At 42.7% G+C, this 144,179-nt stretch overlaps 3 protein-coding genes and 1 pseudogene across 6 annotated transcripts; 1 reads left to right on the top strand and 3 right to left on the bottom strand.

Moving 5' to 3' along the window:
* Positions 1 to 59,353: 59,353 nt before the first annotated feature.
* On the bottom strand, positions 59,354 to 59,471 carry LOC115932397 (uncharacterized; annotated as a pseudogene).
* A 4,747-nt stretch (positions 59,472 to 64,218) lies between these two features.
* On the top strand, positions 64,219 to 65,803 carry LOC101134272 (tyrosine-protein phosphatase non-receptor type 2-like). Its single transcript, XM_055379187.2, has one exon. It carries the CDS (start codon positions 64,307 to 64,309, stop codon positions 65,468 to 65,470), a length of 1,164 nt encoding a protein of 387 aa, XP_055235162.1. The 5' UTR covers positions 64,219 to 64,306; the 3' UTR covers positions 65,471 to 65,803.
* A 6,143-nt stretch (positions 65,804 to 71,946) lies between these two features.
* Positions 71,947 to 100,293, bottom strand: MTARC1 (mitochondrial amidoxime reducing component 1). 2 transcript variants are annotated; one of them, XM_019036008.4, is made up of 7 exons: positions 99,766 to 100,293; positions 95,320 to 95,493; positions 90,189 to 90,351; positions 88,980 to 89,120; positions 81,843 to 81,904; positions 81,682 to 81,753; positions 71,947 to 73,659 (listed from the first exon to the last, which is right to left on the bottom strand). In XM_019036008.4, the coding sequence occupies exons 1-7, from the start codon at positions 100,038 to 100,040 to the stop codon at positions 73,533 to 73,535; spliced, it is 1,014 nt and encodes a 337-aa protein (XP_018891553.4). In that variant the 5' UTR covers positions 100,041 to 100,293; the 3' UTR covers positions 71,947 to 73,532. The 2 variants fall into 2 exon arrangements, with proteins under 2 accessions (XP_018891553.4, XP_063564360.1); XM_063708290.1 differs by having other exon boundaries at positions 88,929 to 89,120; positions 99,766 to 100,187.
* Positions 100,294 to 102,171: 1,878 nt separating this feature from the next.
* MTARC2 (mitochondrial amidoxime reducing component 2) lies at positions 102,172 to 138,685 on the bottom strand. 3 transcript variants are annotated; one of them, XM_055379210.2, is made up of 7 exons: positions 138,483 to 138,685; positions 131,780 to 131,953; positions 125,072 to 125,234; positions 123,842 to 123,982; positions 106,906 to 106,967; positions 106,746 to 106,817; positions 105,054 to 105,208 (listed from the first exon to the last, which is right to left on the bottom strand). In XM_055379210.2, exons 2-7 carry the CDS (start codon positions 131,920 to 131,922, stop codon positions 105,085 to 105,087), a joined length of 705 nt encoding a protein of 234 aa, XP_055235185.2. In that variant the 5' UTR covers positions 131,923 to 131,953; positions 138,483 to 138,685; the 3' UTR covers positions 105,054 to 105,084. The 3 variants fall into 3 exon arrangements, with proteins under 3 accessions (XP_063564356.1, XP_055235185.2, XP_018886266.3); XM_019030721.4 differs by having other exon boundaries at positions 138,089 to 138,677; XM_063708286.1 differs by lacking the exons at positions 105,054 to 105,208; positions 106,746 to 106,817; positions 106,906 to 106,967 and adding an exon at positions 102,172 to 103,068 and having other exon boundaries at positions 138,089 to 138,667.
* Between the last annotated feature and the right edge of the window lie 5,494 nt (positions 138,686 to 144,179).

The raw sequence follows: 144,179 nt of genomic DNA, 5'->3' as shown, positions 1-144,179 counted from the left end.
GACTCTCTTCTAACTTCTGCAGCTCCGAACCGCCACGGGGCAAGGAGGGTTGATCACAGGAGCTTTCCTGAAGCGCTTGTCACCCGGGGCGAGTTGGGGGCGTGGGGAAGGGATGGTAATCTCACTCTTTAGGGCTCTGCAAAGCCCGCCTCCCGGTGGAGAGCGGAGCGCGCTTTGGCCCCTTTGCTTCCCTTCTCTTGACTTCATTCTGCTTTTATTCCAGGAGTCCGTGTCCTCGGCAAAGCCCCTCATCTTTCCTGGGCCCTTGCCCAAATGTTGCCGCCCTGAGTCCCGGCCCAACTCAGCACCGCGTCCGCCTCGTGCCTCCCAGGAGATCCTCCGGGAAGCGAGGAGGAGGGGCGGCCGCAAATTGGTTTTATTCTGAGCTGTCACACAGTGACAACTTGAACGAGTGACTTTTCAAACAAAATAAGACGGATGGCTCCAAACGTCTCTCTTAGACGCTGCCAAACCTTTCCCCGGAGCCTCAGAGGCTACAAAACAGGCTGCCGCCCGAAACCCGGGAGAGCGGCACGCGCTTCCATCCTTTGCAGGAGGTTGTAGGAAATGTTAGCCTCACTCCTCCACCACATCTCCGGATCACGTGGGGTTCGTTGTTTTGCAAGTGCCCACAAGAGCAGATTTCCGTGGGGTTCAATACTGCTTTCAATTCTGTGACAGCTTCCCCAGGAACCCCTTGGGCCTGGTTGCAGGAGGAGCTGCGTGGTGGTCAACGTCTTCCATTCGTGCCTTGGGTCTTTAGAACGCAGGGTAGTGGTGGTGGAGGTTTTGTGCAACATCGACATCTCTATTTTAAGAATTTCTTCTCTTTTAAATTATAGTCAGAATGAATTTCCCCACCCCTCTCCCAAACAAACCACAGGCCACCCAGATGAGCTGTTCTTGCACATTTTCAGGAAGAAAATAAAATAATACGAATAATGAAACCACGAAAACTTTTGTTTTCGATTGCCCTAATAAGCATCTCCTAACAGGGATTCTGTGACATTTTTATTTCCCTTCAGCACGAAGGCTCCTCACCAAATAAACCCAGAAAAGCAAGTGAACTTGCCATGCCTATCTCGAGTTCAGGGTTTGGGCTTATAAAATTAATTTTTGGTGTTTTCTCTAGCCCCTTGATGCAGATGCTATCCTTTTAAGCTTTTGACTTTCTCCTGGAAAATTATCAATCACTTCTGATCAGCCAGCACTAGGATCTCTCCCTCTCCCTCTCTCTCCCTCCTCCCGCCCTCCAGCTCTCCCGCTCTCGCTCTCCATCTCTCTTTTACTGAAAGGTTTTCTTCCCCTGCTCCACGCAGCCAGGAGAGAGGTGCTATTTCCAGAGATAGATGGGTGTGTTTGGCTGAGGGTAGGGGTACCTGGGGCGAGAGACGTATTAAGACCAGTTTTTCTGTGTCAAGGTGAAGGCAAAGGAGCGACAAGTACAACATGGGCAATTGAGGCGCTGGCTGAGGGTTCTGGTGAGCCTTCGGTGGGAGTGTGCGTAGCGGAGGCCGTGAGCCCTCTGCTTTCTAGTGCCACTTCCAGTTTGACTGCGATTCTAATTTGACTGCAAACATTTAGACCTCAGCCTAAGCCCAAACTCACGGTTGTGAAAGAGGTGCATTTACTCCTTACCCGAGGCAGCGCCGCGCGCCCTCACTCTCTGTCTTAAGAAATAAGACTCTCCTATCAGCTTTCACCCTTTCCAAGGTTTGCGACGCTCCGGGGTGGGCACGGGATACAGACCCGGGGGAGCGAGTCCTCGGGGTTCCCTAGGCGCCCACAACTCGCATCTGCCGAGATTCAAGGCCCGGAGCGCTGGGCAGATGAGGCGAAAGCGAGGCCCCGAGGCCCGCCGACTCCTCGCCGCGCCGCGAGCCTCCCTTTCTCCGCCAGGCCCGCGGCTGGAGTGCAAGTTGCAACTTCGCCTGCGCGCCCCTTGCTCTCCCAGGCCTCGGCTTCCTCGCAACCGCATCGGCGCCATCCAAGGCCTTACTCCCAGCTCCCGGAGGCAAACGCGAAATACAAGTCTTTGGAGCGACCCCCGCCGCCCCCTCTACCCCTTCCCCAGGCCCAAGCCTGGCCCCTGCAGGCCCCTCGCCGAGTTCTGAGCCCGCAGACTCCCGCCCTCCTTACTCCCCACTCTTCAGAACCAAGAAAGCAGCAGGAAACCCTGGGCTCGCCGGAGTTCAGGTCACCTCCTGTTTTTTGATGGGCTCAAACTCGGACTAAATGAGCGGATGTGCCTGCGAGATTGGTCTCAAAATAGAAGCGGCCTTAGTATTTTAGGATACTGCAGAAATCCTTATTTCTTCCGGAGAAAAACTCTATAATGACTCCTAGCACTTCCCCTTTCAATATTTGTGCAACTTTATCTCCACCGGCAAGTTGCTCGGGTGACGCAAATCCGCCCTTATGTATTACAACTACCAAAATAAATGCACGGAAATCAATTCCCTTCTAGCAATGAAAATATAAATATACAGCTGCGACTTTCCCCTTTAATCTTTGCTTTCCGAGCGGCTCCGGGCTGTGGCGAAATGAACTGGCCCAAAGCTATTGAGCCGGGCAGGGAGGTCCTGGGGGTAGAGGCGAGGGCTCCCCAGGGCCTGGTAGCCATGGGGGTTGAGAATCTAACAGGAAAGAAAAGGGCCTGGCTAAACCGAATTAACTTGAGCTTGGTCTACGCAGCGGAGACCCTAACTGTGGCCTCATTTCTTTGGAAAATGTCGCATTGGCTGGGGTTTCTGATCATGCTGACTGCTGTTTTTAATGCTTTCAACTCATCCCTTCACTTTTCCTAGTTAAACACAGCCAAAGACGATTTCACCATATTGGGAATGGATAAGATCAGAGAAGGTTCGTTTTATAATTTAACAATATAGCTTATGGGGATTTAGGGTTTAAAAGGGTCCTGAATCAGGGGCTTATGCAATGACTGAGGCAAGAGATGGGTTTCACCATCCTTTGGTTCTACCTGTCTTTGGAGCCTCCATATTTAAATCATCAGTGCAGATTTTTGTCCCAAAACCAGAGTCACAGATCCACACTGAGCACAGGTCAATTATAGTGAATGCTGGGCCTTGTATATTACAGGACCATAACTCTGCAAGGGCTTGAACTGGCTGTATCTGCTATCTGTTTTGCTTTTTCTTGTACATTCTGGGTAAAATAATGTGCAAGGCAGTTGCTCTGTGGACTTCGGAACCCCTCTCCTCTTAATTTCAAATATTCTTGCAAACATGGTACCTACTGGCTTCAAGAAAAGAGATGGAAATAATTAAATATTTACAATCAGAAAGAAAAAGAAACAGCTTATCCAGCTACTTGAGAATTCAAGAAATTTGCAGCAACGTAGGAATCTGTGTATACTGTGCCTGTCTTTCTGCCAGCTGGAGACTTATGGATCACTGGTCCCAGCAGTCATACTTAGCGGTGGATATGGGAGTTCTGTTCTTTGTGGGTGCCAGATACTAGAGATTAGGACTCTAATGATCCCCCATAGACACACCCCCTACCCACACACGCATACTTTGTCCTATTCTAAGTAGGACGCAACTCTCTTTCCTTGGAGACCTTAGAGTTATTCCAGAATTTCTGAGTTTTTGAGAAGAATTGGACTTTGCTATGGGGTGGGAAAAGCAAATAATGCAATAGGGCTACAAGCATCCATAGCTATTTGATTTATTCTTTTTCCTTTTCTCCATTTCCCAGATGTGGCAGATTTGCAGGTGGCCAGCTCTCTATTTGGCTGTGGCCCTGCCCTTGAACTTTATCCCTAGGTCTTGCTCCAAAGTTTCAGACGGCCTTTTGGCTCTGATTCCATTTGCCCTTTCCTCTCATAGGGCTTCTCACATATTTCCCTTCCCTCACTACTAAGATATACCACTTTACATATATGTACCTCTCTCACACACACACACACACACACTCTCTCTCTCTCTCTCTCTCTCTCTCTCTCTCTCTCTCTCTCACTCTCTCTCTGGGAATCTTAGAAATGTGGAGGGGAGGGGAGGCAGGCAGTTTGGGATTTGCTCCTGTTTCAAAGAGCTGCTTCTCTGCCTCTCCAAGTCATCCTCTCTACATCCAGCCAAGAAAGACCCCAAATCTCATAAAACCTATGGCAGAACCCATTTCAACATGGCACATTATAACAGACTCATATACATTTGCAATGAAATCATAAGAGTAAAATATGAGAGACTATCTGTAGCATATATGAGCTTACATACTTCATTGCACGGGCTTCTGTTTAGTAGCTGTAAACAGTGCTCTCCCACTTCCAATACATTAGCCACTCACCTTGGATTTGTTGCCTGAATTATTGAATCTGAATGGCTGGTTGTTAAGGTAGGAGAAGGAGGAGTAGGTGAAAATCATATATCCAAAACAGAGAGGGATGAAAGGCATTCCCAAAGCAGTGTTTCTCTAAACAAACAAATAAACCTTCTTCCCTGTGAGACAGGTTTTCAAGTTAGAGCACAGGTTCTAAGGCCAGAAGAGGGACTCAGGCCCAGACTAAAAAACAGTCATGGGAAGGGATCTTCTGAAGGGAGAGGATCCTGGAGCCAATGAGAGGGATTTTGCAGATAAAGCCAATGGGTCGTTGTCCCCATCTCAGTGGTCCCAATCTGCCTACCAGCACCCGTCAGAACTGGGACAGCCCTGGATTTAATGACGGAGTCCCCCCAGCCCTGTCCCAGCCCACCAGGCCCAGGCATCTCCCTTCCTGGAGGAGCCCATCTAGTACTGAAAGTTGGTTCTCTGCTGACATCTGCTGGACCATCTCTACATTGTTTTATGGTAGTAACCATCCTGTGCCAGCAACATTGTTATGATGAAAGTTGACTCTTCCTTTTGCAAAAATGCAGGTTTCTAAAATTGGCTTTGACTAGCAGCTGTTTCCTTCCATATTGCAACAATATGGGAAGATCTTGTACTGTGTGCTTAAAATCACTAGACCGGGCGAGGGAAGAAGTCATGGTTCAGGAATAATACTGTGTACATTTTACAGATCTCAAGGTCAATTCACATTTATTATCTCACTTTTTTAAAATAACCAACTGTAGGATGCCGACGAGGGATTATTATCCCATTTGACTTTAGGAAGTTGATCCTCAGAAAGGTTAAGTGGCTTGCCCAAGGTGACGTAGTTGGGAAATGGTGTTGGAGGGAACAGAGGCTAGGTTTTCTGGTTCATCAACCAGTATTATACCATCCAGCCAATTTCTTCAGGGGAAATGGTTTATTCAGAGGAAAAACTCTCTGCCCTCAATCAGAATGTGTATTGATTTCAAACAAGGAGCTGGAGAAAAGAAGTATGTCTAACTCAGACACACTTCCCTGTCCTGAAATTTCTTTCTCTCCTCAGCATTAAATGTGGAGACTTCTTTGCCTCCCAGTATCATGCCACTTGCTAAATTCTAGTTTGGGCATCTACCCAAATGAGGCCCAAATTTGACTTGGGTGGATGCTCCAAATCAGAATTCAACAAGTAGCATGATACTGTGTCCAATTCACATCTGCAAATGAAAATAAATCCCTCAGTTTATATTCAGTTTTGTCTTTGCATTAATAAAAGTAAATCATTTTGACTATTTAAAATATCCAACCAACTAGATGCAGTTTGCCTAGGAAGGCATTTATCTAAACCTTCTCACCCACCCTCCTTGCCCTCCATCATAACATCCCGGTCACCTTTTTCCGTTGCAGCTGGAAAGCAGACTATTTTGGTTGCCATCAAAGCCCTGACTTCAATCTCTGTGACCCTCTGGATCTGAGAATGCCTCTCAGCTTCCAATGCTTCATCGCTCTCTCTAGTATTACCCTCATCTCCCCACCCTACACTTTTTCCCACAGCAGCCATGTGCAATGGAGATTTCCACAGGAAGCATGACATGTGAGGTGCTCAAGAGGCAGGAGCTTAAGAAGCCTGTGAGCAGATTTTAAGAGGTTTCTATGCAGACCCCAGAAGCAGGCATCCTTGACAGCAGGGAGCCTCAAAGCAGACATAGTGTTCCCTGTTATTCTGGTCTGCTGGAAAGTAAGAGGCTTTCAGCTGCTCTCCTCACTCCTTTGCTTCTCTTCCCTCCCCTATAACAAATATGATTTTAGTCATCAAGGTCATATAGAATCTTCTGAAATTTCTTAGAATTTTTCAAACTTACTGCCAACCTCCCTGGTTGAGAATCTCCTTTCTTCATGCCTAGATAGAGAGAAATGGTGAGTTCTAGGGCCATGCACTCTGCTAAGCACTCTACAGACATTATCTCATGTGATTCTAATTTTTTTTATTTTTTATTTTTAGAGATGGGGTCTCACTATGTTGCCCAGGCTGGTCTCAAACTCCTGGCATCAAGTGATCCTCCCATCTTAGCCTCCCAAAGTGCTGGGATTACAGGCATGAGCCACTGGACCTGACCCTCTCTCATGTGCTTCTAAAAACAAGCTCAGGAAGGTGCTATCATTATTTCCATTTTACTTGGGGGTAAGGGAGGCTTAGAATGGTTAAGTAACTTACCTAAGGTCACAGTAAGTAGGGCACATTGGATTTGAGGCTGCATTTTTAGCCACTAGGCTCCTTGCTCATTGTTAATGTTTAATTTTTGTGTCAACTTGACTTGGCCATGGGATGCCCAGATAAACATGATTCTGGGTGTGTCTATGAGGGTGTTTCTGGATGACATTAACATTTGAGTTGGCAGACTGAGTAAAGCAGATTTCTTTCCCCAGTGTGGGTAGTAGGCCTCATCCAATCCATTGGAGGCCTACATAGAACAAAAAGCTGAGTAAGGAGAATTTACTCTCTCTACCTGTTTTCAAGCTGAGATGTTGGTATTCTCCTGCACTGGGACTGGAATTTACACCATCAGTTCTCCTGATTCTCAGGCCTTCCATCTCAAACTGGAACTACACCATCAGCTCTCCTGGGTCTCCAGCATGTAGACAGCAGATCATGAAACTTCTCAGCCTCCATAATTGCTTGATCAAACTCTATAGTTAGCAGGAGATCCCAGTTTCTGCATGCGGCAATGGCCTGCTCTGTGCACATGACTACCTACCTTTCCTGACAGCTGAGATCTCACTCTGCTTGCTTTCCTTTCCAGTTCTTCCCAGTTAACCCTCCCAAGGCCAAATAAGTTAAAACTGTTAAAAAAAAAATGGTGAGGTAGAGGCAGTGACACTTAGCCGCAACCAAATATCCGTAGTTGATTCTATGATGAGCAGGAATTGATAATCACAACTCTTCATTATAGTTTGCCTTGAACTATATGTTTCGTATGATAATAATAATTTTTTTTGAGTCAGGGTCTCACTCTGTTGTCCAGGCTGGAGTGCAGTGGCATGCTCAAGGCTCACTGCAGCCTTGACCTCCTGGGCTCAAGCAATCTGCCCACCTCAGCCTCCCAAGTAGCAGAGACAACAAGTATGCACCACCACACCTGGCTAATTTTTCTTTTTTTTTTTTTTTTTTTTTTGGTAGAGAAGGGGTTTCACCACATTGCCCAGGCTGGTCTTGAATTCCTGAGCTCAAGTGATCTGCACACCTCAGCCCTGCAAAGTGCTGGGAATACAGGCGTAAGCCACTGTGCCCAACTGAAACATGTTTAATATAATTATTTGATAAACTTGGTTGTAATGTTATTTTTATTGTGTTCACTGTGTTATTTTCACTGTGTTCACTGTGTTATTTTCAATAAATTCCTCTTCTTAATGCTTTCAACATAAGTTCCATTATGGTGTTCCATCCAGTTTGGTGTTTCTTTGTTTGTGGAGATAGAGTCTCACTCCGTCGCCCAGGCTGGAGTGCAGTGGCATGATCTTGGCTCACTGCAACCTCTGCCTCCCAGGTTCAATCGATTCTCCTGCCTCAGCCTCCCAAGTAGCTGGGGTTACAAGTGCCTGCCACCATGCCTGACTAATTTTTGTATTTTTAGTAGAGACGGGGTTTCACCATGTTGGCCAGGCTGGTCTTGAACTCCTGACTTCAAATAATCCACCCACCTCGGCCTCCCAAAGTGCTGGGATTATAGGCATGAGCCACGGCACCCGGCCAGCAGTTTGATTTTTTAAAGCAGGAATACCTTAGTAGACTTGTTACGTTGGATGTTACTTAAGAAATAGAGAAAAATTGGGGTGTTTACAGAGCTATCATGTGAACAATGTAATATTAATCCTGTGGCTGGAGACAGTAATGGGGAATAGGTCTTGGAGAGACTGGGGGATTCTCAAACCCAAATCCAGACCTGACAACTGTCTGTAATCCCAGTGGAAAAGTGAGGCATCCAAAGAAGCCCACATGGCTGCACAGGGGGCTCTTCAATAGGCTTCAATCTTTAAAAAAGCAAAACCGGAGTTTACAAAGACAAAGTCAAGAGAGTGGCAGGAACCTCTAAGTGTACTTGCAGAATGCCTAGAGCCCATAGTGAAGTTAGACTTGTAAAGTATGTGATTGGTAGCAAATGGGACTTTTAAATCTGTGCCTACACAGAAGGATGAAAAAGTACCAGGTTTCAGTGAAAATGATGCGATCGCTGATAACAGAGAGAAATAAGAATTATCCAACTATTAGTTTACTTAGATCTTCTTATTCAGGGAGAATGTTTTTGAAATTATGAACAATTTTTAAACAATGAAGGTAAATTTGAAATTTCACTATAGTACATGCTTTTACTATTCCCTCTTCCTTGAAAGAACTTTTTTGAAAAAGCAGTTGGTTTAAATTAGTTTAGTCCTTGAGAGCTCTGGTTTACTACTTTTTAATCCCAAAGTACTAAAAAACTTTCTGATGTGATCTTAGATTCACTGTTAACTATATCTTTGGGAATTTGTGAGGAATAAGAGAGATGCCAAAACCTAGAGGCAAAAAATAGGCCTAATTTTAAAGGGGTTTTAAACTTCAGATTAGTAAATATATTGTTCCCTGGAAATTTTGGACTGGAGTATCAAGTACATTAATTGTCTGCTTTTTGAAAGGTTTATAGGATTCCACTGAAGCAATGCAGATTGTTTTTAAATAACAAGTTATGTTAAATTAATAACTTTTTTTCTAAAAAGGTTATTAAGTTGATTAATTCATTCATTACATTCACAAATAATGTATTGAGCCAGGTACTATATGCCAGGAGTTCATCTAGATACTGGCAACCAAGTAAAACAAAACAAAACAAAACTTCTGGCTTTCAAGAAGCATACATTCTAGTGGTGAAGCAGGAAAAAGTGGCTAGATATGTGTTAATAGGGAAAAAATGTTGGGAGAAAAATAAAGCAGGATAAGAGAATTAAGAAGTAAGAGTAATAACACTGGAAAACTGCGTTTTGACATAAGCAAAACACTTAACAGTGGCTGCATATTAGACTTTAGGAGAAGATGATGAAATATGGATTAATGGTGTGATGCTCATTGATTGAATTCTTCAACCTTGACACCCTGTAACTGACATGAACCCAGAGGGGTTGGTTCAATCTGAGGAATATGCCTCAAACTGTTGCTGGTCCACTCTTGGGCAACACTGGTGTCTATGATTTAGATGGAGATGTAGAAGGTATTAATATCATACTAGGTATGCAGTGCAACAAAGCTAGGAAGAATAATGGGACAAAGCCAATGGACAAAACAAACCCAGTCCTCTATAAAAGCAACAAGAACACTGGAAGTAGAGTCAGGAATCAACTTTTTCAGAACTCTGGAAATTAACCAAAACCTCGTAACAATTTGAAAAGTGTTTGTTCGAGAAAAATGGCAGAATCTTGGTAAAAGTGATAAGATTGGTAGCATTTTCACCTGCTGTATTCTGATTTCTGTCTCCTCAGTTTTAGTGATAGCTCTGAAAGCCAACAGCTTCACCATCATGGTATTATGAAAACCAGCAGCCTAGCAGTAACTAGAGCCGGGAGATGGGGGTGAGGGGGATAGTTTTGGAGGTACCCAAAAGTCTCATCCCCAGAGAATTGTCCCTCTTTGATCTCTCTGGCAGTTCTCTGAAGACCCTCACTTGCAGGACTGACTTTTATTTCACCTGACTCAGAGCCTAGGGGCATTGGTCAAAATAATGAGCAATGATTTTCACATTGCAGCTGCCTGTGGCTGCAATAACGTTGAGGACAAACAAGAAGTTGACAAAAAAGTTAAAAAGATAGGCTGGAGAATAAACTGTCCCGAGGAGGCTTTGTAAAATTCTGACATATTCCTGGGAATTTAGAAGATGATGTACATATGCAGAGCTGTGCAGATGCCACCCAAAACCTAAAGAGGCCCTCATCACTCACCTCTGACTGAAATTGAGGCTATGCAAAGGCACACAATAAAGGCTAACATTTACTTGTAATCTGCTTGCAAGACCATTAAAGTTGCACTCCGAACACATACACAGAGTCTCTTGACAAAGGTGGTAAGAGTTATTGATGCAAGACACATAAGGAAATCTCTGTCCAATAATTTGTTGAATGGTAAGCTAACCAAACAGAGACCTCAGTGGCTACATGTGAAAAAGAACAGTGACTTTATACAACTAGCTCAGAGAAGTCACTAAACAAACAACTACAATAACAAATAATAAATATAACAAACCCTGTTGAGGGGAGGGATCTGCTTTCCAGAGTTGTCACGTTATATTGTTTAAAATGTTGAGTTAAATACACACACACACACACACACACACACGCACAGGGCATGGTAAAGTGTGCCTGCAGTCCCAGCTACTTGGGAGACTGAGGTGAGAGGGAGGATCCCTTGAGGCCAGGAGTTTGAGACTAGCCTGGGCAACACAACAAGATACCATCTCTAAAACAAACAAATGCTATAAGACATACAAACAGGCCAGGCGCGCTGGCTCACCCCTGTAATCCCAACACTTTGGGAGGCCAAGGCAGGTGGATCACAAGGTCAGGAGATCGAGGCCATCCTGGCTAACACAGTGAAACCCCATCTCTACTAAAAATCCAAAAAAAAAAAAAAAAATTATCCGGGTGTGGTGGCGGGTGCCTGTAGTCCCAGCGACTCAGGAGGCTGAGGCAGGAGAATTGCTTGAACCCGGGAGGCGGAGCTTACAGTGAGCTGAGATCGCGCCACTGCACTCCGGCCTGGGCGACAGAGCGAGATTCCATCTCAAAAAAAAAAAAAAAAGACATACAAAGAAACAGGAAAGTATGCCCCATACTCAAGAAAATAAAGTAGTCAATAGAAACTGTCCCAGAGAAAGTCCACACATTAGACTTACTATGAAGTCTTAAAATCAGCTATTATAAATATGTTCAAAGAACTAAAGGAAAATGTGAGAATGATGTATCACCAAATAAAGAATGTCAATAAAGAAATAGGAATTATTTAAAAGAACCAAACAGAAATTCTGGAGTCAAAAAGTACAATGACTAAAATGAAATATTCACTAGAGGAGCTCAATAGCAGATTTGAGCTGGCAGAAAAAAAAAAAAACAGTGGATTTATAGATGGGTCAGTAGATGTTATCCAGTCTGCAGAACAGAAATAAAAATTAATGAAGAGAAATGAGCAGGAACTCAAAGACTTATGGGACATCACCAATTGCACCAACATGTGCATAATGAGGGTCCGAGAAGGAAAGGAAAGAAATGGCACAAAGAATATTTGAAGAAAAATGACGGAAAACTTCTCAAATTTGATTTTAGGAAAAAACATTTATCCACACAGCCAATGTAGCTGAAGCTCAATGAAGTATAAGAGACCTGTACCTAGACATGTCATAATTAAACTGTTGAGACAAAGACATTCTTGAAGACAGCAAGTAAGAAGCAACTTATCACATATAAAGAATTCTCAATCAGATAAACAGCAAATTTCTTATTTCTCTTAGAAACCATGGAGGCCAGAAGACAATGGGATGGCATATTTAATGTGTAGAAAGAAAAACTTGTCAAAAAAATGATACTGTAGACACCAAAAATATCCCTCAAAAACGAAATAGAAATTAAAACATTCGTAAGTCAACAAAAACTGAGAGAATCATCACTAGCAGACATGCCCTACAAAAAAAAAATAGTAAAGGGAGTTCTTAAAGCTGAAATAAAATGACACTAGATGGTAACTAGAATTCACGTGAAAAAAATAAAAAGCACTGGTAAAGGCAACTACATAAGTAAAAATAAAAGACAATATAAATGTAATTTTGGTTTGTAATTCTTCTATATTACTTAAAAGATTACTGCATAAAGCAATAATCATAAAATTGTGTTGAGGGGCTTATGATGTATAGAGATGTAATTTGTATGATGATAATGCCACAAAGGAGAGCTATATAGGAGTAAAGTTTTGGTACACTATTGAAAATTGAGTTAATATTACTTCAAATTAGATTGTTACAAGATGCTAATTGTAATCAAATATACATATGAGACACATGATAATATAACTAGGATGGTACACTAGAAAATATCTAAAACAAAATAATACACTAATGGAGGAATAGAGGAAGAAAAACATGAGACATGTAGAAAACAACAAAATGGCAGGTATAAATGTTACCTTATCTTAGTTACATTAAATGTAAATGGATTAAATACTCCAATAAAGAAGTAAAAATTGGCACAATGGATTTTAAAAAATTGATCCAACTATGCTATCTACAAAAGACACACTTGAGTTTTAAAGACACAAAAAGATTGAAAGTAAAAATGGGAAAAGCTATAGCATGAAAACAATATTGAGAGAGATGTAGTGGCTATATTAACATTACACAAAATAGAAGTTAAAACAAAAATTATTACTAGAGCCAAAGTGAAACAGTTTATTATGAGTAAGAGGTCAATCCATCAAGAAGATATCATTATAATCATATATGCACTTAACAACAGAGCTCCAATTTACATGTAGCAAAAATTGGCAGAATTGCAAGAAGAAATAGATAATTAAACAATAACAGTTGGAGACTTCAATATCCCACTTTTAATAATGAATAGAACAGCTAGACCAAAGATCCATGAGAAAATTAAAGACTAGACTATTCCACACCCAATCAGACCCAACGCATTTCTATGAAACACTTCACCCAACAACAGCAGAATATATGTGTGCTTCTCAAGTGCACATGGAACACTCTCCAGACTAGATCACATGTTAAGCTATAAAATAAATCTCAAAATATTTGAAAGGATTTAAATCATAAAAAGTATGTTCTCCAACCACATGAAATTAGAAATTAATAACAGAAGGAAGTTGGAAAATTCACTAATATGTGAAAATTAAGCAATATACTCCTAAGTAATCAATGGGTCAAAAAAGTAATCACAAAGGAAATTAGATAATATTTTAAGGTGAATAAAAAATGTATACACAACAAACCAAAACTTCCAAAATTTAACCAAAGCACTGCTTAGAGGTAAACACCTATTTTTTTTAAAGAAATCTCTTAAAAGCAAACCTTTCACCTAAAGATCCTGAACAATAAAAGAGCAGAGAAAGCTAAATCCAAAGCAAGTAGAATGAAGAAGATAATAAATATTAGAGTATAAATAAGTATATTAGGGGATAGAAAAACAATAGAGAAAATTAATCAAACCAAGTTTGACTCCACAAAAAGATAAATAAAGTTGATAAACCTTTAGCTACACTGACCAGGAAAAAAAGAGAAAAGACTCAATTACCAATATCAGGAATGAGACATTACTACTAACTTACAGAAATAAAAAGAATTATGATTATAATGAACAATTGTATGCCAACAAATTAAACAAAATAGATTAAATGAACAGATTTCTGGAAAAACACAACTACCAAAACTGACTCAAGAAGAAACAGAATATTTGAGTAGACACATAATGAATAAAGAGATTGAATTAGTAATTAAAACACTTCCCACAAAAAATCTTGCCACAAAGTTAAGGACCAGATAGCTTCACGGGTGAATTCTACCAAATGTTTAAAGAAGCGTTAACACTGGTCCTTCACAAAATCTTCAAAAAATAAAAGAAGAGGTTATACTTCCCAGTTTATTCTATGAGGCCAGTATTTTTATATCAAACTCAGACAAATGACACAATCAAAAAAATTACACAATATTTCCTATGAATATAGATGCAAAAATCCTCAACAAAATACTAGCAAATTTAATCCAGCAACATATAAGTGAGATTATACACTATTCCCAAGTGAGATTCATCCCAGGAATGCAAGGTTGTTACCACATACTAAAATTAAACAAATAATACACCTCCTTAATAGAATAAAGGAAAAAACCCAAGCAATTATTTCAATAGCCAGAACAGCCTTGAAAAACACAAACAGAGTTAGAGTGCTCACACTTCCTGAATCTTATTGCAAAGCTACAGAAATCAAGACAGTGTGGTACTGGCACGAAGACAGGCATATTAATGAATACAATAGAATTGAGAGTACGGAAATAAAATCTTACACTGATCAATAGGTTTCTTACAATATTTGCAGGTCAATTTAATGGGGAAAGAATAGTCCTTTTAATAAATGGTGTGTGATAACTGGATATTTACCTGCAAAAGTATGAAGCTGTTGCCCTACCTCACACCATATATACAAATTAATTCAAAATGGATCATTTGCCTAAATATAAACAATAAAACTATAAAACTATTAGAAGAAAACACAGCAGTAAATCTTTGTGATTTTGTATTAGGCATTGATTTTTTAGACATTCATCAAAATACAACAAAAAAGACAAATTGGACTTTATCAAAATTAAAACTTCTGTGTTTCAAAAGACATCATTAATAAAATGAAAGACAACCTATCATTGCTGCCAAGATGGCCGGATAGGAACAGCTCCAGTCTGCAGCTCCCAGTGAGATTGATGCAGAAGGCAAGTGATTTCTGCATTTCCAACTGAGGTACATGGTTCATCGCATTGAGACTGGTTGGACAGTGGGTGCAGCCCCATGGAGGGCAAGCCAAAGCAGGGTGGGGTGTCACCTCACCTGGGAAGCGCAAGGCATCAGGGGATTTCCTGTTCCTAGCCAAGGGAAGACATGAGAGACTATATACCGGGAGGAACAGTGCACTCTGACCCAGATACTACGCTTTTCCCACAGTCTTCACAAGCGTCAGACCAGGAGATTCCCTCTGGTGCCTGGCTGGGGGGGTCCCACCCCCATGGAGCCCAGCAAACTAATATCCACTGGCTTGAAATTCTTGCTGCTAGCACAGCATTCTGAGGTCAACCTGGGATGCTAAAATTTGGTGGCAGGAGGGGTGTCTGCCATTGATGAGGCTTGAGTAGGCAGTTTTACCCTCACAGTGTAAACAAAGCAGCAAGGAAGCTTGAACTGAGCAGAGCCCACCGCAGCTCAGCAAGCCCACTGCAGCCAGACTGCCTCTCTAGGCAGGGCATCTCTGAAAAAAAGGCAGCAGCCCCAGTCAGGGACTTATAGATAAAACACCCATCTCCCTGGGACAGAGAAACTGGGGAAATGGGCGGCTGTGGGCACAGCTTCAGCAGACTTAAACATCCCCGCCTGACAGTTCTTAAGAGAGCAGCAGATCTGCCGCACAGCGTTCAAGCTCTGATAAGGGGCAGGCTGCCTCCTCAAGTAGGTCCCTGACCCCCGTGTATCCTGACTGGGAGACATCCCCCAGTAGGGGCGGACAGACACCTCATACAGGAGAGCTCTCGCTGGCATCTGGCAAGTGCCCCTCTGGGACGAAGCTTCCAGAGGAAGGAACAGGCAGCAATCTGTACTGTTCTGCAGCCCCCGCTGGCAATACCCAGGCAAATGGTCTGGAGTGGACCTCCAGCAAACTTCAGCAGACCTGAAGAAGAGGGGCCTGACTGTTCGAAGGAAAACTAACAAACAGAAAGGAAAATAGCAAAATCAACAAAAAGGACATCCACTCAGCAACCCCATCCGAAGGTCACCAACAGCAAAAACCAAAGGTAGTTAAATCCACAGAGATGGGGAGAAACAAGCACAAAGGGCTGAAAACGCCAAAAACCAGAACGCCTCTTCTACTGCATAGGAACACAACTCCTCACCAGCAAGGGAACAAAACTGGATGGAGAATGAGTTTGACAAACTGACAGAAGTAGGCTTCAGAAGGTGGGTAGTAACAAATTCCTCTGAGCTAAAGGAGCATGTTCTAACCAAATGCAAGGAAGCTAAGAACCTTGAAAAATGGTTAGGTGAATTGCTGTCTAGAATAACCAGTTAAGAGAAGAACATAAATGACCTTATGGAGCTGAAAAACACAGCACGAGAACTTTGTGAAGCATATACAAGTATCAATAGCCAAATCGATCAAGCAGAAGAAAGGATATCAGAGATTGAAGATCAACTCAATGAAATAAAGTGAGAAGACAAGATTAGAGAAAAAAGAATGAAAAGAAATGAACAAAGCCTCCAAGAAATATGGGACTATCTGAAAAGACCAAATCTACATTTGACTGTTGTACCTGAAAGTAACGGGGAGAATGGAATCAAGTTGAAAAACACTCTTCAGAATATTATCCAGGAGAATTTCTCCAACCTAACAAGGCAGACCAACATTCAAATTCAGGAAATACAGAGAACATCACAAAGATATTCCTCGAGAAGAGCAACCCCAAGACACATAATCATCAGATTCACCAAGGTTTAAATGAAGGAAAAAATGTTAAGGGCAGCCAGAGAGAAAGGTCAGGTTACCCACTAAGGGAAGCCTATCTGACTAACAGTGGATCTCTCTGCAGAAACCCTACAAGCCAGAAGAGAGTGGGGGCCAATATTCAACATTCCTTAAAAAAACAATTTTCAACCCAGAATTTCATATCCAGCCAAACTAAGCTTCATAAGTGAAGGAGAAATAAAATCCTTTATAGACAAGCAAATGCTGAGAGATTTTGTCACCACCAGGCCTGCCTTACAAGAGCTCCTGAAGGGAGAACTAAACATGGAAAGGAACAACCAGTATCAGCCACTGCAAAAACATACCAAATTGTAAAGACCATCAGTGCTATGAAGAAACTGCATCAACTAACGGGCAAAATAACCAGCTAGCATCATAATGACAGGATCAAATTCACACATAACAACATTAACCTTAAATGTAAATGGGCTAAATGCCCCAATTAAAAGACACAGACTGGCAAATTGGATAAAGAGTCAAGACTCATCAGTGTGATATATTCAGGAGACCCATCACATGTGCAAAGACACACAGAGGCTCAAAATAAAGGGATGGAGGAATATTTGCCAACCAAATGGAAAACAAAAAAAAAGCAGGGATTGCAATCCTCGTCTCTGATAAAGCAGACTTTAAACCAACAAAGATCAAAAGAAACAAAGAAGGGCATTACATAATGGTAAAGGGATCAATGAAACAAGAAGAGCTAACTATCCTAAATAAACTGTCCTAAATATATATGCACCCAATACAGGGGCACCCAGATTCATAAAGCAAGTTCTTAGAGACATACAAAAAGACTTAGACCCCCACAGAATATTAGTGGGAGACTTTAACACCCCACTGTCAACACTAGACAGATCAATGAGACAGAAAATTAACAAGAATATCCAGGACTTGAACTCAGCTCCGGACCAAGTGGACCTAATAGACATCTACAGAACTCTCCATCCCAAATCAACAGAATATATATTCTTCTCAGCACCATATCGCACTTATTCTAAAATTGACCACATAATTGGAAGTAAAACACTCCTCAGCAAATGCAAAAGAATGGAAATCATAACAAACTGACTCAGACCACAGTGCAATTAAATTAGAACTCAGGATTAAGAAACTCACTCAAAACTGCACAACTACATGGAAACTGAACAACTTGCTCCTGAATGACTATTGGGTAAATAACGAAATGAAGGCAGAAATAAAGATGTTCTTTGAAACCAATGAGAACAAAGACACAACATACCAGAATCTCTGGGACACATTTAAAGCAGTGTATAGAGGGAAATTTATAGCACTAAATGTCCACAAGAGAAAGCAGGAAAGATCTAAAATCGGCACCCTAACATCACAATTAAAAGAGCTAGAGAAGCAAGAGCAAACAAATTCAAAAGCTAGCAGAAGACAAGAAATAACTAAGATCAGAGCAGAAATGAAGGAGATAGAGACATGAAAAACCCTTCAAAAAATCAATGAATCCAGGCTGTTTTTTTGAAAAGATCAACAAAATAGATGGTCCGCTAGCCAGACTAATGAAGAAAAGAAAGAAGAATCAAATAGATGCAATAAAAAATGAAAAGGGTATACTACCACCAATCCCACAGATGTACAAACTACCATCAGGGAATACGATAAACACCTCTATTCAAATAAACTAGAAAATCTAGAAGAAATAGATAAATTCCTGGACATATACACCCTCCCAAGACTAAATTAGGAATAAGTTGAATCACTGAATAGACTAATAACACATTCTGAAATTGAGGCAGTAACTAATAGCCTACCAACCAAAAAAAAGTCCACGACCAGACAGATTCACAGCTGACTTCTACCAGAGGTACAAAGAGAAGCGGGTACCTTACCTTCTGAAACTATTCCAATCAATAGAAAAAGAGGGAATCCTCCTTAACTCATTTTATGAGGCCAGCATCATCCTGATACCAAAACCTGGGAGAGAAACAACAAAAAAAGTAAATTTCAGGCCAATATCCCTGATGAACATCTATGTGAAAATCCTCAATAAAATATTAGCAAACCAAATCCAGCAGCACATCAAAAAGTTTATCCACCATGATCAAGTCAGCTTCATCTCTGGGATGCAAGTTTGGTTCAACATATGCAAATCAATAAACGTAATTCCTCAAACAAACAGAACCGATGACAAAAACCACACGATTATCTCAATAGATGCAGAAAAGGCCTTCAACAAAATTCCCATCAAGCTACCATGGATTTTCTTCACAGAATTGGAAAAAACTACTCTAAATTTCATATGCAACCAAAAAAGAGCCCACATAGCCAAGACAATCCTAAGCAAAAAGAACAAAGCTGGAGGCATCATGTTACCTGACTTCAAACTATACTGCAAGGCTACAGTAACAAAAACAGCCATGGTACTGGTACCAAAACAGATACATGGACCAATGGAACAGAACAGAGGCCTCAGAAATAATGCCACACATCTACAACCATCTCATCTTTGACAAACCTGACAAAAACAAGCAGTGAGCCTATTTAATAAATGGTGTTGGAGAAACTGGCTAGCCATATGCAGAAAACTGAAACTAGACCTCTTCCTTACATCTTACACAAAAATTAACTCAAGATGGATTAAAGATTTAAATGTAAGACCTAAAACCACAAAAACCCTACAAGAAAACCTAGGCAATACCATTCAGAATATAGGCTTTGGCAAAGACTTCATGACTAAGACACCAAAAGCAATGGCAACAAAAGCCAGAATTGACAAATGGGATCTAATTAAACTAAAGAGCTTCTGCACAGCAAAAGAAACTATTATCAGAGTGAACAGCAACCTACAGAATGGGAGATCATGTTTGCAATCTATCCATCTGACAAAGGACTAATATCCAGAATCTACAAAGAACTTAAACAAATTTACAAGAAAAAAAACAAACAACTCCATCAAAAAGTGGGTGAAGGATAGGAACAGACACTTCTCAAAAGAAGGCATTTATGCAGCCAAGAGACATGTGAAAAAAATGCTCATCATCACTGGTCGTTAGAGAAAGGCAAATCAAAACCACAATGAGATACCATCTCATGCCAGTTAGAATGGCAACATTAAAAAGTCAGGAAACAACAGATGCTGGAGAGGTTGTGGAAAAATAGGAACTCTTTTACATTGTTGGTGGGAGTGTAAATTAGTTCAACCATAGTGGAAGACAGTGTGACGATTCCTCAAGGATCTAGAACTTGAAATACCATTTGACCTAGCAATCCCGTTACTGGGTATATACCCAAAGGATTATAAATCATTCTACTACAAAGAGTCATGCATGTGTATGTTTATTGTGGCACTATTCACAATAGCAAATACTTGGAACCAACCCAGATGCCCGTCAATGATAGACTGGATAAAGAAATGTGTCACATATACACCACAGAATACTATGCAGCCATAAAAAAGGATGAGTTCATGTCCTTTGCAGGGACATGGATGAAACTGGAAACCATCATTCTCAGCAAACTAACACAAGAACAGAAAACCAAACACCACATGTTCTCATTCAAAAGTGGGAGTTAAACAGTGAGAATACATGGACACAGGGAGGGGAACATCACATACCAGGTCCTGTCGTGGGGTGGGGTGTTAGGGGAGGGATAGCATTAGGAGAAATACCTAATGTAGTTGATAGGTGCAGCAAATCACCATGGCACATACATAACTATGTAGCAAACCTCTACATTCTGCACATGTACCCCAGAACTTAAAGTATAATTTTAAAAAAGGAAGAAAAGAAAGACAACCTATGAAAGGAGAAAAAATGTTTGCAAATTATACGTGAGACAAAGGACTTATATAAAAAAAAGACTAATAAAAAAAGACAAGAACCAAATAAATAAAATCAGAGATGCAAAATGAGACATTACAACTCATACAGCAGAAACTTGAATGATCATTAGTGACTAGTATGAGTAAATACATGCCAATAACTGGAAAATCTAGGAGAAATGAATAAATTCCTAGACACATATACAACTTACCAAGATTGAACCATGAAGAAATCCAAAACTTGAAAAAACCAATAACAAGTAACAAGATCAAAGCCATAATAAAAAGTCTCCCAGGAAAGAAATTCATGGGATCCAAAGGCTTCACTCCTGGATTCTACCAAATATTTAAGGAAGACTTCCCACCAGTCTTACTCAAACTAGTCTGAAAAATAGATAAGAAGGGAATACTTCCAAACTCATTCTATGAGGCCAGTATTACCCTGATACCAAAACCAGACAAAGACATATCAGTAAAAGAAAACTACAGGCCAATATATCAGATGAGTATTGATGCAAAAATTCTCAACAAAATATTTGCAAACTGAATTCAACAATACATTTAAAAGATCATTTATGATGACCAAGTGGGACTTATCCCTGGGAATCAAGGATGGTTCAACATATGGAATCAGCCAACTTGACACATCATATCAATGGAACAAAGGAAAAAAATATATAATCATTTCGCTTGATGCTGAAAAGGCATTTAATAAAATTCAACGTCCCTTTATGACAAAAATTCTCAAAAAAAACTGGATATAGAAGGAACATACCTCAACATAATAAAAGCCACATAAGACTCATAGCTAGTGTCATACTGAATGGAGAAAAACTGAAAGTCTTTCCTCTAAGATCTGGAACACAACAAGGATAGACACTTTGACTAGTCTTATTCAACACAGTACTGGAAGTCCTAGCTAGAGCAATCAGACAAGAGAAAAATACGGAGCATCCAAGTTAGAAATGAAGAAGTCAAATTACTCTTGTTTGCAGATGATATGATCTTATATTTGGAAAAACCTAAAGACTCCACCAAAAAACTATGAGAACTGATAAATTCAGTAAAGTTTCAGGATCAACAAAATCAACATATAAAAATCAGTAGCTTTTCTATATGCCAGCAGTGAACAATCTGAAAAAAAATTACAGTAATCCCATTTACAATAGGCATATATAAAATTAAATACCTGGGAATTAATTTAAAGAAGTTAAAGCTCTCTATAATAAAAAACTTTTAAAATACTGATGAAAGAAATTGAAGAAGACACCAAAAACTGGAAAGATATTCCATGTTCATGGATTCGAAGAATCGATACTATTAAAATGTCCATACTACCCAAAGCAATCTACAGATTCAATGCAGTCCCTACCAAAATACCAAGGCAATTCTTCACAGAAATAGAAAAAAACAAAGAACAAAACTAATGGAATCAGAGCACCTAATTTCCAATTATACTACAGAGCTATAATAACCAATGCAGCCTGATATTGGCGTAGAAACAGACACAGAGATCAATGGAACAGAATAAAGAACCCAGAAACAAATCTACAAACCTACAGTGAACTTATTTTCAAAAAAGGTGCCAAGAGCACACAGTGAGAAAAAGACAATCTCTTCAATAAATGGTGCTGCAAAAACTGGATATCCATATGCAGAAGAATAAAACTAGACCCCTCGCTCTCACCATAGACACAAATCAAATCAAAATGGATTAAAGACTTCAATCTAAGACCTCACACTATGAAACTATTACAAGAAAACATTGAGGAAGCTCTCCAGGACATTGGTCTGGGCAAGAATTTCTTTGAGTAATACCCCACAATCACAGGCAACCAAAGCCAAAATGGACAAATGGTATCACATCAAGTTAAAAAGCTTCTGCACAACAAAGGAAATTATCAACAAAGTGAAGAGACTACCCACAGAATGGAAGAAAATATTTGCAAACTACCCATCTGACAAGGGATCAATAACCAGAATACACAAGGAGCTCAGACAACTCTACAGAAAAAAAAAATCTAATAATCTGATTTACAAATGGGCATTTCCCAAATGAAGACATACAAATGGCAAGCAGGCATATACAAGGGTGCTTAACATCATTGGTCATCAGAAAAATGCAAATCAAAACTACAATGAGATATCATCTCACCCTAGTTAAAATGGCTTTTTTCAAAAGACAGGCAATAACCAGTAAGAAATGGGGGTGCCCCTGTGTAAAGAAAGATACTGAAGCCTTACATTTGCACCTTAGCCTCAATAGCTAGTAACCCTAGAGAAGCAGCTTGCCAGAGCTCTTCTGCAACTCCTGAATCTCAGGAGAAAGGTGGGTTTTAACCCAAAATTATGAGTGAGCTGTTGACTTCAAAATGTACTTGGGAGAAAGGCCAAGCGAGAGGTCATGGGTCACCTAAGCATTATCATGTAGAAAAGACAGTGCACTGCTTTTCTTTTAGTTTTTGTCTTTTCTTTGCTACATCTTTTACTATTTCCTTTTGGCTTAGAATGTAAAATCAATTGTTAAAAGTTTTGTTCTGAATAAATATTTATTTTTTGTATTGCTAAAAAAAAACAGGCAATAACAAATGCTGGCGAGGATGTGGAGAAAAGGGAACCCTCCTACACCGTTGGTGGGAATGTAAATTAGTACAACCCACTATGGAGAACAGTTTGGAGATCCCTCAAATAACTAAAAATAGAACTATCATATGATCCAGCAATCCCACTGCTGGTTATATACTCAAAAAAAGACATCAGTATACCAAAAAGATATCTGCACTCCCTTATTTGTTGTAGTACAGTTCAGAATAGCTAAAATTTGGAAGCAACCTAAGTGTCCATCTACAGATGAATGAATAAAAAAAATGTGGTACTTACACACAATGGAGTACTATTCAGCCATTAAAAAGAATGAGATTCTATCATTTGTAGCAACATGGATGGAACTGGAGGTGACTGTGCTAAGTGAAATAAGCCAGGCACAGAAAGCAAACATCACAAGTTCTCACTTATATGTGGGATCTAAAAACCAAAACAATTGAACTCATGGACATAGAGAGTAGAAAGATGGTTAACAGAGGCTGGGAAGGGTAATGGGAGGGTGAGTGGGAGATGGGGTACTAAAAAAATAGAGGCTGGGCATGGTGGCTCATGCCTGTAATCCCAGCACTTTGGGAGGCCAAGGCGGGTGAGGATCACCTGAGGTCGAGAGTTCGAGACCAGCCTGACTAACATGGAGAAGCCCCATCTCTACTAAAAATACAAAATTAGCCAGGTGTGGTGGCACATGCCTGTAATCCCAGCTACTCCGGAGGCTGAGGCAGGAGAATTGCTTGAACCCAGAAGGTGGAGGTTGCAGTGAGCCGAGATCGTGCCATTGCACTCCAGCCTGGGCAACAAGAGTGAAACTCCATCTCAAAAAAAAAAAAATTTGAAAGAAAGAATTAGACATAGTATTTGATAGCACAACAGGGTAACTATAGACAGTAATAATTTAATTGTACATTTAAAAATAACTAAAAGGTTATAATTGGATTCTTTGTAACACAAAGGATAAATGCTTGGTAAATGGATACCCCATTTTACTTGATGTGATTGTTATGCATTGCATATCTGTATCAAAACATGTCAGGAACTCCATAAATACATACACCTATTATGTACCCACAGAAATTAAAAATTAGAAAAAGATTACATAAAGAATTCTTACAACTCAACAATAAAAAGGTAAACAAATTTAAAAATGAACAAAGGATTATTTTCTCCAAAGACCATTTCTCCAAAGGTATACATATAACCAATAATTATACAAAAATGTGTTCAACATCATTAGTCATTAGAGAAATATAAACCAAAACCACAATAAGCCAACTGTGTGACATTCCTGAAAGCATATTGTTTCTTTCTCCTCATTTTGTTGCATTTGTATATACTGTATTCACTGTTTGGAGCATCCTTCACCTCACCCCATACTCTGTGTTCCTTGCTATACCCTGCTAGTCTTCAGAATCCATCCCACATAACATTTCTTCATGGAAGCCTTCCCTGACTCACTCTTTATTTAATTTATACTTGGATAGTTCCTCTGAAGTCCCAGAGAAATCCATATTTACCTTGGTCACAGCCCCTAGCATACTATGTTGTAATTGCCCTAAGTTACACACTCCTAGCTAAGAGTCCTTTCCAGCAGAGGCTCTTATTCATTCTGTATCCTTCATACCCAGTACATGGACTGACAAAGAGTGACGCTTAGTAAATGGTTGTTCAATGACTTATTGAGGCAATAGTCCCATCGAACTGATAAAAAATGGAGTTGGCACCCCCCCAAAAAACAAAAACAAAACTGATTGCATTAAAAATATTGAGTGAAAAAGTGATTCCCTGGATTGTACACTGACCAAACCATTAGATAAATTCCTACAAAAATGGGAGAACAACAACAAATATGGAGGGCCCAGGAAATAACACAGAATATGGATAGAAACACTTGCAGTTCAAAAATGGTGATTAAGAAGCAAGCTGGCTTCATTCCTCCCCCTGTTCACCCCCCAGGAAACAAAAGACAAATATATAGCACCAAGATTGTCGCCAGCAATATCTCAGAACCCAAACATGAGGATGCAACAGTTCCCAGGGCCACAGAGAAATGAAAAATCTCTGAGCAAATGGTAAGAAAATGAGACTTCCGTATCCATGACACTCATCCTCCCAATCTGCCCAGCACCAAATGCATGCAAAATTTCCCATGACTCATGGTTTCTACACTGGAAAAAGTGAGATCAAGATGGACATCCAGATTCCACACCATCTTGAGTTCCCTGGCAGAACACCTGCCCTGCCTCATCCCATAGGAAGAACCAGGAAACCTGAAGTGAGAAATATCCCTGAAGACAGCCAGAGACAAAAAGAGGAGGCAAGACTACCATCTCCAGTCCAGGAAACTTGGCTCTGTAACTCAGCCAAAGGAGATGCTAAATCAGAGTGGCTGTTCAGCAGCACCATGCTGTAGGAGATTTGTTCCATAGGTGTCCTGGGCACAAACCCCTAACCAGCCTTCCCACATGACTGGGATATACCATTTGACACTCCAATTCAGGACTGGCAATACTCTGGTTATTTACTAGAACTGAGGCAAACTGGGTTTAAGGCACCATAACTGGTGCCAGAAAAGAGGCAGTGACCTAGCATTAAAGAAAGGAATGGGAAAGGGAAAGGAGGAAGGAAGGAAGGAAGGAAGGAAGGAAGGAAGGAAGGAAGGAAGGAAGGAAGGAAGGGAGGGACGGAGGGTGGGAGAGAATTAACAGGAAAATTGCAAAGAATCTCTAAGCAAATATATCTAATAAAAACCAGAACAAGCCAGATGGAGAAAATTGGAATAAATAACTAATTATTCAATGCAAAGACATAGATACACATCCACAAGAAACACCAGCAAATAGGGAACCATGGCCTCCTCAAACAGACAGAGCAATGAACCAGTGACTGTCCCTAACAATATGGCAATATGTTAACTCTCTGACCAGGAATTCAAGATAGCAGTGTTAAGGAAATTCAGTGGTCTCCAAGATAACACAGAAAAGCAATTTGGAAATTTATCAGATAAATTTAATGAAGAGACATAAATAATTTTTAAAAACCAAACAGAAATCTTGGAACTGAGAAATAAATTTTCTGGACTGAAAATTTTATTAGAGGCTCTCAACAGAAAATGGATAAAGCAGAGGAAAGAATCAGTAACCTCAAAGACAGGCTATTTGAAAAAACAGAGGAGAAGAAAAACAAATGAAAGGAAGGAAAATCATCTATAAGATATAGAAAATTATCTCAAAAGGCCAAATCTAAAAATTATTTGTGTTCAAGAGGGAGCTGAGCAAGAAGAGGTAGAAAGCTTATTCAAAGAAATAATAATAGAAAATTTTTCAAAACTTAAGAGATAAATATCCAGGTACCAGAAGATCAGAGAACACCAAAGAGATTCTACTTGAGCAAGACTACGCAAAGCCACATAATAATCAAACTGTCAAGGTCAAGGAGAAAATCCTAAAAATAGCAAGAGAAAAGAAACAAATAGCATATAAAGAGTCTTCAATTCCTCAGGCGATAGACTTCTCAATGGAAACCATATAGGCCAGGAGGACGTAAGATATGTTCAGAGTGCTCAAAGAAAAATACTGGCATCCAAGAATATTGTATCTAGCAAACATAACTTTCACATATGAAGGAGAAATAAAAGTCTTTCCCACACAAACAAAATGGAAATAATTCATAATCAATAAATTCATCTTACAATAAATGTTAAAGGGAGGCTGGGCACGGTGGCTTATGCCTGTAATCCCAGCACTTTGGGAGGCCAAGGTGGGCAGATCACAAGGTCAGGAGATCGAGACCATCCTGGCCAACATGGTGAAAACCCATCTCTACTAAAAAGACAAAAATTAGCGGGGTGTGGTGGTGCACACCTGTAGTCCCAGCTACTCAGGAGGCTGAGGCAGGAGAATCACTTGAACCCAGGAGGCGGAAGTTGCAGTGAGCCGAGATCACACCACTGCACTCCAGGTTGGGCAACAAGAGCGAAACTCTGTCTCAAAGAAAAAAGAAAGAAATGGTAAAGGGACCTCTTCAAACAAGCTGAAAGAACAAAAAACACTGAAGTCCAAAAAGGAAACATTTGAAGGTATAAAATCCACTAGTAAAATTAAGGACACAGACAAACCCAGAATACCCTACTGCTGTAATTTGGTGTGCAATCCACCCATAGGTCTTGTCTGAAGCCTAAAAGACAAATATATCAAAAATAATAATATCTACAGCAACCTGTTAAGAGATAGGCAACATAAGAATATGTAAATGAAGACAACATAAAGTCAAAATATAGACGTCCCCACATTTGCAGTTAACATGTTAGAGAGTTTTTTCATTTTTTCTTGATTTGTTTGTTTCTATTCTTTTCTTTGTAATCTAAGTTATCATCTCTTTAAAATAACTTGTTATGTCTATAAGATGATTTTTGTAAGCCTCACGATAACCACAATGTGAAAACCTATAATAGATCCACTTTTTGAAAAAAGCAACAAATTAAAACATACTACCAGAGAAAATAGCCAATAATGAAGACAATAAGAAAGAGAGAAGCCACAAAACAACCAGAAAATACGCAACAAAATGGCACTAGTAAGTCCTTACTGCCCAATAAAAATACTGACTTAAATAGACTCAAATTCTCCAATTAAAAGCCATAAAGTGGCTAAATGGATAAAGAAACATGACCCAAATTTGTGCTACCTGCAGGAAACCCACTTCACCTATAACGACATGCATAGACTGAAAGTGAAAGAGTGAAAAAAAATATTGCATGCTACTGGACACCAAAACAGAACAGGAATAGGTATACTTACATCATGCAAAACAGACTACAAGTCCACGAGACAAAGAAGGTCACCATATATGGTAAAAGAGACAATTCAGCAAGAGAATATAAACTGAAAATCTATGTATGATAAAGGAGACAGTTCACCAAGAGAATATATGAATGCACCCAACATACGAGCTCCCAAGTATATAAAGAAAACATTAATAGATCTAAAGGGAGAGATAGATTTCAACACAATAATAGTATACAACTTCAACAACGCACTCTCAGTAATGGAGATATCATTAACAGAAAATCAACAAAGAAAATCAGAGTTAAACTACACACTAGACCAAATAAGCCTGACAATAACAGATCATTTAACCCAATGACTGCAGGAAACACACTCTTTTCATCAACACAGGGGAGATTCTGAAGAACAGACTGTATCTTGGGCTACAAAAACATATCTTAGGCTACAAAACAAGTCTCAACAAATTCAAAAAAGTAGAAATCATATCAAGTATTTTTTCTTATCTCAATGAAATAAAACTAGAAATTAATAATAAAAGGAACCTCAGTAAATGCACAAACACATGAAAATTAAACAACGTGCTCTTGAAGAACCAAAGGGTCAATTACAAAATTTTTAAATTTCTTGAAACAATGAAAATGGAAATATAACATATCAAAATATGGGATGCAGCAAAAGCAATAGTAAGAAGGAATTTTATAGCAATAAAAGCCTATGTCAAAAAAAGCAGAAAGACTTCAAATAAATAACCTAACAATGCACCTCAAAGAACTAGAAATGCAAGAGCAAACCAAACTCAAGATTAATAGAAGGGAAAAAATACTAAAGATCAGAGTAAAAATAAATGAAATTGAGACTAAAAAAATACAGAAGATAAACAAAATTAAAAGTCTATTTTTTGAAAAGATAAAAATGACAAATCTTTAGCCAGACTAAGGAAAAAAAAAGACTCAAATAAATAAAATTATAAATGAAAAAGGAGACATGATAGCTGAGAACACAGAAATACAAAGACCATTAGAGATTATTATGAACAACCACAGAGCAATGAATTGGAAAACCTAGAAGAACTGGATAAATTCCTGGACACATAAAACCTACTAAGATCAAACCACGAAGAAAGAGAAAACCTCAGCAAACTAATAACAAGTGATGAGATAGAGGCCTTAATAAAAAAGTCTCCCAACAAAGAAAAGCCCAGGCTAGGCGTGGTGGCTTCTGCATGTCATCCCAGCACTTTGGGAGGCCAAGGCAGGAGGATCATTTAAGGCCAAGAGTTCAAGACCAGCATGCACAACACAGCAAGAACCCGTCTCTACAAAACATAAAAATAAAAAAAAAATTAGCTGGGTTTGGTGGTGCATGCCTGTAGTCCTAGCTACTTGGGAAGCTGAGACAGGCGGATCACTTCAGCCAAGGAATTCGAGGCTGCAGTGAGCTATAATCACAACACTGCACTCCAGGCTGGGCAAAAGAGCAAGGATTTGCCTCTATTAAAAAAAAAAAAATGTTTTTTAAAAAAGCCATGACCTGATGGCTTTACTACCAAACTCAACCAAACATTTAAAGAAAAACTAATACCAAACATTCTATTCAAATTCTTCCAAAAAAAAGTTGAAAAGGAGGGAATCCTTCTAAACTCATTATGTGAGGCCAGCATTACCCTGATACTAAAATGATACTAAAATCAGACAAGGACACAAAAAGAAAGAAAACTGTAGACTAATATTACTGATAAAAATAGATGCAAAAATTCTTAACAAAAACCACCAAACTGAATTCAGCAACTCATCAAAAAGAACATTCACTGTGATCAAGTGGGAGTCATCCCAGGGATACAAGAACGGTTCCACACATGCAAATCAATAAATATGATACATCACATTAACAGAACCAAGGACTAAAACCATATAGTCATTTCAATAGATGCTGAAAAAGTAATAAAATTCAGCATCCTTTTATGAGGAAAAAACCCATAAACTGGGTATAGAAGGAACATATTTCAAAGTAATTAAGGTCACATTGACAAATCCACAGCTAACTGATCATACTGAACAGGGAAAAATTGAAAGCCGTTCCTCTGAGATCTGCAACAAGTCAAGGATGCCAACTTTCACCACTTTTATTCAACATAGTACTGGAAATCCTGGCCAGAGCGATTAGGCAAAAAAGAAATATAAATGATATTTAAATTGAGAGAAAGAAGTCACATTAGCCTTGTTCACAGTTGACATGATCTTATACTTAGAAAATCCTAAAGACTCCACCAAAAAAGGATTAGAACTAATAAACAAATTCAGTAAAGTTGCAGGATACAAAATCAACATACAAAAATCAGTAGCACTTATATACCCCAGAAGTCAAGAAAGTAATTCCATTTACAATAGCTACAAACAATATAAAATACTTAGGACTCAATCTAATCAAAGAAGTAAAGATATCTACAAGAAAAACTACAAAATACTGAAGAAATAAATGGAAAAGGAAATGCAAAAATGGAAAGACATCCCAGTTTATGGGTTGGAAGAATTAGTATTGTTAAAATGACTATTCTATTCAAAGCAATTTACCGATTCAATGCAATCCCTATCAAAATACCAATGACGTTTTTCACAAAAATAGAAAAAAGAATCCTAAAATTTATATGGACCCACAGAAGACCCCCAATACCCAAAGCAATCCTGAGTGAAAAAAAGAAAGCTGGAAGCATCACACTACCTGATTTCAAAATATGCTACAAAGCTATAGTAAGTAAATCATCATGGTATTGGCATAAAAACAGATATGTAGACCAATGGAACACAATAAAGAACCTAGATATAAGTTCATGCATTTATGGCCAACTCATTTTCAACAAAGTTGCCCAGGATGTGCAATGAGGCAAGGACAATTTCTTCAATATATGGTTCTGGGAAAACTGAATAACCACATGTAGAAGAAAAAAACTAGAGCCCTACCTCTCCTCATATACAAAACTCAAACAAAATGCATTAAAGATTTAAATCTAAGACTTCAAACTATAAAACTACTCAAAGAAAATATTGGGGAAATGCCCAATGGCATTGGCCTGGGCAAAGATTACTTGTGTAAGACCTCAAAAGCACAGGCAACTAAAACAAAAATCAACAAATAGGATTATCAAGCTAAAAGGCTTCTGCGCAGCAAAGGAAATAATCAACAAAGTGAAGACATAACCCATAGAATGGGAGAAAATATTTGCAAACTATCCATCTGACAAGGGATTGAATAGCCAGAATATATAAAGACCTCAAACAACACAGTAGCAAAAAAACAAATAATCCAATTTTTAAATGGGTAAAAGACCTAAACACAAATATCTCAAAAGAAAACATACAAATGGCTAACAGGTATATGAAAAAATGCTTAACATCACTAATTATCAGAGAAATGCAAACCAAAACCACAATATGATATCATCTCACCCCAGTTAAAATGGCGTTTATCAAAAATACAAGGAATAATGAATGCTAGCAAGCATATGGAGAAATGGGAATTTCGTACACTGTGTTTGGGAATGTAAATTAGTACAGCCAGTATAACAATTGTATTGAGTTTCCTCAAAAAACTAAAAATAGAACTACCATATGATACAGCAATTCCACTACTGGGTATATATCTAAAAGAAATGAAATCAGTATATTGAAGAGATGTTTGCACTCTTATGTCTATTGCAGCATTATTCACAATAACCAAAATATGGAATCAACATAAGTGCCCATCAGTGAATGAATGGATAAAAAAAATGTGGTATATATAAACAGTGGAATGCTATTCAGCCATAAAAAGAATGAAATTCTGTCATTTGCAGCAACATGGATGGAAGGTCATTATGTGAAGTGAAGTGAAGTAAGTCAAGCACAGAAAGACAAATATCACATGTTCTCATTCATATGTGGGAGCAAAAACAGTGAATTTCATGAAGATAGAGAGTAAATTGGTGGTTACCAGACGCTGGTAAATGTAGTGAGTAGGAGCGGATGAAGAGAGGTTGATTAATGAGTATAAATATGCAGTTTGACATAGGAAATAAGACCTAGTGTTTGATAGGTAGTAGTATGACTACAGTTTACAGTACCCCATTGTATATTTCAAATAGCTAGAAGAGAATAATCTGAATGTTATTAGCATAAAGAAAAGACAAATATTTGAGGCGATGGATACCCTAATTACACTGATTTGGTCTTTACAAATTATATTAAGGTATTACATTACCACATGTACATCCATATGTATATCCATTATGTATCCATAAAAAAAATATATTTTTTAAAAGAAGGTGGAAGACCTAGATTCCTTTTCATTTAAGTAAGGAAAGATAAACAGTTGGGAACATTTCACCTGATAAGAGAAGTGAAAACTATGCACATGTGTAATGGCCCATCCTTCTTGACCGTATATTTGAAAATGTGTCCTGTATGAAAAAGAGTACCGGGGAGGAGCCAAGATGGCCGAATAGGAACACCTCCCGTCTACAGCTCCCAGCGTGAGCCACACAGAAGACGGGTGATTTCTGCATTTCCATCTGAGGTACCGGGTTCATCCCACTAGGGAGTGCCAGACAGTGGGCGCAGGCCAGTGGGTGCGCGCACGGTGCGCGAGCCTAAGCAGGGCAAGGCATTCCCTCACCTGGGAAGCGCAAGGGGTCAGGGAGTTCCCTTTCCGAGTCAAAGAAAGGGGTGACGGACGCACCTGGAAAATCGGGTCACTCCCACCAGAATATTGCGCTTTTCAGACCGGCTTAAAAAACGGTGCACCACGAGACTATATCCCACACCTGGTTCGGAGGGTCCTACACCCACGGAATCTCGCTAGCACAGCAGTCTGAGATCAAACTGCAAGGCAGCAGCGAGGCTGGGGGAGGGGCGCCCGCCATTGCCCAGGCTTGCTTAGGTAAACAAAGCAGCCGGGAAGCTCGAACTGGGTGGAGCCCACCACAGCTCAAGGAGGCCTGCCTGCCACTGTAGGTTCCACCTCTGGGGGCAGGGCACAGACAAACAAAAAGACAGCAGTAACCTCTGCAGACTTAAATGTCCCTGTCTGACAGCTTTGAAGGGAGCAGTGGTTCTCCCAGCACGCAGCTGGAGATCTGAGAACCGGCAGACTGCCTCCTCAAGTGGGTCCCTGACCCCTGACCCCCGAGCAGCCTAACTGGGAGGCACCCCCCAGCAGGGGCACACTGACACCTCACACGGCAGGGTATTCCAACAGACCTGCAGCTGAGGGTCCTGTCTGTTAGAAGGAAAACTAACAAACAGAAAGGACATCCACACCGAAAACCCATCTGTACATCACCATCATCAAAGACCAAAAGTAGATAAAACCACAAAGATGGGGAAAAAACAGAACAGAAAAACTGGAAACTCTAAAACGCAGAGTGCCTCTCCTCCTCCAAAGGAACGCAGTTCCTCACCAGCAACGGAACAAAGCTGGATGGAGAATGACTTTGACGAGCTGAGAGAAGAAGGCTTCAGACGATCAAATTACTCTGAGCTACGGGAGGACATTCAAACCAAAGGCAAAGAAGTTGAAAACTTTGAAAAAAATTTAGAAGAATGTATAACTAGAATAACCAATACAGAGAAGTGCTTAAAGGAGCTGATGGAGCTGAAAACTAAGGCTCGAGAGCTACGTGAAGAATGCAGAAGCCTCAGGAGGCGATGCGATCAACTGGAAGAAAGGGTATCAGCGATGGAAGATGAAATGAATGAAATGAAGCGAGAAGGGAAGTTTAGAGAAAAAAGAATAAAAAGAAATGAGCAAAGCCTCCAAGAAATATGGGACTATGTGAAAAGACCAAATCTACGTCTGATTGGTGTACCTGAAAGTGATGGGGAGAATGGAACCAAGTTGGAAAACACTCTGCAGGATATTATCCAGGAGAACTTCCCCAATCTAGCAAGGCAGGCCAACGTTCAGATTCAGGAAATACAGAGAACACCACAAAGATACTCCTCGAGAAGAGCAACTCCAAGACACATAATTGTCAGATTCACCAAAGTTGAAATGAAGGAAAAAATGTTAAGGGCAGCCAGAGAGAAAGGTCGGGTTACCCTCAAAGGGAAGCCCATCAGACTAACAGTGGATCTCTCGGCAGAAACCCTACAGGCCAGAAGAGAGTGGGGGCCAATATTCAACATTCTTAAAGAAAAGAATTTTCAACCCAGAATTTCATATCCAGCCAAACTAAGCTTCATAAGTGAAGGAGAAATAAAATACTTCACAGACAAGCAAATGCTGAGAGATTTTGTCACCACCAGGCCTACCCTAAAAGAGCTCCTGAAGGAAGCGCTAAACATGGAAAGGAACAACCGGTACCAACCGCTGCAAAATCATGCCAAAATGTAAAGACCATGGAGACTGGGAAGAAACTGCATCAACTAACGAGCAAAATCACCAGCTAACAACATAATGACAGGATCAAATTCACACATAACAATATTAACTTTAAATGTAAATGGACTAAATTCTCCAATTAAAAGACACAGACTGGCAAATTGGATAAAGAGTCAAGACCCATCAGTGTGCTGTATTCAGGAAACCCATCTCACATGCAGAGACACACATAGGCTCAAAATAAAAGGATGGAGGAAGATCTACCAAGCAAATGGAAAACAAAAAAAGGCAGGGGTTGCAATCCTAGTCTCTGATAAAACAGACTTTAAACCAACAAAGATCAAAAGAGACAAAGAAGGCCATTACATAATGGTAAAGGGATCAATTCAACAAGAAGAGCTAACTATCCTAAATATATATGTACCCAATACAGGAGCACCCAGATTCATAAAGCAAGTCCTGAGTGACCTACAGAGAGACTTAGACTCCCACACATTAATAATGGGAGACTTTAACACCCCACTGTCAACATTAGACAGATCAACGAGACAGAAAGTCAACAAGGATACCCAGGAATTGAACTCAGCTCTGCACCAAGCAGACCTAATAGACATCTACAGAACTCTCCATCCCAAATCAACAGAATATACATTTTTTTCAGCACCACACCACACCTATTCCAAAATTGACCACATACTTGGAAGTAAAGCTGTCCTCAGCAAATGTAAAAGAACAGAAATTATAACAAACTGTCTCTCAGACCACAGTGCAATCAAACTAGAACTCAGGATTAAGAATCTCACTCAAAGCCGCTCAACTACATGGAAACTGAACAACCTGCTCCTGAATGACTACTGGGTATGTAACGAAATGAAGGCAGAAATAAAGATGTTCTTTGAAACCAACGAGAACAAAGACACAACATACCAGAATCTCTGGGATGCATTCAAAGCAGTGTGTAGAGGGAAATTTATAGCACTAAATGCCCACAAGAGAAAGCAGGAAAGATCCAAAATTGACACCCTAACATCACAATTAAAAGAACTAGAAAAGCAAGAGCAAACACATTCAAAAGCTAGCAGAAGGCAAGAAATAACTAAAATCAGAGCAGAACTGAAGGAAATAGAGACACAAAAAACCCTTCAAATAATCAATGAATCCAGGAGCTGGTTTTTTGAAAGGATCAACAAAATTGATAGACCGCTAGCAAGACTAATAAAGAAAAAAAGAGAGAAGAATCAAATAGACACAATAAAAAATGATAAAGGGGATATCACCACCGATCCCACAGAAATACAAACTACCATCAGAGAATACTACAAACACCTCTACGCAAATAAACTAGAAAATCTAGAAGAAATGGATAAATTCCTGGACACATACACTCTCCCAAGACTAAACCAGGAAGAAGTTGAATCTCTGAATAGACCAATAACAGGAGCTGAAATTGTGGCAATAATCAATAGTTTACCAACCAAAAAGAGTCCAGGACCAGATGGATTCACAGCCGAATTCTACCAGAGGTACAAGGAGGAACTGGTACCATTCCTTCTGAAACTATTCCAATCAATAGAAAAAGAGGGAATCCTCCCTAACTCATTTTATGAGGCCAGCATCATTCTGATACCAAAGCCTGGCAGAGACACAACAAAAAAAGAGAATTTTAGACCAATATCCTTGATGAACATTGATGCAAAAATCCTCAATAAAATACTGGCAAAACGAATCCAGCAGCACATCAAAAAGCTTATCCACCATGATCAAGTGGGCTTCATCCCTGGGATGCAAGGCTGATTCAATATACGCAAATCAATAAATGTAATCCAGCATATAAACAGAGCCAAAGACAAAAACCACATGATTATCTCAATAGATGCAGAAAAAGCCTTTGACAAAATTCAACAACCCTTCATGCTAAAAACTCTCAATAAATTAGGTATTGATGGGATGTATTTCAAAATAATAAGAGCTATCTATGACAAACCCACAGCCAATATCATACTGAGTGGGCAAAAACTGGAAGCATTCCCTTTGAAAACTGGCACAAGACAGGGATGCCCTCTCTCACCACTCCTATTCAACATAGTATTGGAAGTTCTGGCCAGGGAAATTAGGCAGGAGAAGGAAATAAAGGGTATTCAATTAGGAAAAGAGGAAGTCAAATTGTCCCTGTTTGCAGACGACATGATTGTATATCTAGAAAACCCCATTGTCTCAGCCCAAAATCTCCTTAAGCTGATAAGCAACTTCAGCAAAGTCTCAGGATACAAAATCAATGTGCAAAAATCACAAGCATTCTTATACACCAATAACAGACAAACAGAGAGCCAAATCATGACTGAACTCCCATTCACAATTGCTTCAAAGAGAATAAAATACCTAGGAATCCAACTTACAAGGGATGTGAAGACCTCTTCAAGGAGAACTACAAACCACTGCTCAAGGAAATAAAAGAGGATACAAAGAAATGGAAGAACATTCGATGCTCATGGGTAGGAAGAATCAATATCGTGAAAATGGCCATACTGCCCAAGGTCATTTACAGATTCAATGCCATCCCCATCAAGCTACCAATGACTTTCTTCACAGAATTGGAAAAAACCACTTTAAAGTTCATATGGAACCAAAAAAGAGCCTGCATTGCCAAGTCAATCCTAAGCCAAAAGAACAAAGCTGGAGGCATCACACTACCTGACTTCAAACTATACTACAAGGCTACAGTAACCAAAACAGCATGGTACTGGTACCAAACCAGAGATATAGATCAATGGAACAGAACAGAGCCCTCAGAAATAACGCCGCATACCTACAACTATCTGATCTTTGACAAACCTGAGAAAAACAAGCAATGGGGAAAGGATTCCCTATTTAATAAATGGTGCTGGGAAAACTGGCTAGCCATATGTAGAAAGCTGAAACTGGATCCCTTCCTTACACCTTATACAAAAATCAATTCAAGATGGATTAAAGATTTAAACGTTAGACCTAAAACCATAAAAACCCTAGAAGAAAACCTAGGCATTACCATTCAGGACATAGGCATGGGCAAGGACTTCATGTCCAAAACACCAAAAGCAATGGCAACAAAGGACAAAATTGACAAATGGGATCTAATTAAACTAAAGAGCTTCTGCACAGCAAAAGAAACTACCATCAGAGTGAACAGGCAACCTACAAAATGGGAGAAAATTTTCGCAACCTACTCATCTGACGAAGGGCTAATATCCAGAATCTACAATGAACTCAAACAAATTTACATGAAAAAAACAAACAACCCCATCAAAAAGTGGGCGAAGGACATGAACAGACACTTCTCAAAAGAAGACATTTATGCAGCCAAAAAACACATGAAAAAATGCTCACCATCACTGGCCATCAGAGAAATGCAAATCAAAACCACTATGAGATACCATCTCACACCAGTTAGAATGGCAATCATTAAAAAGTCAGGAAACAACAGGTGCTGGAGAGGATGTGGAGAAATAGGAACACTTTTACACTGTTGGTGGGACTGTAAACTAGTTCAACCATTGTGGAAGTCAGTGTGGCGATTCCTCAGGGATCTAGAACTAGAAATGCCATTTGACCCAGCCATCCCATTACTGGGTATATACCCAAATGACTATAAATCATGCTGCTATAAAGACACATGCACATGTATGTTTATTGCAGCATTATTCACAACAGCAAAGACTTGGAACCAACCCAAATGTCCAACAATGATAGACTGGATTAAGAAAATGTGGTACATATACACCATGGAATACTATGCAGCCATAAAAAATGATGAGTTCATGTCCTTTGTAGGGACATGGATGAAATTGGAAATCATCATTCTCAGTAAACTATCGCAAGAACAAAAAACCAAACACCGCATATTCTCACTCATAGGTGGGAATTGAACAATGAGATCACATGGACACAGGAAGGGGAATATCACACTCTGGGGACTGTGGTGGGGTGGGGGGAGGGGGGAGGGATAGCATTGGGAGATATACCTAATGCTAGATGACGAGTTAGTGGGTGCAGTGCACCAGCATGGCACATGTATACGTATGTAACTAACCTGCACAATGTGCACATGTACCCTAAAACTTAAGAGTATAATAAAAAAGAAAAAAAAAAAAAGAAAAAGAGTACCCTGATTCAGGTTTTAAGATTGGGGGAGTAGAGACAAGCACTAAGGTAACCATTAATGGAGCGAATGAGAGAAAGACAATATGAAAGCAGGTTTTAGTCCAGTAAACTTAAAAAAAATTTTTTTAACACTAAAATGAACTTCTGTGATTTTCCTGTCACAAAAAGATATTTAATGGTAATAATAGCAGCTAAATAGTAATTATTCTGGTACAAGCACTGCATCAAATCCTTTACTTGCGTTGTAATTTAATCCTAGCAATATTTTATGCAAAACACACCAGAAATCATCTTTACTGATACTTATTTATTTCTATTTTTTGAGATGGAGTCTCATTCTGTTGCCCAGGCTGGAATGCAGTGGTATAATCTCAGCTCACTGAAGCCTCCATCTCCCGGGTTCCAGTGATTCTCCTGCCTCAGCCTCCTGAGTAGCTGGGATTACAGGCATGCACCACCACATACAGCTAATTTTTGTATTTTTAGTGGAAGTGGTGTTTTACCATGTTGGCCAGGCTGGTCTCGATCTCCTGACCTCGTGATCTGCCCACCTTGGCCTCCCAAAGTTCTGGGATTACAGGCATGAGCACCACACCTGGCCAATACTTTATTTAAATAAATATTTGACAACATCTATCCAGTTTAATGTATTCTACAAAAGAAATCCCAAGGACACACAATATTTTCCTTTTAAAATGGTTTAATATATGTGCACATAATATTTTCTATTTTTTCTTTATCTTTATTAATTTTGTTATTGCTATTATTCTTAAGTTGAATGCTTTCATTATTTTTCAATCTTTTATTTTCTAAGAAAAATGCATTTTAAAACTGCAAAATTTCTTCTGAGTATTGCTTTATGTCCCATTTATTTTGATGAGTTCTCATAATTTATTTCTAAATAGTTTTGCTTTGCTTTTATACCCAAGAACGTAGAGGGATATTTTATACTTCCAAGCGGACAGATTTATATGTGTGTGTTTATGCGGCTAGCACTTTCGTTAATTTCCATTTTTATTGTTTTGCACTAGGAGAATGCAACTTGCATGACCCTGTTTACTTTGGAATTTGTTGATATTTTCTCTGTGGCTCAACATATGAACTGATTTTGTAAATTTCTGTATATTTTTTAAAATGTGTTGTCTTTGTTGAATACCAGCTTTTACATATATCTGAGATATGTGTATGTTATCCAGATGCTATTACTATATAATACCTTCTTTTTGTGTAGTCTTATTTTTTATGCATCATTAGGTTCTCCTTATCTCCTATCAGTTTTGTAAATTTCGAAGTTGTTAGATTCATGAAGTTAAGTGACTTCTTAGTGAACTGTCCTTTTTTTTTTTTTTTTGAGATGGAGTTTCACTCGTGTTGCCCAGGCTGTAGTTCAGTGGTGCCATCTCAGCTCACTGCAACCTCCGCCTCCCAAGTTCAAGTGATTCTCCTGCCATGGCCTCCTGAGTCGCTGGGATTACAGATGCCCACCATGCCTGGCTAATTTTTGTATTTTTAGTAGAGACAGGGTTTCACCATGTTGGCCAGGCTAGTCTTGAACTCCTGACCTCGTGATCCTCCCGCCTCAGCCTCCCAAAGTGCTGGAACTACAGGCGTGAGCCAGCACATCCAGCCATGAACTATACTTTTAATCAATATAAATATGTCTCATTTTTCCTTTTATGCATTTGGCCTTAAATTCCATTTTATTTTATATTGATACTCTAAAATTAGCTTATTTAAACTTAATTTTAAATTTTTGAATAGTGTTATATTCACAGAGTTCAACCTTGAAAATGTACAAAAGCATATCTAAAGAAGTAGGCTCTTCACTCTGGTATCCCCCAGACACAGAATTTCCCTCCCAAGACACAGTGTTATCTGTATGTTGACTATATATCTGGATTGGGGTTTGGGCAGGGAAAGCAGGCATGTGCTTGAGCCACCATCTTGATTCAGACTGTGAATATTATTCCAGTGGTGTGAATACAGCTAGAATACATTCTCTTGCATCAGCCTAGAGTTGCAAATTCACATGTTGGGCCCAAGGAGAATGTCCCGTGGTCTATCTTAGGCCCTGTAGTCTAGGGAAGCCATTCTGTATTCCAGAACCTACGCCATTTTCTAGCTTGTTGGTGGGGAAGGGAAGTAGGAAGGTGGTAGTGGGTGCGGAATCAGGGAGGTGTTGACATGGATTTGGGCCTTGAAATTACCCATTTTGGAGAAATTTATTTCTTGAAATACCCACTCATGAGAGACTCTCTGATGTTTCAAGACTATTAGGCTCAATGAATAATCAACCAATCAACAGTTTTGACTGATACTTATTGTCTTGATGTGGATAATCATTATAGACACAAGCCAGTTCCTACTCTTGAGAAGCTTAAAATTTAGAGGAGGTTAAAAATATTCAGAAAACAAGTAATAACATGAGGAAACTTAAAACCAAATGTATGCCTCAGGATGATCCTGTAGGTCTTAGAAAAGTGGTAAATTCACAGAACTCCTATATACATATGTGAGTTTTATATATATATATATCTCTCCTTAAATGGAGCATTATTTCCTGCTGGCTTTTCTTTGCACAGAGTGTTTGAAACACAGCCCCATGATGTTAATGGGAATCACACCCAAAGTTTGATTTATATTAGCAGACCATGGACAGTTGTACCACAGATGAAGAATTAACTCCTCTCTTTCATTTATCATTTTCTTGTTTTTTCCCCATTCTTGATCTTATTCAGTCTTCTTTTTATCTCTCTCCCCATCCCTTTTCTTTCTTTCTTCACTATCCTTCTCCCACTACTTCTGATGAAGTATTCTCAACAAGCATTCTGAACAATCCCTCCTCTGTGGGCCTCCCTCCTGAGAAATTAGGTGGCTGTGTCAATGCCTCTGATGCCTATTTTTACACTCGTGTTTGTCCGGAGTCTGACGTGGTTTATCACAGTCTCTCCAAAGGCCTATTGTTCAGCACTTCAAGAAGAATGTTGTTATATTGACTGTTAGTGCGTCAGCCCGGCTCTCTCTGGAGGAGCTCTTGGATGAAATTAGATAATTTCCATTAGGAGACCGTGCATTATTAGTCCCCAGTGCCAAACTGGAGAATGAGCCAAGATGACTATTTCTGGCCAGGCTCACCTCAGGAAGGAACCTTCTTGGCTTTAATGGGATTTTGCTATTGTTGGTTGCCTTCTGTTTGACACCAGGCCAGCCCAGGGTTGAAAATTGTTTAGAAAGCTGCATGAAATATAATAGAGCCCCAGCCATTTGCTGAGGCACATTCCTGCACAATGTTTATTTTGAAGAAGGGAAAAAAATATATTGTCCTTGGCAGACAACAATTAAAAAAAAAAAAGAAAAAGAAAGCAGTAACTTGAATCTCTGACCATATGCTTCTTGTTGCCAGTTGTGTTTAAAAACTCCCTGCTGGTATCAGAGAATTTCACACTAAAGTGATAAATCTTTTGTAATATTTATAAGCATCTTCATTACAGACCCAGCAAGATATGTGAAGTCATCAGGACTTTCAAGTTTGAGGCTGTCTTAAATGGGTGGATGATGAGGAGGGGAGGACTGAAAGAATATTCCAGGCTCACAGTGGTCCCAGTCTGGGCCCCAGATGTCAGTCCACAAAAATCCCTCTGCCCTTCTCTCTGGTAAAAAACCTTTCTCATCCAATTCTAGGAGCTGAGCCTTTGTGAGCTGGTTGTGTTCTGAGCAGAGTTAATCAATAAAGCGGCGGAAGACGGTAGAAATAAAACTCCTATTCAGTCTTAACGACATTCTAAGGATCAGATTTTGATCAGAGTTGTGGTGGGAGTTTTGGGGCTTTTTGATTCAATAAAAATGGCTCATCATCAGAGTTGACTACAGGGCAAAAGTTGTCTCTATTTTGGCACTGCTATGGCAAGAAATGTCTAGGAATATTGAAATATTGGACACTTTTGAATGAGATTGAAAACTGCTTTCCCTAAATTGCTTTCTTACAAATGTGCTTAGTGTTGCAGGCTTAGCCTTCTTTTATTCTCCAGTCCCTTTGGGGCTAAGTGTGCATGCAAGAAAATGGTAAACACAACAAGACAAAACAAAACCTAATGTGGGGTCTCAATAGACAATCCTTGAAAAAGCAATTAAATTGTATTTATAAGAATTCCTTTGTTGAATTAAAATGGTGTTTCCCAAGACTGTTTAAAGATATAATCTTCAAGTCAAGAAGCCAGTTCCATCAATTGACATTTAGATGTCTTCTGACTTGTTTCCTCTCAGTTATTAGGCTTTAGCCTTGGTCTTTTCCTCTTTAGCTCTTTCAGTAAATACTATGCACAACTAAGTCTTGACTGTTAACAACAATGGGGGAGAGGGGAAGCAGAGATAATTAAAAGATAATCACCAAAGCTAACCACCAAATCAACTTTAGACATAAATGTCATCCTTTTCCCGTGAAATCTTTCATCAGAAACGCTGACCCATGGCCAAACCTCACTGATGGTGGTGTGTGACCCCTGCACAAAACCAAATGGAGACAGGCAATTCCAAAATGCATGTGGCTCATATATAGACTCTTCTCTGGCTCTGCCTAGATAACGAGGTCCTGTTTTAGCCAGAAGGAGATCAAAGCATCCACGGTGCTAGGAATGAGTTTCACATGGCAGGCAGAATTCTAAGACGATTCTCAAATTCTTGCCCCATGGCAGGTGGAATTCTAAGACGATCCTCAAATTCTTGCTCCATGGTGTACTTGCTGTACATAATTCCCTCCCTATGAGTGTGGACAAGTCCTGTGAATAGGGTGGGATATCATTCCTGTGATTTGTCTACATTATATTGCAAAAAATGAAGAGATTTTGCAGATGTAATTGAGGTCCCAAATCATTTGATTTTGAGTGAACCAAAAATGAGGTTATCTTGCAAGGGTTTGACTTAATCAAATGAAAGTCCTTAAAGGAGGCATGTGTCCTTCCTCAGGAATGAGGCACTGCCTTAGTCCCTTGGAGCTGCTATGGCAAATTACCACAGACAGTGATTTGTAAACAATAGAAACTTATTTCTCACAGTTCTGGAGGCTGGAAGTCCAAAATCAGAGTGCCAACATGTTTAGGTTCTGGTGAGGGCTCTTTTCCTGTTTTGTAGACAGCTGCCTTCTCAAATGACAGAAAGAGAGCCAAAGAGCTCTCTGGAGTTCCTTATATAGAGGCACTAATCCCATTAATGAGGGCTCCATCCTCATGGCCTAATAACCTCTCAAAGGCCCCATCTCCTAATATGATCACATTGTGGGTTAGGATTTCAATGTACAGATTTGGGGGAGAACACAAACATTCAGTCCATAACAGATGCTCTCCTGCAGGCTTTTAAAAAGCAAACAGCCATGCTGTCAACTGCCTCTGGAGGGAGGCAGCATCTAGGACTTGAGAACCTTAGTTCTACCATTGGGAGGAACTGAATTCTGCCAATAGCCTACATGAGCTTGGAAGTGGAGCCCAAGCTCCAGATGAAAATGCAACCGGCCAATACTTTGTGCCTTGTGAGACTCTGAGCAGAGGACCTAGTTAAGCCATGGCCAGATGCTTGAATTCTGAAACCATGAGATAGTAATGTATGTTTTACACCACTAAACTTGCTGTAATTTGTTACACTACAATAGATAACTAATACAACTACCCTGGGGACAACATGACCAGTTCTGAAGGGCTGAAAGCTCTACCTGAGTCTGTTGATGCTGCAGGGCTCCAGATGGCAGTTTATCCATGGGCTTGAACCTACAGGGGGCTGGAGGCTTTTAAGAGACCGTGCCTGAGATCTGTCAATTGCCTTCAGCTGGACGTGGCTAGCTGCCTGGGGTTCCTGAGGTCTTGAGGAAGCGTTGGCTATTTTCTACTTGAAGCAGCCTTGTGGAGAGTGGAAATGACACAGCATGAGGCCACACCAGTCTGGGCAGGAAAGCGCCTTTTGATATTTATTAACCATGTAACTTGATCAAGTCATTTAAGCTCTTTGAATCTCAGATGTGTCAAAGGGAGATAATATAATTTTTAGAGTTATTTATAGAAGTAAATAAATAATATATATTAAACACCTAACCCAGAGACTGGAATATAACATGTGCTAAATCCATGCATTTTCTTTAAACTTAGCTTAAGCGCTGTCAGACAGCCTTAGTTCAATTCTGCCTCTGCTGCTTGCTAGTATGTTACTTAACTGCTCTCTGCTTCCGTATGATCATGAAGAAAATGAAAATCGCATTCGTACTTATTGTATACAGTTGTAAGCATTAAATAAAATAATTCAGGTAAAGCACTTATCATCTGCATGGCACACAGTAATGTTAATATGTGTAGTTATTATCCCTTCACTCCCAATACCCAAACTGGAATTCTTCACTTCCTCTTCCATAGTCTCATGAACTAATTGAATTTCTAAGATAGCACTTCTCATATGCTCAGATACCTGTATTGTAAGAAGTTGCATGCATTTCTTTCTCTCCCACTCTACCTTTCACTTTATGAGCCAGGAGCCATAATTGATTTATTTCTGCAATCCACCCAGAGGCTTGTCTATCACCTTCCATGTAGCAGATGATCAAAAGCATTAACTTGACTGAACTTTGAATTAAATTGAACAGTGCTAATGGCAGATAAGTACTACTTATGCATCCTAAGAATTGCCAGTGACCTCGTAGAATCTTTTGGTCTTTTCTTCTTGGTAGGTCAGGTTGGACTGGATCAATCTGTCCCTAGCTTTGGTCGAAATATCCCTACATAAAGACTTGTTCACATCATTCATCAATCGACCAACTGAGCATTTATTTTCTGGGAGATGTACATCTATAGCATCTAGTAGATGCTTTGGTGGTACAAACCAAGAAGCAGAAGCCAGATTCCTCTTCTCAGAAACCTCCATGATAATGCAGGGAACACTCTCCTAGTCCAGACCTCCTTTTGCTGTAATGTTGCCCCTGCCCCAGCTCTGCTCATACCTTCTCCTCTGAACTCAGGAGAGACTCCCCAAAACAGCTGCTCGCCATCCTCAGCCACATGAACCTCACATAATTAAGACCCATTACTGAATCACCCTCAGCCCTTGCCTCACTTAGGCTTTGCCTGGAAAACAAGGATATTGATGATGACCTGCCTGGTAGGGCGACTGTGAGAAATAACTCATTAAAATGGCTGCACAGTGCAATGAAAAGGCCAGAGAATAAGATCAAGCAGCTCTCCCTGGCACTCCATTCATTTTCAAGGGAAAACAATTCCGGATCAGAGCTATAAAAAGAATGCCAAAGATAAAGCGAGCCTGTCTCCCCACCTCGGGTTATTTGTTTTCAATGAGGACCCAGGCACTTGCCTGCCTCCTTTTCAGCCTTTATCACAGCACATTTCTCATCTGTTCTTTTATTCATGCTGGGTCATTTTCATTGTCTCCTGCTCAGAAATGTTTGATAAGAATCTAGCTGAGTGGCATTAGGAAAATCCGCTGCTCAACAAAGGAACCTGCCATTGTGACCCACGCACTTCAAAGCTCTTGCAATATCTTATTTTTATTGTTTCTTTATGTTTTTCAAAAGTACGAACAATGTGGTTTGCGTCCTAGACCATCTGTGGGAAAATATATTTCTCATTAGTTGGATCCTGAACTGTCAATGACTAAAGAAAATGTATAGTAATTCATGTTAAGGTTTGTAAAAATGCTTAACAAATTTTTTTTCTTCTAAAGTACAATAGCAATGATTAGATACTTGGGTAGAAACCCAAGAGTTAAGATGTCACAACTAGATTGCTCCTGAGTTAATTTAGCATATCTTTATTTATTAATTCCATATAACTGAGAGTGTAACAAATGTAAAGTATTATGATAGGCCTGAGGGAAGCAGAAAGAGCCTATGCTTTTCATAGGAAGGGCCCGACATGTCTACCAAGTATTACGGAAAAGGACAGTAAAAAGGGACCAATGAATGGTATAGACAGGCTTCACAATTATGAGGATTACTCTTAACAGTGCATAGGGCTAGTTTAACAGATCAAGTTAGTCAAAACAAAATTGATAATACATTACAGAGAACAGGAATTAAAGGAAATTCTCCAAATAGCAAGGAGGCATAAGTTGAAGGGAAATGGTAAAGTGGCTTCCTATGATTCATTCATAGAAGCAGAATTAATTGGGCAAACTCAGCAAAAGGTAGTTATTCTGAACTTTCCTCATCACAAATACCATCCTTGGCTTTCTCCGGTGACATACTAACACTCACTGGGGTTAGTTTCCTGGACTATAAGATGTTCCTAGTTCCTATCTCGTTCAAACTATTTTCCCAGCATCTAGCAAGGTGCCTGGTGCACAGGCAAGTATGTGTTTTATGAATGAATCAAATAAAAACCTGAGTCTAAATGGCATCTTGAAAGGGACTCCACATTTTGTTTCCTTTCTTCCACCAACTCCTATTTTGGGGACACCAGTGGCAAATATTTAACTTAATCATATTTTTCTGTCCATGTCATATCATCATCATCATCCCTTGCAAGGCTCCTTTCTTATGTTATTTTACTTTATTATTTTCTCCTTTTATTCTTCCAGCCTGACTTTCATTCATTTCTCTCCCATAAGCACCCACTCCTGGGTATCTACTTTATGTTCTTAGTTAGGTCCATACCTGTAAATATCATGATATTATTGCATATATGTGATTAATGTACACAAATCGTATTTATCTGTGGATCTCGTTATATTCATTACTTTTTCATGCAAAAATATATTTTTGAGATTTAGTCATGTTGTCCTTTAAAGATTGATTGATAAATAACATAGATGACAGATAAATAATTTAAAAATTCTGACTCTGCATTGTATTCCATTATTTGTGTCTGACATAACTATTCATTCCTTGGGAAGAGATTTATGGTTGCCTTTAACTCCTCACTATTTCAATTGCCTCTACTAAACAATCCTTTCCCCATGGATTTTGTTGGTAACTTATAATTTTGATACAATTTCAAATTTAAAGAAAAGTTGAAAGAATAGTGCAAGAAATGCCCATATACTCTTTACCTAGATTTATTAATCATTTCATATTTTGCCCCATTTGCTTCCTTACTTCCTATTTCTATCTATTTATATGTAGGCATTTTTAATCATTTGAGAGTAAGCTGGAGATATCAGCCCCTTTATCCCTAAATATTTCAATGTTTATTTCCTTAAAAACACAAACATTCTTTTATATGTCACAGTTCCATTATCAAAATCTGGATATTTAACACTGACATAATACAATATGATTATGTACTCTACATTGCATATTCAAATGGTAACATTTGTCCCAGTACTGGGCACAGAGCTATTCTGCTCTCCCAAACCAGTATCCAGTCCAGGATCATGCATTGTGCTGTGTTGGCTTATCTCTTTAACCTCCTTTAATTTGGAACAGTTTCTCAGCCTTTTTTCTTAACCTTGACTTTTCTGAAGAGGACAGATCAGTTATTTTGTAGAATATTCCTCAATTTGGGTTTGTCTAAAGTTTCTTGATGTAAGGTGAAAACTGCCATATTTCTCCACCGTAAGGGTAGTATTTTCACCTTTGTAACTAATAAGTAATATTTTGCAAGATCCTTTGAGACAATGTAAATGTTCTTTTCTTCCCTAAATTTTCACTTTTCAGTTTTAGCACCCATTGATAATTTTCTAACTCCAACATTCCTTCTGCTGTAAGGAAGAGCTTGTTCTTTACCCGTATTTATTCATTTATTCATTGACTGACAATATCAATATGGATTAATGGATTTTCATTTTGTCAAATGAGTTTAATTTATTACTATTCAATTATAAAATTATAATAGATTTGGCCTGTGACAGCCACTTCAGGCTAGCTCCAATATGGTTTTAACATATCCTCATTACTGGACAAGCACTTCCTGACTTTCTGGCACAAACAAGATGTTCTAGGCTCATTGTTGACTTCTGCCCCAGCCCTGGAATCAGCCTTTTCTCCAAAGAACGCTGATTTCTTTTAATGGAAGGTAGTATTTAGAAACCAGGATCTGGGCATTAGATAGAATCATTGCCGCCGATGTGGCATGGCTTTTAGGTCTTTTCAGGCGACAATGGCTAGGAAATATATATAATATATCATGTATTTTATTATACTGATGTTCAGACTGATACCCCTAATCTCAATTCAACAACACAGAGTACATTCTACTCATCCTTCTTGCTGTGTTTGTAACTCCAACAGTGGGAAATCTGGCTCCCATTATCCTCAATATTTTTACTCTTTTGCTAACCATTACTACTTCAACAAGCAAACTTCATAATAAATTTAATGTTTGCTTACAGTTCTTTTTCATATACAATCTTCAGAAGTGAAATGCACAGATTTTAACTGCAGTTTGATGAGTAGTGGTAAATGAAATCACCCATCTAACCACACAGCTATCAAGATATAAAGCATTTCCATGATCCCAGAAAGTTCTTTTGCCAACCACCTTCCCACCAGCAGCCATTTCTTATATTTTATTTTTTTCACCATAGATTTTTGTCTGTTTTCCTGTTCTTGGCCTCATATAAATGGGATCATAAAGTATCTACTCCCTTTTGTTTTGCCTCTTGCTCAGCATGTCTGAGACATTGATCCACGCTGTTGTGTGTTCTAACAGTTCTTTCCTTTGTATTGTTCAGTAGTATACCATTGTATGACTATACCACATTGATCTATCTATTCTTCTATTCATAGACATTGGTTTCCAGTTATTGTCTATTATGAAAAAAGTTGCTATAAACATTCTTGTAAAGTCTTTTTGTGGACATATGTTTCACTTCATTAATCTTCCAAAATAACCAATTTTTGATTTTGTTAGTTGTCTCTATTATTTTTCTATTTTGTATGTGATTGATTTCTTCTCTTATCCCTAGCATTTCTTTCTTTATATTTACTGTGGGTTTAATTGCTCTTCTTCTTCTAGTTTCATAAAGTAGAAACTTGGGTTTTATATGGCCTCCCAAAGGGCTGGGATTACAGGCATGAGCCACCACACCCGAATGACTGAATATTTTTTAGCATTCCATTTTATCTCCTCTACTGGCTACTTAGCTTTACCTCTTTGCATTTTTTGTTTAGCAGTTGTTCTAGGGATTGTATATGCATCCTTAACTTATTACTTAGAGCTAATATTGCCTGAAATATAAGAGCATATTGCAACAGTATAATTCCATTTGTCCACTCCCAGCCTTTGTGCTATTGTTACATACATATTATATCTCAATACATTATAAACCCCAAAGAGAGTACTCTAATTTTTGCTTTAAACACTCATATATTTTAAAGAAATGGAAGGAAGAAAAAATACTTTCATCCCACTGAACTCTCTATTTCAACTATTATATTTTTTCTACCCTGTATTTCCATTTGGCTCCTATTCATAATTTATATCTGATTCTTGTTTCCAACATCCTTTATTAGAACTTTGAAAATACTTATTACATTTATTTATATTCCTGTTCTTCCCAGACCCTTAACTCTGCTTCCTCTAGTATATGTTGTTCAGTTTTTGGCCTTTCTTTACTGATGTTTGTGTTCCTCAGAATTCTCTTTTTTTTTTTTTCTTCTGGAATCCTATCAGCTACCATTACTGTTCGTATATACCTTGGAGGAGAGTCAAATGCCTAGATTGTATAGACTCCAAGTGAGTTGGGAAAGGGGCACGCTTCTAAGCACTTCAGGGTGATGTTGCATTCTGCTATAATTCCTAGGTATGTAGTAATGCCCAGAACCTCCACTCAGGCACTGCTCTTTTCAGAGGCTGTCTTTCTCTGTGGTAATCTCTAAGCCCAAAGCATCAGCAGGACATTGCTCTCATATTGCATATTGCTCTTATATTTCACGCAATATTAGCTCTAAGTGATAAGTTAAGGATGCATATGCAATCCCTAGAACAACTGCTAAAAAAAAATGCAAAGAGGTAAGTAACCAGTAGAGGAGGTAAAATGGGATGTTAAAAAGGTTTTGGTAAGGGAATCCTCAGAGTGGCCTGTCCAGCAAATCTCTATTTACTATCCTGGTCAGGATCTAGGATCTTATTCTGTTGCCTTTGAGAGGCATAACTATTTTCCTGTCCTATAGGGTCAATGTGGTGGGCAGTGATCCATCCAGATAAATATGAAGGAAAGAAAGAAACCAACTGGCAAGCACTTTCCAGGCACAACTCTAGTATGTTAGTCAAGGTTCTCCAGAGAAACAAAACCAACAGGAGACTAATTGGCTCACAGGATTATGGGGGCTGGCCAAGAAGTCTCAAGGTCAGTAGTCAGCAACTTGAAGACCCAGGAGAGCTGAAGTGTCATTCCAATCTGAGTCCAAACACCTGAGAACCAGGAGAGCTGATGGCGTAAATTCCAGTCCAAAAGGTGGCAGGCTCAAAGCCCAGGAAGAGCTGATGTTTTAGTTCAAATCCAAAGGTAGAAAAAGACCAGTGTTCCTGCTCAAATAGTCCGGCAGAAGAATTTTCCTCTTTCTCAGTCTTTTAGTTCTAGTCAAGCCTTCAACTGATTAGATGAGGCCCACCCATATTAGGAAAGGCAATCTGCATTACTCAGTCTACCAATTCAAATGCCAACCTTATCCAGAAACAACCTCACAGACAAACCCAGGATAATGTTTGATCAAATGTCAGGGCATCCTTGGTCCAGTCAAGCTGATATAAAATTACTCATCACACCCAAAGTGTCTGTGACATTTTGCCCTCCCCCAGTCTCACCCTTACCATGTCTCCCACCCTCACCATGAAAATCTCTACAGTTTTTCTCTTCATTTTCAGGATCTGGCAACTTCCTCTCACTTCAAGATTGGGCTTTGGGAGGAAGCCAATATCCTGTGCTAGCTCACCACCTTTTTTGAAACTAGAAGCTTTCAAAGCATTTAATTTCTACCTGACATAGGAAACTCCTAATTGTAAGATTACTCTAAGACATTTCTTTAAAAGGTACAGAAGACTCATTAGCGGTTTTCCAACTTCTCTAACCTGAAAGAAGTATGAGAGGAAAGCACCGACTTGTTATTAATCAAGCTGTGTCTGCCTGGTTTTCTGTGGGTGTGTTTTGTTTTTAATAAATGACTGCTGATAGTTGAAATTCAATATACTAGCCATAAAAGAAATGTGACAGGTCATGGGCCAAAAGAAGTTAACTGTAGGAAGTGGAAATTTTGAATAAGACAATGAGATTCAGTGAGTGATAAATATAGTGTATCATGTGAGTTTTAGTCCCAGAAGAAAATAATTTTATAGACTTAAAGTTATTGATGGTGCCAGATTTCCCTTCCCCTGAGGGAGCATTTCCCAGCCTTTCATCCAAACCTTCCCTTACTCCACACCCTGCACTCCTTTTCCTAATGGGTTTCTGAAGTCCCAGTTAGAGAATGCTGCAGGGTGAACGGAGAGGCGCTGTGTGTCAGCCTAAAAAACAAATCCAGAGAAATCTGCCAAGCATCAAAGTGCTGTTAAACCTGGATCTGGTCTCTGGTGTGGTCTGTTTGTGTTTTATGTTGCATTTCAAGATGTTTGGAGCAGCCCCTTGGTTCTTGAAGAAGAGGGAAGTAGATGAGATTTCAACTGCACTATTACTCATTCCTTTGTCCTGTGGAGAGCAGAGTTATGGCTACTGTTGCAGAAGGAGGCATGATTATGTTTACTCACATATTTCTTTGTGTTTTTCTTCCTACCAGGCCAGGTGGTCTCAGAAGAGGCAACTGGTTGCCAGGATGCACAGTTTATGAGACCCAGAAGTAACTCTGGAGATCCTCCAATTACCTCTCACTTTACAGTGGAGGAAACTGAGGCCCAGATGGAGTCAGTAGGTTACTTGAGATCTCACAGTTGCAGAAGTGGACTAGAAGCCAGGTGATCTGATTCCTAAACCAATGGATTTTCCATTACACTGAGAATTCACACATGAAGTGAAGTCCTTTAAGACTTCACTTTAAGACTTTCCTTTAAGTCCTTTAAGACTTTCACCTGTTACATAAGAGTATGTTATTCATCTTGATTTTTTTTTTTTTTAGATGGAGTTTTGCTCTTGTTGCCCAGGCTGGAATGTAAATGGTGTGATCTCGACATACTGCAAACTCTGCCTCCCAGGTTCAAGCGATTCTCCTGCCTCAGCCTCCCGAGTAGCTGGGATTACAGGCACCTGCCACCACGCCTGGCTAACTTTTTTGTATTTTTAGTAGAGATGGGGTTTCACCACATTGGCCAGGCTAGTCTAAACTCTTAACCTCAGGTGATATACCCACCTCGGCCTCCCAAAGTGCTGGGATTACAGGCATGAGCCACCACGCCCAGGCTTTGATTTTTTTTTTTTTAAATGAATTAATGGCCTTGGCTTTCAGAGGTAATGCTTTTATTCCTATTTATTTCTACAGTTTGCTCCTTTAAATTACTCCTTTCTTGGTGGTGGGGAAGTTACTGGGTAGAAATAAGATAGCCTAATTTGAAACAATTAGCCTTAGCTTTTATTTTTTGATGCAAGGGTTTATAAAGCCTAAGTTGAGGAAAAGCTAGAGATGGGGCACAGAGACCTGCCCTTGCTTTCTCAACCCTGAACGACACACAGTCAGTGGGTTGTTCACTCAGTTGTCAGCCTATGTGCTTTCCTAGAGCTGCTGTGATGTGTCAAGTTGTGTACAATGCTGGGCATATGAAACTAGAGTATATGATTTCATTCTTCAGGCAGCTGAGAAGACACAACCCAATGAATCAATTTCTTGCCAGCATGTTACATGCCATAATGGAAGTATACACAGGTGCTGTGGAAGCAAAAAAGAGACACCTAGCCCAGGAGACATTGATTATATCACACTCATTCTCATTTACACATGTGTTGGGTCTTAGTTATCTATTTTACCAGCATCCTACATAATACCAGCTCATGGTAGTTGACAAATAATTGTTAAATGAAAGAATGCATAGCTAAGCATTACTGATTTTGTAAATATAGTCTAGAATGGGAAAGGACCCAGTACTTTGCTTACACCCACAGGTAACCAACCGGCAACCACAGGCCTGAATCTGATCCACCATCTTCTGCTCGTGCCATGGTTTTTGTTTTTGTTTTTTTTTAATTGAGTCATCTTTACTTAAAAATGCTAATTTCCAGCTTCACTTGCAAGATCAGAATATCTGAAAACACTTTACACTTATTCCAAAATGACTCCAACTGGTTGGAGCTAAGTAGAACTTAGAGCCTATGATGATTAATTTTATGTGTTGATTTGACTGGGCTAAGGGGTGCCCAGATAGCTGGGAAAACAATATCTCTGGGTGTGTCTGTGAGGGCGTTTCTGGAACAGGTGTGAATCCGTAGACTGAGTAAAGAAGATCCACCCTCACCAATGTGAATAGGCATCATCCAGCCCATTGAGGGCTCAAATAAAACAAAAGGCAGAGGAAGGGTGAATTCTGTCTTCCGGAGCTGGGACATCTTCCCTTAGATATCAGAGCTCCTGGTTCTCAAGCGTTTGGACTTTGGGACTTACACCATCAGTTCTCCTTGATCTTATGCCCTTGGATTCAGACTTAATTACGTCACTGGCTTTGCTGTTTCTCCAGCTTGCAGACAGGAGATGGTGGGTCTTCTAGGCCTCCACAATTGCATGAGCCAACTCCCATAATAAATCTCTTTACATATCTATCCAATGGGTTCCATTTCTCTGGAGAATGCTAACACAGATCCCCTTCGATCAAGCACGAGCCCTGAGTTGGCCATGGTCCTACCTGTCATAATGAGAGAACTCTTCTCATTTGTGTTATGGGTCCTGGAGGCATTTGATTATTGGTCTGGTCATTCACAGGAAACCCATGTGGAAACAGCAAGCATACCTAGGAAAACTAGGAGAGAATTCCCAGAGTTCTAAGGGCTTATAGAAGTGCAGTGTCAATGAATGCAGGATTGAGCCAAGCTGGAGAGAGGGAGGCTGGCCTGCAGGAAAAGAGATCCTTTACTTGTACCTGAATTGGCTCCTGCCAAGTTTATCTCTGCCGATGAGGAAGCTTTGCCTCAGTTTCTCTCCTGAGAAGGGAGAGTTTCAATCAACCCTGGCTTTTCATAAAGGACTTGGGGCTGCTGGCTGAATAGCCTGTGTGTTGGGGTTCACCCATTGGGATCTGCAAGGAGGCCTGAATCTTCTGATCCATCCAACCTCTCATTTTACACTTGAAGAAACTGAGGCTGAGAAAGGGGAAGTGACTTGGCCAAGGCCACACAGCAAGGTCAAGATCCAAGACTAAAACCAATTGCTTCTCTGTTTTGCTTATTACTACAGCACAGAAATAAAGAAATAGGGAATGGGAGAGAAGAGGTAGGTGTGGGGAGGCGATATGAAAACATGAAACAAGTGCTCTGCTTTTAGAATAACTAGAACTTTGAGCCCAGAAGATTTCTTTTCTTTTAATAAATAAATGTTTTATAATCTTACTTCTGTGGCTGGTGGGAAAAAAAGTCCTTCAAGTCTCCAAGGAATGTTAGGAAAACCTCCATTAAATTCTAGTCTTCAAATCTGAGTCATAATAACTATAATAAACTCTGGGAGTGTTTCCTTAGGGTTTCTCTTTTAGGGTGGAGAGTAGGCAGCAAAAAGAATAGGCAAGTTTTCACAAGAAAAACTTGTAAATAGGCAAGTATAACAAGAAAATGTATAAACTGGGATGGCTTCATAATTAGGCATAGCCTAATTGTGCTTATGTGTCTAGTCAAGAAACTCTATCTACAGTTCCAGGGGAAGAAGGTGTTGGGGATGAGGGAGTAGGATTGGGTTGAGGGTAGTAGACTATATAAGGCATCATGCTCCTTCCCATGGAGGGCATGTATGATGGTTAATATTAGGTGTCAACTTGATTAGACTGAAGGATGCAAACTATTGTTCCTGGGTGTGTCTGTGAGGGTGTTGCCAAAGATATTAACTTTTGAGTCAGTGGACTGGGAGAGGCAGACCCACCCTCAATCTGGGCAGGCACCATCTAATCAGCTGCCAGCGCAGCCAGAATAAAAGCAGACACAGGAACATGGAAGGAGTAGACTTGCTGAGTCTTCCAGCCTTCATCATTCTCTCATGCTGGATGCTTCCTGCCCTCGAACAACATACTCCAAGTTCTTCAGCTTTTGGACTCTTGGATTTACACCAGCAGTTTGCCAGGGGCTCTGGGGCCTTCGGAAGGCTGCACTGTCAGCTTCCCTACTTTTGAGGTTTGGGGACTCGGACTGGCTTCCCTGCTCTTCGGCTTCCAGACAGCCTATTGTGGGACTTCACCTTGTGATCATGCAAGTCAATACTACTTAATAAGCTCCCCCCCATTTATACATCTATCCTGTTAGTTCTGTCCCTCTAGAGAAACCTGACTAATATAGCATGTGTATGTGCTTTTCCCTTTGCTTGGAATGCTTGTCCCCACTCTGACCCTAAGCACCACCGCAACCTTCCTTCCTGGAGCTCAGGCGGTTATCCTCCAGGGCTCTGCTGATTCCCTGGGCACCCCGCACTCTGCTTCACAGCACTCATCACATTTGTCACTTGTGTAATTTGTTGCTTATCCCAGGCTTCCGTATTACATGATAAGCTCCATTAATGACAGTGTTGTCTGCCTTGGTTTTGTTCATGATGAGCACAGTGCCTGGCCCACAGTACCAGCTCACTAAGTATTTAGCAAAGGGCTTTATGAGGTCATCCCTGGCTCCAGCACCTCACAATCTTTATGGTGACTGTTCAGAGGGCAGCTAAGCAGAAAAGAAGTTTTCAACAAGGCTGTTTCTGGCCTGTTTTCCCTCTCAGTACTACATGGCAAGTCACGTCTCCAAACTGAGGAGTGTGCCTGAAGAGTAAGGTCTGGCAGAGAAAGGATTTATTGCCCTAGGTTTAAACAAGCAATCTCGACATAACTTCCAAAGGCATCAGCTGCTTGGAAGAAGTGAATCCCTAGGTTTAAACAAGCAATCTCAACATAACTTCCAAAGGCATCAGCTGCTTGGAAGAAGTGAATCCCTTGGGTCATTCCCTTGATTATTGTGAACCTGTGGCTGAGCAGGACAGAAATGTCACACAGGTGGACTGAGAACAAAATGATTTCACATATGGGAGCCCCAAAGTGGCATCCCAAGGACAAGTGCTCAGAATTACATGACTTGGTTTTCTGTTGAGCTATTCTGTCTTGGATAATTACAGCATGAGCTCTTGGCCAGTGGTGGGAATTAATTGGTTTTAATTCTCCCGCAAAGATTCTCTTAAGTAAAAGTAAACCATTTGCAAACTGGAGTTCTTTGAGTCATTGGTAACAGCTTACTTTGCACACACCTCATGGCACACTGGTTAATAGTCCCCACCAAATAACTAATATTTAGGCACTTTGCTAATGTATGCAAAGTGCTTTTAAGTATTATGCTGTTAAATCTTCACAACATCACAGGTAGGTATTAGCACCATCTTACCTATTTTATGGATATCCAAATAGAGGTCTTCAAAAGTTAGAAAATCTGCACAGTCACAGAGCCAGTGGAGCCACAGCTGAGGCATGGACAGGCTGCTCTCCTACCATCTGCCAGGCCCCTCTTGCCCAGCTCATGAGGTCCAAAGTTTTCTCAACAAACTGCTTGGTGTCAATGTTGTAACCTGGAGCATTGCCCTGCAGCAGAAAGGCAGGCCTGGACATTCGCATGTCAGCATGGGGCGAAGCTGATAATTTCCAGTTGGGATCCAAGAAAAAGAAAAGCTCTCCACATGCCAACAACATTGTTATGAAGCTCTGTTGACCCAGCTACCCAACAGTGATCTCAAACATTTGGTCTCTCCAGTGTGTGTATGGGGGTGGGGGGCAGCTGGGCATGTGGGCATGTAGCCTTGTACACTTTGCACTTGGAGAGGTAGGGACAGGGGTCTAAATTAAGGGAAACCCTGCCCAGGGGCTGGCTTTGGGAAGAATACCAGCAGCCATGTGGAAGTTCACTGCATTAAGGTGAATTACACCAGGTGGGGTGGGTACAGGACAAGGAAGTAGAAGTCGAGCCTGCTTTTCAAAATCACCCTGCAGGCTGTTGTCCCCAGAAGAAGAGATCAACCTCAGGGGAGACCAGAGTCCTAAACACAAAACAAAAGAGTAATAGGGAGGAAGCAAATGAAGTTGCTTATCTCATTTATTTATTTTTCTCTCCCATTTCCGCCTATGCTCCTCCAACTGAACTCCCCCTAGTCTCTGGTTTCCTGGCCACTATCTGGCCAATAACCTCCACATTAGCATCCCCAGCCCCTCTGTGCCCCCTGTAATCTCTTCTCCAGGCTTTGCTGAGGACTGTATTTACTGCCACACAGGATTTCCGTAGGTGATAACAGCAGGGCCTGGTTGGCTTGACCCTCTGTTCAGAGCCAACCCTTGGCTTCTTATGGTGTCCTCTTATAGCAAGGGAAGAATCTTAATTTCTCCCAAGAATGTGACTCTCTTTAAGTGTCTTACCTACACTCAACAACTAAGCAAGCCTCTTGATGAGCAGCCCTTCACTCTCACATCCTCAACACTGTGGATTGAGAATTTACATTTTTTTAAAAAGGCAGGGCACAGTGGCTCATGCCTGTAATCCCAGCACTTTGGGAGGCTGAGATGGGAGAATCGTTTGAGGCCACAAGTTTGAGACCAGCCTGGCCAACACAGGGAGACTCCATCTCTACAAAAAAATTTTTTAAAATTAGCCAGGCATGTGCTACTTGGGAGGCTGAGGCGGGAGGATTGCTTGAGCCCAGGAGGTCGAGGCTACAGTGAGCTGTGATCACACCACTGCACTGCAGCAGTGTGGGTGACAGAGCAGGACCGTGTCTCTAAAAAAAAGTAAAAGATAAATGTAAAATCAGGTCTGTTCTGCTCTGTGTGTGTATGGGTGCCCCACATGGAGAGCCAAGAGACATAAGGGGTGCTGAGGGGAATTTTCCAAGGCGGGTCACCCACTTACAAATCTCTAATCTGGGGACTGGATTGTGGGACGGACCTGCAGAACCCACCCCTCCAGGACTCTGACAGGCATCGTCAATCCAGGTCCCCACAGGAAGGGGACCCTTGATAGCCATTCTCATAGAACATGTCCCCACCCTACCACATTCGCTCACCACAGGCTGCCGGCTTTTCACTCAAAAACATATGTGCCTTACAGGGTGATGTGTTCTGTTTTTTAACTTCCTACTAATGTGTAATGCACATTCAGACAAGTACACAAGTCGCAAGCTCAATACATTTTCACAAAGTGGACAGACTTGGGTCATCAGCACCAGATCAATAACAGAGTATTTCCCATGGCCAGAATCTCTTGTCTGCACCTGGCCCCATCACCGCCCACCTCCTTCCCACCCAGTGTAACCACTGTCCCGACTTTGAGCACCACACATCAGGCTTGCCTCCCAGGGGTCACTCTTTAGAAGCTGATTCCAGAGATGCACAGAAAAGACTTTACTTTTTCTTCATCAACAATGCCTGATGTTGGGGAGGCTTGTGGAGCCTGATCTGGGTGTTCTATGTTACTTTTAACTGTCAAGATCCCTAACACTTTAACACCACGTAAACCAGAGGAATCATAGGGACAGGATTATCTCAGAGAGAAACACAGCGGTGGGCAGCCGGCCAAGTGTGGAGGAAAGTGAGATGAGATCAACAAGAAGAAGGCATTGTCAAGAGTCAGGAGCTGCAAGAGGTCAGGGCCCCCAGGGACAGACTGCAAAGAAGGCAGGAAACTTAAATATATACTCATACTTTTACCAAAGGGAGAGAGAAAAGAATTCCAACCCCTTCCTGCAGTCTTCATCCCATCATTGTATCTTTCAATTTCTTCCCCCTTCTAGAGACACTATTGTAAGCAAAGCCACACCCTCTACCTCTTTAAACACCCATTGCACAATAGAAATATAATGTGAGACACACGTAATTTTTTATTGCAGTAAAAGATACATAACATAACATTTACTATTAGTGGCATGTAGTGCATTCACAATATTGTGTAACTGACACCTCTATCTAGTTCCAGAACATTTTAATCATCACAAAGGAAACCTCGTACCAATTACACAATCATTTTCCATCCTCAAAACCATGGTTAGATGCTACAAAGAAGGTGGCAATGCCGAAGTTATATGAGTGTTGTACAGGCCTCTTCCATCCTTGTCAAGGGGAATGCTAACCTTCTCTTCTTTATACAACACTCACATATGTAATTTAAAATTTTTTAGTAACCACATTAAGAGGTGAAAAGAGACAGATGAAATTAATTCTAATGCTTTCTTTAACCCAATATTATATAAGCTATTATCATTTCACATGTAATCATTATACAAAAATTACGAAAATAGCTTATATTTTCACTTGTACTGAGTTTTTGAAATTGGGTGTGTATTTTACATACACAGCACATCTTAATTTCTACTGGCCACGTGTCAAGCACTCGATGACCACATGTGGTTAATGGCTACCATGTCAGACAGTGCAGCTCTAAACAATTCATAAGATGCTATCAACATCCTAAATCATCTTTTTAAAAGGTGATTCTTACATATGCAGAGATTCTAGGCTATGGTTTCGATATAAATTTTATGAATTTTAATTAACGACATTTTAAATGGAAAAATTAATATTAATTTTAACATAGGCTGGGCACAGTGGTTCAAAACTGTAATCCCACAGCATTTTGGGAGGCCAAGGCACGTGGATCACTTGAGCCCAGGAGTTCAAGAACAGCCTGTGCAACATAAAAAACCTCATCTCCACAAAAAATACAAAATTTAGCCAGGCAGGGCTGGGTCCCAGCTACTCATGAGGCTGAGGTGGGAGGATGGCTTGAGTCCTGGAGGCGGAGGTTGCAGTGAGCTGAGATTGCACCATAGCACTCCAGCCTGGGTGACAGAGCGAGACTCTGTCTCAGAAAAGAAATTTAATATAAATTTACTTTCTTAATTATAAAAAATAAAATATTTGGAAGCTACAGAAAGAAAAAGTAGCTGTAAGTCCTAAAACAAGAGCAAGGGTAATCACTTTTTAGCACCAGGTGTGTTAGGACTTCTTTGTGGTTCTTTGCTCATCATATAGCAAATGAAAACTAAATGCCAACACAGCCACTCACCCAGAGACAAACATGCAGACGTCCAAAGGGTCATGACTGTCAGCACACAAGGCCACGCAGGGTGACCCCTGAGGACAGCGGCAGATTTGTCCCATGGCCTGACAACCCTCCTATTTCATCAGCAATTTTCTAGCAAACCATGAGCTTGCACCAGCCAAATCTAGAAACCTGGACTCAGCCCAGCATCATGGGAAGCTGCCCTGGCAGTTTTAGGGGATGCAGTTGGTCCCTTCCACCAGGGCCCCGTGGAAGATACATCTAGAACGGTCACACCTTTGCGCCTCTGCAACCATGTGCCTGAGTGTCCCAACTCCGCCACCACCAGAGCTCCCTCCCTTGTGCTGCCTTATGCTTATTGGGGTGTCCATGAAGACTCCTTTTATCAGGAAGTCTTTAAAAGAAGGGGAAATGTCCCTTTTGTTGAGGACTCAGGTGGGAAGAGGAGTGAAAGCAATGGCTGAATTCCCTCCCGTTTCAAAACTCCTTCCAACCTTCCAACCTCCAGATCTTTCCAGCATTCTCTCTCCCACACATTTGGACCTAAGCTTAAAAATATGACCTGGGTAATGAGGAGGTGAGTTAACTAGTTTGTATCCAAGAGCCTTTCCAACCCAAACATTCCAGGGTGTTAGGATGCCATTCATTCCTCCACCTGACACACATACAGACACACACACACACAGAAATCCACATACTCTGCCTGAGTCTCCAGTTCCACCCCATAGAGAAGCACACAAAGAAATGAGAATAGGTCTCCTCAGCCCTGCTAACTCACAGGAAATACAGATGGCTAAAAAGAAGCACTGTTATTTAGCATCCACGCTCAGAAAGAAGGAAATCTAGCAGAAACCAGAGCTGGTATCCAAGAATGCAAAAACATTTTTGGGGGGATGCTTCATGCCACAATGCCCCAAGTTGGAAAAAAAATGCGCCATTTCATATGTTTATAACAACATCTGATTTAATATTATACAGTTTTGCTTAGCCACAAACCAGAACAAATACTGTCAGATTTATTACATCCTTCTATTCTGAGACTTAAGTAATCATAGTTAGCAATGGAGCCATTCCACAGCTTAAGGGAAAGCTTTACAATTCTTTGGGACCTATGATTCCTGAGAGGCAGGTTATTTCAAGAAGAATTTAAGGTTTTAAAGCTCTCAGTGGAACTTGAAATTCATCCCTTACATTTCACATGAAAAGAGTTTCCTCTGAAGCTTGGCTGGGAGGGAGGAAGAGAGGAAAACAAGTTGGCACAGACTCTCACTGAGCTCTTAGAGAATGGGGCCATCGTTCATCAACATTCCCAATCTTTACCTTGCCTTTCTTTAAAAAGAAAGAAAGGAAAGGAAGAGAGGAAGAGAGAAAGAAAGAAGAAAGAGAGAGAGAGAGAGAGACAGAGAGAGAGAAAGAGAAAAAGAAAGAAAGAGAAAGAAAGAAAATACCATTGGCACTCATGCTTTTAAAATCGTTAATGCTGTATTTGGGACCCCCTTATCTGTTGATTCACTAAAAGAAACTGGTTGATTGTTATAAGGAAATTAAATTTTCTTACAGAACATGCTTTCTCATTTACTCCCCCACACATGCATGCACACACGGTCATTTGTTACATGATATGTGGACAATCGTTAAGCCCCAAGCATTGCCTCTGCTTGGCTGACAAATTCAGGATTCGTTAATGATGTGGTCATTGACTCTGCTGCGTGGAGGCTCAGGTTGTGGGTTTGGTGCCTTCAGAGCTTCACTCCCTTTCAGGGCATACACGATCCTCTGCTGCATCCAAAAGTGGGGCTGTGGTCCCCTGAGGGCTGGGGGAGGTGTGTTTGGATCAGTGTGACCCCATCACTCAAAATGAGCACATCCATGCTTAGCCATGAAGTATTCTAATGGGTTCCATTTTTCTCAGAAAGCCAGAATTTGTTATTCCAGTATTTCTTTACATACCACTAAGAAGAATGTCAACATTAATGTGGGGTGAGTAGGAGTGATGGAAACTTGGTCTACAGAAAATCAAGTAAAAGTTTTGAACAGCTTAGAGTCTTTATAAAAATGAGAATTTCTAGGTTCCATTGCAGAACTACTAAATCAGGATATCTGAGAATCTGACACAGGAATCTACCCACGGTTCACAGGTGATACAATTACACACACCAGTCTTAAAGGTCCTTTCAGTAAGTCATAAGCAATTGTTTTAAAACAAGATTGTAGGATCAAACCAGTTTCCGGATGAAGGTACTACCACTCTTTGAATTCATTCTTGCCAACTTATTTTGTAGCATTGCCAGAAGGCACAAGCCTTGAGTTCTAATTCTAGCCCATCACCTATAATGTGGACAAGTTACTTAACCTCCCCAACGCTCAGTGACATGCGTTATGCATTCAGAAGAAGAATGATGATACGTAAGCAGCTTACCAAAGACTTTCACATCTATCCTACCTCACTGGGTCATCAGCAAGATCTAATCATATAGGGTGGATGAAGGTGCGCTGCAGGTTTCACGGCACTTCACAAATGCAAGGTACACTTAGAACATGGTCCTACTGGGTTTTGTTTGCGGGTTTTAGTTTAGTTTTGTTTTGTTTTGTTTTGAGATCAAAATATCTGCTTTTTTCTGATAGAAATTCCATTGCTTTTGTATTCCTAAACTACATCCTCCAGCCTAGGTTTTATCAATAACACTGAATCCCAATATTGAATTTATCTCCCTAGCCTTGCACAAAACTGGAGAACTACAGGCATCTCCCAACTAGGGAAGGGTCTTTTCTGCCAAAATCACCACTTGGACCAAAGGGACCAGGGTCCTAGCACCTTGAAGGCAGCAAGAGCCCAAGTAGAAAAGAGAAGGAGAAAGAGCAGAGCTCCAACTCACTGCTTCCAAATTTACCAATCAGATCTCCCCCAAACAAGAGAGTGTGAGGAGGCAGAGAGGGGCCAAGACTAAGGAATGTCTCTTCATTTGGACATACTAGGGATGAGTGTGATTATAACACATTTATTGTAGCTAAGTTATCTGTATCCCCAAATTCCTCAATTTTTTGTTCTTTGAGCCCATTGTGCTTACACATTATACCCAGTCATATATAGGTATATATATTATAGGGATAGCATCTTCAGAGAGGGAATAAACTCCTACCCCCATCTCCAGTGTCACTTCCATGTAGATCTTTCTAGAAAGGTACTGTGTGTTTTTGCCCCATAAGGTTCTGAGATGGGCCAGTACAGTACATTGTGTTCTTCAAGGCCCTTCTGTAGTCCAGATAAAAACTGTCGATCCTTTTCTATTTTCCATCTCAAATTATGTCCAGACATCACACTGCTCAACAGAACCTATCAGAGACTGTGCAGCAAAATCAAGTGATATCACAAAGGTACCTCAACAATAAAATGACAATAAGATGCTCTAGATTTGAACATAAACCCCCCAACACCAAATTACCAAGGAGTCTGAAGTCCAAAATTAAATTCCAAGTTAAGGGCCAAAAAAGGCAAAATGAGAAATTAAAATCTGAAGTTAAATTATCTCACTCTCAAGTTCAAAAACATTACATTGCAATTTCTTATTCTTTTTCGTGTCAGCAAGAAGAGTTCTGAATGGGCTGCGTGGGATTGGTGTTCTTTCAGCAGCAGTAGCCTAGGATGCCTTTCCAGGAAGGGACTTTAGAGTTGGGATTAACGCAACTCCAAGTCTTTGAAGTGTTGTACCATTTTAAATTATTTTTTAATTGTGGTAAAATATATGTAACATAAAATGTACCACCATAACCTCTTTTTTTATTCTTTTAAAGACAGGGCCTCGGGGGGCGGGGCGCGGCGCGCAGCGCGCATGAGCCGCAGCGCCAGCGCTCTCCCCGGATCGTGCGGGGCCTGGGCCTCTCCGCCGGCGCAGGCTCTGCTCGCGCCAGCTCGCTCCCGCAGCCATGCCCACCACCATCGAGCGGGAGTTCGAAGAGTTGGATACTCAGCGTCGCTGGCAGCCGCTGTACTTGGAAATTCGAAATGAGTCCCATGACTATCCTCATAGAGTGGCCAAGTTTCCAGAAAACAGAAATCGAAACAGATACAGAGATGTAAGCCCATATGATCACAGTCGTGTTAAACTGCAAAATGCTGAGAATGATTATATTAATGCCAGTTTAGTTGACATAGAAGAGGCACAAAGGAGTTACATCTTAACACAGGGTCCACTTCCTAACACATGCTGCCATTTCTGGCTTATGGTTTGGCAGCAGAAGACCAAAGCAGTTGTCATGCTGAACCGCATTGTGGAGAAAGAATCGGTTAAATGTGCACAGTACTGGCCAACAGATGACCAAGAGATGCTGTTTAAAGAAACAGGATTCAGTGTGAAGCTCTTGTCAGAAGATGTGAAGTCGTATTATACAGTACATCTACTACAATTAGAAAATATCAGTAGTGGTGAAACCAGAACAATATCTCACTTTCATTATACTACCTGGCCAGATTTTGGAGTCCCTGAATCACCAGCTTCATTTCTCAATTTCTTGTTTAAAGTGAGAGAATCTGGCTCCTTGAACCCTGATCATGGGCCTGCGGTGATCCACTGTAGTGCAGGCATTGGGAGCTCTGGCACCTTCCCTCTGGTAGACACTTGTCTTGTTTTGATGGAAAAAGGAGATGATATTAACATTAAACAAGTGTTACCGAACATGAGAAAATACCGAATGGGTCTTATTCAGACCCCAGATCAACTGAGATTCTCATACATGGCTATAATAGAAGGAGCAAAATGTATAAAGGGAGATTCTAGTATACAGAAACGATGGAAAGAACTTTCTAAGGAAGACTTATCTCCTGCCTTTGATCATTCACCAAACAAAATAATGACTGAAAAATACAATGGGAACAGAATAGGTCTAGAAGAAGAAAAACTGACAGGTGACCGATGTACAGGACTTTCCTCTAAAATGCAAGATACAATGGAGGAGAACAGTGAGAGTGCTCTACGGAAACGTATTCGAGAGGACAGAAAGGCCACCACAGCTCAGAAGGTGCAGCAAATGAAACAGAGGCTAAATGAGAATGAACGAAAAAGAAAAAGGCCAAGATTGACAGACACCTAATATTCATGACTTGAGAATATTCTGCAGCTATAAATTTTGAACCATTGATGTGCAAAGCAAGACCTGAAACCCACTCCGGAAACTAAAGTGAGGCTCGCTAACCCTCTAGATTGCCTCACAGTTGTTTGTTTACAAAGTAAACTTTACATCCAGGGGATGAAGAGCACCCACCAGCAGAAGACTTTGCAGAACCTTTAATTGGATGTGTTAAGTGTTTTTAATGACTGTATGAAATGTAGAAAGATGTACAAGAAATAAATTAGGAGAGATTACTTTGTATTGTACTGCCATTCCTACTGTATTTTTATACTTTTTGGCAGCATTAAATATTTTTGTTAAATAAAATAAATAAATAAATAAATAAATAAATAAAAAAATAAAGACAGGGCCTCACTCTACCACCCAGGCTGGAGTGCAGTGGTGTGATCATAGCTCACTGTAACTGTGAACTCCTTGGCTCAAGCTATCCACCCACCTCAACCTTCCAAGTAGCTAGGGCTAAAGGCATGCACCACCATGCCTGGCTAATACTTTCATTTTTTGTAGACATAAGGTCTCACTATGTTGCCCAGGCTGGTCTCGAACTCCTGGCCTCAAGTGATCCTCCTGCCTTGGCCACCATAACCATTTTTTTTTAAGTGTACAGTTCAGGAGTATTAAGCACGTTCACTTTGTTTTGCAACCAATCTCTAGAATTCTTTTCATCTTGCAAAACTGAAACACTATACCCATGAAACAACTACTCTTCATTCTCCGTTCCCCCATCCACTGGCAACTAGCATTCTACTTTCTGTTTCTATTATATGTCTAGAACAGTGTGACTGCTCTAAGTACCTTATATTAATGGAATCATATGGTATTTGTCCTTATATGACTGGCTTATTTCACTTAGCATAATGTCCTCAGGGTTCATCCATGTTATAGCATGTGTCAGAATTTCTTTCCTTTTCAAGGCTGAATAATATTCCATTGTATGTATAGGCTACATTTTGTTTATCCATTCATCTGTCAGTGGACATGGGCTATTTCCATTTTTTTCTTTTATTATTGTAAATAACGCTGCTATGAACATGGGTGCGTGTACCTCACTTTTTAAATTGCTCAAGAAGTTCAAACAACACAGGAGATGATCACAGCACAAATTTAGAAAATAATCCAGTCCCCAGTCCCAGATAATTTATCCAGGCAAAACTCATTCCTAAAGCCCAATACTTGGTGTTGCCAAAAACGACAGCAGATTCAGAAGGGAAAATCGCTTTAGAAGATTCTTCAAAGGGAAAAAGGGTAAATGGTTTTAAATGAAGTGCTCTTCATTCATTGCCAGGTGACCATAATCCTTGGAGAGGCTAATTATGGCACCATTTTTTTTTTGTTTGCTTGTTTTTTGTTTTTTGTTTTTTTACCATATCTGGGGGAAATGAACTCATTCCTGTAAAGGGTCTTCTCTGGCAGTAGCATTTGAGACATTACTGCTTTAAATGCATTTTCATGGTTCAAAATAATAGCACTATTAAAAAATGTTTCTTCAACAAGGATTTGTTTTCTCCCTAAGAAGCTTAATGCGGACACTACAAATAATGACCAAAGCTGCTGAGTATGGCATAACAAAGAGAAAACAAAGCACTCATCCTGTCCTCCAGATCATGCCCAGAACACTGTCTGCCAACATGTGGCTTGCCAACTGGAATGATGCAAATGTCAGACCCACGTCTGTGGAAAAGGGGCTCGTCCCACAGGAAACAAGCTATTGGGGAATGGGGAGAATGATATAATTAGAAATTTAAGACACAGTATAACTCAGAAAAATGTTGGCTGGGCAGCACATTGCTAAGACTTGAAATCTTTATTTTGTTCTCTTTTCAAAAGCCCTGTGAGCATAATGAGCAGAATATGGCTTTAAGAACTAAGATTCACCCCATCAGGCATTAGTGGTGTCCAGAAACTATGTGAACAATCTTACTTGACATCCCCAAGACGTTTATATCTGTCCAATGCAAAATCAGAGGGGGGAACATGTTAATTTTCTCAGCCTTTTGATAGCATATATACAAGATCTCTTAGCCCCACAAAAGCTCCAAATATATTCTCTAGGACTTCGACTGCCTTAAAATATAGACTTGCATTTATCTTGGCCACATTAACGAGATCTGTTTGACCAATACATTTATATTTATGATGACTGAGGGCAGATTATGGTTGTTAAAATTTGTCCTTGGGACATGAAAACACTCTTCTGTCATTAATACATTTTATAATATAAACTATGATGTCAGGTCAACATAAAGGGTAAAAACGTTCCTAAAGTATGCACACATCATTTTTTAAAGCAATTGAGCCTAATGGAATAACAAAGGTCATCATAACAAACCATTACAGCCTTGGTCTTGGCAACTCTGGCCACAGAAGAACCTCCAAGAAACGATCATCATTCCTCCAATGTTATGGCATCCAGACGACAGGAATGGCTCGCAAATGAGTCATACGGGCTCAGATCCGCGGTAGCTATGTGAGCGCTGGACGATCAATTATTCATGTGTTTACAAAGAGCTTTCCCGGTTGATGTTAACCAGAGCTGCCTGCAACGAAGAGCTCTCCAGCTGTCCTCGGCCGTCCTGGGCCTCGGACTAACAAGCGGCTTTAATTGCTGGGCAGGTCATATGGAAGGTGCTCCTCCCTTCAACCCAGTAAATTCAATCTCTCTGAGACTTTGTTAGGTGTAAAAATGTTAATCAGAAATAATTATAACAACAATACTTTATTTACAGTACTCCCAGTAAATTCTAAAGAGGGAGACAAAAGTTAGACTTAACTTAGTTCCCACAGGGATCCACCAGGATTGGAGACTGACCAATACCAGGTCAGGGATTGGTAGAGGGCATAACAAATGCCAGGGAAGGGGAGGGACTAGGGGTTGTGGGTTTCACAAGGAAGGTAAGAGGAAGAGAAGTCTAGAATGCTCTGTAAAGGTAAAGGAGCATGACTGAGGACCAGCAAGGGTGAATGCACTAGACTGGCCAACAAATAACCAAATGTGAGTGAATTTGACCTGCCTATCAAAAATGGCCTTGGAAGAGGCTGAATGGGAAGTCACTTCTCAGTCCTTTTTGTTACTTTACACAACCTACAGCCTGTCCAGGAAGAATAATAATGTAATTAAGGCAACTCTTCTCTCTGAGCCAGGCCACAGAGCATGGGAGCAGGTGCCCCACCACCCAATTCCTCAGCTGTGTTTGGAGGAAGAGCAGAGTTATAGTCAGAGCTGCGGCACAAGCCTCTTCCTGTGAAGAGAGTGTGGTCAGAGCAGACCAAGGGATGCCTCAGGGACTTTTTTATTATCCCAATTCCAAGAACATCTGTGGTACCGAGCCAGATTCTTCCTCTTGCTTGAAATTGGGTAACTTTAGATATCATCATAACTCATTCATCCATTCAGAGAAAGTGGTTGAAGCAAACAATCTCTGTTCTTGCAGACAGCAAAGCACAGTAGTGCTTTGTGCAGACATAGATAGAGTCAGGGCCATAGGACTTTTGAGGTAATTCTGCTTCGTAGCATGGAAGGCAACACTAGTTGAGAGGAGTTGCAACAGAAAGGAAAAGTTAGGGCCAGGCGTGGTGGCTCACAACTGTAATCCCAGCACTTTGGGAGGCCGAGGCGGGCAGATCACAAGATCAAGAGTTCGAGACCATCCTGAACAACATGGTGAAACCCCGTCTCTACTAAAAATACAAAAATTAGCTGCGTGTGGTGGTGTGCACCTGTAGTCCCAATGAGAGGTGAAGCCAGCTGGACTTCCTGGGTCTAGTGGGGATTTGGAGAACTTTTCTTTCTAGCTAGAGGATTGTAAATGCACCAATCAGCGTTCTGTGTCTAGCTAAAGGATTGTAAATGCACCAATCAGCACTCTGTAAAAACTCACCAATCGGCACTCTGTGTCTAGCTAAAGGATTGTAAATGCACCAATCGGCGCTCTGTAAAATGGACCAATCAGCACTCTGTAAAATGGAGCAATCAGCAGGACATGGGCGGGGACAAATAAGGGAATAAAAGGTGGCCACCCCAGCCAGCAGCAGGAGCCCATTTGGGTCCCCTTCTAAAGCTTTGTTCTTTCGCTCTTCACAATAAATCTTGCTGCTGCTCACTTTGGGTCCGTGCCACCTTTAAGAGCTGTAACACTCACTGTGAAGGTCTGCGGCTTCATTCTTGAAGTCAGCGAGACCAAGAACCCACCAGAAGGAACCAACTCCAGACACACCAGCTACTCGGGAGGCTGAGGCAGGAGAATTGCTTGAACCTGGGAGGCAGAGGCTGCAGTGAGCTGAGATCTCACCACCGCACTCCAGCCTGGCAACAGAGCGAGACACTGTCTCAAGAAAAAAAGAAAAGAAAGAAAGGAGAAGCTAGCAGAAGAGAAACAGGGCACCCCTCCCTGGTGCATGAAGCATCCTGGAGCACTTTCATCACAGGTATTGTTGTAACTTACATCACAGGTATTGCTGTAAAGGCAAGATTAGAGAGAGTTTGGTTTCCCTTCCCTCACCCTGATCCACCCTATCCAACCAAAAATGCATGTTTGGAAAATGAGCCCGAAGAAAGAGAGTGCTTCTCCCTAAGGCCCACAACAGGACAGCTGGTCTAAGACACTTCTCCACACCTCCTTTTACCTATCAAGTCCCAGTTCCATCCTTTTACTCCAGCAAGAGGGGCAAGGGAGAAGACAAGGGGAAGTGTCCCAAGAGAGGTCTCCTTCACATGGCGGGAACTTTTAACTTCTTCAATCTTCCCATGAGTGCACCCCTCCTGCTAACTGGGATTCCTTGGCTCACTGGCATTCTGCCTAGAGATCAGAGGATCATTTCTCAAAAGACAGTCAAAAACAGACCTTTGGGAAGGGCAGCATTAAACACAGATGTCTTCATGAAGGCCTCTCCAGAGCCTTTTGCCTTTGAAGAGAAGTGAGGCACGCAGGACTTTCCAAACTTACTGGTCCATGGAATTGTTTTTAGGAGCATCCTGAAAGGCAAACTTTCAGAATTCCATGGACCAATAAAACACGGGAAATGCAGTGTTAGGGTGTGGTAGCAACACTCCGATTATACCCACAATCAAGGTCTGGTCTGAGAGCCACTCTGTCACTTTCAAGGAACTTTAATGTATCTGTTCTCCACCATCATGGGTTGCTTTAATTTGATACACTCTCGGAATGCTGGGAGCACTTGCCTGGAATTTCAGCCTGCCATCATTGTTGGTGACAGCCTCATAAATTGTTTCCCAAAGTCCCATTTGGCTAGTCTAACTTACCCAACCTCCCCAAGCACTCTTACCAAATTGGCAGACCCTCACAAGCTCATCTCCTCACCCTGCCCCGTTATCAGTAAAGGGAGAAGGAGAGGAGGAGTATTTCTCCCTATAGGACAACGGCCTGAATTCCATCAGCCTCCCCTCCCCCGATTTCTTTCTGCCTTCGTGTGTATAAGTTGCTGCCCTGGTCTTTCGGTTGGAAGTTTCTAACATTTTCTGCAGAAGAGTCACAAAAGCAAGCCTTTAGGCAGCCCCTCCGGAGCCTGGCCCACATTGTCCTTTTCAAGACCTCCAGCTCTGAATTTGTGACTCCCCACTGCGGCTGCAGCATAAGTTGCCACACAGAGGAGACGCCCACCGAGGGTGGATATTTTGGCCTGACATCAAACATCTGTCATTTGCCGTTGTAAGATCTGAAAGTCTGGGATGGCCTACATTCCTGATCCTATATTTCAAGTGGAATAGTGTGCAAATGCTCAGTATCCAAAATAAATGGGATATCAGCTTTGTCTCTGGCATTAACCAACTCATTAAATATAAAATAAACACAAGTAAATGGCCTTTAAATCTCACTGACAGAAAGCTTGGCAACTACTCTGAGATTCTAGAGGTCACTGGAACTTCTCTCTTCAAACAGGAATCTTCCTCACACTGTGAGGCACAGAAGGACAGGTCTGCCCAGTGAGGAGGGTTTCTGGGTGCTCCCTTCCACGTGGGAGCTGCCCTGCAGAGCTAGCTACCCCGAGAGCCTGTCCATGGAGAATGATGGTTACTGCCCCGATAGGGCACAGAGAAGTGGCTGTTAGTTCTTACAAGTGGTTAGAAATTCAGGACTAAGGCTTTCACTTGCCACTAATTATAAATACCTAGGAAGAGCCACCAAACCTTGGGTTTCTGATTGCTTCCTACCTATTGGCTATTCCCAGAGAGCCCATATTCACATGGTTTCCTAAATCCTGTGTACACTCACTCTCCCACGGGTCCCCCGGTCCCATTAGTAATGCTACTTGCTGAACACTTTGCTTTGTCTCAATCTATCTGTAGTTTCAACATCAACTGGACTTGTTGGGGAAGGTGATGGCCCAGGTTCTCTGGATAATTGATGTAATTATTCACCTCATGCCAAGCATGCAGAAAACAAACTGTAATAATTCACCAACCATAAAACAAGCACATGCACCTCTTTGCTCAGAACTTTACTTCAGGGCTCAGCTAGATTTCAGCGATTACTGACCTCTTTTATAAAATCAAAGTGAAAAATGTGCAGCTTTTGGTAAAAAGTATGTTGACTTGATAGTCCTTCAAAGGTGGGTGCTTGCCTGGGAGGCTGTGGGTGAGCAGGTCCATTATGCAGAAGGCCCAGCTGTGGTCAGGTGTCAGAATTACTGGCTTTGCCCATTCACCTCAGTCAGCCTTCTTTTTTTTTCCTTTTTCTTTTTTAGAGATAGGGTCTCACTCTATCACTCAGGCTGGAGTGTAGTGGTGCAATCATAGCTCACTGCAGCCTCAATCTCCCGCTCCTGGGCTCAACCAATCCTTCTACCTCATCCTCCCAAGTAGCCATAGCCAGGACTGCAGGCACACACCACCACACCGAGTGCATTTTAAAAAAATTCTGTAGAGACAGGATCCCATTATATTTTCTGGGCTGGTCTCAAACTCCTAGGCTCAAGCCATCCTCCCACCTTGGCCTTCCAAAGTGCTGGAATTACAGGCATGAGCCCCTGTGCCCAGCCTCAGTCAGCTTTCACAGTCTAACTTTGTGCCAAGAAGTTAGTAAGATCTGAAACTAGTCAAAGTAGCTTCCATTTATTCACAGTTTTAAAAACATTTTTCAAGTTTAGTCAACTTCCCAATATAATCAAAGGACAAAATGGCAATAAAAAATATACTTCATCAGATCTTAGAGTTATACAATCAGTTAAAAAATAGATATTGGGTTTTAAACAACTGACATATGCTTTCCTTTTCCCCCTTTAAAGGTTTTCAGTAGTCTATCTGAAATCACTGAATCACTTTTCTTCTCCTCCACAGAATTCAGAACTTTTTCACCCAGAACTGGAGAAGGAGCACTCCGTCATTAGCTGAGGGGAATGGCAAGGATCCAGGGGTCCTCCATGACTACACAACCATCCTCCTGAGCACCTTTAGGAAATCCAATGCTGTCTGAGAAGCAGCAGGGCCAGATCCAGATCTATGGAAAATTAATATCTGCAGTGCTTCCTGAAGGTCACCTCAGTCTTTATGCCATTTCAAAAGCTAGCCCGGGGCTTGAGAAGAAAAGGGAAGTGGCATTCCAGCCATATTTGGGGAGCAATTTAATTTTCATTGCGTACCTCATGAACAGGGGCAATAACACATTCTAGGACATTCTTCCAGCCCGCCTACTCTTCCTCTTTCTCTTCTTCTCTTTCTCTAATGAGTGGTAGTGACAGGATGCAAGTCTGCGCTCTTGGTAGATAAACGGAGAAGCAGGAGAAAGAACTATTCCATAATCAGTTAAACGGGGAGTTTTCAGAATCCTCTCTTGTCATTTAAGTGACTTACTGAAGTCCTACTAAGTTATTGAGACTATATTTCTTTACTTTTTGCACTGGGACATTGAAGCATTGAGACACCAGAAGTCCAAAAGAGGAAAAATGTGAAAATCACAAATTTAAAGAAAATGTAGAGGTCTCAGTTCTGAAACACCATGCTTCAAGTGTTGTCATTTTTGAGAATATTTTTAAAAGGCGTCTAATATTCCAGGACATACGGTTCCCATTACTGGCCCAGCAGGTACACAGGGTCTCCCACTTTGATGGTCCCTGGGTTTTCCAGCACAAAATACTGCCCAAAGAGTGGTGATTTTCCATATAACTTTCGTTCTGAAGGGTCACACTGGCGATAACTGCAATAGGAAAAGATCATGATGAGTCACAGCCAAGCGGATGCAAGAGCTCAACCAGCACGTGGCTTCCATCCCACACAGGGCCTCCACATGCACAGCTCGAGAGGGCACCATCCCGTCAAAGCTCAACAGAACAGTGCCTCCTGGAGTGGGGCAGTGAACAGCCTGCCCAGCAAACAACGACAGAAGCATAAGCAATGGCCGCATTCCCACATCTTTTCTCTACCTTCATGTTCCCCCTTTTGGCATTAAGAGGTTAGATACTCGGCCAGGTGTGGTGGCTCACGCCTGTAATCCCAGCACTTTGGGAGGCCGAGGCTGGCAGATCACAAGGTCAGGAGATCGAGACCATCCTGACTAACACGGTGAAACCTCTTCTCTACTAAAAATACAAAAAATTAGCCAGGCGTGGTGGCGGGTGCCTGTAGTCCCAGCTACTCGGGAGGCTGAGGTGGGAGAATGGCATCAACTTGGGAGGCGGAGCTTGCAGTGAGCAGAGATTGTGCCACTGCGCTCCAGCCTGGGCAATGGAGCAAGACTCCGTCTCAAAAAAAAAAAAAAATTAGATACTCAATGTGTCTAGACATACTTTATCATCTTCCTTTGCCCTAGGCATCTTTCCTCCTGTCTCCTCCATGTCTGTCACCTGAACCGCCATCCTAGTCGTCACTTGGGCTGGGAGCCCATCCTTTACACCACTGTCCTCTCTTCCCACAGCCTGTCTGCAGCTGCCCAGTTCCAAGGTTCTTCCTGTACAACATCATTTGACTTGGCTTGCTTTTCCTCATTCTGACTGTCACGATATTGCTTCCAGCATGCTCAGACTATCATAATAACTTCTTAACCAACCTCTCTTCCTCATTCTCTACCTGTTTTCAATTCATTGTTGACACTGCACTATATCACTGTTTTAATTGTGTTCTGGTCTTATCATTCCTAGGCTCACAAACCTTCCATGGCTCTCCAGTGCCTAAAGAATAACATTCCAACTATTCAGCCTGGTGTGTAGGGCTCTACCTGGCCCCAGCCTGCTTTTTCAGACCTGTTGCCATCTGCTCCTTACCTGTGCCTCTGCAGCTCTCTGCTGGATTTCACCTTGCTTTGCATTGTACTGACTCGGTAAGTCCTCTGTGATTCCTGTGGGATGCTCCTCCTCCAGGTCCCCATGCTTTAGAATTGTACCTGCCTCAAGGCCCAACTCAAACACCACATCTCCCAGGAAAGAAGCCCAGGTTCCCCCAGCTACGAGTAATTCCCCCTCCTCAATTCTCTTTGCCTCTCCAATACTCACACATCTTGTCCTGTAATGTCAGGGCACAAGTTTGTCTGTTCTACAAGGCAGAGTCCCTGGAGAACAGGAACTGTGATTAATGCCCTTGTACTGCTCACGCCCAAGGCCGGGCCTCCTACATCACCTGTGACCCACCATTGTTTGCTGGCTGGATTAGTATGCTCATGAGTAAAACCGTCTGTCAGAGGCAGTATAAATATGAATATTTTTGTCCAGCCGAAAATTAAAGAAGCCGCAGGGAGAGGGCACATGAGCAGACGTGTGGGACTCACATGGCAAGATTCCCCCACCTTCCCCACTGGGAAGAAGTTAACCTTCAGTTTTTTATTTAATCTAACCCTAATTTTACATCATTTTTATATTTAAAACATTTTTAGATAAATCATTCATTTTATTCTGCCTTGCTTTAAAAAAAAAGTGAAAAAGTGACTGCAACAACTTGGTTCTAATGTTGTTCTTCAAATCAGAAATTGTTAAGGAGAAAACAGAGAGTCAAATCTAGAACCACCTTCTGGAGACCTGCAGCTCCTTCCCCAGACTGTAAACATCCTGTAGGCAGCACTGTGCCCACTTTGTTCTCTGTTGCATTCTCATGGCCTGGAACAGTGCCTCACACATACACTGTAACCACTCAAAAATAATGTTGGTTGAACAATGAATGAACAAATGAATGGATGAATGAAAATGAGCTGCTGATGCAGGCTTCCCTGCCTTGCCAAGAGTATTTCCTCTCTCTGTAATCAGGTTTCTGCAATGCCCTTGGACCTGACAAACCAGGCATCTCTCCTAGCCTGGCTCTCCTCTTTCAGCATGCAACATTCATGACATTCTGAGATCTATCTGTCAGAGGGTGACCTCTTCAGGAACAGGGGACACATCAGCTGCTTGTATGGGTGTTTCCGTTGCTGCCAAGCTCTGTAGTCTAAGAGTCCAGACTCTCATTATCTTGGGGAGAAATTGAGAGTTGGAGTTCTGCACATCACACATGGATAGTTTATAAGGAACTTTACACATGTTCTCTTTTTTAATCCTTACAACCTGCTTATGTGGGAATTTGCCTTTTCTTCATTTTACAGTTAAGTCTCAGGGGAGTAACAGACTTGCCTGAGATCACAGATCTAAAGGATCCAGCTGGGGCCAGAGCCCAGGGCTGGCTGACTTCAGAGTCTAGTGGGCTCTTCCCACCCAGGATGTAACCCTGGTCATCGACATCCTCCTGAGTACACCCACAGACCTGAGAAGAACCGAGGGGTCTCACAATTTAGTCATCTACACCAATTTGTAGCCACTTACATTTTTCACCTATCCCTTCCTGCCAACCAAGCACAGACACACTCACTCCCCCACCAGGTAATGAGGAGCAGAGGACCGTAAAGAGCGGCTGCCCCTCCCGGCACAGCCTCCCTAAACTGCACAGGTCGGGGTGAGGGAGCTGCTTTGTGAAAGTGCAGGTGTGGTCACCGGCTCACAGGTGGCGGTCCACTCCGCTGTCTAGGAGTAGAAGCGGGAAGAGCTATGGGAGTGGAAAAGGGGTTCTCGGTGGGCCGGCCTGCCAGGGCTTTCCTACAGCTGCCTGGTTTTGCTGCGGGCTCTCACCGTCTCCTGCACCACCTCCTCTTGCTACTGCTGCCGAAGCCCGCCTCCAGGCTGTGGGAAGACTCAACGAGGTCACTAGCGGCGCCTTGTGGCACTAAGAGGTATTGCAAGCAGTCTATGAATTCGTGTGCTCACCAAGTTCAACACTCTGAAACAGTATTCTTTCATACATGGGTCTTCTACGATTTTTTAAATATGTGACTTTTCATATATGTATTCCTGTTGGTATTAATAAATTAAAACTCATTTAAAATCTTCCTTAGTGCACTTTCTCCTTAAATGAATATGAAACATAACTATTCTAATGAGCAGGAAGCCCAAGACACTTTATTTAGCTTAAAACCGAGGTCTCTATTATTTACAAGGTGCAATGTAAATGGAAACAGTTTGTTACCGTTAAAGTGCTGTGCACCACAGAGGGCTGCTCCTTGTTTACACTGCCTGGTTTACGCATTCACTGGTCAACGTCCAGGCCATGACTCCAGGCAGAGTATCTGGTCACTGCCCGATCCCACCACTGGCGTTCATGGGACCATAAGTCACCAGCGGCAGAAGCCATTCCTGAGGCCTCATGACTGCCTATCTCTATGGCCAGGTTAAGAATTAAACAGCATTGTTAATCCCAATACTTTGGGAAGCCAAGGCAGACACGTCACCTGAGGTCAGGACTTTGAGACCAGACTGGTCAACATGGTGAAACCCTGTCTCTACTAAAAATACAAAAATTAGCCAGGCGTAGTGGCGCATGCCTGTAATCCCAGCTACTTGGGAGACTGAGGCCTGAGGATTGCTTGAACCCAGGAGGCGGAGGTTGCAGAGAGCTGAGATTGCTCCACTGTGCTCCAGCCTGGGTGACAGAGTAAGACTCTGTCTCAATAAATAAATAAATTAAATTAAATTAAATTAAATTAAAGAATTAGACGGCATCGTGAACGTTCCTGGGAGAGGTGCCACACTGAACCTCCAGAGGCTGGCCGCTGGGCAAGTTCGTGTTAGGTTTCATTTAAAGCAGCCTCTGAGTATGGGAAGAAGTGTGGTCAGGCTTCTCCTCCTCTCAGAAGGTGTCAAGTTTATAAACAGTGACTCTCAATGACCGCAGCTTACATGGTCACTGTGTACAGTATTTTATCATCTATAAAAATCCTATATCTTGCCTTATTCCAGTCTACCAGAAGAGGTATTACAAGTCCAGTTTATACCAATAAAGAAACTGTGACTTGAAGAGCCTAAGCGACTTGCCAATGTCACACAATTAGGAGGTGACAGAGCCAGACTAGGGTGGAGAGTCTGCCTCCTCCCATGGAGTTACCACTGCTATATATTCTGTGTTTAGCTCAGCAGAGCACAGCCTGACACAAGTGGCTGCTGGCAAACGTCATTACTGTCACAGTATTCGTGCATCCAGCAAAACGTTTTTTTGAGTACCCATGCAGTAACTGTGCTATATTCTTTCCATTAGGGGCAAAATGTCATGGAAGCAACAATGGCAGACTCCAGCCATTCCTTCAACCATGGGGATCAGTGTGTACGTCACTTTCCCTTAAGAAAGAAAAGAAAAATTCCATTTTCATATCTTCCTGTTAGCAGACATGCCTCCACTGTGCCTCCCGCTGTGAGCATTTTACAGACAAAGGCTTCCCTATGCCTCTGTATTTCTTTTCCTCGCACTGCTGTGCCACCGCGGGCTCTGCCTGTGGGTGACTAACATCAGGAGGCAGGGCTGGTCAGGCACAGAGGTCTCCCAGCTGAGCGCTGGCATTCCAGAAGCAACCCCAGCCATGGGCACCAAGAGTGCCCAGAGGCAGAAAGTGGTGTGGCTCTGAGCAACCTGCCCAATAGCAGAGAGGCTGTGGACACCACTGTTTGCTTCCCTTCCCGTGATTTATGGGATGCGGCCAGGCCTTTCTCTTCCCGATTTATGACCACCTGTCTTGGGAAGAACATAAATTACACATCCATGGCAATTTAAATCTCAGTAAGAGATAGGAGAAGACACCTAGGCTGGCCGCACTGTCTCCTGGGGTATTAGAAGCAATTAGGGCCAGATTGTTGGGCTTCACAAAGCCTGCGGAAGATCAGGGGGGTGTGCTGGCTCCTTGCACCCCCCGCCTTCCCACCCTCACTCTGTGTTTAGGGTCAATTATCCTCCTTCTATAAACACAGGCTCCCAATGGAGGAAGGGGGGCACTGAAGATGCAGAGAACGAGCCCAAACACGTGAAGTGCTTTGCGGAGGCTGTTTCTGCAAGAGCATAAACCTTCTAAATCCAGAGGGAAGGATGCCCCACACCGAGCAACACACTGGGGGAAGAGAAAGAACAAGACGGACAAAAAAGGATGACAGCCTATTCCCCAAACCACTTGGCTGATTTACACAGAATCATCTATTTCTGTCCTGCCTCCTTTATTTTATAGGGAAGAACACTCAGGGTCTGAGTGCGGGCAGGGGTAGGAGCACAGCAGTCGGTGTGCTGCAGATCCAGGTCTCCTGACTCCCAGCCCGGGATCTTCCCGCTGGCCCACCCTGCTTTCTGCCCCTGGTAGCTCCTCTGTGGCCATGGAAAACAGGAAGACTGAATTCTGGTTTGTTCTGATGGTGAGTGAGTGCATTTCAAAGAATAGCTATAACCCTGATCCTCTCATCAATGTTCTGTCACATATAGTGACATTTCCCCCAAAATTTTACTATGAAAATTCTCAAACAGGCAAATGGTGAAATAATTTTACAGCAAACACCCATTTACCCGCTGCTTGAATTCTGAGCTTAACACTTGACTATATATATATATTTGGTTTTTTTGTTTGGTTGTTTTTTTGTGTGTGTGTGTGAGACAGAGTCTCACTCTGTCATCCAAATTGGAGTGCAGTGGCACAATCTCAGCTCACTACAACCTCCACCTCTCGGATTCAAAGGATTCTCCTACCTCAGCCACCCGAGTAGCTGCAAATACAAGTGACCACCACCATGCCCAGCTAAGTTTTGTATTTTTAGTAGAAACAGAGTTTCACTATGTTGGCCAGGCTGGTCTCAAACTCCTGACCTCAAGTTATCCACCAGCCTCAGCCTCCCAAAGTGCTGGGATTACAGGCATGAGCCATCGTGCCTGCCCTTGATTATGTTTTCTTTATCACACATGTATCTATCCATCAATCCACTGTATTGTCTTTTTGCATTTCCAAGTAAGTTGCAGACACCAGTACATTTCAACTCTGAACAGTTCAGCTTGAATATTATTACCTAGAGTAAAAACCATTATTTGCTTTTTTTTTTTGAGGTGAAAGTTACATGGAATGAAATATACCAATCTTAAATGCTCCACAATATTAGCTTTTTACAGAAAAGTTGTTAATGTTTTGAGTATTGAGAAACATCTCTCAAAATGTTGGGATTCCCTTAGGCTGGTCTGTAGCCCCCTCTTTGAATGTTGCTGCAAATCACACCCAACGCTGTTGGAGCCAGATAGAGACCAGCTGCTTGCTATCCACCTAAGGATTCCTTGAGTACCACAAACCCCCTTCTCCGTAATTCCCTCCACCCACCCTGTTTGACTTCCCTGCTGACCACTGTCTCTCTGCCAGGTGGCCTAGGCCCTCATGGCCACCTGCTAACCTTGCTGCAGCCTGGCCCACACCCTGGGACTTATCTCCTATAGGATGACAGGTGCTGGCCAGAGAGGTCAGGCCACAGCTTCATGCTCAGGGGTGAGGTGACAGCGGGGATGACAGCCCTCCAGCCCAGGGCTTCAGCTTGCCCAGAGAGGGGGCCAGATCTGGGACAGTAGAATTGTCAGGGAGGGATTGGTGCTGATCAAAGAAGACTGAATCGTTGGCCCCCAAAAAGGCCATGAGGTTGGTGAGAGGTGGAAGGAAGGGGAGGCAGACAACCTCACGTTACAGGGAATGAGTCCTGCTCCACAAAGCCTAGAGCAACCTCTCTGTCATGTGCTCATTCATGATGGTTTGGATACAAGATAGTCACATCTCAACTGCATTCCTTCCTCAAGGTTCCCAGGGTCCTCCCTTCTACAAGATACACCTGGGGGTGCCAAGTCAGGCCCAAAGCCAAGGAAGGGTCTTACACAAAACCAAGGAAGGGTCTCAGGGGCTGTAGAGATGAGACCTGACACCTGGCCTGTGACTCAGCATTCAATGTCAAAGGGACCAATGAAGAGAAGCAACCTTAGTTCATTTTCAGAGTTTCAGCAATTTCCTGGGTCCCAAATTTGGCAGATATCAGCTCTGAAGTGCTTGGATACTAAACTGTTATTGTTGTTTTCACAAAAGTAATGCAGAGTAATTATAGAAAGTTTAGAGACTGCATATAAGAATAACCCTTTTCCATAATTCTATGACTGTACCAAAAGAGTATCTCCATTTTGTTTTATATCCTTTCAGCCTTTTATCCACTCATGTGCATTTACATGTTTTTTAAAAAGTAAAATCAAATAAAAATGAAAAAGTTAATAGTGCTATTTTATAATCAACTTTGTAAAATCAACACGGCATCTTGACTATCTTTATATACAATTTAAAATGATTCTCGGTACTGTGTCTTTCACCTAAAATTTTTCCTTAAGAAATTTTAAAGTAAACATAAAAGTAGAATAGTGCAATAAACCCCACATAATTATCACCCAGATTCTATTTATGAAGATTGTGACACATTTTTAAAATGTACTCATCTATCCTTTTTTTCTTTTTGCTAAAATAATATATGGCAAGTTCCAGATGTCACATCACTTCACTCCTACACACATACTTCAATCAGCTTCTCTAAAATATATTGACATTTCTTATACAACCACAATGCCATTAGGACACCTAGTACATTTTTTGGTATCATCTAATACTTAGCCCGTAATAAAATTTGTCAAAATGCATAAGCAATTTTTAAACATTGATTTATTTGAATTGCGATTTCTAAATGAAAAATAAAAGTACTTGTTTAAGCAGACATGTTGGTGTCCAAAACACCAGGGAATGTTTCCCAAATTATCTCGTTAATGGGACCCTCTTGAGCTTCAAGACTATGTGTGTGGTGTTTTCACTGCTTCCTCTTATAAACATTAAGCAACAAATATTGCTTCCGTTCCCGGCACCTGAACCCAAGGATGAGCCCCGTCTGCCCAGTCCTACCTCTTCAGTGTTTCCAGCGGTTCCTTCCTGCTCATGACACCGGTGTCTGGGTCCACTGTGGTTAAAATGCATCTGGACACACACACAGAGCATCATAAGGGGGACAGAGCAGAGTGACCTTATCCCCACCTCCACCCCACAGGGACAGGAAAGCACCTTACCTGGAACAAGCCATCACCCTTTTCAGTTCCACATCACCAATAAGAAGCTCATCCCAAGAATCCTAGGGGACAAAGCACAAATTCCCATGAGCACCTCTGGGCCCTGCCCCTGACACGTGTGTAGAGACTTCCCAGGAGCCCTCGCACCTAACGATGTCACCCACATCAGTGATGGCAGCCTTCTGTTCTCCCCCAGCCCTGCTCTGCCAAGTGATACCCACACACCTTGGCGTTCCCTCTCTCTGGCTTTGATATGCCAGTTGATTCCCCTGAGATGAGATTTCCCTCTCCTCTCACTTGTAAAAATGTCATGGAAACTCGCCTCGCTCAGGGAGGCTCCCTGATGATCCCACTTGACTGGTGGTGGGGGGTGGGGTGCACAAAGTGAATGGGGTGGGTGAAAGTGGGGAGGGGGACAGATGGGGGCATTGCTCATTACTTCAGATTATATCAGATCCCTTAGTGCCTGCCTGAAGTTATATGGATCAAGAGCCTTAAGTCACTGAGTATGTGCATGTCTCCCCTAGCCAGATACGGACACATCAGGAGCAGGACCAGCAGCCTCATTCCTCTTTGATTTTTGCTGGAGCATGTACGAAGCACTGCAGCCAGGGGAGCTGCGGGCTGGGTCAGTGGAGCCTAGTTTCCACGACAAACCGCATTAGTGGACCAAGGCCCTCCAATCCAGCAGCCAAGATAGGCCATCCATACATGGAATTCTAAAGATAAATATTTTATTTTTAAATGCCAGAAATATTCACAAAAAGCACTCCAAGGCAGCACGTCATGTGTTGGTTTAACTGTGCTGGCAATACTTACTCTGGGGATTCAGAGGCATGGCTCTCCAGGCTGGTCTGGTTAGAGGAAGTTTTATAAGGAATAGGTGAGATTGGGGCTGAGTCTAAAAGGGCAGAGAGTTTGAGAGGCACAAAAGAAGGGTAAGGGGACTCCAGGCAGAGGGGACAGCAATAAGAAGGAAGGGCGCCGAGGAGGCAAAGGACATTTGATTATAGTCCTGACCTTCTTACCCTCGGAGAGAATTGCCCACCACACGAGGGCAGAAGGCAAAGACCCGGAGTTAAAAAGCAAACTGCCTTGTCCTTGGTTGATCATGAGCTCAGAATTTTAACTCCAATAGTGTGTGTTATTCTTGATATATATGACACAGGGGTTTTGTTCTGTCGTAAATCATAAAATGGATCTCAAGCACATATTTTCAACAGTCCAGAAAACTGGGCACAGCGGATTAGCACAGCCACAGCCTGTCCTGTGAACATTTCTCCACAAGGGGGCACTATGGTCACAAAAAACACATAAAAAGGGTATAAAAGGAGAGAAATAAGGGTTCCACTTAGGAAATTAAGTTATTATTAATTAAAGAAATACTTCCAGAGCCCCTTCTATTCCAAAAAAACCTACTGGAGATTGAGTCATAAGCACTGATGAGCCCAGGAAAGTCTTCCTACAGCACCTGGAGGTGACCAGTTCAAACAGGACAAGCCTGGTATGGGAGAGGCTCAGAGCACACGGTAGCTTCAGAGAAGGGAGGGAGCGCTTTGAGGTCCAGCAATCAGAGCAGGCTTCCCAGGGGAGGGGGCTTTTAATCCAGGCTTTTAGAGAATGTCAAGAGTTTTAAGTAGGGAAGGGAGTAAGATTTTCAGTGACCAGGAGACACCAGTTTGCAGTTTGGAGCTTTCGTTGGTGATATGGTTTGGCTGTGTCTCCACCCAAATCTCATCTTGAATTGTAGCTCCCATAATCCCCATGTGTCATGGGAGGGACCCAGTTGGAGGTAATTGAATCATGGGGGCGGGTCTTTCCCATGCTTTTTTTGTGATAGTGAATAAATCTCATGAGATCTGATGGTTTTATAAAGGGCAGTTCCCCTGCACGCACTCTCTTGCCTGCCACCATGTAAGACGTGCCTTTGCTTCTCCTTCACCTTCTGCCATGATTGTGAGGCCTCCACAGCCATGTGGAACTGTGAGTCCATTAAGCCTCTTTTTCTTTATAAATTACCCAGTCTTGGGTATTTCTTCATAGCAGTATGAAAATGAACTAATACAGTTGGTAATAAAGGCTGGAAAAGCAGACTGTGGCAAGGTTACAGAGGAACGTAATGATTGAGTGGGAAGTTTGGACCTTTGCGACATGGAGAGCCACTAAAGGCTTCTGAGCAAGTCAGCAACACTGATGATTTGTTACAAACTTTTAGAGTGGGAGAGATCACGCTGATCAGCTCTGGGAGGCTTGGCTGTGGCAACATTCAGCAGGGAGCACTCAGTGGTCCAAACTTGAAGTAACAAACGTTGGATCTGGCTGGTGGCTAAGAATAGAAAGGGGAGCCGACATGGCTGGGGCTGGGAGGAACACAGCAGAGGGAAGAGCCAGGGCCGGCTGTCACGCTCTGAGCCTGGGTGAAAGAAAAATACATGCTGCCCTGGATAGAAACTGTGATGTCAACAGAAGGAGTTTGGGGGCCAGGCGCAGTGGCTCATGCCTGTAATCCCAGCACTTTGGGAGGCCAAGGCGGGTGGATCACCTGAGGTTAGGAGTTCGAGACCAGCCTGGCCAACATGGCAAAACCCCGTCTATACTAAAAATACAAAAACTAGCCGGGCATGGTGGCGTCTGCCTGTAATCCCAGCTACTCAAGAGGCTGAGGCAGGAGAATCACTTGAATCCAGGAGGCGGAGGTTGCAGTGAGCTGAGATCATGCCAGCGCACTCTGGCCTAGGTGACAGAGCAAGACTCTGTTTCAAAAAAGAAAGAAAGAATGAGTTTAGGGAGGTAGGGTGAGGGTGTAGGGGCTGGGGTGGGAGCACATAAGTCTGAGTTTCTCTGTCAACCAACAAAGAGTTGGAACTGTGGTGCAGCACTCCAGAAGGAGTCCTGGGTGGACATTTGAGGGACCTATGTCAGGTGACAGAGGGCGATGCTGCAGGAGACAGTGTGATCACCAAGGAGGGGAGAGAAAAGGGTCAAGGCCAGAACTTTTGGAAGTAAGGGATGAGGACAAACAGCAGAGAAGCAAGGGCAGTACAGCTAAAGGAGAAACGTTTCAGTAAGTAGTGTCCATGTGTCCTCAGAGCGGGGTGGTGGTGACGGAGAAACGGTCACTGACTGTGGCAGGTAGGGTGGTTGTCTCTACTGTGGCTTCGGGGAGAAGTGAGGTGTAAGAAATGAGTGTGGGGAGTGCCGATGATGAAGGGAGGCAGAGAAAAGCCACAGTTGCTGAGAAGGTAGCTTCCGAGATGAGGAGTGGGTCTGCTTTCCAGAAACTTCCATGCAGGTCCTCGGCCTTCCTCCATGCTAGCCTGCTCTCCCAGCTCCCAGCTGCACCCTGGCCCCACCTGCTCTAATCCTTCTCCAGGCTCCTGGCAGAGGCAAATGGGTATCATGCAAATCGGATTCAGTCACTCCCTGGCCAAAAATTCTTCAGATTCAGTCACTCCCTGGCCGAAAATTCTTCCCAGACTCCCCAAAACCTGACACCAAGTACCTGTGCTCTCAGCTCCCCTCCTCTCCTGAGCCCCAGCACTGCAAGATGGCCATTCTCTCATACCTTCATAGCCCTGTGTATGCAACCCTCCCTCAGTGCTCCACTTTCTCCTGGACAATACTTTGTCCAGGTCATTCATGTAACAGATAATTAGTGCACACCTTCTATGTACCAGGGGCTCTCCTAGGGGCTGGAGATACAGCAGCCCCTGTCCTCAAGGAGCTTGCATAGGGGAAACAGACAATACACTGATACCTGAGTACACACGGCTTGTTAAGTGGGGTGTGTGCTGTAGGGGGGCTGGGTGAGCGGGGTCAGTGAAGCCCGCAGCAGGGGACTGAAAGAGGCACTGGAGTGAGCCATGAGGCCTGTGAGGGAAGATATGCCAGGCAGAGGACCCAGCTGGGGCCCAGAAAAAGAGCCAGTATGGCTGGGGCAGAGTGAGAGAGCAGAGAGGAGTGAGAGGAGAAGGGGCTGGGAGCTGGCGGGGTGCAGGTCATGTTGGGCCCTCAAGGCAATCCATAAGGATCCCATCTTTTACTTGAAGAAAGGTGGAGAACCATGAGAGGGCTTTGAGCAGACAAATCACGTGATGTTACTTACATCAACAGGGTTACCTTGACGCATGTGCTGAGAACAGCCCACGGATGGTGCAGGGCTGGGTCAAGGGCGGGGCAGGGAGGCCAGTGAAGCCAGGCTGCTGCAGCACCAGTGGCGACTGCATCCGGGCAGAGAGGGGAGTGGGGAGGAAGGCCCAGCCACCAAGATCTGTCAACTGTAGGAACTTAGGATGTGAGAGAAAGAGAAGAACAAAGGGTGGTTCGCAGTTTGGGGCCTGAGCCAGCGGAAGTCAGAGCTGTTGTGTGCTGAGATGGGCGAGACAGCACAGCAGGCTTTGGGGTGGAAACCTGACCCTCAATTTCAGACATCCTGACATTGGATTAGACATCCACATGGAGATATGGAGAAGCAGGGGAAAGCTCTGGCAGAAGGATATAGTTAGGGGTCCTCAGGGCAGAGAAGGTCTTAAAAACAGATGACTAAATTTAAAAAAAAAAGGAAAGAAAGAACAGATCAGAAAAGTGAGTGCAGACAAATGAGAAAGGGTCTGAGACCAGAGCCCTGGGTGCCCCATGCTTCAGCTCACCCCACAATGCAGGTGTTAGTCACGTCCCCACGTCTGGCTGCTCGCCACCCTCCTGGCCATATCTCACTGTGCTGTGACTGCTTGTTCACTATCTGACCACACTGAGCTCCTTAGGAGAAGCAAGTGCATTTCTTCAACCCTTGTTCTCACGTGTCTATTCACAGCGCATGCCACACAGGGGCAGCAACCCACTCGATGATGCGTGAATTACTAAAAACAAGGCCGGCTCAGCCACCATTGTGTTACCGCCCAGCTTCACATACAGAATGTTCTCAACTAGGAAACACTCGGAGATAGAGAGAGAGATACGGGTTTTTAGAGTAAGACTCAATTGAAAGAAATCTCCGAGATCTGAAGTTCTACTCTGGGCCATCTCCTCTTCTCCTCTCATCCGAATCTTACTGTCACAGAATTTTGGAGTCGAAATGGCTTCAGCATGACCCTCGGTGCACAAATCACACCGGGGGGAAAGAAAGCTTAAAGTCGATCATAGGGAAAAAGCTGGTACCTGAGCCAAACTCCCAGGAATGAAACTCTTCCTTACCTCTCTGTGGTACTTAATGTCCTAGAACTTTTCCACAAATTGTCATCGACCTTGATTCTCACAGCTCCCATCAGGCGAGGGAGTCATTGAAACTGCCCGTGTTTTACAACTGCAAGAAGCAGATGCCTCGGCGAGTTTGGTGACCTGTCCAGGCTTGTACGGTCACTTGCTGAAGCAGGTGGATTAGAATCCAGCTATCCCAGCCCCACACATATGCCCTAGAATTCTCAGGGTTCCTCTGGCCTTGTACAATTGGGGTTCAAAACCCAGCCCCTCCTTGCTGTGGTATAGCCTAGGGCAGGCCACCTCACCTCCCCAAGCCTCTCTCTTCTCTCCTGTAAGATAGGAATGATAGCTTTATCCCACTGGGCTGCCGTGAGGCATAGAAGAGACAACATACTTAAGCGCAACACAAGTATTCATTCAAAACCCTCCCCACTCATTTCTCTTTTCCTGAGAAGGAACGTTCTCAGGAGAAATGGCTCTCCTAGCCATAGCTGGTGGAAGATGAATATCAAGGAGATGGTCAAAGGCAACCAAACACTGATTATTTTCCTGTTGTCTAAGTCAGGCTGGCCCATGGTGCACAGGAGCAGGACAGGCAGAACTTCCTTGTCACAAAGAAGCACTGAGAGATGCCCAACCCAGGACCGTGGGGGACATGCACACAGTCCACCCGCCTCACACTAGGAAGTTCTCTGCCATCTTTAGAAGAAACGCTACCCTTGGAAGTTTGGAGCAATGAGTATTTTATATGAAGCATTAGCAGTGGATTTGGGCGTACTTTTATTATCCTCCATCGATTGATATTGCTTTTATACCTCTCATAAATTACATTATCCAAACTGACCCTTCAACAGCCCCTTAAGGTAACCCTAGGCAGAAATATGATCATCTCATTGTTCAGGCAAGGTAAATGGGACTTAGCGGGGCTGCTCAAAGTCATGCAGAAGCCAGCGCAGAAGCTGAAACCAGCCGTCACGTCTTCTGGTTTGAATGTGGGAATCAAATTCTTAGATTATTTCTCTTTCAGCACAGTTTTGCCTCCGTACAGCAAAAGTGAAGAATAGAATTGGTTCCTCTGAGTATACAAGGTTAAAACTCAATTGCTTTGATTCCATTTTTCCCTGTTATGGAGGAAATGGGCAGACGTAAGAACCACTATATGGTCCCCTTTACCTCTCCCTTCTCAACATAAATATGAGGCACAACCAGAGCTCCTGAATTCCTAGCTGTGGGTCAGGGTTTCTGTTGAGCATCCACAGCTGGTGGCCACTCACCACACCTCTAGGCCACCAACCTCTGCCTTCATGGAAGCCCAGGGAGAGAATCAAGTTAAATAGCCAAAGGCTATTTATTACAAAGGTAAATTTGCTGCCAGAATCCTGTGGAATCCCAGAAACCAAGCCTCAGTGCTGTTCAAGCTAAGTCACCACGCAAACATCTGAGGGCAGATGGAAGGTGGCACTGCAAGCATTTCAGGGTAGTGCCATGAAGCTTAGGGGCAACAACCTCTCCCAACCCTCACCCAGCAGCCTTGCAGTAAATGCCTGTCTTCTCCAAGAGAGCCGTCTACTAAACAGTAAGACCATCCTTTAACAAGACAGGAGCACACACTTTCTTTGTTCCATGGCCTACACAGATCATGTAGTCTATGCAAGAAAATGTGACTCAACAACGAACCTGTCAACTCAGAATTCTCCTTAGAAGCCTTAGATACTGAACTGCCTCCTGGATGACGGTCTCTGACCCATCAACATTTGTATCCTCCACACAGAAGTCTGCACTTATTAAGTGCTGAATAAATCTAAAAATCAAATTGTTATGTATTACAGAGTTGATAAATAATGCACCCTTCAGAATAATCTAATCCAATGTCAAAGACTCTCATACCTTAAAAAAGAAGTCAAATCCAAGGAAAGATCCAAAGGGGCATAGCGTTACCTCTGCATAGACATCGCATCCTGAAATTACAATATTGGGCCTGAAGTTGGTTGCTTTAACTTTCTTCTCTAGCCTGGAGTTGAGATCCGCCAGCGACGCCTCAGAAAGGATCAAGAATGGGCTGGTGTCTGAGTAAGCAATCTGATAAGGAAATAGACATTGTTATAACACATGGCACACCAACTTTTCAGTGGTTAGGTGTGCCTAGTTCCTAGACATAGCCTCCATGCTCCACCCCACCCCACACACAATCTTTCAAAGTAGTTCTCTTGTTCTTTTAATAGAAGTCACAGTGACTCAGAAGTTTTAAATAGCCTTGCAGATAGCAGAAACTGCATGGTGGAATGAAGGGAACAAGGACTCAGAATCAATCCTAAGCTGCCACAAGGCATGTGCCCTTGGGGACATCACTGAACCTTTCTAAGCCTCCCATTTCTCAAATGTTTAATAAGGTGGTTGAGTTTGATGACCTCATTATGTTTGATTTAAATGTTCACTAATTCCACGAATACTTATTTTATGCAACTTACAAATTAATATTTATGTTGACCATAATTTATGCATTTGCTTGTTTCTTTATTTATATATTTTGAGACAGAGACTCCTTGTCACCTGGGCTGTAGTGCAATGGTGCCATCACAGATCACTGCAGCCTCAACTCTCTGGACTCAAGCAATCCTCCCACCTCAGCCTCCTTAGCAGTAAGGACTACAGCATAATTTATTTTTTTTATGGCCATGGTAAAAGCAGTATATGGTACTACCAACCCTGCTTTTATGATGAATTCTTAGAGCTTTATGCCATTAAGGCTGATCATTTGAGTCTATGTATCTCCATACCCATGCCAACTTGCACAACTGGAATCTGACATACAACTGCAAACTGTAAAAATTCTGGACTCCATGTGCAATTACAGAATGGAATGAAAAAAAGACACTGGTGCAGAACAGTTTTGAAACCCTACTGGCATCAGAATGCTTACACAAATAGGAAGGTAGATGCTCAAGGGCAAAAATTCAAGAGTCCCCCAAACGAAGAAACAAACAATGCTTCCAAGGGAAGGGCTTTATTTCTGCCTACTGCTTGTGATCTGAGCTACCAGAGGGCTGCCCCAGAAAACAACAGAGCCGAGGTCATCAGAGATGCCACCTGAGCCCCCTGATCTGGGGGTGACTGCTTTCTACCCATGGAGGCAGCAGAACCTCTCACCTGGTCCTTGGGTCGGAACAAGTCTGCTATCTGATGAGGACGTCTCGGTCGCATGTGAGGCTCGAAGTGCACCAGGCGGCAGGGCTGTGACTTCAGGAAGCTGGTTATCCACTGGGCGGCGGCCTCGCCACAGTCCCTGCCCTCAATCTCCAGGCCGTGCACTCTGCAGGGGTGGCAGGAGCAAAGGGCAGACATGGCTTTGAAAATCCATGCACCCTAATATGTGCCAGCTATATCAGAAAAGCTGCTCCTAGCTGTAACATTACTGTCATTTCTTAATTATGAGAAGATGTAATTTTAGTCCTGGCCCTGACTCCAAACCTGTGTAAGGCCAAATGAAAATGAAAGCACCCCTTTAAGCATTGCTTTCCTCATTTTAAAAATCAAGTTTTGTACAACTGTGTCTCCCTACCTGGAAGGAATGCAGGGAGGATGAAATGAAATAATATATTTGAAAATGTACTGAGTTCTCCAGAAGAAAACTAATGTATCAGTATAAAGCAAACTTAGAATTACTGCAAAATCTAGTTCACCCAGCTGAATAGCAACCAGAAATCTTTATTCACAGGCCTGGCTATGCTTTGCCAGTATAGTACAGCAACAATATGAAAATGTTCTATAAAGCCTAAAACATTACAGATAATAACTTTATATATAACAAACATTAACAATAATATTTATTTAATAATAACAATAATAATCTACTGGATTTGATTGCAAGTTATAACTTTGTAGGATTTGAAATTCCCACTCCCCAGCACATAGTCCTGTGCAGGGCTCTTTGGCATTATATGAATTTCACAGCTATAGAGAGGAAAATAAATGCTATGGTGTAGGCCAGTGTTCAACAAAGTGCAAGACCATTACCACTGCTGGCATTCAAGATAACTGTAGATGGCACCTGGGTATAGCATTAAATAACAGTGAATTGCACAGAGAGAAATTTCAGTTTAGTGGTAATAAATCTTTACCTTTTAGCAACACTTGATAATCTCCTCTTTTAACAAAGAAAGAACACAACTTAGGTCCAGAGACCTCTGTAGGCAACATCTTCTAGCTAGAATTTAGTAATGTTTTAGCATATTGAGTGTTTGTTACTTACTGTTAAATTATATAGGTAGCCATATAAAGTTTGTATACAGGTAGCCATATGAGGTTTAGAGTTAGCCACATAAATTTATATATAAACCCATATATATAAATTATATAGGTAGCCATACAAAGCCATATACCTGGCAAATTATATAGGTAACTACATAAAGTTTCTTTTTTAAATAAATGTGTTTAAGATTAGTTTTTAAGCTGAATCAATTTAAAGAGAAATATTAAGTAAACAAGAGTACAGGTGGTTTATGGTTTGGCCTACTATCATCGTGGTGTTATGCAAATGCTGGAAGTTTGAGAAAGCTTAGTGGATCAAGTAAATCTACTTGGGTGAGCATTCCATTTCCACAAATGACTAGCTCCATGGCCTTGGTGATAGTTTCTTATTCTGAGACTCAGTTTCTTCATCAATAAAATGGGGGTAGAAGCAGAACTTTGTTGTGAGGATCAGGAACAATCCGTAAGAAGTCCCCAAACAATTCTTAGGACTGGGATGTGCTCAGTAGGTAGTAATGACCCAGGGTCCCCCAACCAAGTTATTTCAAGCTATCTTTGTATAGTTACTCCATAAATCAAACATTTAATCAAACAAAAGCATCCATTCTCTAATAATAATGTATAAATGGATTTTTATATTGTAAAATATATTGAGTATAGTATCCTATATAATTGTATATAATTTTATTTTATTGCTTTATATCTAAAATGAGAAATCATTACTAACAGTGTCTGGGTTACATTAAGCAGTAGATTGGTGTATTCAAAGTTTTCATAAATTTTTAAAAACTTTTTATTGAAGCGTAACACTCATGTAGAAAAGTACACTGCTGTAGTATATGACTTGATATCTTTTCACACACTGTCACCCCACCCATTCTAAATTAACTCCTGAGAATCAGAGGGCTGAAATATGCACCCAAGGCCTATGAAGTAATGAGACCATTTACAAAGACCGGGAATGTCTGCCTTACTCTTTTCTGGATCAAGATGAAAAATAAATAAAATGAATAAAATAAACATACCCAAATTTATACACCCAAATGGATATTACCTTTCAGAGCAGTCACCTTGGGAAGTAATCATTCTAACCTAGTATTAATCATATCTACTTATTACTACTTTTAAGCCTAACCTCATTTTTTAACCAAAAAAAAAAGGTCCTATCGTTTTCTTATTCACAGGGTTTAGCTCCAAATAATTTTTTACTTTTCCCAAAAATCAAATCCACCAGTTCTAGAACTGAATATATGTGGGGGGCTTAGCATCTGTGTGTGTGTGTGTGCAGTTTAATGTCTGAAATGCTAATTTCAGAAGCATCTTGTGAAATGCCAGCATTACCAAATATCTAGGTATGGAGACAGCCTTGAAGGTCATCTCCTTGTTAGACGCCTCTTTGCTGGTGCCTATCAGAAAAAAAAAAAAAAATCACCCTCCTTTCTCCAGTCAAACCCTTACAGCCCACCAAGGCACCCTCTCAGTCTCAACTTGCCATTCGGCAGCCCAGGGCTTCCCTTAGTTGCTTTTATAGGAGGGTGGGAGGGCACACACAGTGGAGGATGTAGACAGGAAGGCTGCTTTGACTCCTTGGGGCTTCAATTGGCAATAATTATTTTTACAAAGTCAAAGCATTTGCATCTATCTTGGGCCATTTAAACATCTGCCCTGCTAATCTGACACTGATTTCCATTGCAACATCTATTTCTAGATCCTGGGGTTCAGGTTCATAATCACCCAGAACTTGAGGCCTTTCAACGAGTAGAATTTGTTCTGCCTTCTTCCTGCTCCTGCCACATTTCTCCTGAGTTCTGATTGGCCTCTGCTGTATCTTGGCCCCAGCACCCCACCTGCACACTGTCCCAAAAAGTGCAAGTGAAGAATTAAAATAAAATTCCAAATGCTCCTATAACCTTTGACCCTTTGACAAAGATAATGTAGGCATGGCTTGAGATGGTTTGAGGTTTGAGGCTGTTTGTCTGAATAATCCATAGCAAAAGTCCCTAATTCTGTGTATCTTATTAATAGCAGGCAAGGCATGTGAGAAAATCAAGTAACATCTTCGACCATGAAAACAGGTGTACTGCCTGTGATCACGACCCCAGCGCCCCAACAACTCATCAGAAATCTTTAGGAAACTGTGGGCTGAGGTTACAGCTCCCTCATAAGAGAATAGGTTGGGCTGTCAAAAGAAACCTGAATCCAGAAGATTCTTGGAATCTTTGCTCGAAGAGCCTGTATACTACCGTAGCATGTCTAAGCCTTTTCATTTTGCAATTTCCAAGCATGCCCTTGTTTAGTCTTTTGGGCATGGACCAAATGCCCATATGGGACTGTGAAAAAAGTTTCAACACAATTTCAAGTGAATTAAAAATTAAACAAAAAAATTAACTATAAGAAAATATGGGTAAATATCTAACCATGGCAAATAAACACAAATCAGGACATGGACAAACATGAAATACAGATTGCAATATAAATATTTAAAAGCTTACCTCATTCAGGGAAAAATACAAATTAAATTAACAAGAAATTATCATTTTTGCCCATAAAAATGGCAAAATGTTTTTTAACATAATGGTTAAAATGGAATCGGTAAAACCATTCTGCAAACAATTTCGCAAGATGTATCAAAAGCCTACAGGATCCATATTCTTATTTCAAGCAAAACCACTGCTAGAATTTTTTCCCTAAGAAAACAACAAATGATATAAACAAAGATTTATGCCAAGATATTCATCACATTCTTCTTAATACCTGGAAAAAAATTAAGACAATCAAAATGTTTAATCATGGGGCATATTAAAATGCATTAGAGGACAGCCACAAAATGAAATATTATGCCAACATGAAAAATGGTATCCTTAAAGATTTTTTAACAATATGAAAAAATACTCAACATATCAATTTAAGTATATAAACAATATTAAAGGATTTTTTGTATTATTTCAGTTTAGTTTTTAAGTAGTAGGCATAGAGACCGAAAGAAAATATGCCGCAATATTAATTAGTTATCACAGATAGTTTTTGTTTCTTTTTTTTTTTTTTGGTATTTCCCAAATTTTCAACAATGAATATGTACCACTTTTCTAATCTGAAAAACCACCAAATTCAAAAAAGTATATTATCATGTTTAAAACTCTAAAATGTAGAAATTACATCAGTATTGCATTTTGTGAACTTTTCTGGGTCTTTAGACGTTGTTCAGATAACTACATTTTTTGAGGTGATGCTATTTTTTTATGATAGGCTATAAACTACATTCACACTGCATCTTTATTCCAAATGCAGAAACTATAACAAGAATATAACTGGACCAACTTTAATTTTCCCATAATGAGATAAGAAATCAACTCTAGACATGACTTCTTGGAGGCAAAACTAGTTGTCCTAGAAGAACTGCTTCATTGCAGCCCTTCTGATGTTGAGGGAAGGGCTTGTGTACAGAACATCCTCCTGGGTTACATCCCCAGCCTCATTCTGACACTGACCTCTGGGCAGCCGCTGGCTGGATCACTCTTCTAGCTAGAGTTGTTCTTTTCTATTTTGGAACTTCCTTTCATTAGAACTAAATCTTACGGGTCACATAGCCATTTGCAACTCCTTTCCTAACTCAGACTTGGAAGGTGCCCAGTTTTTCTAAGCCAAGTAGAAAAAGTTCTATGAGAATACGTAGATCGAGTTTCACCTCTGCTAGGACACTCGCCCCCACCACTCCCACCCCATTTTTGTGCTTGATCTTTGGGTGCTGTTATTTTTCTCTTGCTGACATGTCAATATGCTTTTGTTCTCATGGGTTTCTACATAGCACTTTCATGTCTGTCATCTCCACAACACAAGTTTCTGAAGCTGCTTCCTTCTTTCTCCTTCTTTTAGATCTTCATAATGTTGAGGACTTGGTTCTGTATATGGTACACATGCAATCAACGGTTCATTATTGATATGTTTCTCAGGATTCCCTCTAGAGTTCATGCTTTCTCAAAATTGCATGACTATTCATTCACACAAGGGCTATGACCTGCCCTTTCCTTACCTGCACTTGTGCACTGCATTTGTGGCGGGCGTTTTGATAGGCAGTAGTAGGTCCTTTGTGTAGGCTGCACTGAGAGTCAGGGTGTCACCATCGCAGGTCAGGGAAATCAGGACCAGGCGAGGTTCCTGGCGAGCAGTAACCATGTTTCCCTCCTGGTTGATCACAAGCCAAAACCTGCCGTTTTCAAAACACAGGATATGTGTGAACCATTATGGCAGGAAGCCAGACCCTGGAGGAGCTTCAATTAGACACTGTTGTCATCTTTGATTTCTTCCCCATAAGCCTGGTGTGTGTGAGTTTGAGTGTGTGTGTCTGTCTGTCCTAAACATCAGCACACAGGACTGAGTCTGTCACTTAATTTCAAAGGGTTTCATAACCACTCAAGCATCCAACATATATCTGGAGAACAGTTTGAGCTCTTTGATGGCACAGAAATCAAAGATGTTAATTATATTTTCATTTCAATCTCCAGAAAGCCTGATCACTTTCATTAAACATACCCCAAGCAGATGACAACAATCTATTTTACAGGAAGACTTTAAGGGCAGGAGGAAGCACAGGGCCTGGCATCTGGTAGGCAACAGGCTCTTGTCAGTGGAAATAGCAGGACTGTTGCTTATATTGTTCACAGGGCATGGAGTTCAGCTGAGCAACACACAGTGCCACTTATACTCTGCCAGTTCCAGCCCCCCACCTTTTAAAAATTTTATGTTCCAACATTCAGTGCTGTCCATTCTGCAATTTGCTAAACTAGACAGTATTTTTTTTTCTGGCCCAGTATTCCTGGCCTACAGGTACTTCCTAGAAAAAAAGATAAATGGAGAAATAAAGGTAATAGAAAGAGCCATTTCCAGAACAAGAACAACACGTTTTTGCAGGTTATCTCTCAGCTACCAAGGAAGCAAAACATATTGGCATTTCAATCCTTACAGTACACACTGATCAAATGATTACAATTATAGAAGTGAGCATGTGCTTTTGAGATTTCCAGACATAAGAAAAAAATATGGCCGGTACTTTAGGTCATTCAAGATATTTCTTGCATCACTTCCAGCAGATTATCATGGTTGAGTTGTTCAGCTACACTAGAAAAATATGCTTAGTATAAGCCCTTTCCGTAACTGCCCTTTTACCAGACTTTGTTTCTGCACAGACAGAGGCCTGCCCTGCCCCAAATCCTTGGGACTAGCAGGTAAATATTCTCTCTAATATTCTTCCTGGTAATGGCAGTTTACATCGTTCTAAAATGCAAATCTAACTTTATGACCCCCTCATTCAAAATCCCTCCATGGTTCCTGCTTTCAGGATAAAACCAACTCCTAAACAAGGGCGTGCCCAGCCCTTCATGATCCAGCTGTTGCTCCAGCCATTCTTACCTCCCGAGGTCTTCACACAGGCCAGTCTTTTATATATTTATTTTTTAATTGCAGTAAAATATATATAAAACATAAAATACCTAGCACACTCCTACGTATAGACCCCAAAGAACTGAAAACAGGAACTCAAACAGACATTTGGGTATCAATGTTTATTGCAGCTTTAATCAAAATGCTGAAAAAGTAGTAACAGCCCGAGTGTCCATCAACAGAGAATGGAATTTTTTAAATGTGATTTTAACCATTTTGAAGTGTGCAATTCAGTGGCAGTAAAGTACATTCACAGTGTTGTGCAACCATCACCACTATTTGCAAAACCTTTTCATCACCCCAAACAGAAACTCTGTACCAATTAAGCAATCCTCGTTTTCCCCTTCCCCCAGCCCCCAGTAACATCTAATCCACTTTGTCTCTATAAATTTATCCACTAGACATTTCATATAATTGGAATTATGCAATATTTGTCCTTTTGTGTCTAGCTTATTTCAATTAGTATTATGTTTTCCAGGGCCATCCATGTTGTAGCACATATCAGAACTTCATTCCTTTTCATGGCCTAATAATATTCCACTGTGTGTATATACCACATTTTGCTTATCCACTCATCCATCAATGGACACTTAGCTGCTTCCACCTTTTGGCTACTGTGAATAACATCATAATGAACATTCAACACTCAATGCTGCAAAGAACATTCATCCTATTTATGTCCCAGTTCCTTTTGGTAAATACCTTAGAGTAAGCTTGTCCAACCCGTGGCCCAGGACAGCTTTGAATGAGGCCCAACACAAATTCATAAACTTTCTTAAAACATTATGACATTTTTTTTGTTTTTGTTTTTGTTTTTGCTCATCAGCTATTGTTACTGTTAGTGTATTTTATGTGTGGCCCAAGACAATTCTTCTTCCGATGTGGCCCAGGGAAGCCAAAAGATTGGACCCCCCTGGCATTGACTATGCCAGCCTTTCCCCTAGCATACCCCATCCTCACAAGCCGAGTGTCTTTGCCCAGCTTATTCCCTCTCTAGAAAGTTCTTCTCCCAATTTACTTGCCCAGCAAGTTCTGAATCATTTTCCAGTTTTCAGCTCAAGCTGTTACTTTCTCTCTGAAGTTGTCCCTGACGGCCCCAGCCAGCTTCCAGCACTGCATCCTCTATGCTGGCACCCTGGCACGTGTCGCATCCTCTATGCTGGCACCCTGGCACGTGTCACAACCTCTGTTTAGTCGGTTGTCACCTAGGACTGTAAGCCAGTGTTGGCTTCTTCTGATCACACTTTCTGGGAGTGTGTGATGAACGAAAATAAAGAATTTATCATAGTGTCTGGTACAAAGGCCAGCTCTTCTTGTCATCTATTGTAATATGAGCTCAAAAACTGCTTTTTGAATCTAAGTAGTAAAATTCCAGTGCCCTTTGCCTCTGGGGCCTACAAAAACTCTACCACTTTTCAGAGCCTACTATACGAAACATGGATTTTTTTTTTTTTTTTTTTGAGACTCAGTCTCACTCTGTCACTCAGACTGGAGTGCAGTGGCGAGATCTCTGCCACAGTGAAGCTCTGCAAGCTCTGCCTCCCGGGTTCATGCCATTCTCCTGCCTCAGTCTCCCGAGTAGCTGGGACTACAGGCGCTCACCACCAAGCCCGGCTAATTTTTTGTATTTTTTAGTAGAGAAGGGGTTTCACCCTGTTAGCCAGGATGGTCTCAATCTCCTGACCTTGTGATCCACCCGCCTCGGCCTCCCAAAGTGCTGGTCTTACAGAAGTGAGCCACCGCGCCTGGCCCAAAATATGGAATATTTAGGATTCTTGGCTTCCTTCCTGAAGCAAAGATGCATGCATCACTCACCTTTCAACTATGTCATGAATTGCCCTCTGTCTGGGGAGCTGGTAGGAGAAAGGTTACAGCTCCCATTAGTACTGTGTTACTTGCTGAACTGCGAGGGCTGCTCTGGAAAGGAGTTTCAAGTGCAGCCTCACAATAAGACCCGAGGCTGGCCTGAAGCCAGACCCTAAAGAGGACAAAGCTGCCGGCTCCCGGGTTTTGCAGCCTTCGCTGAACCCCAGGAATCCACGCAGCTCTCAGAACGCAGACAGGACATTAACAAAATCACTCTTTACAAAGCCCCAGTGTGCTAAAGAAAATAAGAGTCCTGGTTCTGCTGCTGTGTGGCTCTGAATTCAGCTTCTTTATCCACAAGAGTGCTTGAGAGCATTGGAGAGAATCGGGGAAAATAGCATCTGCAATGCCCCCACAACCCTTTTTTTTTCTTTTTTTTTTTTTTTTGATTCGGAGTCTCGCTCTGTTGCCCAGGCTGGAGTGCAGTGGCGCAATCTCGGCTCACTGCAACTTCCACCTCCCGGGTTCAAGCTATTCTCCTGCCTCAGCCTCCTGAGTAGCTGGGATTACAGGTGCGCGCCACTACGCCCGGCTAATTTTTGTTTTTTTGTTTGTTTGTTTTTAGTAGAGACGCGGTTTCACCATGTTGGTCAGGCTGGTCTCGAACTTCTGACCTCAGGTGATGCACCCGCCTCGGCCTCCCAAAGTGCTGGGATTACAAGCGTGAGCCACCGCGCCCGAAGGTATTCGTTGAACTGCTGTCATTACTATTATGAGCTCCGCCTTGGTGCGCTCTTGGAGGGCTGGACTCTACAGTTCCAGCTTTCTCCAAGATCTCAAGAAAGTCACTCAAAAAATAAAGCAACTGGGAACCAACCTCTTTAAGCTAGCCGCCTCCACTAAATGGAGATTAAGAAGTTTGCTCACTGGCAGACACCTGGGAGCGATACCACACCTCAGCAGGAGCACATGACGCAAGAGCCAGTGGGAGGTGGAGATCCGCCCACCCCGGGAAAACGGGTCCACGCGCTCAGAGTCCCAGAACCCTGGGGTCTGATGCTGGGGGGTGAGGGTTCCTTTTTCTCTTTGGCCTTGTCTCACCCAACTCCCAGTTTCTTTGTAATAGGAGGAAGGACCTGTTAGCAGACTCTGCAGACCTCCCCTGCGCTCCTCCCTTCTCACCCCCTTGCCCCGAGCCGGATCAGCGCTGCCCCGCGCCCGCGCTTGGCCGTACCTGTCCCGCAGGTTGCCGCTGCGCAGCCCCATGGCCGTGCACTCCGCCTCGCTCATCGGCACCCCCTTGCAGGATTTCACAGGGTAGATCCAGAGCTGCGCCACGGTGCCCACCTGCTGCAGCAGCCGCCGGCGCCGCGTGGGCCATGCGCGGCGCCAGGCGACAGCCCCCAGCGCCACCGCGGTCAGGCCCAGAGCGGCGACCCCGAGCCACCCGGGCCGGGATTGCGCGAGGAGGAAAAAGCGCGCCAGCGCGAAGGAGCCGGCGGCGCCCATGGCTGGCTTCTCCGCGAGGTGGCGGCGGCAAGGCCGGAGCGCGCCGGTCGCCCGGGGCCGCTGGAAGAAAGTGCGGCCTTTGGCCCCGAGCCCAAAGGGTAGGCAACTCCTGAACCCTTCCGGGCCAATCAGAGCAGTGCGTCCTTCTGGGGGGCGGTGCGGGGAGTGGGAGGTGGTGGCTCAGCTTCCACGTGGTCGGCGCCCCACTGCCTCTGCAACCTTGCGTCGCCTGCGCTGCAGGGCGCTGTGCCCTCCCCCACCCCACGATCGCTGCAAGTGACCAATTTATTTACTTACGTATTTATGGGGTTATTTGACCTAAAATAAACAATATACAACATTTGCAGGACAAAGCGTGATTTTGAAATTAAAAATCAGACAGCTGGCAGCAGCCTCTCCTGGGAATAGTGGAGAGCTGGTAGGCCCTGCCTGGCCTGTGCAGTGTCCAGTTCTCTGCTGCTGCCACCCTCCCCTCAGTCTGCCCAGGGGCTAGGAGCTTCCAGAGAGTGGGGGTCTGATGAAGGAGGATGCTACCAGGCCCTCCGCGCCGGCGAGCCAAGGCCAGAGTTCTCCCGGCGGCCCCTGGGAGCGGCAATGGGCGTCTGAGAGTGCCTTCTACACGGCTCGGGGACGCTCGACTCCTACCGGCGGGGAGCCTCGAGCTGGAGCTGCATTGGCAAGGGCCTTGGCTCAGTTTAACACTGCACAAGGTCCCCAGGCTGCTTCCGGCGGGAGGGAAAGTCACTTGGTCCTGCAGGCACTCACCTCAGTCACTTGTCACTTCCAAATCAGGTTATGTTCCAGACAACAATGTCAGCATACCCCGAACAGCGTGGTTTAGGAGTCAGGCTCCTGCTTGATGTACCAAGCTATTAAAGGAAAAAAATTCCCTCAGACGCTTGTTAAAATGGTAAGGAAGACTATTCAAGGCTACTGTAACAGGGGCATCACAATAGGGGAAAGAGATTAGGCTCAACTCTGTATTACAGCAAAGACAGTTCAGGATTCATAGCCAAGGAGCGAAGTTCCTCAGGGTCAGTGAATGGAAAATCACTAAGCGGAGACATCAAGTGTAGAGGATTCTTGATAAACCCACTTAACAGGATTCTACTGAACAAGGCAAGGACTTACACACTGAGGGTGACATATGAGGAATCTGAGCAGACATTAAGGGTGATCAGATATTAAGGATGGGAGAATACTCTGGAAACTGACTAAGCAGGATTCTTGCTAAACTGAGCTCTGCAGGGAGTAGGGTGGCAAGGTCAAGGCCTCATGAAGAAAAGGGCTCAGAAGAGACCGAAGTTTGGTCAAGGAGAGTCTGTGTCATCCCCAGCTCAGCCATGGTCCCCTGAGCCAGGAGTGCACATTTCAAGACTCAGCCAGAATTGCCCATGCAGGGCAAGGGTGCATGGATGAGAGAAGCGGGAGTTCGCCAAGAGAAAAGAACAACACTCTTCCTCCAGCTGGCAACTCACTGCAGAGCAGTTCAGTGCTCAGGGAGGCTCTGTCTTTATTGGCCTGAACACTTATCTGTCCTGTTTTTCTGCTCTATTCTCTTCTCTTCCAACCCCAGGTCACACCTTGTCTGTAAAGGACACAGCTCAGCAGGAGGCACGACTTGATCCTCCTCGGAAAGGCAGCTCCAGGGCACCAAATGTGCGTTTCTGTTTATCTCCCTCCTGAATTCCTCTTTGAAAATTTAAGAGGAAAAAATGGCTTCCCTATTTTAATGGCTGACTTTGAAGTTCTGATTTTTCAATTTCATCACTTCCAGAATTTACCCAGGCCTACAGCTCACTTACCACTTTTACCTCACAGGGTGCGGGGAATGGTGGTGAATTTCAGTCCCAGAACCCAGCAAAGGAAAATGGAGGAGGAGGGAACAGCCACTCCTCACTGACCACTAGGAAGGCCCCTTGCGGACACTGGCCATCCTGCCACAGACAGGCCACCTGTGTGCCTGCAGCTCACAACGCCCTCGCCCCCTGCCAATGACAGAAGCCAGTGTTTGTGGAGTCAGATTGTATCTCTGGAGGCAATCAGAAAGGGTAAGGAAAAATAAATTGCAGTGACTCAAATTCTAATATAAAGAGAAAAACCCAGGAAGAAGACTCATAAATACCAAAGATAAAGCAGGATTGAGATTCATATTTATTATTTACAAAGAAACCATACAATTGTAAGTAGGTGAATTCATCCACATACTATTTCAGTGAGTATTTTTGCTTAAGATCATACCAAAGTTGTTCGTTTCTTTGTTACAAAAAAATTATTTGCACTGAAAAAAATATGTTCATGCTGTCTTCCTTGCACTTCTACTCTCAAAATTCCATTCTCTTTTAAATGTCATCCTCTTCTTTATCTTACTTGGAATTCCAGGTGGTATATCTGGCAGTTACACACAAACAGATTACTTTTATGTGGCTTAGTAAAGGTGTAATAGAGTACTAAAACTAAGTCTATAAGAGAATTTCCATACTCAAGTACAGCCCAGATTCCACAATGCTAGAGTAAAAAGCACATGAGTGGAAAGTCAACAGGACTCAATGGCCACGTAAAGACCAATATTAGGCATTTGTGAGTGTGGTAACATGCGTCCTGCACATCAGGACACAGTGATCTGTTGCTTCCCATTTCTCCCAAAACATAGACTGATAGGTAATAAAAGGCACACATTTTAAAAACATTTTTGCAGCTTTTTAGTTGATTCATTAAACTTGCTTTATTCATCAATATTAAAGTCAGGAAGTAAAAGTGTAATAGCCATGATAACATTCAAAATAGCATTTTTGATGATCTTAATTATTTTTAAAGCCTTCAGTACCTAAAATTTATATATATACTTTCATATTCCCACCTCTAATACTTTCCTTGCATTAACCTGGAGCATACCCAACTCTGAAAAGTCAAAAATCGAGATTGTTTTCCAGGGTAAAGATAGTTGAAGGCTGGATAATAAGGATTTGCTGATGTATCGTTGCTGCTGTTGTGAAGATCTCAGTCAATCCCTCCTGGTTGCTGAAGCCTGAATAAATAATAAGAATCTCTGGTTATTTGGTTGTTTATCCTACTGTTCATAAATAATTCAAACTCCCACAAAACAGTCACTTATTGAGGTTACACATAAAAATGTATGGTGCAGTGCTGTGCAGAAATCATGGCCCATTAGCTCTAACTCACATCAGCTCCCAGGCCCTATATCAGCTGACCTATCTGAGCCTTTGTTTCTCATCCATAAAGTGCCTGTTATCATATCTATCTCACAGAGATCCTCTCACAGATAAAGATTACACAAGGCCTTCTGGGCAGCAGAGACAATTGGAAATTGAGGCTGAGTGAACCACAGATGTTTGTTGCCTCCATCCACTGCAAAACAGGATCTGATTGGATGAGTTTGTGACGGAGTGATATGGAAAACCCTCAATCGTTATGGTATCTCACAGCCATTGGGCTCCCTCAGATGCAGAGAACACATGAAAGCCCTAGGCTCACACAATGATCCAGGTCCAGCCAATCATGACTGGAACAGCAGGACACAGGATCAGTTTCACTCAAGCTAGATGGCTCAGGCTTGGGTCCACTCTCCCCAAATGGGGCTTTTAGAAATGCCAGGCACTTAGGAGCTTCACAGTTTCCCCTCTAGTATTAATACTTATTGTATTTCATCAAATCCAAGATATACCAATTGTAAGATGCACCATTATTTTATGCATCACTGATAATTTTATGCATCACTGATATTTTTCAAAAGGCATCCTGAATGTTATAAGAAGCTGACTGATATCAGAGATGTTAGAATAGGATCTCAGAACTGATGAAATATGTTATGAAATACGGTTATGGTTATGCAAATACCTAGTCATAACAGTCATCAATAGAAGTGTAGCTCCTTTTTGCCCACCTCAAAGGCAAAGCCTGTGTCATCTTTATACCCACTATGGAACCTAAGACTGGATCCTGATGGAATGATGGCAATAAAAAACATAACTAATATTTACTGAGCACTTTATTTGTGTTGCAGTGCAACTTTATATGAATTAATACTCAAGATAACTTTTGTCGCTTGTTTTGGTAAGTACTATTATTCCCACTTTGCAGATAAGAGTACTGAGACTTAAAGAGAAGTTAAACATCTCAACCAAGTTAGGAAGATGCTTGGATTACAAACCCAAGTCTATCTAATGCTAGATCTACACCTTCTAAGCCACTATGTTACACTGTCCTTAAGGAGGGTCAGGTTGTGGGTGTCAAGACTACAAAGGCAAGTAACACACGTGAGGAGCTCAGGCCAGAATCAGAGAGAAGGATGGTCAAGAGTTTTGGAGATGAGGTAACTTAAAGAACTGGGTCATGGATTTTATGAGAAAACTTGCTTAAAATCTCCAATTTGAGGTCCTCTGACCAACTTTCTCATTCCTTTAATTTGGGAGTTAGGCTTTTGCCTCCAGGAGTGAGGGCTGTATTGGACACAATGAAATCAATGTGAGAACGTTATTTTCTAACTCATGATTCAGGACCCAGTCACCATGATGCACTGATTTTTTTTCAAACTTCAATTATACTTTAAAAATACATTTGATACAAGACATTCAATTTAAACATTTCCCAAGTTGATGTTGAATAATTTAAACATTTCCCCTTCTATCTGAGACAGAAAAAATAAATACATAACTCTGAGAATGTACATAACTCTGAGAATCAATCACCTTCATTTCCCTATTCCTTAATGATATTCTGTAATGAGCTGTGAACATATACCTGTCTTTCTGCTGAGCCTCTTCCATCAGCATTTTACCATTAAATGGGAAATAGGGGTGGAGAAGGCTGAGGTAGGAGTACACAAATTACTGCAGGGAACAGAAATTAAGGGCATTTTCCAACTCCAAAGATCAGAATACAAAACTGTTCATTCTCTCAAGAATTAAAGCAGCATAACATTAAAAAATTAACACAAGAAAATGCAGCAATGGCTTCAAGACAGCGTATTCAGAAGCAAAGCTGACCCTTTACCATATCACCCTAGTGGATCCATCACTCATCACTACACCATCCGATACACAGGGTCACCAACTCTCAGGCTTCCAATTTTTTCCACTGAATAATAGATCCCAAAAAGCGGAGACAACTTGTATAATTCCCTCTCAGAAGGATCACACAGGCGGTAGCTGAAACAAGCAAAAATTCAATCATCAGACACAAAAAGGAAATAATAATCGAAGTATTCTCAATAGAACTCAAGTTTGCCTTCCAAGTTATTTATAAATACACAGCAAGAATTTTCTAAAATGTTGCGAGAGAAGTCTGTGGACAATTAGTCAAACTGCAAATAATTCTAGTTTTTCTAGAAGTATCCTGAAAGTCTACACAATTTCTCCATGGCTTCAGTTTAAGTCCAAAAAGAAAAAAACTTATGTGTAAGTAGAAAATAAATACTTTGTCTATATGGGTACCTTCAACTTCACAACTCATTGAAACAAATGCCCCTAAAACTCAAAATGGAATGGCCCTGAACTCTACAAATCTTCTGTTTACTGCATTTAAGCACCATGCTTTCAACCCCCTCCAGGTTTATGAACCCAAAGCTGGGGTTCACTGGTGAACAAAAATTCAGACAGACATGAAGTTGGCAGATGGGTCTGGACTACTGCAGAAGTTAATCTTTTTCCAGTGTCCAGTCTAAAGAAAAAAATAACTTTCACAGCATCTTAAATAATTATCACTACATCTTAAAAATCAAAAACAAAATAGAATTGTAAATCTGAAGGCATCATGAAATAATCTCTTTTCTAAGCTAAACCCATTGGAAACAATCCACAAAACAGAGGAAAGAGAAACAAAATAGAATACAGCTCCAAAGAATGTTAAGCCTAAATCACTATCTTCGTTGGGAACTAAAGTCAGCCAAACTTCTTTAAATAACAAAACAAAAGAGAAATCCTTAGCATAAAATAAGCTCCTTGGTAAAAAAGCTCTGACAACTCATTACATTCATTTTTTTCTAATATTTCATTATGCAGTTTCAATTATTCTCATATTCCTTGATATTGATTCTAATAAAGGAATTTGAGTTGCAATAAACATGATTAAATAAAGTGTTTGAGGCCTACATTTGGAAAGACATATATAAATATTATTAAAAATTGATATGAGATATATTAAAATTTCAAAATGTAGTATTATAGAATTAAAAGTTTATCAAAGCTGGGCATGGTGTCTCATGCCTGTAATCCCAGCATGTTGGGAGGCTGGCGAATCACTGAGGCAAGGAGTTTGAGACCAGCCTGGCCAACATGGTGAAACCCTGTCTCTGCTAAAAATACAATAATCACCCAGGCATGGTGGCACACACCTGTAGTCCCAGCTACTCAGGAGGCTGAGGCAGGAGAATCACTTGAACCCAGAAAGTGGAGGTTGCAGTGAGCTAAGATCACGCCACTGCACTCCAGCCTGGAGGACAGAGTGAGGCTCCTCTCAAAAAAAAAAAAAAAGTTTATCCAAAGCACTAGAGGATCCATCCAGAAAAAGAGAGGAAGCAACAGTGCTCTCATTAACCAATAGACACGAATCAGTCAGAAGGTAGACTGGAAGGTTCTCCGGAGAGAAAGGTCATATCTTCCCTAAAGCAGACATAGCACCTAAACCCATAGGTAGTTCTGGGGTGGAGATAATATTTAAAATACACTGGCTGTGGTGGTATTCTACCTCTTCAGGGTGTCCAGTGGCTGTTTCCTGTCTATGACTCCAGTGTCTGGGTCCACCGTTGTCAAAATACACCTGTTATGCAGTAACCAAGGGTTAGGTGATGCTTAGGAACCAATGAATGGGCCACACCACAGTCCTGGGGTCTAGCTAGGCTCCTTACCTGGGGCATGCCATTACCTTTTTCACTTCTACACTACCAATTAGGAGTTCATCCCAGGTATCCTAAGAGAAAAGAGAAAGTTATCTTTTAAATGGTGGCTTCATTAGCCTTTGAGTCTGTTTATTCTTTGGCTCATATTAAGTATGAAACTATTATAGCAGAAGAAAGTAGCACAAGGTGACACCAAGAAATATCTCCCAGAGGACTCAAAGGGAGGCAGCACGCTGGCAAGTTCAGGTCCACCTCTTGACTCCCAGTCTCAAAACCCTGATTCCATCATCGCAGGGATGACAGATCTTCTATAGAGTGCAGTTTGCCATGAGAGTCATAAATTAACAGGAAAGTCAATGTGTAGATATACAATGAGAAATGTGTAACTTGCAAGACAAACCCATACTTCCCTTGTAGCTAAGCTGCAGTGGAACCCAAGTTACAATCTGAAGGTTCTTTGAAGAGTGGGGACATCACCCAAGAGAAGGCAGTCATGATTCACACATTCATTGCTGCCACCTTCACAGACAGGCAGCCTGCTAATGGGGTCCTGATCCCACTGCCACTGACTGTGCCTTGCCTTCCCACCCTTGAACGTGGGAACCACCAACACTTGCCTCAGAGATGAACTCAATCCTCACAACTTTGAGGGAGGCGCTATCATGAGCCCCATTTTACCCAAAGAAATGGAGGACTAGAGAGATAGAAAATTGTCTCAAGGTCACACTGGAGGATGTAAAGCAGCTGGGTTTGAAATCTTACTGATTCTGAAGGTAGGACTTTGAACTACCCAGCTTTTAACCATATATATGTTTACATGTGCACACACACATATACAGAAACATATATGAGGAATATAGAGATTGTATTATATATATAATATGATTTGTTTTTATACACACACACATACATATACATATATAAGGTGGTTATATGGATTATATTGTAGGGAGGCAAAATATCACCTCTACCCTCTTAGGGTTTTTTGGCTGGGCCTAGTAATTAAATTGACATAAGATAGATCAACAGGAGAAATGCATACATATTTATTTAATATAACTTTTACGTGGCACTGGAACCTTCATGACAAAATGAAGATGCAATTAGAGTTGAACACTTACATTATATGCAGAATTGGGCAAAGATGTGGCAGGACTAGGGTACTTCACTAGGTAGAGAGGGACAGGGAAGATAAGGATTGGCTTGACAGGGTTTGTACAGATTTCCCTCAGCCTCAACTTTTTGTCCTTGATGATAAGCATGACACTTTCCTTCTGGTATTGGGAGACATCTTTTACACAGGAATTTCATCTCCTGCTTTTAAGAAACGGAAGGGCAGAGTGATCTTCTTGCACCTCTGTTTTTCAAGTGTCCTTAACTCAAAAAAGTCAATATGCTGGAGCGGCATATTTTGGGTTCATGTGATCTTAACTCCTTCAATATTACATATACATGTATAACATGATATGGTTTGGATCTGTGTCCCCACCAAATCTCATATCGGATTGTAATCCCTACTGTTGGAGGTGGGACCTGGCGGGACAGAATTCAATCATGGGGGTGGATCTTTCATGTATGGTTTAGCACCACCACCTTGGTGCTGTTCTCATGATAGTGGGTGAGTTCTTGCGAGATCCGGTTGCTTAAAAGTGTCTGGCACTTCCCCTTCGCTCTCTTGCTTCCGCTTCTGCCATGTAGGAAGCTGGACCCCCTTTGCCTTCCACCATGATTGGAAGCTTCCGGAGGCCTCCCCAGAAGCAGAAGCCGCTATGCATCCTGTACAGACTGCAGAACCATGAACCGCTTTTCTTTCTTTCTTTCTTTCTTTCTTTTTTTTTTTTTTTTAAGACAGAGTCTCACTCTGTTGCCCAGGCTAGAATGCAGTGGCGCAATCTCGGCTCACTGCAGCCGCAACCTCCGCCTCCCAGATTCAAGCAATTCTCATGCCTCAGCCTCCTGAGTAGCTGAGATGACAGGCAGTGCCACCATGCCCGGTTAATTTTTGTATTTTTAGTACAGATGGGGTTTCGCCATGTTGGCCAGGCTGGTCTTGAACTCCTAACCTCAGGTGATCCGCTCAACTCAGCCTCCCAAACTGCTGGGATTTCAGGGTGTAAGCCACCGCACCCAGCCTAAAACTCCTTTCTTTATAAATTATCCAGTCTCAGGTATTTCTTTATTGCAATGTGAGAACAGACCAATACATATATCCAGACAGATTACAACTTTTTGACTTTATGATGCATTTATTGGGAGGTAACCCCATGGTAAGTCAAGAAGCATCTGCACACGGGAGGGGGTGTATGTAGAGCTATATAAAGGTTGCAGGCCCCTCCGTGAATAGGGAGGCCATCTGTATTCTTTATCTTTAAGGCACCCTGCCTGTCTCTGCTGATACCTACTGATTTAAGGTTTGAATTTCACAGGGCAATCCTCTGTCCAGGACTCAAGGTAGGAGGCATTGGGGTACGGGGCCTCACTACTGCCTCCATAAATCAACAACATAGACTTTGAGTCTAAGGAATTCGGAGAAAAAATCGTCTTGACTTAGGAACTAAAGAAACCTATTCCTACTCCCCTGGCTGCTTCGCTTGGGCAGGAGGCATAAGAGGTCTGAAGTCTCTGCAGGAGGCAGAGCAGGGCAGGGGGTAGGGACTAGCCCCATAACTTTTCTCCCTCTGCCGCTGATGACCAGGCCATGTCTGGTCCTCCTTCAGTGGCAAGCCAGCCCCTCCAACCCCCTCCCGGGCCTATAGTGGTGCTTCAGCAAATGCAAATGGTTCTCCAGTACCTAACCAGGTCTTCAAAACTCAGAAATCTCCTACAGGGCATGACCACAGCTAGAGACTAAAGTAAGGAGGTCTCCATGGATGCACTGGGTTCTAAACCATCCTTCAGGAAACTGCTGCTTTGTGGAAATAAACGCCACGGTCCAACCAACCAGTTGAGGATAACTGCGTGTACACAACATGTGTAAGGAATGGAATCACCATGTCCTACTCAGGACTTATTACAAGCACTCCTAGCCAGTAACTTATTGCGAAGAACTACAAGACAACCACAGCGGGTGGCTAACCTCCTGGCAGATCGTGACCTCCGATGGGGTGTGACCCAGGAAGGCAGCTACTGTACTGGGAAGTAAGGATCAATGGGTACCCTGGCCTGAGAGGCAGCCAGGAAGGCTGGGCACATACCACACGAGGGCGCTGCGGACCCAGGAATGGAAGCCGACCCAGCCGCCCTGCGCTGAACGGACCCTGGCTCTCCAAGTATCTTCCGTTCAATTTTTTGTGTGTGAGAGCTAAAGAATTTAAGATTTCCAAGACACATAACGGTGGCAATTCTGCGTCGTTATTATGACAGAAGGCAGGGAGTCTGACAAATTCAGTTAGTCATCTATTCTCACTGTTAGACAACCGCAAGGCCGCGTTTAAAAGAGCAAATTGTCTGGATTCCTAAGAATCGTCCGCAACACCCCCAAATGCCAGCTCTAGTTACTTCCTAAAATATTAATCACCACCTATAATCATATATATTCTCAACCTAATCTGGTCATTGTCAGTATTTTGGTGTAAAGCATTATTTGCAGTAAAAAAAAAAAAACTATGCTAATTAAGTTTAAATGCAATTATTAATTCAGTTATTTAAAATAATAAATTATATACTATTAAAATAAATTTAATAATGCATGAAATTAAAATTTCCATTACATTCTACTAGACATACAAAGAGTGAAATACGCTATTCAGCAAGTTCCAGTGTCTTCTCAAAGGAAGACATACACGCGACCAACAAGCACATGAAAAAATGCTCAATATCACTGATCACTAGGGAAATGCAAATAGAAACCACAATGAACTACCATCTCACACCAGTCAGAATGGCTATCACTAAAAAGTCAAAAAATAACAGGTGGCGAGGCTGTGGAGAAAAGGGAATGTTTATATACTGTTGGTAGGAATGTAAATTGGTTCTACCACCATGGAAAGCGATCTGGAGATTTCTCAAAGAACTTAAAATAGAACCATCATTCAACCTAGCAATCCCATTACTGGGTATATACCCAAAGGAATATAAATCATTCTACCACAAAGACACATGCACGTGTATATTCATCACAGCACTGTTCACAACAGCAAAGACATGGAATCAACCTAGATACCTATCAACAGTGGACTGGATAAAGAAAATGTGGTATACATACACCATGGAATACTATGCAGCCATAAAAAAACACAGATTATGTCCTTTGCAGCAACATAGATAGAGCTGGAGGCCATTATTCTGAAAGAATTACTGCAGGAACAGAAAACCAAATACCACATGTTCTAATGTATAAGTAGAGGCTAAATGTTGAATACACATGGATACAAAGAAAGGAACAACAGACACGGGGGCCTACTTGAGGGTGGAGAGTAGGAAGAGGGTGAGAATTGAAACACTATAGGGTACTATGCTTATTACCTGCCTGACAAAATAATCTGTACACCAAACCCTCAGCAACACACAATTTACCTATATAAAAAACCTGCACCTGTAACCCTGCACCTAAAATAAAAGTTGGAAAGATAAAAATAAATAAGTAAATAGGTAGAGAAAAAGATTCCGGGGTCTTCCCTAAACACAAAATCAGCTCGAGACGCTTAGTGCGCCCCCTGCTGGTAATCAACCTTTCCGCAGTCTGCCGAAATCCAGGCCCCAATGACATTTACTTAGAGTGACGGGATAAAACCATGGAGTTTTCAAGATGAAAGAAGCAAGGTAAGGAAGAGGAAAAGGCAAGGAGAAAGGGGAGTACTATACATAAGGGTTCAGCTCTGAGGAAATAATCCTGAGGATTTGCTATGAATGAACGTGTGCACATCTTGTAAATACTACATTAGGACTAGAGGGTTTTCCATCACAAGCAGCACCCAGAGAGAGAAGTGAAATAAGGGTGGGGCGGGTGGGTGTTGTGGAACACACAACTGAGGGTGTTTGTCTGTTTGAAACCTTCATAGATCCATGTAGGCATTTGCCAAGCAAAAAATTGGATGTATGAAACTTAAAAGTTGACTACTAATGGAGAGTCTCCCTCCCTTTTTTCCTGTCTCTCTCTCCGTAGATGCATATGAATGTGTGTACACACACACACATACGGGTCTATACAGACACACAGGTGCATGGCTATATCCACACAGACAGAGGAAGTAGATACAGATGTGGAGAATATATATCTCTACCTATATAGTCCATCTCTCTATGTATAGCCAGAGAGAGTGCACAGTCAGGTGAGAATGGAGGCCAAGGTGAGTTCTTAAACACCAGCTGACCACAGAAGGATAAGACCGCTGAGAGTGAGGTGGAAAGAGCCTGCATGGCCTGCCGTGGCAATGGGCTATGAAAGACATCACTTGTAAGACCACAGATCAGAGCAGCAGTTCAAATTAGATCCAGGCCACCAAGCCTTTGGGATTCTGTTCCTTGAGCCTCCTGCCACCGCCATCCCAGCCCCTTCATCTGCTTAATCTCCGTCGCAGGACTGGCGCCTCCCTTTCGCTGCTCCTGGTTTTCTACGCATGTGTTTATAATATTGTGTTGTACGCACAATTGTTAGAAACAACTTTAAACTATTTTGTGATAAGTCGAGGGAATAAGTAAATAAGACTACTCTGTTTCTAAATCCATAGCAATTTTTCTGACTTGGTATCAATGACTCTACATGATTATAGAAAGCTCAAAGTCACCTACTGGAGACTGGCTAAATATACATGGGACATATGTGCAATAATCATTATTCGGGTATTAAAAAAGGGTGTGCCCAGTCTAGACAACATGATATAACCTCGTATCTACCAAAATTACAAAAATTAGCCAGGTGTGGCAGTGTGTGCCTGTGGTCCTAGCTACGCAGGAGACTTGAGGCAGGAGGATGGCTTCAGCCCAGGAGGCAGAGGTTGCAGTGAGCCAAGATCATGTCACTGCACTCTAGCATGGGCGACAGGGTGAGACCCTGTCTGAAGAAAAAAAAGAGGATGTGAGTCTATATCTATTAACACTGAACACTTTTCAAGGTGTTGCTGAGTGAAAAAAACACAAGGCACATTTTATATGTGTGTGTGTGTGTGTGTGTGTGTGTTTATATATAATAGAGGATGATTCCATTTACATAAAAAATCTGTATACATAGCTATGTGTATACATTTATAGCAATAAATCTGGAAGGCTCCTCACCAAGATTTAAACATTATTTGTTTTTCATAATCTTAATTTTTTTCTTTTGCCTTTTTTGCTTTATTTTTTATAAGAGGTATAATCCCAACAGCACATCTTAAAAATAATTTTTGTCTAGATAGTTCATTAGATTCTCTGTGACATCAAATACATGATGTCTTTTCCAACACCATTTCTGCAATTCTCTGACACCAATTGGGTGTCCAACAATTCAACTCAATTCTGACACTCACTACTAGAAGGAAGTAGAGATCCCTTAGGTAAGGGCTCAGTCCTACAAGACTGCCCCCCATCCCAGATGCCAGCCAAGTCCAGGCCACCCATGCTTCTCACCAACTGGCTATAAATTGAGGGTTCCCACAATCCCCTCCTAAGGTTTGACAAGTTTCTAGAATGACTCCCAGAACTCAAAAAAGGCTTTACTGTTGTTCCTGACTTATTATAAAGGACGCAACTCAGGAACAGCCCAGTGGAAATGCTGTCTAGGACAAGGGATGGGGATGGAGGCTCTCCGAGTTTTCATGCCCTCTCCGGGTGCACCACCCTCCCAGAACTTCAACGTGTTCTCCAACTCAGAAGCTCTCCAAACCCCATCTTTCAGGGGTTTTTTGGAGGTTTCATTTCATGTAAATGATTGATAAAATCATTGGCCATTGGTGACTGAACTCAACCTCCAGCCCCTCTCCCTTCCCCTGAGATCAGGGCTGGGTGGGGCTGAAAGTCCCAACCCTCTAATCATGGCTTAGTCTTTCTGAGAACCAGCTCCCATACCAAAGCTGTCTAGGGACACCCCTCTTTCCCCAAGAGTCATCTCACTAGCATAAACTCAGGTATGATTGAAAGGGGCTTGCTATGAATGACAAAAGAAACTCCTCTTACCCCGTCCCATTATACCAGAGTTAAATGATCTCAAACCGAAAGTTATTTTTTCTATTCTTAAGACATACAAGCTAATGAATATTCCTTAATGTCATATTTCAAAATTTAATCACTCTTCTTATAAAGAAAGACCATGCCATGGTTCCCGCAATTGGATCCAGTTCATATCAAGCAAGTCTTCAGCATCCACTGCCCCCAAACACACACACACACACCCTGCCCAGAGTGCCTCTTTCTCACTGGGATCCTTCAAGTCTGATGTCCTGACTTCAGCTGCAGCCCTCTACCTACTGTAGCCTTGATCCCACTTGGCCCTGAGACCCTTGCAGGCAGACACAGTGAGGTCATCTCTGTAATCTTAGCGTCTATCTCAGAGACTAGCACTAGGAAACCCTCAAACATTTGCTGCAAATATGAATATTTTAGAATTTGGGGACTAAGACAGGATGCCATACACTAAGAATTACCAACTTACATAGGACATTACTTTTCACTTACTAAATTAGTAAAAATTAGCAATGCCAGCAAGAGCACAATGAAAAGGGCACGCTTATGCTCACCTTGAGGGAATATAAATTGGTATAAGGTTTTTGGGAAGCAATTTGGCAATATATACAGAGAGCCTTTAAAATGCTGCATTAGCATTTCCTAAGAATACTTTTGGAAATGTAGATACCCACCATTTTACAAAGCTGCTCATTATTTATGTAAGAGAAAATGGAAAACAACCTAAATGCTCAATCATAAGGGAATGGTTAAACAAGTTATTGCAGAGTCACAGGATGGACTAACATGGAACCACTGGAACCACGCAAATGAAGGATTTGCAAAGACAGAGCTGGTTGCCATATGCCATTAAATGAAAATGGTGGAATTTAATACTATTTCTACAATATTGTATAAACCATACTGGAAACACAACAAAATGTTATCACAGGCTACCTTTTAATAGTATGATGATGAAGAATTTTTTTTTAATTTTACTTTAAGTTCTGGGATACATGTGCAGAATGTGCAGGTTTGTTACATAGGTGTACCTGTGCCATGGTGGTTTGCTGCACCTGTTAACCCGTCATCTAGGTTTTAAGCCCCACATGCATTAGGTATTTGTCCTAATACTCTCCCACCCCTTGTCCCCCACCCCCCGAGAGGCCCTGGTGGGCGCTGTTACCCAATGAGGAATTTTTATGCATTTCTTTAATCTCTACTGTGTTTTTCAAGCTGTGCAAAGAGTATGAGTAACTTTTTAAAAATGTCTTTTATAATCAGAAAAAATTTAACTATCTGAAAAACTTCTTGAAATTAATCATTAAAATGTTTTCCACAGCCCTGGTTTCAGACTCCCTGGGCTTTCTCATGACCCCATGTTTGAACAGCACTGTGTGGAGACCCAGTGTGCCTTCTCCTTCAAGGATAAGTATCCTCACATTATACAATAGCTGGTGTATGCTCCTACGGAATCGCATGAGACACATTTCTGTAAACCTTAATGCATATTAAATGTGCCTGGAGGCATCTGTTGTTTGGGACACTTGGACCTGGAAAATCCTAGCAGAAGAGAAAGACAGAAGCCTAAGGCTTTTTTTTTTTTTTTTTTTTGAGACAGTCTCACTCTGTCACCAAGGCTGAAGTGCAGTGGCACGATCTTGGCTCACTGCAACCTCTGCCTCCAAGGTTCAAGCGATTCTCCTGCCTCAGCCTCCCAAGTAGCTGGGATTACAGGCATCCACCACCATGCCTAGCTGATTTTTGTATTTTTAATAGAAATGGGGTTTCACCATAGTGGTCAGGCTGGTCTCAAACTCCTGACCTCAGGTGATCCGACTGGCTCGGCCTCCCAAAGTGCTGGGATTACAGGCGTGAGCCACGGAGCCTGGACTGCCTAAGGCTTTTTTAGAAGCTGGCTTCTGTTCTCTGGAGACCACCTACTCTTAGAAACACCAGCAACAGGCTACAAAAAGTGAAGCAGAGCTCTTGAGATGTGGCCATGTTGCTCTGAAGTGTATTCACTGACTGGGACATCCTGCAGGCTGAGGTGGGTCTGTGTGTTCCACCCACATACCAGTTTCCTCTCAGGGGAGGTTACGGCCACGATAATTTTAGTGCCTGATGGACATAAGACATCCTAGTCTCCCACTCTGGGCTTGGCTGGGTGGTCCCACATGACCAACAGCAGAGGCTGGGAGGGGCAGCTACCAATTGAATTCCCAAAGGCAGTAGCCTGGGCTGTGCTGGACTGCTTTTCAGCACACTTCGTCCATGCAGTGACTCACAGCCCTCCAGAGAACAGCGAGAGAAAGGTATGCGGGGTCATGGTCTCCGAGATCACTCCTGCCTACCTCCACTCTGCCGTCTCTACTCCAACATCTGTATTTGAAGGGCTTGTCTCTTGGGTAGCATTGTAAAGTGAATGACCTCTCCTTACAAGGGATCGATAAGCGTGCGTTCACGTGTCACACTCACTCGAGGGGAATACCGTGCACCACCGTCTCTGAAGACACACTTCCTCCTTGGTCTGAAATGTAACATATTTAGAAGTGGATGAGACCTGATAAACACAATTCAATGGCCAAGTCCTTGCCTCGAATTCAGTTCAACAAGGACTCACACAAAGCCTTGTTCACTCAGGGGCAGGGATAAACTAGAAAAAGCATGGTGAAGGACATCTCGAGAAATGGACTTTAAGTGACTGTCAAGATTAAACGAGTTCACTTACAAAAAAGCTAGAACACAGCATGTGCAATATGAGTTTTTGTTTGTTTGTTTTGTTTTTGGTTTTGTTTTTGTTTTTTTGAGACAGAGTCTTGCTCTGTCGCCCAGGCTGGAGTGCAGTGGCGCGATCTCGGCTCACTGCAAGCTCCGCCTCCCGGGTTCACGCCATTCTCCTGCCTCAGCCTCCCGAGTAGCTGGGACTACAGTCGCCTGCCATCACGCCCGGTTAATTTTTTTTTTTTTTCTGTATTTTTAGTAGAGACGGAGTTTCACTATATTAGCCAGGATGGTCTCGATCTCCTAACCTTGTGATCCGACCGCCAAAAAAAAAAAAAAAAGAAAAAGCCAATGCAGCGGTTCTATCACAGAGGGCGTTCTGAGACACATTTGTGAAAAAGTGTCTTTACCGACCACACACACACAGAGAGAGAGAGAGAGAGAGAAGAAAGTGCCCAGGGAATTAAACAACTTGAGGGCTGCAAAGAGCCTTTAAAGTCCCTTGGTAGAACCTGTTAACTTTAAGATCAGAAAATCATGCTCAGGGAGGTTAAGGCCAAGCTCACGATGATTTAAAGGCCACTCTGGTCTCCAGGCACATCCGCAACTCCTGCCAGTTACGACTTTGCTCCCCTGGAAAACCCTAGCCCAGTGGTTCCCAGCACTGGCTGCACACTAGAAACCCCAGGGGAGCTTCAAAAGCTCCCTCTGCCCAAGCTGCACCTGAGATGGAGGCACCAGTGTTGTTTAAGGCTGTCCGCTGGCCCGATGTGCAGCCAGAGGGGGACCCACCGGTCCACGCAGATCTCACTGCAGGTCTCCTGTTAATCCGCCTTCCGCTGGCCGCCCTCGCTGCGGGCTTTCCAGGGGTGTCTCGCTTACTCACTGGGTGTAGTGATAAGAAAGCTGTGTGAGGCTGTGCGGAAGGAACCTCGCAAAAGCATCTCCTCCTTCTCCTTGATGAGAAAGAGGCGAAAGTCCTGTAGTCCTTGGCTGCGCCATCTTTCACTCCCTCTTGCCCAACCCCTAAAAGCCCCTCTGGAAAAATATTACAAATGACTCAGGTGTAATCAAAAAAGCAAATGTAGAAGGAGATCTCCTTAAGTAAAGGAGTTCTGTTGGCAAATTCTTCAGAAATGTGAATGTATTCCTACTCCATCCACTCCTGATGCCTATCCTCCTGTTTTAATCACTGGAGCTTTTCCTAATCAAGGCAAATCCATCCAAGACTCTTGCTGGAGTCCCCTAAAAATATACGCATGTCAGAAGCTCCCCAGATGAGGACATGGAACTTTTACCTTGAAAGGCATGCCACAAACGCCTGCAGGGAGGGGACACCTGCATTCCCCAGGCCCCTGCTTGGTTCTTTTCATTACGAAAGAAAAATGACTTTCAGATGCTTTCAGCTTGCTTCTAACAGAGATAATGAACATGAAACTCAGGCTAATCTTCATTATGCCAAAGCTGATACCTGTTCTTCTTCTCCATTTTTTACTGAGCACAATTGTCCTGCTTCTTTCAGAGGGCAGCCCCTGACACCCATGACCCCCCAGCCCATCCACAGTGACTGGGGCCCTATACAGGTTTGCCAAATGACCTGAAAATGGCTTTAACAAGGTGGCAGAGTTGTGTAGTTGGCTGATATTCAGGGACTTTTGACAGCCAGCCACAGTGCAAGTCCTCACTTGGCCACACACTGGCTATGCGACCTCGAGAGCAAGTTACTCAACTTCTCTGAGTCTCAGTTTCCTTATCTGAAAAACAAGGATCAAAACACTACCCGCCTCAATGGCTATCAGACATTTTCCGCCATGACCCACAGTAAAAACCACATTTTACACTGTTTCCTAATACTCTCCCATGTGTACACATGAGAGAGTTTTGCAAGACAATTCTTAACCCTTCTACATATAGTTTACTCTGATATCTTTTATTCCACCCTATACTTTCCTGCACTTCTTTTAAAAGTGTTAGTCAGGACTCACTACACTGATATTAGAACCCAATAATGGGTTGTGACCCACAGTCTGGAAAGGGAACTAGAATTAAATGAGATAATGCATGTAAAGGGTTTGGCACGGTGCCTGTAACGTAGTAAGTGTTCAATAGCAGTGAGTCATGATTCTTCCTGCTATTTTTGTATATTGTTATCATTACCGCTACTTCAAGAAATCCCTGAAGCCTGGTAGAGACTGCTGTTCTTACACCAGAAAACAGACTTGTTATCTCAAATCCTAACCCACCCAAACTCAGGTTCTGGGGACTGAAAAGTCTAGTGATCATGATTTACAAAAACTGTGTTTCTCAGCAGCTGGAAAGGATAGGACTGGGAGGACCCAATCCACACAGCCAGTAAGCAGTGAGGCTCAGAGTCCAACCACAGCTGTTCAGCTTCAAAATCTCCCTCTCTGGAAGTTTCCTGGAGAAACACTTCCTGAGTGAAAGATAACATACCAAGAGTTTTCTGCAAGCTTCTCCACAATTCTTTCATAATGTGGAGTGAGGACTGATACAAACAAGTTATTCCATTAAAAATATCAAGTTTAGCTCATCAGGACAGTGAGCAAAGATCAGTAAACACTGACCCCACAATGGCCAACTACAGAGATAGGAAGCATTGGTCAATTTCATCATTTCTAAACTTCATTTTGCTGCATTCCCAGAACTCAAGCACACCACACTGACCCAAGGAAGCAGCCTTTTAAAAATCGTTTAATATTCTGAGCTACATGGACAAAGTACAAAGTACTTTAGGCTACAAACAGTAAATTTTACACAATACATTCTCCTATTACTCTGTGTTTTTGCAATAAATGATGGCCGAATTTCATGCTGAGGTTTGCTAATTTTTAATGATTAATTGGCCTATTGAATATTCATTTTACATTAATATTTAACAGAGTCCTACTCATTGAAAGAGTTACAGTTTTGTGATGGTACCAGGTAAACAGATTAATGCATTAGGCCTTTAACTACTGGGCTTCCTAATTTAAGGAAGAATAAATCAGCAACATTAGCGTCATTTAATAAGAAGGATTTTTTTTAATGTGCATGGCCAGAGGACTGTTCCAGAAAAATCAGTGTTCTACCTGATTTGCTACTTCTGTAAGCCCATCATAGTGCAGGAATAAAATGACAAATGGACTTGGGAGCACAAATTCATTTAACAGTTTATTTTTTTTTTCACTTTTAATTAATTAATTTTTTTTGTAGAGGTGGGGTTTCACCATGTTGCCCAAGGCTGGTCTCGAACTCCTGGACTCACACAACCTGCCCGCCTTGGCCTCCCAAAGTTCTAGGACATGCCTGGCCTTTTTTTTTTTGTACTTTTATTTTCAGTTTATTATTTAAAAAAAAAAAAAAAAGAAGAAGAAGAAGAGACAACTCCACTCTCACTGCCCAAGAAAGCAGGATTAGGTTTACATTAGCCTTAGGTTCAGTTTGACAAGTTATAGGAGAGCAAAAATTATAGGTTGGCAAGGTACAGGAAAGCAAAAATGCTTCAGCCAGTGACAAGAGTGTCTTTTTTCTTATTTCCTTGGCTCAGGATTTTAAACTAAAATTAATATCAGAATAATCTGTTCTTTAGTGGAAACAAATCAGGAAACATTTTATTCCCTAAAAGAAAGTTTCTCAGAAAATAATGGAAGAATTACAGGATTCCTGTGGAAAAACTGTTGCTTCATGGATTAATTTCTACTCCATGAACTAATTTCCATTCCAATCTTTAGTAACATACTTCTTGAAACAGAGAATTTCATTTGCTGTTTGCCAGGCATTTAATGAATCCGATTTTATGTACATCCCACTAGACAATGTGAAACTAGAACTGGGAGGGGCAGGTGGGTTTACTGGCAAGCCATTGAGGCTTGAGCCTCAGGCGCCTTATTTGCACAGAACCTTTCAAGGCCTTGAACCTAATTTTATTTTTGTTAATTTTATATATTTTTGTCAATAATTTATTTTTTTCTTAAAGGGGCCCCCAAATTGTATAAATTTCAGGTCCCACCAAGTCTAGATTCATTCTTAGAAAAATCTAGTTCCTTCCCTCAAGAAACTAGTCTCCTGAGTATGTCAGGGGCCTCTTCCGCTCTGGCACTCTCCATTGCCCTCCCAGCCCTGACCCTGTATCATCTCTGACCCCCGTGGTCCCTGCACTCTCCTAGCTCAGTGCTTCTCCAGACACTGTGGGCATGAGATTCACCTGGAATGCTGCTGCCAGTGCAGAGATGCAGGCCCTGTCACAATGCTCATGTAGGTTTCAGGTAGGGCCTGCTAATCTGCACTTTAGAAAAAAGACTCTTAGCTAGGTGAGGTAGCTCATGACTATAATCCCAGCAGTTTGGGAAGCCAAGACAGGCAGATTGCTTGAGTCCTGGAGTTCAAGACCAGCCTGGGCAACATAGGGAGACCCTGTCTCTACAAAAAAATACAAAAATTAGCCAAGCATGATGGCATATGTCTGTAGTCCCAGCTAGTTGGGAAGTTGGGAGGCTAGGGTGGGAGGATCACTTGAGCTGGGGAGTTCGAGGCTGCAGTGAGCCGTGATCGCACCACTGTACTCCAGTCTGGGTGACACAGTGAGACCTTGTCTCAAAAAAGAAAAAAACAAAGACTCTCTAGTGACTGGGCCTGGCCTTGGTATTTCTGTCTCAGGCTTCCCTGCCTTTCAATGAGTGTTCAAGAGAGTTGCCAGAATAATATGTGCCTGGCACACTGTACAGGCATTCGGCAGATATTTATTGGAAGAATGCAAATCATAATTACTTCCTTGCTCAGAGTTATTACCAGCTCCTCAATATCCACAGTATAAAATCCAAACTCCTTGGTGTGGTGGCCTCCAGCCAGCTCCAGTCCAGCCTCCCTAACATTTCTCCTTTACCCCCATGCTCCTGTGATTCTAAAATGCTCCCAAGCACCCCTTCATTCATGGCCTCTCGTGCTTCTAGGCCTCCCAACCGCCTGTCACCTTTACCCATAAAGACCCTCCTCTGACCCTGGCCTGCACACAATCCACACAAGTATAGGGTGAACAGCATTGCTTCCGGGGACCTGGACCTGACCCCTCCCCATGCCCAGGCCTCCCTTCTCCAGGCAGATTTAGGTAGTTCTACTTCTACACATCTCTGGTACCTTCTAAGTGTGTACACTAAAGCACGTCTGACACTAGGCTGTCATTGTCTCCTGGCCATGCCCCTCATATTGGAACATTCTGAAGAGCAAGATCCATATCTTTTCATCTGTATCTGGGCTCCTACAAACCATGCCTGACCCATAATGGATGATTGAATTTTAAAAATTAACAAAGGCACAGAGGAATTCAACTAGATAACAAATGACAAGATAACACCATCAAGTAGACAACTTCTGTATACATTGCTATTGCTCTTTTCTTTTCCTTTCCTTTTTTTTTTTTAATAGACAGGTTCTCGCTCTGTCACCCAGACTGGAGTGCAGTGGCACAATCTCCGGCCCCGGGCTCAAGCCATCCTCCCACCTCAGGCTCCCAAGTAGCTGGGACTATAGGCACGCACCACCATACCTGGCTAATTATTATATTCTTTTAGTAGAGATGGGGTTTTGCCATGTTATCCAGGCTGGTCTCAAACTCCTAAGCTCAAGCAATCCTCCTGCTTCGGCCTCCCAAAGTGCTGGGACTATAGACATGAGCACCTACAGCACCTGGCAGCTATTTTTCAAATTATCAGATAATACGGAGTGCCTACATGTACGATGGTTTATACTAGGCTCAGTGCAAAGGTTTATCCTAAAGAACCATGTTTATCAACAAATTAGGGGCCGGGCACAGTGGCTCATGCCTGTAATCCAAGCACTTTGGGAGGCTGAAGCAGGTGGATCACCTGAGGTCAGGAGTTCAAGACTGGCCTGGCCAACATGGAGAAATCCCATCTCTACTAAAAGTACAAAAATTAGCCAAGGTGGTGACGTGTGCCTGTAGTCCCAGCTCCTCTGGAGGCTAAGGCAGGAGAATCACACAAACCCAGGAGGTGGAGGTTGCAGTGAGCCAAGATCGTGCCACTGCACTCCAGCCTGGGTGACAGAGCGAGACTCTCTCAAAAAAAAAAAAAAAAAATTAGGGCACATTTTACTCACACAAAAGGAAGTACGGTCATTCACTCAGGGGAGCAAAGAATTGAGAGGGTGTTTAAGAGCCTCTTCCCTCAGAGTTAACTATTTGGGATCTCTAAATTGGAATTGTCACCCCAGCTCTACAGATGGTGGAGTTACAAGTCTTGTGTTCTAATGCCAGCCACCATTTCTCTGCTAGGCAAAATGTATAACACCTCTGAGTTTCATTTTCCTTATAAAAAGGAGACAGTAACACAAATTTCACAGGGTTATCGTAAAGATCAAAGAAAGTAATTTATCTGAAATGATTATTTAGCTCAATGCCTAGCACCCAGTAAACACCCAATAAATGGTATTTGTCATTGTTACTTCCACTGCTCGGAAAGTTTAGCTCACCCCTGAGGCTTAATATGATGGCTAATCCTTCTTATCACCAAGCAATACCCAGCTATATATATATATCACATACAGAGTTCAGGGTTTCTACTGGGTTCTGATGCAGTTTTCCCTTAAGACCACAAAGGTGTGTCCTTGAAAAGGGTGGAAATGTCTGGTGTCAATCCCATAAAAGACCATGTGGGTGCCCTGGGAGAGAACTCAGGCCACAGCATGGTATGTCTCCAGGGGCAGATTGCCTGTGTCCTCTTGGTCTGCACTTTGGGGCATGGGGCTTCTAAAAGTCTCAAATCTTTGAGAGCTCTGCTGCGTGATAAAGAAGTGGAAAATGGCTTTATCTTTCTCTTTATCTTCGCTTCCCTCAGTTATCTCTGAGCTATGATTACATATTCCAACCTCAGATTTGCTACAATTTCGAGTTTTGACTGTTTGCTTTGGGGCCCAAGCATTAACGGGTGAGAGCAACGCCCCCCTGAGGCCAGTGTGTTGATGGCAGCAACAATGAGTGAACAACTCCGCAAGCAATGAGTGATGGCAGCAGCAATGAGTGAATGACTGGACCCTGGCGGATCTGAGTTGGCTCTGGCTAGAGCAGAGTTCCCTTAGCACCGCGAGCAGCACATCTGAGCACGATGCACAAAAGCAGTGGGTCGCTTACCTCCTCAAAAGCATCACAGCCGGTCACCACAATATTTGGCCTGAAATTCTCCATTTTCATTTTCTTCTCCATCCTGGTATTCAAATCTACCAGGGAGGCATCTGTCATGATCAGCAGTGGGCAGTAGTCTGGGTAGGCCACCTTGCCAAGAACACAGGATAGTCAGGCCCCACCACTCCACAAAATGGCCTAGACCAACTACAAAGCTAAGTAATGTCCAGAAGCAAAACCTCTTCAGTGCAGAAGAGGGGAGCAGTGTTCAGGAAGGAGAGAGATGTGACTTTGGGCTTGCAGTGGCCAGGAGCTGGAGCAGTTCCTGCCCATACACAGGGACAGGGCTGCAGCCAGGGCCGGCTCTGGGCCAATGTCACTCACCAGGCTTCCTCTTCCTGGGTTCCCACTCCCACTCCAGCAGCGACCCCCTTCCCCCATCATCCTCAAACAGCGAGGACCTGCTGCCAATCAGCTATACTCCAGTAATAATTTCCTCAACAACACCATTCACTCACTAGGCATTTACTGAGCACCTACCAAGCACTGTTCTAGTGGGGAAACAGCAGTAAAGAAAGCAGATAAAAACCCCTGCCCTCAAGGAGCTTGTAGTTTAGGGGCTATGGAGAGAAATTCCCTGAGGTCCTTGTATTTTAAACCTTAGCTCATGGCAGAATCAGAGGCTTTGGTCTTTTGCACTGAGCCTAGTATAAACCATCGTACATGTAGGCCCTCTGTATTATTTGATAATTTGAAAAATAGCTGCCAGGTGCTGTAGGTGCTCAGGGGACAGTTTTCCTTAGGGGGAGGTGCCTCGCCAGCACCTGAAATAAGCACATGTCACAGATTGTGAGGGGCGGGTCAGAACAAAGTCCGCTTCTATAATTCCAGGAAACTTGGATTTAGTCCCAAACAAACTTCTCACTTTTGTTTCTCCAGCCAGTTTTCTCTTGCATCTCCATCTACCTGGGAGTCACCCCTGGCTCCCGCCTCCACAATATCTCCCATATTCAATCCTCCATACACCCTAGAGATCCCACTCTTGAGACACCTCTCATATCCACCTTCTTTTCCATCCCCTGGTACCTCTGCCTAGGCTGTGCCCTCATTATCACTCACCAGGGCCATTATCATATTTTCTTAACTGAGGTCCCAAGAGAGGCTCTTTATCAACTGGGAAGGAAGCCAGAAAGAGAAGGGTGACTAGTAGCAGTGAAGGTAAACTCTCTGTAAGCTCACCTGGAAATTCTGATCAAGAGTGGGGAGAAGTTTTCTTGATGTTCTTCCCTTCATGTTTGTCTCAAATTGAACCAATCTATACGCTTCAGTTTTCAAGAAGTCGGTGAACCACTTAGCTGCCTCATTGCCACAGTCTCTGCCTTTAGTGTCAAGGCCAAATATCCTGGAAAGGTCACAAAAGAACACCAGGTTACTTACTTATATCAATACACTGAGGGATGGTGTCAAAAATGAACAGCTGGACTGTTGGGACCTGACCATCCCAGAGGGCTGTTAAGTGGTCCCTGGGTCAAAGCTGGGCAGAAGCGCAAGAGAAAGGAGTAGAGTGTGCTCTGGGGAAGAGCTACCCAAACCCTAATGTACGTGCAAATCCTCCAGGATCTTGTTTGAATGCAGATTCTGGTTCAGTAGGTCTGGGTTAGAGTCTGAGATTCTGCATTCCCAACAAGCTTCTGTATGCCTAAGCTGCTGGTCCATGAACGTAAGGATTTAGGACACTTTCACAAGAGGAGAGGGGCTGCCCTGTGGCAGATGCACCCTGAGCTTAGAATCCAACAGACCTGGGTCAAATTGGAACTCGGCCATTCTCTAGTTCTGTGACCATAAGCAAATCATTTAACTCCTCTGACCTGTCTTCAGTTGTAAATTGGAGATAATTATATGGTACCTACCTATGTCACTTGGTGGGAACAGATAACTTTAGATAACACAGCGGCCCTCAAGGTTTTCTCGCTTAAATTCCCCTAATGGAGTTTTAAAAAGCAATGGACCCTTCACAGAACTATAAGTTGACAGGTAAACTTTTTCATCATAAGTTTAATTTGTTCTGAAAGACATCATTTCCATTGAATTCTAAACACTGACATTTAAAATAAAATGATTACATTATGCTTTTAAAAGTGTGTAATGGGATCTAAATGCCATGTTGGTTTGATATCCACCATTATCCATTTAAACATTTTTGTATTATTCCTCTTTTTATTCATGAACACATATGTATATTATTTTACTTATGTAATTTTATCCTAATGTATTTTTATGGCTATCGCTCACTTACTGTATTTCTTTTGAATCAATTAAATTTGGTTTGTTTCTTAAGCTTTCAAGTGTGAAGAAATGTTTTCAGGATTGAGTTATCATTACAATTATGATTTATATACTATTGATCATAACAAAATAGATATGCTATATATTTTTATAATTAATGAACTTAAAAAGTGAGATTTTATTTGAAATTAAATGCTTAATGAACCCTATAAAATATCCATAAAACTCTGAATGAATCTCACATATTGCTAGAATAAGACAAGGTTCAGTATCAATTTTCTTTCTTTTAAATAAGCCCTGAGGAATTTTTCACACAAACAAATAGATAGAAATGGGAGTTATAGTAATTTCACTTATTCCTTGAATCTCCAGGCAATATATTTCACATAGTGATTTGTCATCAAAAAGTATTTTTAATGATTTATCAGCAACAATTTCACTGGAGGCCCCTTCATTTTAATGTAAGACAAAGAGTTGGAACCACTGACTTGTACAACAATTTTACCCTATCATTAACGTCACCCTCTTTATCAACACCAGCATTTTTCATTGTTTGGGTCCCTGTATGTTTTTCCCTCCAAGGGCAATGCCCCTAGTAAGATATGGGGTGGACAGACAAAAGCCTTTCCTCTGTACAAAGAAGAAAGGTTTATGGTGAGACAGGAGCACTTGCTGATTGTAGATATAATTCACAGGATCTGGAAATTGATTCCCCTACCCTCATCTGCCATGGGAAGGGCTTGCCCCTCCCTGTGGGAAGGCTCATACCAGTGTGAGGACTCCTGAGGCGATGCATGTGAAGGATTTCAATGTGGACACATGAGGTGCTCCCAGTTAGATGAACCCCTGTGTACCCTGCAACTCACAATCCTGGTCTGAGGGTAGAGACTCCCAACCTCTCACCTCCTCTCCTATCTACTGTCAAATCTCAGTGCTGTTCCTTTCACATTTCTTGGGCCTTTTCCTTCTCTCTAAACCCCCTTCTCAAAGCCACTGTTTCACCTCTGATTAATTCTTGGCTCTACAGACATCTCATGATCCTCTCCTGGCCTTCTGCTTTTCCCCTAAAACGGATTCCACCCCACTGTTCAGCAGTTCCCTAAGTATATGCTCCTGGATGGAGCTCTTCCCTCATCCCCTCAGAACAGCACTTGTACATAAGTGCACACATATTACTCACAGCGTCCACCCACCCGGGAAAGCTTATGGGTGGCACTTTGAAAAGCAGAAAAGCCCCCAACAGGGCAATGGAATACTGATTAACCAGAGCCCCCTCCCCCCGATGGAAGGCATCCCTCCACCAGCCCTGTCTCCCATCCCTGCACTGGATGGTATCGCTCCCTCTGCCATGCCATCTTCTCCAATTCTTGCAGAATTTTCTGCAGAATCCACTCTCTTCTACATGTTGACACAAAATGTCTCATCAGCAACATTCCATAGAAAAAACTGACCCTCACTCTGGGTTCAATAAAACTTCATTAGTAAGCAATCTCTTAACTCACTAATCAAAAGTAACTCACTAAAAATTATGTAAGAGGACATAAAAACTTGAATAGACTCTTACAAAGAAAATCCAGATACTTTTACTGGCAAGTTCTATCAATAATTAAAGAATAAATAATACTAATCTTACACAGCAAACAAAAAAAGTGTTTTTAAGACTTGCTATGTAAAAGTGGAAGAAAAGAGTAAATGTTTAGGACTAAATCTAACAAAACATGTAAAATCACATTACAGCTAAAATTATAAAACTTTATTAAAGAGATAAAATAAGACACAAATAAGTGAAGAAAAATAATATTCATAGATAAGGTGGATTAATACAATAAAGATAATAGCTATTTAAGACCTAATATCCAGTTAAGTGCTTACTGTATACCAGGTCCTCTTGCAAGTGCTTTATTTAATACACACACACACACACCCAGACACACACATACACACACACGTATTTTCACATCAATTTTCTGTAAATTGAACCACAAATTCAATATAGGGTTGAAGTCATGTCTTACTTCCCCCTACTTTAAAACATTAGCTTCACCTTTTAAGACAATAATCAGGCCATGCACGGTGGCTGATGCCTGTAATCCCAGCACTTTGGGAGGCCAAGGCAGGTGGATCCCTTGAGGTCAGGAGTTCGAGAACAACCTGGCCAACATGGTGAAACCCCATCTCTACTAAAATACAAAAATTAGCCGGGTGTGGTGGTGCATGCCTGTAGTCCCAGCTACTCAGGAGGCTGAGGCAGGACAATCACTTGAGCCTGGGAGATGGAGGTTGCAGTGAGCTGAGATCGTGCCATCGCACTCTAGCCTGGGCAACAAGAGCGAAACTCCATCTCAAAAAAAAAAAAAGGCAATAATTATTCATAAATACTTGTGATAATCAAGAAGCCATACTGGTCTATAATTAGTATAAAAAAACTTAACACCACACAAGGTGAACAGGGAAAGCTGATTCAAAACACTAACAGTGAAAGTTTAAAAAAAAATAAGTGGCCGGGCGTGGAGGCTCATGCCTGTAATCCCTGCACTTTGGGAAGCCGAGGCGGGTGGATCACAAGGTCAGGAGATCGAGACCATGGTAGCCAACATGGTGAAATCCCATCTCTGCTAAAAATACAAAAATTAGCTGGGCGTGGTGGCATGCGCCTGTAGTCCCAGCTACTCAGGAGGCTGAGGCAGGAGAATCACTTGAACCCAGGAGGCAGAGGTTGCAGCGAGTTGAGATCGCGCCACTGCACTCCAGCCCGGGTGACAGAGCGAGACTCCATCTCAAAAATAATAATAATAATAATAAAATAAAATAAGCGTAGAATAATATAAAATTCATAACACTTCAGCCTTGTCCAAATGTCTGTGAAGGGACTTTTCTTTTTACTAACTTGAGGTTGTTGGTTTATGTTATTTGATTCTGGGCTCTGGTGGGCTGGCTGTGGTAATCACTCTGTCGCTTACCATCTGTTAGGGGCTAAATGTTTGTGTCTCCCCAAAATTCCTTTGTTGACACCCTCACCCCCAATGTGGGGCCTATGGGAGGTAATTAGGTTTAGATGAGGTGGAGCCCTCATGCTGGGATTGGCACCCTTATAAGAGGAAGAAACACAAGAATGCTTTCTCTCTTCATGCAGGCACCAGGGAAGGTCATGTGAGGACATAACGAGAAGTGGCCATCTACAGCCCTGAAAAGGGACCTCACCAATCTACCAGCACCTCGATCTTAGACTTCCCATCCTCCCAAACTATGAGAAATAAATGTCAGTTGTTTAAGCCACTCAGACTATGGTATTTTATCACAGCAGCTGGCACTAACTAAACACACTATCTATATTATTTCTTCAGTTTTTAGCAGTTCCCTTGGCAACCAATCCATTAAAAATAGCTTATAAATACAGGCTGAACTAGTTACAGCATGTCTAACCAGCTAGAGAGGGCAGTGCGCTGACTACACCTCTGCATCAATCCAAAGGCACAGCTCTCAATCATTTTCACCAAAATGCCAGGGTTCCAGGCTCTCTATTCCCACCTCATCCAGATCTACAATTCATGCATGGAACAGAATTACATAAGAAGAGGCTGCAGGCTGAGCACGGTGGCTCATGCCTGCAATCCCAGAAGTTTGGGAGGCCAAGGCAGGTGGATCACCTGAGGTCAGGAGTTCGAAACCAGCCTGGCCAACATGGTGAAACCCCATCTCTACTAAAAATACAAAATTAGCTGGGCATGATGGCACATGCCTCTAATCCCAGCTACTCAGGAGGCTGGAGCAGGAGAATCGCTTGAACCTGGGAGGTGGAGGTTGCAGTGGGCCAAGATCATGCCATTGCACTCCAGCCTGGGCAACAACAGCAAAACTCTGTCTCAAAAAATAAATAAATAAAAAAGAATAGCTGCAATTGCTGTCTTTTTCAGACCCAGGCAACTCACCTGCAAGGTCTTCCTCTTTCCCTCTTTCCATCCAGAAAGGTGTGTGTCCCCCTAGATTTCTGCCTATTTAGCTGGTAAAGAGCCTTGTGGGAAAAACTTGCTCACTGTTGGCAACACAGTGAGTCTACAGGGCAACACCTATATTACTTATGTGACACATGTCAGCTACGTATTTACCCATCACCTTCACATGTCTTCCAATTAAGCCGAGATGGCTACACACTTCCTCTTCAATGAACTGATGGGCTCAAAACCTGTCATTTATGGAAAAGCTTTTCTTCTCCCTACACAAACACGTTAAAGGCAAAAGCCTTAGGAGGGAAGTGGGTTCAAATCCCAGCTCTGTGTTTTCGTGGCAGTGATCTAAGACGTGGTTTCCTCGTTTGTAAAGTGGAATTAATGACCCCCCTCATGGGCTTGCTAAGATAATTACCTGAAATACTGAATTCAGTGAATTATTGCTTCAGACTTTTGAAAATTGGGAACCATGAGTTGTGGATTTCAGCTTAGACGCTTTGCTTGAAAAAGCGTAAGATGAGAGTTCACGGAGTAATCTGAGGCTCCCCTCTGAGCCCTGGGACAACACCAACTTCCACACACTTAAGCTCAGTTGGTGACAAGGGATCCAGTTCATCCCATGACAAGCATCTAAGTCTTCTTAATGTGGAAGGACAAGACCCCAGCAAACCACGGAACTTGACAACCCAACAGAAGTCCCCTAGGCCAAAAGGACGCCAAGGCCTGAGGTGTGTCTTTGGCCAGAAGTGGAAATCCCTTACACCCAAGGAATATGCCTTCATCTCAACCACACACTTCAGAGGCTGCAGAGTCAACTTGAAAAGCTCTGGAAGCTCCAGCATCCTTCTCACCCAGCCCTGAGATACAGCTGCTAAAGTCTCCACTAACTCCCTTGTCTGCCTGGTTGGAGAGTTGACAATTCTGAATGAAGATTTGAATGAAAGGAGAAAAGCCCTAAAGATGAGCACATTGTACCACCTTTATACTTGTAGTAATCCTGCTTTTAATTTTCTGCATGTTTTACGCTTTGACATCTTGGAGCCTTGTTGACACTGAAGAAACTACTTCTCCCAGGGCTGACCAATTCCTAGAAATAATAGACTGATGACCTGCAAGTGTGCCTATAATAGGAACACCAACCCATCCAGAGTCTGCACTCCCAGTCACCTCCTTTATTTGGTGCTTACATGCCGGGCCACTAGTCCCATGCCCTAGTCAACCCCAGAGCCAAGTACCAGACAACCTGCGTCCCAGAGCCTGCTGAAATTGTTCAAACTAGCCAGCCCTAAGCCTGCCGCCCCTGCCTTGCTTCTCCTTTCCTATGGAAACCACAATAAAAGCCCTTGCCCACATGTTCCCCCTGCTCCCTCTGCCTCCTGACCCACCCTGGTACTCCCCCACTTGGCCTTGTGTGGCGTGGCGTGCCTCCAGTTTCTAGAGAATCTGTTGGTATAACATCTTCTTTTTTCAGGGCAGTCATTTCTGTGTCTGCGTGTCTAACCATACCTGATTAAAACAAATCCTAGGTACCCTTAAAACAACACCCTGCATCATCCACTCATGCCCAATCCCAACTCAAACTGCACTTCTCTTAAATGTTTCCTTTACCAATGTCATCCTCTACTGTAGAAACTATAGCAAGACAGAATTCAAGGAGGAGCCTGAAGAGAAACCAAGCCTGTTGCAGTTCTGTGGATGCCCCCAAGCAGAACACCTGCAGTTGTGGAGTTTGTTTGAGGAAGGCTGCTTGCTAGGCAAAACCAGCTGGTCCATGTCTGGAGCCCTGAAGATCAGGCAGTTGTTCTCATAAATGATGGAGACGAGCACGAGGCGAGGCTCCTGACGGGCAGTGACCATGTGTCCATCTTCCTTAATCACCAGCCAAAACCTGCAGAGAAACAAACCAGGGCACACTCAGAAAATCCTCTTCCACCTCCCAACAGCTTCCCTCCAGCTTTCTACTTCCTCAGAACTCTCCACCCACCCCGTCTTGGGACCTAACAATCATTTTCCAGATAATTATCCAGGTCTGGCCAAATGATTTGGGTCTAAAAGTTGGTGACCCCAGAAAGAGCTTATTTGGCGGAAACAGTTCTGGGAGAGTGTCTGGCTGATGTATGGCAATCTCCAGTTTCAAAAACAAGAACATGAGCCTGGCTCAGAGACTCTCCCTCACTGCTTAGTCAACCCTGCTGCTTGTCTGGGGGTTCTGCTTTGGTTAGAAGCTTCTGTAGGTCTGTTAAATATGTCTCTGTGGCCCTGGGAGAAGTAAAATAGCTTTCAGGTCCTTTTGTTGTAGAACAAGATGAGGTTGGCCAAGTGAATTTGAGTCTGAGACAAAGGTCTTGCAATGTTGCTGCCTCCAAGAGGAACCAGGCCAGCCTCTGCTCTGTTTAACTTGCCGCGGCATGCGGGGGTCCTACATCAGGAAACCTCCCAAACAGCCTTTCCTCTTCATGCACACGTTCTGACATAGAGAACAAAGACACACAGAAGTCACATGTTAGATAAGAATCCCACTTATTTCCTAGAGAGCCCACTGTACTGGACTTGGTTTTCTTACTTTGTATTTCTACGGGATGAGCTGAAGAGTGAGGGGAAGCTGGCCAGGCCCAGTTGGTTAGGCTTTTACCTACAGCCTAGCATATAGGTTGGGGCTGTACCACACAAAAGACTGTGTTGCCAAAAAGAAAAAAATCTTCCACTCCTAGGGAAAATAAATTTCAATATCACAGTTTAGTTTCATTTTGTTTTGTTTCGTTTAGTTGTTTTGTTTCATTTCGTTTGAGACAGAGTCTCACTCTGTCAGCCAGGCTGGAGTGCAGTGGTACAGTCTAGCTCACTGCAACCTCCACCTCCTTGGTTCAAGTGATTCTCTTGCCTTAGCCTCCCGGGTAGCTGGGATTACAGGTGTGCACCACCACACCCAGCTAATTTTTGTACTTTTAGTAGAGATGGGGTTTCACTATGTTGGCTGGGCTGGTCTTGAACTCATGGCCTCAAGTGACCTGCCGCCTCAGCCTCCCAAAGTACTGGGATTATAGGCATGAGCCACTGTGCCCAGCCCAATATCACTATTTTAGAAAGAAGATAGAATCTGCAGACAAGCGGGTGAGGAAAATGCAGGCACTGATAAGTAAAAATTGTCTGAAAGCCAGAGGCTTTCCAAATGTGAGGAGGATAAAAAGCACAGCCCCTTCCAGAAGCAGGGGCGGCTCCTCCCAGGGAGACATTCCAAAATATGACCAGAGCCATCAGGGAAAGCCTGAGGAGACCTCAGGAGGACATCCAATATCCCAGCACAGGGAGCTCCGTCTCTGCCCTGTCCTGACCCTGGCAGATAGTCTTACATCTGCAACCTCCTTATCCGTAAAGTCCCTTCCAGGTGCTGGCTAAACTGTCCCTTCCCCGCAACCACACCAGAAGACAATGGCTGGCAGCCTGTGCTCTGCTAACTGGCATTATGATGGTGTGGCAGTGTAAAGGCATTCCAGTAACTGTCTTGGCTACCCGCTTCCAAAAAGCTGGTGACACTGGGTAGCAGCAAGTCCCCACCCCTCTGAGGAGACCACCTTTTTCTTTCTTTTTTTTTTTTTTTTTTTCTGAGACAGAGTCTCACTCTGTCACCCAGGCTGGAGTGCAGTGGCGCGATCTCGGCTAACTGCAAGCTCCACCTCCTGGGTTCACACCATTCTCCTGCCTCAGCCTCCCATGTAGCTGGGACTACAGGCGCCCGCCACCATGCCTGGCTAATTTTTTGTATTTTTTTTTTTTTAGTAGAGACAGGGTTTCACCGTGTTAGCCAGGATGGTCTCGATCTCCTGATCTCATGATCTGCCCACCTCAGCCTCCCAAAGTGCTGGGATTACAGGCGTGAGCCACCGTGCCCAGCCCACCATTTCCTAAGTGTATATATGCATATGTGTATTATTTATTCATTTATATATATTTATACTTAATTAATATCAAGAGAGAGGGAGACAGGGTCTCACTCTATCGCCCAGGCTCTGGAGTGCAGTGGCATGATCTTAGCTCATGGCAGCCTTGAACTGCTGGGCTCAAGCGATCCTCCTGCCTCAGTCCCCTGAGTAGCTGGGACTACAGGCACACACCACCAGGCCCACCTGATCTTTTTATTTTTTGTAGAGATGGGGTCCCACTGTGGTCTGGACCTCCTGGCTGGTCTGGAACTCCTGGCTCAATTAATCCTCCCTCCTTGGCCTCCCAAAGTGCTGAGATTACAGATGTGAGCCATCCTGCCTGGTCAAAGATGCCTTTAGATCCCACAGTTCTCTGGCTCACTCATCCTGGGGCTGGGTTCTGTAAATCAGAGGATGTCTGCCCAGAGAATGGGGCTACAGTGAAATAGGCAGGCATCCACTGATTTAGATGCCTCACAGGGCTGGGCCCTATTCCCTATTTCCAGCCTTGTCCCTTGGTGCACAGTTCTTTGGTTAACCTCACTAAAGCCTTCACCCTTAACTTCCAACATGACCCTTCCCCAGACAAGACTCCCTTTGAGATCTGCACACAACCAGAGCCATGTCCAAATAGGAGTGGCAAACCTGTTTGCACATTATTTCTGACATTATTTCTCCATGGGCTGAATCTTCTCATCTCCCATTCATCCCTTGCTAATGTCGCCCTTCACCGTGGCTCACAGCCTGGCCTGTGGCTCCAGACTGTTGTATAATAACACAGGCGTTAACTGCTGAGGTTAACAGTGGGAAGTTGTCACTAGAGGTTTCCCACTCATCACTGTCACTGAAAAACTGGCAACTTACAGGGAGTCCAATTTTGGAACAGGACAAAGACAGCAATCACAGGTTAAAAGGTTACCATTTGTAACATACCCCAACCATCTCATTTCCCTGTCAACCTGGGCAATATTATTTTTCACCTCTTGTGCACAAAATGATGCCCAGTGAATGAATAACTAGTTCTATTCTGCCAGATCTGAAAGAAGAGATAAGTCTGGAGCATAGATTTCATCATAACCAAGTTACCCCAACCTAGTCTGCAACACCAAAAGCCAGCACCTTGAATTTACAGGTAAAACATGAGTATGTGGTAGAGGGATCAGTGTAGAAGCCTGGAGCCCCGATTCCCCAAAAGAGCTACAGAGCCCCGAACAACCAACAGCAACGGGTAAGTGGAGCCCAAAACAACAGAAAAAAATATCATTTCTCAATTACAAACTGGCCTGGGGAGCAGGAAGGACTGAAAAGTGAGGGAAAGCAGGAACTCTACTACTGAGTGTGGGAGGAGAAAAACAGCAGGAATTGGGCAGGGAATAACACCCTGGATAATAATAAACTTAAGGGATTCCTTTCTCCAACAGTTCATCATTTGTGCAGAAGAAATAAAGGACTGGCTTCAGTAAGGGTTTAGATAGATAAAACTGATCAACTCACATATGGCTGCTAAGGAGAGCAGAGATTTCCAAGGTCAGGGAGGACAAGCACGCCCTCCCAGCAACTGCACCAGGCACCGAATGCCAGCATTCTGCCAGGTGGACTTTAAACACTCAATGCTTAGGGTGCTCAAGCCAAGTGTTCACAAGTATACTAAGAGCTTTGAACAAAATACCTTTAGAAATTTGAGACCCAGAGCACTTCCAGAGGAAAATCCCAGCTCCTTGGAACAGTTAGTTCCAAAGACACAGGTTCAGAATGGAATTCATTAAATGAGGCCTTTCCCTGAACTCTAGGAATATTTGTAGTAGTGTTATTAAATTGTCAGGTGGAGAGGACAGCGGCTATCAAACAGAGTTCTCTCCAGCAAGCCTGCTTTCAAATTGTTAATTATGCTTTGATAAATAAAATGTAGTTAAAATGGGGCTTTAGAGACCATGAAGTTCAACCTCATTCTTTTGCAAATGAGACAACTTTGTAGAAGTTCGCCCAAAGTCTCCTGATCCTCAGTGCAATCCTTATACTTTTATATCATGCACTGGTTTCATACAAACAGCATAAGTTCTGTACTCACACAGATCTGAGTTCAAATCCCCACAGCACACACTGGTTTTCTGGCCTTGGATGAGATACTCATTCATTCTGATACTGTTTCCTTATTTGCAAAATGGTGATAATACTATCTAGCCCACAAGATTTTTATGAGGTTTAAATATGCTAATCTATGTGACAGGATTTAGCTCAGTGTCTGCTGCATTTTAACACTGAATAACATTAATTTCATTGCCTTTCCCTCTACCCCAGGCTTCACATCACCCCACCCCATCCTAAGCGTTTATTGTTTAAAACAAGGGAAAGGTAATACAGTTGTATTTATTTTAGGATGCCAATGAGAGCAAAAAGCACAGGCAAAGGACACGGATTTTCTTTCCATGGTTGCAGTAGTCATGGCAAAGCAGTGACAAAGAGAAGTGGGAAAGAAACCGTTCTTCAGGTGATCAGAGGAAATGCAGATTAGAACTGGAAACTGTCTGTGAAACCAACCCTTCAAGCGAGGAAGGAAGTAGTGCAACCTAGCCTGCAACACTAATTTTCTCTGGACATGCATCGTGAGAATTTGGTTCTCCCAGTTTTTTGGAAGGTGTCCAGTCCCACAGAGCCTGAAGTCTTTCCAGTAATAGGAAGGCTTTTCTTATCCTTCATATTTGAATAAGCTCTAAACATCCTCTTCTTCTCATGGTCTCAGATAAAATCCTTTAATTATAGCATCAAAATCACCAGGGGGAGATTTAAACATTCTACGCAAGTTGACCCCACTCTTGGTGATTCTGCTTCCGTAGTCCTGGGATGGGAATCTCAGGAAATTATAGTTGAAAAAGCTCTCCACGATAAGAAATCTGGGGTAAGGGTGAGAGAATGAAAATCCTCCCATGATTCATATGGTCTGTGTACACAACACTTCTCTAAGACTCTCTGAAGTTTTCCAATACCATGGAAGTCCACATTTCTTTAAGAGGGCAGCAGTCTTCAGAAAACAGTGCATCCGCGTGTCCTGGAGTGAACACAGGGATGCAGGTGGCTCTCTGCTAGAGGAATCCTTGAATGATCAACTTGCAAACCTCCCTCCCCTCGGACACAGGGCCACAGCTAAACCATCTCGGCCAGATAAGAAGACATCTTGGCTGGGCACAGTGGCTCACACCTGTAATCCCAGCACTTTAGGAGGCCGAGGCTGGTGGATTCCCTGAGGTCAGGAGTTTGAGACCAGCCTGGTCAACATGGTGAAACCCCGTTTCTACTAAAAATACAAAAATTAGCCGGGCGTGGTGGTTTGCACCTGTAATCTCAGCTACTTGGGAGGCTGAGGCAGGAGAATTGCTTGAACTTGGGAGATGGAGGTTGCAGTGAGCTGAGATAGTGCCACTGCACTCCAGCCTGAGCTACAAAGTGAGATTCTGTCTCAAAAAAAAAAAAAGAAGAAGAAGAAGGCATCTTAATCCTAAGTATGAAATGTCTATGTGTCAGGCCCAAAAGTCCCAAAGGCTGTGGACAACTCTGCCTATGGGAGAAGGGGGGACACTATTCCCTTAATGGCAAGTATCACCTCTGCCCCAGAGTCCCCATGCCACTTGCTCATCCTTCATCAAAGTGTATCAGGCCTCCAGGGCACCCCCAGGATTGGAGAAATGTGAGGAACAAGGCCCAGCAAGGCCTAAGCCAATGTCCTTGAACAACACTTGTTTTCTTTCTTGCTGCTTTCTAGTGCCAATAGCTTTATTCTTCTACTTTGGTATACTAGGATAGAATCACAAACTTTAGAGCTAAGGAAACTTGGAGATACAGGTCAGACCCCCTCCTGTTACAGAGGAGGAATCTCTCGTCTAGGGAAGGGCAAGGGATTGCCCCTACCTACTTTACCAAAAATAAACCTGGCATGAACTTGGCCTTCCCAGATAAACGACCAACGGCCCAACAGTCAGCCCAGAAACTCAGGTGGCAAACCTCTATAGTCCTTCCCAGATAGATCGGGCCCCACCTGCCCCCCCCCCCGCTCCTCATCCCAGGCAGGCTCCGCGCTGCCCCGCGCCCGCGCTCGCGCTCTGCTGTACCTGTCCCGCAGGTTGCCGCTGCGCAGCCCCATGGCCGTGCATTCAGCCTCGCTCACCGGCACCCCTTTGCAGGATTTCACCGGGTAGATCCAGAGCTTCGCCACGGTGCCCACCTGCTGCAGCCGCCGGCGCCGCCTGGGCCATGCTCGGCGCCAGGCGACAGTCCCCAGGGCCACGGCGGCCAGTCCTAGCGCGGCGACCCCGAGCCACCTGGGCCAGGGCCGGGCTGGGAGGCCGAGGCGGGCCAGCGCGGAGGAGCTGGAGGCGCCCATGGCAGAGCGAGGACGGACGCGGACCTGCGCACAGACCCGGCAGCGACCGGAGCCCGGGAGGACAAGGAGGCCCTTAAGGATCCGGGCGGGCGAGAGGAGTCAAAGTTGACCCAACTACTGACCCTCTCACACTTTCACCGCCGAGACGGCAGAGCAGTTCCGCGGAGAGCGGGAATGCCTTAATGCGGTGGCCAAGCCTGCGCGGTAATGGAGGAAGACAGGCAGACAGCGGCCGGGGTACCCTGGGCGCCGTGGGAGCGACGTCGCCCAAAGCAAGCGAGCTAATGGGGCGGCCTCTGGGGTGGTCAGTGTCTCCTCCCTCTTCCCCGCCCCTACAACACGACAGTTACGCATGCAACATGACCTTCAGCGCCAGCACTCTGCCACCCGCTTCTCTAATACTGCACGCTTAGTCGCTCGACAAGATCACCGCAGAACGTGAAGGCGGGTTGGCGAACGGAGGATTTACAAACATCTGGGAACGACTTTTTCTGGCAGGTCGCTGTGAGAACTGCAGGACTTTCTGCACACAAAGACTCAGTCTAAACCTCTGCACTCAAAGACGAGGAACTCTAGCGTGGCTTATAGGAGCATGACTCAAGGTCCCCCACCCTCCGCTGCCGCCTAACCTCGACCCCAGTAAAATGTCTTCCCGAGAAAGCTCAAGGCAGCCAGGAGAATTCCCCGTTTATTCTAGCCAACACCCGATGGTAAGGCCCCTGACCTCCCTTTTTTAGGATATTTTCTTAAAAGGGCTTACAACTGTGAATCCTTTCTCTGTTGCTTTGAGATGTATATGTATCGCCTACACCTCAGAAGTGTCTTTCTCAAGGACCTGAAAGCCATTGCTTTGAAATGCAGTCATGGGGAGGATAGGCCTCTGTCCCCCAGTCTCTGTGGGAGGATAGAATCCCAGCTTCATAACGGCCAGCTCCAGGCACAGCTGCCCGTCATTAATACTGACCACCCCTTCATGATTTTTCACTTGATCCCATGCTAGCTTCCCGGCCCTACTCTCTCCTTCACCCTTTAAAACGCCCAGTCTGCTATGCACAAATGAGAATGATCAGCTTTTTCTCCTACTGTAAGTAGTTACTGAGTAAAATCTGTTTTCATGCTTTAACTAATGCCTGGCTTTGTTGATCTTTAACAGCTCCATTCAAGCAAGCTATTGGGTTAACAGTGGATTTTCTCAGACAAATTAAGGTTTGAAGTCTTTCAAGTTTTTTGTTGTTGTTCTGTTTTTCAAAAGTTTGTCCCTTAAACTGTGGCACAGTTCTAGGAAAGTTTAAGGAGGCCAACCAGTGGGCCACCCGGCAAATCTGGGCTGGCCACCTCCAGAGAAAGGGGCCCGTTCTGGAGTGTGGGAAGAGACTCCGGGAAGGATGGAGAACCAGAGGAGCCAGGTTCCCTTCGGCTGTTCCTTGTGAAAAGTGAAAGACAAAACAGGGCCTGAATCTCTCCCCACCCATGAAAAAACCTCAGGCCAGCAGAATTAGTTCCTCAGTCCCCATACATTTACATCATGCTTGGCAGCTGCGACTTATGGATTTGTTTTTTAAGCATGGTGTGGTGAATGCGATGTGTGTACACTTGTAGCTGACCCCCTTTGCCTCTCCCAACTCCTGAGGAGGGTCAGAGCCCTCCCTGCCCACAAGCCTGCTGTCAGAGTGAGAGGCTTACAAAGCCATCGCCTCGCTGTACGTGAGCTCCCAGACAGGGCAAATGTCTTATTGATTAATCGTCTCTTTCTTTCACCACATAGATATTGATCATTCGCCAGGCTTTGTCCTAGATTGGCACTGGGGATTTAAAGTTTAGAAGAACCTGCCCTTCCATCCAGTTCACTGACTCCCCAGAAGACTGACACCTCCCCTGCAAGTCTAGAGGATAATGTCAGAGGAGAAGCAAGGTCAAAATGCAGAGGATGCAGAGGCAAAAGAGCAGCTGAATCTCAGGACAGTGCTGTTTTCAGAGGGCAGAGCTTTGGAGCTGAGACTTGAACATGAGGAGGGGCTTGGAGATGGGTAAAGGAGAGGATTCTGGGCAAAAGGAGCAGCACGTGCAATAGCCTGAAAAAAATGGAAGGAACAAGAGAGTGTGGCATGTTTGGGCAACCACCAGCAATCCAGCTGTATTAGGATGTACCTGTGCATGCAGCAGGTGGCGGGAGTTGAGGCAGGACAGGTGGGCAGAGGTCAGATCAACAGGCATCTTATCTCTACTTAATGTGGAGACACCTCAGAATTCTGAACAGCAGTCTGGCATGATTAGACTTGGGTGCTAGGAAGGCCATTCTGGCTGCTCGGAGAAAGAATAACACCAAAGATGGTTAGATGAGTTGCAAATGCCCTAGTTCAGGCTGATGTAATTCCAAATCAAGGAAAAATAACAGTGGGGCTGGAGATAGACATGTGGTTAGGAGAGATGGTCAGGGGACAGAATTAACAAGAGATAGTGATGACAGAACACAGAGCCAGAGGGAGAGGAAGAGCCCACGGGGCCTCCCAGCTCTGTGGCATAAAAGTCTGGGGTGGGATGGGGGTACCATTCTCAGAGATTAAGAATTCAAGAGAAGCTGGACGCAGTGGCTCACACCTGTAATCCCAGCACTTTGGGAGGCCGAGGTGGGCGGATCACGAGGTCAGGATATCGAGACCATCCTGGCTCACATAGTGAAACCCCGTCTCTACTAAAAATACAAAAAATTAGCCAGGCGCGGTGGTGGGCATCTGTAGTACCAGCTACTTGGGAGGCTGAGGCAGGAGAATGGTGTGAACCCAGGAGGCGGAGCTTGCAGTGAGCCAAGATCGCGCCACTGCACTCCAGCCTGGGCAACAGAGCGAGACTCCGTCTCAAAAAAAAAAAAAAAAGAATTCAAGAGAAGAAGATAGTCTGGGAAAAAAGATGATGAGCCTGTTGTGGACAGTGAGTGTGAGGTATCTGTGAGACATCAAAGAAGAAATAGTTACCTAGATAGATGGGTAACTTGACCTTTCCATGCTTCCACCTCCTCATGTGCAAAATGATGGGGATAGACATCAAGTGAGGAACTTTGCCATGGCGAGTGCTGCCAAGTCTTTGCTGTCTTCACCAGCCATTATCTATCATAGCCTGCCCTGTTTACAGCTTCACCAATGCTGGGGTTGGGGGTGTCTTCAGGGGAGCAGGGAAATTCCTTATCAGTAATGTGTACATTTGCAGCCCAGCATCTTCATTTGTAGAATTAGTGAGGGGTGATGAGAGGCTGTATTAGTCCATTCTCACACTGCTATAATGAAATACCTGAAGCTGGGTCATTTATAAGAAAAAATGTTTAATTGGCTCATAGTTCTGCAGTCTGTACAGGAAGAATGGTGGCTTCTGCTTCTGGGAGACCTCAGGGAGCTTTTACTCATGGTGGAAGACAAAGCAGCAGTGGATGTCTTACATGGTAGGAGCAGGACCCAGAGAGAGGGGGGAGGTTCCACATGCTTTTAAATAGCCAGATCTCACGAGAACTCACTCTCAGGATGATAGCACCAAGGGGAATGGTATTAAACCATGAGAAACCAGCCCCATGATCCAATCACCTCCCAGCAGGCCTTAACTCCAACACTGAGGGTTGCAATTGAACATGAGATTTGGTTGGGGACACAGATCCAAACCATATCAAAGGTTGAGGATTCATGAGTCTAATTGGCTGTTTGCATATCTTTTTTCCCTTCCGATTTGAATCAACTTATCTATTTTTTTGTTAATTTATAAGATCCTTTTATAAATTAAGAAAATTACCCTTTTATCGTGCCTTCCCGAGTCATAACTTTTTCCCCTAGTTTGTCATATTTTGGCAACTTCTGCTTAGGAAAAATCTCTCTTTCTAGTGAATAAGACATCATTGTCTGCCTAGAGGCACTGACATAGATAAAGAAAACTCTGTCAATTAAAATATCAGCCAAGAAACCAGAGAAAAAAAGAAGCCTAAAACCCAAATATTACCTTGCTTAGCCAGGTCCTCTTCAGGAAGGTGAGTACCCAGCAGCCAATGGAAGTATTCATCAGGGCCATGTAGCAGTTTGTCTTTCCTGGGGAGATGAGCACATCAGATTATCAGGCAGTGAGGATAGTCAACCTTCAACCCATATAACAAATCTCATGACGCAGGCTAGGCTAAAATATTGTAACAACCTCAACATCTCAATGCTCTAACAAAATAAAAGTTTATTTCTCACTTACATCCCAGTTTGATGAAGGCCAAACATTAATCAAAGGTCCCCTTAGGCCAGGCCCAGTGGCACACACCTGTAATCCTAGTGCTTTGGGCGACTGAGGCAGGAGGATCACTTGAGCCCAAGAGTTCAAGACCAGCCTGGGCAATGTAATGAGACCCTGTTTCTACAAAAAATTTAAAACAACAAAAAAAAAGAGAATGAGGCAGGCATGGTGGTGCATGCTTGTAATACTAGCTACTTTGGACACTGAGGCAGAAGAGCCACTTAAACTCAGGAGTATGAATGGATATTAAGCATATATGTAGTGGAAGAAGAACCATGGCTAGGAAGTCAAAATGCCCTAGTGACTATGAAAATCCAGCCACATGACCAGGGCTGAAAGCACCAGATTACAAACTCAAGCTTGATAGTCAGCACCTTCAGCTTTGAAAGGAAGATGGCATTGGATCTCTCACCTACTTTCCCTTGAACGCATAAAACCAAGTGGCAGGGACAGAGCAAGATGTCTGATTAGCAGCCTCTATAGATCATCCTCCATGCAGAGACACCAATTTAACAACCATTTATGCTACAAAATACCTTTATAAGAACCAAAAATCAGGTGAGCAATCAAAGTACCTGGTTTTAACTTCGTATCACTGAAAGGGGCACTGAAGAGTGTAGGAAAGATAGTCTTGAATTGCCAATACCACCCTCCCCAGTCTCCTGGCAGTGGCCAAGAGAGAATCTGTGCTCTTGGGGGAGGGAGAGCACAGCGATTGTGGAACTTTGCATTGGAACTCAGTGCTTTCCTATCACAGCAGTAAGCAATATGGACAGAACTCAGCTGACACCCATGGAAGAAGCACTTAGACCAGCCCCAGCCAGAGGGGAATCACCCATCCCAGCAGTCACAACTTAAGTTTCAGCAAGCCTTGCTTCCACAGGCTAACGGGCTCTGGGGTACTAAATAAACTTGAAAGGCAGTGTAAGCCACAAGGACTGCAACTTCTAAGCAAGTCCTGGTGCTGTGCTGGGCTCAGAGCCAGTGGACTCGGGGGCCATGCAACCTAGTGAGACAGTAGCCAGCGCATCTAAGGGATTTCTTGGGGTTAGGACCCTTCTCCTAACCCCAGGCAGCACAGCTCACAGCTCTGAAAGAGGCTTCTTACTTGAGTAGAAAAGGAGAGTACTTTGTCTTGCAACTTGGATACCAGCTCAGTCACAGGAAAATAGGACACCAGGCAGAGGTGTGAAGCCCCCATTCCAGGCCCTAGGTCCTAGATGACATTTCCAAACATAATCTAGGGCAGAAGGGAACCTGCTGCCTTGAAGGGAAGGATTCAGTCCTGGCAGAATTCATCACCTACTGACTAAAGAGCCCTAGAGCCATGAATAATCAGCAGCGGTACCCAGGTAGTATATGCTGTGGATATACTACACAGCATATACTAGTTTGTAAACCTAGATTACAACACCCAAGTCCCTGTGAATACCTCGAAAGCTTTCCCAAGAAGGAAGGGTACAAACAAGCCCAGACTGTGAAGACTACAATAAATACCTAACTCTTCAATGCCCAGATGCTGACAAACATCCACAAGCATCAAGACCATCCAGGAAAATATGACA

This window comes from Gorilla gorilla, chromosome 1 (assembly GCF_029281585.2).
Source record: "Gorilla gorilla gorilla isolate KB3781 chromosome 1, NHGRI_mGorGor1-v2.1_pri, whole genome shotgun sequence".
NCBI classification, from domain to species: domain Eukaryota; kingdom Metazoa; phylum Chordata; class Mammalia; order Primates; family Hominidae; genus Gorilla; species Gorilla gorilla.
Note: the sequence above shows the minus strand (reverse complement) of the source record. Positions and strands in the feature narration are given on the sequence as shown.

Excerpts from the sequence above, each read along its gene's own strand:
- MTARC1 (XM_063708290.1), bottom strand. The coding sequence starts at position 100,040 with ATGGGCGCCGCCGGCTCCTTCGCGCTGGCGCGCTTTTTCCTCCTCGCG. Across the intron at positions 95,494-99,765 it reads AGCGGCAACCTGCGGGACAG|GTTTTGGCTTGTGATCAACC; the intron begins GTACGGCCAAGC and ends TGAAAACGGCAG. Across the intron at positions 73,660-81,681 it reads CCGCTGGAAACACTGAAGAG|TTATCGCCAGTGTGACCCTT; the intron begins GTAGGACTGGGC and ends TTCCTATTGCAG.
- MTARC2 (XM_019030721.4), bottom strand. The coding sequence starts at position 138,360 with ATGGGCGCCTCCAGCTCCTCCGCGCTGGCCCGCCTCGGCCTCCCAGCC. Across the intron at positions 125,235-131,779 it reads AACAAACTCCACAACTGCAG|GATATTTGGCCTTGACACTA; the intron begins GTGTTCTGCTTG and ends TGACCTTTCCAG. Across the intron at positions 106,818-106,905 it reads AAGGTAATGGCATGCCCCAG|GTGTATTTTGACAACGGTGG; the intron begins GTAAGGAGCCTA and ends ACTGCATAACAG.
- LOC101134272 (XM_055379187.2), top strand. The coding sequence starts at position 64,307 with ATGCCCACCACCATCGAGCGGGAGTTCGAAGAGTTGGATACTCAGCGT.